This window comes from Pelobates fuscus, chromosome 4 (genome assembly GCF_036172605.1).
Source record: "Pelobates fuscus isolate aPelFus1 chromosome 4, aPelFus1.pri, whole genome shotgun sequence".
Taxonomy (NCBI): Eukaryota; Metazoa; Chordata; class Amphibia; order Anura; family Pelobatidae; genus Pelobates; species Pelobates fuscus.
The window spans coordinates 55,295,375-55,439,553 of NC_086320.1; the positions used below are offsets into that span (position 1 = coordinate 55,295,375).

The 144,179-nt window shown below is 40.9% G+C and overlaps 1 protein-coding gene across 2 annotated transcripts; it reads right to left on the reverse strand.

Annotated features, from left to right (window-relative positions):
• Window positions 1-5,299: 5,299 nt before the first annotated feature.
• On the reverse strand, window positions 5,300-107,379 carry GRHL2 (grainyhead like transcription factor 2). 2 transcript variants are annotated; one of them, XM_063450292.1, is made up of 16 exons: window positions 107,225-107,379; window positions 71,462-71,648; window positions 61,949-62,016; window positions 59,052-59,439; window positions 58,285-58,340; window positions 56,384-56,537; window positions 55,366-55,477; window positions 47,769-47,863; window positions 38,644-38,802; window positions 30,100-30,187; window positions 29,313-29,449; window positions 26,590-26,621; window positions 26,274-26,365; window positions 16,586-16,671; window positions 14,347-14,411; window positions 5,300-6,442 (listed from the first exon to the last, which is right to left on the reverse strand). In XM_063450292.1, exons 1-16 carry the CDS (start codon window positions 107,242-107,244, stop codon window positions 6,325-6,327), a joined length of 1,857 nt encoding a protein of 618 aa, XP_063306362.1. In that variant the 5' UTR covers window positions 107,245-107,379; the 3' UTR covers window positions 5,300-6,324. The 2 variants fall into 2 exon arrangements, with proteins under 2 accessions (XP_063306362.1, XP_063306361.1); XM_063450291.1 differs by having other exon boundaries at window positions 29,313-29,452.
• Between the last annotated feature and the right edge of the window lie 36,800 nt (window positions 107,380-144,179).

Genomic DNA, 144,179 nt, shown 5'->3' on the forward strand with positions numbered 1-144,179 from the left:
ACTCGTTTTCCTGGCACTATAGTGCCCTGAGGGTGCCCCCACCCTCAGGGTCCCCCTCCCGCCAGACTCTGGAGAGAGGAAGGGGTTAAAATCTTACCTTTCTCCAGCGCCGGGCGGGGAGCTTTCCTCCTTCCTAGCGACGTCATCAGCTGAATGCGCATGCGCGGCAGGAGCCGCGCGCGCATTCAGCCAGTTCATAGGAAAGCATTTACATTGCTTTCCTATGGACGCTGGTGTCTTCTCACTGTGATTTTCACAGTAAGAAGCACGCAAGCGCCTCTAGCGGCTGTCAATGAGACAGCCAATAGAGGCTCTAGAGGCTGGATTAACCCTCAGTGTAAACATAGCAGTTTCTCTGAAACTGCTATGTTTATAAAAAAAAAAAAAAAAAAAGGGTTAATCCTAGAGGGACCTGGCACCCAGACCATTTCATTAAGCTGAAGTGGTCTGGGTGCCTATAGTGGTCCTTTAAGTATTGATAAATGTATAATGTTGAAAAAAATCATCGTTTTGCACTTAAATATATTTTGACTAATCACATAATTATTTTACAAGTTGAATGACATAAAGGAAATGTACTAATCACAGAAAATTAGATTTTATAAGCACATAGCTGGGAGCATTTGGACTTTAGACTTTATGCCCGGTACATAATGAGCCTACGGCACACACCTATACAAACACCACAATATCCATATCTAGAACAGCTTTCAGACGTCTTATGTTGAAGACAGAAGGCTCTAAATGTATACATAACACACATGTTCATATGTACATTGCAATTTTATAACCCCGACGTGCAACTGTAGCAACCCCCAAAATGTACTCCACTACATCTCCTCCTGAGTACACAGACACACCTATATATTTTTGCTAGGGTTAAATGAAACTAAGGCCTGATTCAATTCCTGACAATTTCAGTTTTCAATTATGGGATTTTGACAAAGTGGTCGTATTTCAGGGCATTTGGAAATATTTATTTCAGTAATTACTCTATAAATGAATACAATATGCAGAAGTAAACACCCATGGGTATTTGATGTGGTATATTTTGAACAATACTGTGGGACAATTTTTTCACCGAATTCTTTCAAAGTCTGTTATTTTTTTCACATTTTTACATGCACATTGTAATTCAGTATTTTGTAAAGCTCATGTGACCTGTATATGTTTTAACAATGTTTCAATTGTGGTTTCAAGAGTAGTTGATATTAGTTATATGACATATATAGACAATAGACTTGTTTTCACAGCCTTCTTTGCACATGTTTTTTTTTTTGTATTTTTAAACCAGCTTCGACACACCTGGGTAATTCCTAAATCCTGGACTGTTAGGTTTGCCTTGAGGAGAGGTTTGAGGGGCACTGTGTATTATCCAATAATCAAACTTATAGGAGAATAAGCTTGATTAAATATAGTAATAGTTTTAAAATAAATATGACATAATGTGAATATTGTGTATGTAAGGAGGAGTGTATTAACAAATAATCTGAAATGTAAAAGACACTGACAAACACACATATTTACACCCAGATGACACAGACATTTACATACAGAGGACACTGAGGCACACACTCACTGACAGACGCACAATCACTGCATTGACACATGCTTACAGACATCCACAATTTAAAAAACAAAATATTACTTTTATTTAAGTCTTCCTAACCTACATTTTCAAGAGCTGGAGTAGATCCTCTCCCTGGTGTCCAGTGGGGATCCTTTCCCGGGAGTCCAATGTGTGGCTGTAATCTACATGCTCTTCCAGCACTGCTCCCTAAAACACTGTTTAGTGATGCTGGGGCTTGAGTGACATCATAACCTGGCTCCTGGCATCCTCACATGGCACGTGAGGGAGCAATTCTAAAAGATCATGAAGAGTACAGCTCCCTTGCTGCTGCCTCCATTCTCCCCCAGCTGACTGTTTCCTCGGGGGGGAGGGTGCTTATGTTGCCAACCAGCCACCTCTTTTGTACCAGCTGGAGAACGCATACCACAGATTTAGATACTAGGATTTAGTGGACCTGAAGTATATTATGCCTGTTTGGCTTGTGATGCTGAGAATGTTTCTACAGTAGATGGTCAAGTGAATGCAATAAGGAAAAATACATGATGCATTTCCTTATGTCCCACAAAAATGCATTGATGTCCTCTTTGGAGGTTGGCATTTGGTTTTCCTCTTTAGAACTACCACTACGAAGGCAGCTATTTTGCAGTACATCTGTCAGTCTAAGATGGCCCTGCCAATGAAGAATATCTCTGTTAACTTGAAGCACCATATTGGATAGCTGAGTGGAAGAGAGCTTCATAAAAAGATATCTTCTATACAATTTGAAGATAAGGCCAGGATCGAGCCATGATACCAGCATCTGGAATCTAGTGTGCTCAGCAGTTAGCCCTGTCCCTGAAGTATTATAAAATGAAACAATTAGAAGATTTGAAAACATATGTGATAGCACTAAAGAAGTTTACAAGTTTCTACTTATTTGGTGAGTATCTTGCAATAGCCTTGAGCAATATTAGTTGTATGAATTGAACGAAATCATACTGAACGGTCTGGTGATTTAAAAAAAAAAAAAAAAGGATTTATAGGAACACACCACGTGACAAACACTACAAAGCGCTGTAAGGGTTATGAAGCAAGGAGTGCTTCAGCGACCCTTCCTTTTTAAGTAGTCAAACCATTTGGCTTCCTATCCGGGGCCTGCCAGCGATGCAGAGCTTAGTTCATTGTCTGAGAGAAATTAACTTGTCAATTTACTACACCTTGTTAAAAGCATCATAACCAAGTTATGCCAGGAATCCCCCAGCACCATTAGATTGTAAAATGTCAAACCATGTAAGAACAGTTTGACACTTACTTGTGTCTGTCAGGCATCCATGCTGCTTCTGGCTTTGGAGGTGATATGGTAAAGCAATTCATACTTACACACTTGTTTTACCAACTTATAACAAGTTACGGCATCAGTCAGTGACGAAGAGTGGCAGTTGATGGAGCTCAGCCATGGGATAACTTTGCATAAGTTGGTTCGATACTGTGAAAGTATGAACTCTTGCATTACTAGACCAGCTCGAACTGGAAGCAACATGGGATGAATTTGATTTGAACCAATTTTTGTACTGAAAAACCAGGCTGCGACCATTACGCGGTGGCGCCTATTGTGCTGCGAAATACAGGATTTAAAACTCTTCTTCTCCAGAACTGCTAATATTATAGATGTACAACTTGTATGTTGTGACTCCGATTCAGATTTGTATAAGAGAAGATGATTGGTCAACATATTAGATTTTATATATCAACACTTGAACCTTTTATCAAAACAGTGTGAACTTGGTACGCATGTCCATGGCTAGGTCCTCTACCACAGTTGTTAATATGAAGCCACATTAAAAAGTCACTACAGTCACCATCCACCAATGACCTCACAGTGTCCTAGGAAGGCATACAATTGTATTTATTTTACGATTATACTTGCAACAACTTATTCAAACTATTTGTACATGTGATGATGCTCTTGTGGTTGCCAACCTATGTCACATGGTCTGGCAGCCATTCTGTGTTTTTTTTTTTTTTTTTTTTTTTTAAACACTAATATATATATATATATATATATATATATATATATATATATATATATACACACATACACATACATATATATATACATACATACATACATACACACATGCTAGAGATTTGCAGTTTGCAGCATCAAGTTATGTTAAATTCCTCTATATCAATTTTGGGAATCAACCACTGATTTTTTTTTATTCATGAAATCTTGTGGAGTATTAGATGTCTACGGTAAGCTGTTATAAATTAAATATGGAGACTGTGTGTCATGGTGAGGTGACCTTTTTGATTTTAGGCAGCATTTTGAAATATTAAGATATTAGATTTTCAACTAACTGTTCTGAGAAATTTTATGTGACAAAATAATAACAATTTATGCAATTAAGAAGTAATTTAGAACAATTACAAGGTATCTTATTTACAAAGACTGATTTCTAAACATGTTTATAGTAGATTAAAAACACATTAGAGTGAGTATTATTGCTATGGAGCTCTGTGATACACTGACAAACCAACAATATTGAGTTCCTCGAAAAGAGGGAAATTAGGATACAAAAAGGGGGAAATACTGAACACCCAGACAGGGTCCGAGACCCACAGCCACCACACCGATCTTGTGCTTGTAGTCTCAACTCCTTTGGTTCATTTTATTGTTCTTAGTAATGTTTACATAATTTTCTAACTACCTGAATGTAACTCGGACGAACATCACCTGTACCGCACTATGTATGTAAATACCTATTACTGTACTGTAACGAATGCATATAAGCTACGTTTTTCATTAATTGTTAATGCATCGAATTCTGAAAAAACAACAACCAAAACCCTACAAATAAAGAATGTTAAATAATAATAAAACAAAAAAAGCAGGACAGAGGGATTTGGGTCGAAAATATGGACGCTCTGTCCTAAATAGGGACACGTGGGACGTTTGTGGACATGTAAATTATTCTCAAATTATGAAAAATGCATTAATTATATTTTGATATTTGAAATGAAAAATCTAAACTTCAACATGCTTTTCTACCTCATAATTATTTTCAAACACATTTGGTCTGTTTTTCCTTTGTCACACTCCAGTTGTTGCAGACTACATGTCCCTTGATGCTTTTTACAGCATTATAGCTTTAGGAATATTATGGGAGCTGTAGTCTACAACATCTGGCTACCTACCCCTGTCTGCACTATTTAAGAAATATTCGTAGAAAATTTACATCTGACTTAACTATAGGACAAAACTTTGCATGAGCATACGTGGAATGACGATTACAAAATGTTATAATTATCTAATTTATCTTTATAATTTTCTCACTTTTTTAACTGTCTATTTTATTAAAATGTTTGGATTTTTAATTTAGTCCTGTGCAGGTTATTTACTTTATCAAATTATTTCACACAAAAGGCTTTTTTTGTTTTCCCAAGCAGTGAGCGCTGCCAGCATCTGTTATATTTTATAAATATTATATAAATTGTTATACACTCACGTTTACAGTATTTATATAAACCAGCAATAATATGCCTTGTATTGCCATGATCTTGATTCAATTTTGTGCTACAAACAAAAACAGCAATTTTCACAACTAAAATGGTCCAAATACATCTTATTGCAAGCATGTCCAAAAAAATAAAAGAATTAAAATAAAAAATACACAGATTTTGATAAAAAATATGAATACATAGAGTACATTTGGCTACTTATTTCACATTGGCTGAAACAAGGAAAAAAAATGTGGACATACAACAAATATGTTAAAGAAATCCAGTTGATTATTAAAAATATCCAATTACATAGATACCCCATGAAATCATGCAATGGAATATTCAAGATGAAGTGTGGAAGAATTTTACAAAATATATTACAAAAAATACACTATGTGTAAAAGCAGACATTCTTCGCTGTAAATATTTAAGATTGGTCATCATTTCATACGTCACAATTGGTCCATTTCAAAGATTCTTAAATCTTACTATAATAACAGACAAAATTGTATAGTAATAATAATAGAAAAACAGGAAAATGTTGAAGGCAAAACATATAAATGCCAAAATGGCAGTAAAAAAAATGTAAAACATGACAAATACAATATTGCACATTTTTACAAAACATTTCTATTTTTTTAGGTTTTTCCTTGGATTAACTTACAAAATATTTTCTTAAACCTACTGTTATATCTTATGTACATTCACTTTACACCCATTTGTCAAATATTACAAATAGGATAATTTTGGGCAAATATAGTATTTACATTGTTGCAGTGATTTGAAGAGTTTTATTAAAAAAATAAATACAAATAAATCTGCATTCTGGATGTGGTTACACCTATGTCGATTGTATTCAGAAATTAGACCGACTAAATTCTCCCTGCGCGTTTAGTATACAATTTGGTTTCTTCTTCCGGAATAGCCATTTTCTCGATCTTCATGGCTATTTTATATAATCTGTGGACAATAATCTAAGGAAGTTCTGGGTATTCAGTTTACCCACTTTTACTCCATCACAAATGGAGATTCCAGTTAATCCATCTAAATAGGTCACTTACGTACCACTTAATTACAAAGTGATCTGCAATAAATAATACCAGTAGTCCAGCTTTCCATTAAATTATGAAATTGATGCGTTGCCCTGCTAAACAAGAACAAGGTTTTCACGATTGTCTATATTAATGTCTCTGATAAGTGCAGAATGTTCTCAAGATGTTCCATCACGTGTTTCTCTGTAACAACTCATCAGGCATATGTCCATCACTGTGTTAAATTTCGGTCAACGTGATTTTGAAACCTTGCTCAGTTATACTTTCCACATTCAGTATGAAGGTGTCCTCATTGGAGTAATGCTCTATTATGTTGTCATCCATGTTTACCAAGATTCTAATAAGTAAAAGAAAAAAAGAAAGCTAAAATAAAGATTTAAAAAAATTGTTTCATCCTAATTTTATTTCTGTATTCGTATTTTGTCTTTTTCCTAACTATATACAGGTCAGCTTACACTTTAACAGCCATTGAAGTAATACTTAAAAAAACAAAATCTCCAGTTATTTAAATGTGAATAGGGATTTGGTATAGTGTGCAGGTAACCTCCAGTTATTTAAATGTTAATAGGGATTTGGTATAGTGTGCAGGTAACCTCTAGTTATTTAAATGTGAATAGGGTTTGGTATAGTGTGCAGGTAACCTCTAGTTATTTAAATGTGAATAGGGATCTGGTATAGTGTGCAGGTAACCTTTAGTTATTTAAATGTGAATAGGGATCTGGTATAGTGTGCAGGTAGCCTCTAGTTATTTAAATGTGAATAGGGATTTGGTATAGTGTGCAGGTAGCCTCTAGTTATTTAAATGTGAATAGGGATCTGGTATACTGTGCAGGTAACCTCTAGTTATTTAAATGTGAATAGGGATCTGGTATAGTGTGCAGGTAGCCTCTAGTTATTTAAATGTGAATAGGGATTTGGTATAGTGTGCAGGTAGCCTCTAGTTATTTAAATGTGAATAGGGTTTGGTATAGTGTGCAGGTAACCTCTAGTTATTTAAATGTGAATAGGGATCTGGTATAGTGTGCAGGTAGCCTCTAGTTATTTAAATGTGAATAGGGATTTGGTATAGTGTGCAGGTAACCTCTAGTTATTCAAATGTGAATAGGGATTTGGTATAGTGTGCAGGTAACCTCTAGTTATTTAAATGTGAATAGGGTTTGGTATAGTGTGCAGGTAACCTCTAGTTATTTAAATATGAATAGGGATCTGGTATAGTGTGCAGGTAACCTCTAGTTATTTAAATGTGAATAGGGTTTGGTATAGTGTGCAGGTAACCTCTAGTTATTTAAATGTGAATAGGGTTTGGTATAGTGTGCAGGTAACCTCTAGTTATTTAAATGTGAATAGGGATCTGGTATAGTGTGCAGGTAACCTCTAGTTATTTAAATGTGAATAGGGATTTGGTATAGTGTGCAGGTAACCTCTAGTTATTTAAATGTGAATAGGGATCTGGTATAGTGTGCAGGTAACCTCTAGTTATTTAAATGTGAATAGGGTTTGGTATAGTGTGCAGGTAACCTCTAGTTATTTAAATGTGAATAGGGATCTGGTATAGTGTGCAGGTAACCTCTAGTTATTTAAATGTGAATAGGGATCTGGTATACTGTGCAGGTAACCTCTAGTTATTTAAATGTGAATAGGGATCTGGTATAGTGTGCAGGTAGCCTCTAGTTATTTAAATGTGAATAGGGATTTGGTATAGTGTGCAGGTAGCCTCTAGTTATTTAAATGTGAATAGGGTTTGGTATAGTGTGCAGGTAACCTCTAGTTATTTAAATGTGAATAGGGATCTGGTATAGTGTGCAGGTAGCCTCTAGTTATTTAAATGTGAATAGGGATTTGGTATAGTGTGCAGGTAGCCTCTAGTTATTTAAATGTGAATAGGGATTTGGTATAGTGTGCAGGTAACCTCTAGTTATTCAAATGTGAATAGGGATTTGGTATAGTGTGCAGGTAACCTCTAGTTATTTAAATGTGAATAGGGATCTGGTATAGTGTGCAGGTAACCTCTAGTTATTTAAATGTGAATAGGGTTTGGGATAGTGTGCAGGTAACCTCTAGTTATTTAAATGTGAATAGGGATCTGGTATAGTGTGCAGGTAACCTCTAGTTATTTAAATGTGAATAGGGATCTGGTATAGTGTGCAGGTAACCTCTAGTTATTTAAATGTGAATAGGGTTTGGTATAGTGTGCAGGTAACCTCTAGTTATTTAAATGTGAATAGGGATCTGGTATAGTGTGCAGGTAACCTCTAGTTATTTAAATGTGAATAGGGTTTGGTATAGTGTGCAGGTAGCCTCTAGTTATTTAAATGTGAATAGGGATCTGGTATAGTGTGCAGGTAGCCTCTAGTTATTTAAATGTGAATAGGGATTTGGTATAGTGTGCAGGTAGCCTCTAGTTATTTAAATGTGAATAGGGATCTGGTATAGTGTGCAGGTAACCTCTAGTTATTTAAATGTGAATAGGGTTTGGTATAGTGTGCAGGTAACCTCTAGTTATTTAAATGTGAATAGGGATCTGGTATAGTGTGCAGGTAGCCTCTAGTTATTTAAATGTGAATAGGGATTTGGTATAGTGTGCAGGTAGCCTCTAGTTATTTAAATGTGAATAGGGATCTGGTATAGTGTGCAGGTAGCCTCTAGTTATTTAAATGTGAATAGGGATCTGGTATAGTGTGCAGGTAACCTCTAGTTATTCAAATGTGAATAGGGATTTGGTATAGTGTGCAGGTAACCTCTAGTTATTTAAATGTGAATAGGGATCTGGTATAGTGTGCAGGTAGCCTCTAGTTATTTAAATGTGAATAGGGATCTGGTATAGTGTGCAGGTAACCTCTAGTTATTTAAATGTGAATAGGGATTTGGTATAGTGTGCAGGTAACCTCTAGTTATTTAAATGTGAATAGGGATCTGGTATAGTGTGCAGGTAACCTCTAGTTATTTAAATGTGAATAGGGATCTGGTATAGTGTGCAGGTAACCTCTAGTTATTTAAATGTGAATAGGGTTTGGTGTAGTGTGCAGGTAACCTCTAGTTATTTAAATGTGAATAGGGATCTGGTATAGTGTGCAGGTAACCTCTAGTTATGTAAATGTGAATAGGGTTTGGTATAGTGTGCAGGTAACCTCTAGTTATTTAAATGTGAATAGGGATCTGGTATACTGTGCAGGTAACCTCTAGTTATTTAAATGTGAATAGGGATCTGGTATAGTGTGCAGGTAACCTCTAGTTATTTAAATGTGAATAGGGATTTGGTATAGTGTGCAGGTAACCTCTAGTTATTTAAATGTGAATAGGGATCTGGTATAGTGTGCAGGTAACCTCTAGTTATTTAAATGTGAATAGGGTTTGGTATAGTGTGCAGGTAACCTCTAGTTATTTAAATGTGAATAGGGATCTGGTATAGTGTGCAGGTAACCTCTAGTTATGTAAATGTGAATAGGGTTTGGTATAGTGTGCAGGTAACCTCTAGTTATTTAAATGTGAATAGGGATCTGGTATACTGTGCAGGTAACCTCTAGTTATTTAAATGTGAATAGGGATTTGGTATAGTGTGCAGGTAACCTCTAGTTATTTAAATGTGAATAGGGATTTGGTATAGTGTGCAGGTAACCTCTAGTTATTTAAATGTGAATAGGGATTTGGTATAGTGTGCAGGTAACCTCTAGTTATTTAAATGTGAATAGGGATCTGGTATAGTGTGCAGGTAACCTCTAGTTATTTAAATGTGAATAGGGATCTGGTATAGTGTGCAGGTAACTTTGTGTGTTCTATGTATCGGGGTTGATATATACTGTAGCGATTGCCGCCACCCAATTTGCCGTGTTTGCTTTTGTATTACACCACAGTCATGTTACAGTGCTGCCTCCCAGCACATGTTTGCCCTATTAGGGGTTAATAAGTGTGTAAGGGGTCAGCAAAATAAAAAAAAAAACTTGACTTGGCATGTGAGCTTACACAATTTAATGCCCATTGGAGTGGTGCTATGTAACCTCCCGTTACGTATATGCCAGAAGATAACCCAAGAAACTTGCCTGAAGACCAAATCTTTGGCATGATAGCTTGTAATAAGTCCCTCTTTTTCTAGCTACTAAAAGGATCACTTATACAGTTGTTTTTTTTTGTTATTTTATATTCCATTAGTTAACTGTCTAATACAGTACGAATAAGACAAATCGAACACTGCAATCTAAATTAGCTAAATTGTAATCAATCTCCAGCAAAGTGATTTTTGTAGTTCTGCTATTTTGGACAGAATTTTACAGTTCTCTAGTCAACTGCCACTTACATGGAAACGGTAACTTCTTTGGAATATACACTGGATAAATGATTGAAAATCACCTTAAACGTGTTAACTATTTTTTGCATCAGATAATCCATTTTTTTTTAAACCTAAATTAAATATTTAGAAAATGGCACCAGAATCCAGTTCAAACAAGTCAAAGACAGGGCCTACATTGCAAATGAAGAGGAGAAACTGAAAAACTGTTTAATGTCTCCTCGTCTTTCTGTGCCAATTGCCAGGTGCAACTGACAGAGCATACAGCAATGAGTGACAGGGAGCTAAAATGGAGGTGCACAGAAGCATGATAAATAGGTGTGGATTCCCACATTTAAATTTACCTTTTCACACTCCACAAATACTTATTTGTTAAATATAGGGATAATTAAACATAGTAAATAAAAGTCCTGGGAAATGGCAGTTACCCTTAAAATGAATAACCAAGAGATAATATATAAAATGTAAAAAAAAAAATAAGATATACCAATTCATGTGTACTTTTCACATTACTGCTGTAAACATAAGTGGAATTCTGAAACATTTTCTTCTCAAACATTATTTTATCAGAATAGTTACATTAATCGCTAATGTAGTTTTCAAGTAAATGAAATATATAAGCACACATACGAAAAGAATGCCGGTGAGTTATATAGCTGCAACTCAACGTGCTAGAGACCGAATAGTCCTGAGAAAACCAAGCAGTCTCCCCCACCCCCTTCGTCTTTGAAGACGTAAGAGTAAGTTATGGGTTGAAAATAGTCAACGTAGCCAAATCGCCACATTCTTCCAATCAAATGTCGCTATCAGTATCACTCAGTTCTGGAGGAGGAAGACAGCAACTTTAAGTATATTTAACCCTGCAATGTAAATAGTTTCTACAACATTGTAATGTTTTGCAATGCAGGGTTAAAACGACAGGATGACTGCACAGAGATGAAGAGGTCTGGTTGACTTTAGTGGCATGGTAGATGTGAATTTGTCTTTGTTCATGGCACAATTGTCAAGATAAAAATAACTTATTCAACAGTCTGAAGTTCACAGAAAAAAAGCCCAAAAGTCAGATAAGAATGGCCAAATGTGTGCAAGTGGATAACGAGATGACACATGTTCTACACAGAAATTGCATCTCTTAATAAATAGCGTATTGCAAATTGTTTTGGATACAACAGCAGAAGACCGTGCCACGTTCAATTGCGGTCATCTACAGTGTTGGTGGTGTGCACATGTGGGAATATTTTTCTCTTTGCCCTCATTAGGTCCAAGAGATTTGAATGTCAAAGCAGTTCTGAGTGCTTCTGCTGATTGTGTGCATTCCTTCATGGTTTGCAAAAGAATACAGAAAGCATAAATTATAAAAAATAAAATAAATGAGAGAGACAATTGAAAATCCTGTATTTGCTGCAAATCCCCAAGCTTTGTAGCTTCTGCACCAAGCTCCCACTAAATAAAAAATGACTCAGCAAGCCAAAATGCTCACTTGACTTCCTACAACATGACTGAGCTTATCAGATAAGAAGTCCTTTATTGGCACAGTGAGGGCTTCTGCAAGTTTTACTTTAATTGACTGTCTACTTTAGTCTTAGTTTTGGAGCAATAAGCGAAACCCTGCAAGATAGTAGTGATGAAGAATACAATCTATGGGTTTATGAAGCACACCTTGGTAGAGACAGAACTGCAGACTCACACCATGATTGTGTGTAAAAAAAAAACAAAAAAAAAAAAACCCCACCAGAACGGTGTTGTGATTTTTAAGATAACAAATACCAAAAGTACTTTCCTAGTACCTTATCTAGCCCAAGCAGTGGGAAATTCAAGTTGTTCTGTGGTGAAGAGGCACACAGAGGGGCTGGAGGTAAAGATGCACACAGAGGGGCTATGGGCGAAGAGGCACACAGAGGGATTGGGAAGGGGGAAAACACAAAGGAGTTGGGGAGAAAGAGAGACAAAGTTGGCGATTTTTGTTTTGGGTCGAGTGGGGGTTCAAGTAGCTCATCTGACATAGGGTGCAAAATAGTCTGCCACTGTCCCTGCCTGAAGGTTACCTTATATTACTCGCCATCCATGTCTATGCAAATCTAAAGCTCATTATAGCTTATTTCATAAGTGTGCAAATATCTGTAATTATCCTAATATATATATATATGTTTCTATACATATAGTGATCTGTCTTTGAGGATAAAGACAATACATACAATATGACAATTTTTAAATTGACTGTAAGGAGGTCCCTCAGTAGTATGTGGTTACACTTGTCATACCATATTGAGAATACTTTTTAATAAAAGCTAATGCTATTTCAATATTACGGCACAAGCAGTCTCATTCAGCAACGTAATGAAAAAGCACAACAAGATTTCTACTGGCAGAATGCATGAGAATTCTTGGGCTCATATTCCCTCACTATTTACACGGTTTCTGAGCAGTGCTTGAGAAAAGGTCGGTGGAGGTGGCCAAAACATTGTATTTCAGGAAAAAACTAAGAATTGCTCATTTCAAAAGCCGTTGTGTTCATTATCCACTTAATCTGTGTGATTCACTGCACACTGCAACAACAGATGCTACAAAGCTTTGAAAATTGGTTTATTTTATTTAAAAAGATCTTATGACATGGCTCACAAACACAATCATCAGTTCCTAAAATTGTGCAAAGGGGTGCTTTTTTAATTTTTTTTTTATTGCCTGGTTCTCTATGTATATGTACTCTCATTTAGAGAATAGCAGGTCTATCTTGTAACCTTAATCTGTATAAGGGTAGGTGCACTAGGACCTTAAAACATCATCCACTTCTGAAACGGAAGATGCAATAATGAACGCAATGGTCTTTTTAAATTATTTTTACAATATGTGCTGCAGATTATGGTTATATAACCGCATTTAAAAAAACTACTAAAAACTAAATCATTCTCGTGCTGGTTTCATATATGTAATTTACATTTTTGGTAGGATAGTGGCCCTGATAAATATGTAGTGAAATACAGAAATAATCAGTCCCCTATTTAATATAGGTTTTGTGATATTATATTAGAATAATTAATGGCAGTGGTGTGAGGTTCTCCATTCAGCCTGGAGATCGAAAACTCTTAGAGCAAGTGATATACATGCAAAGAGACACTTAGAGTGCTTAGTCTAGTGATGGCCAAAAATGTTACTCTGAATGCTCCAAAATTTGTACTGTTCTGGAATTTCGATAATGGATAGAATTAAAGCGGATGTAGTATCTATAATATAAGAAGATGGTAAAATCTCAGATGGTTAATTACATACTAGGTGAGCCGGACATCTGTGGTAGGAAAATAATCTGAACTGTTAAAATTGAGAAATATTAAATAGATCTAGAACAACATCTTCATTAGTAGTAAGAATATAAAACACATTATGCCACAGCAGCATGACTGTACTTTATGATAAAACTAGTAAATATACACACCATGGTGTGCTGGTGTGTGTGATCCTGTACTGTTTAAGAATATGACAAGGTTACCACACACATTGAAAAATATATACCTGGGAAAACAGTTTATATCTGGTTTGAAAGCTGGTGTAAAGATAGAGAACAGGGGACTTTTGTTAACAAAAAATTCTCAAATAACATTTTGATAAGTTTTCATATGGATCATTTAAACTGATTTTTTTTTTGAGTACAAGAAGGGTTGTTACTAATTGTAGCCTTTATCTACTATAATACCTTAAAAGTCTAAGTGTTGAGTAGTTTCGTTTATCCCTCACACTGCATTACTTGGAGGTAAAATTAATGGTGGGACAGGAACACCCAACCATGATACTAGCAACCCCCTCTAGTGTACAGTGAACTGACTTGTCAATCAATAGCTGTAGCACGACAGACACCATGGGATCACTACTGTTGTAGTTCAGCACCATTTATAAAGAGAATTTGAGTTTTCTCCACTTTGGCTACGTCTGATTTTGGTAGATCTACTTTTTATACGTTTACTTACCCTTTCTTGCTTTTCTTATATATTTTTATGATCTTTTCCACTTGAATGCCATATTTCTCAGATATCTGGGAAGCAAAGGAAAAAACAAACAAAACAAGGTTGAAAATCCCACTTCAATAGAAATGTTGAATTATCATCAACATTTATTGATAAAATGCCGACAAATTCCAAGAGTACTATGGACACATTATATATAAATAAAGGAGAGGAATGTAGTTTGATAGCCAGAATGAAACCTGATGACTAAGTATGGTGATCTTTCCTTCAAGCTTACAGTCTACCAATCTTTTATCATCCCATTTAGAATAGAAAGTGGAATATTTGACTTAAAACAAGGTTCCTCATCGTTAAATAAACCATTCGATTTCCAGTCTCTACAAATGAGTCAATCTGAAAATCTAGGAGCGAACAAGTGCTAAAAACATTTATACACCTTACCGCAGAGCTCTACATAATAAACTGTGCAGCGGTAACATTTACACAATTCTCCCAGTCAAAAGTCTGACTATTGTAGAATGATGTGTCCTACGATAGTGTTCCATTACATGATGCATGTGTCTTTTTCCACTACTTACACTGTTCTGATTTGTTTTAATTTGCAGCATAACTGGCACTATTTGTGTGTCTGTAGATCGGAGAGTATCTGGGAGTCTGTGTGTGTAAATGTAGCTCTTGGTATCTAGAACTGCACTACCACAGCAGAAAACGCCATAAGGGTTTGAGACCCCTTCCCTTAAACTTGACAAAACACTTACTCAGTCCTTATCAGAACTAACAAATCTCCATGTTGATTAGTAGCCTAGAACAGTTGGGATAAATGCCATATAGCATTCCCTTCACCAATTACATTGTGTTGGAGAAATGTACGTGTTAAAACTATTGGATTCAATTATTAAAGAAAGACATATGGGGAATTTGCGAGAGAATTACAAATTTTAGGTCTTAAAAACCAAAATGACAAATTTGCCATTTTTCCATCTTGTCTCTTTTAGTCTAGAACCTTGCAATTCCCTCATACATACTCCATAATTCCAGTTTAGTAAATAATCTCCAATAACTTACAACATTATTCTTGCACAGCTAAAGTAGGGTCCAAACCTGACCCTCAACAATGCTATCCATCAATTAAACTGCTATCTGTAGATGTTTCTTGCTGGTGAAATAGTTCATCTTGTGGTCAGTCAAGAAACTGGTACAGGTGTACAATAATGGAAGTTTCCGACAACCACTAACATACAAATATCCGCTGGAAACCATTTGTATTCTTGAAAGCTATTACACAAGCGTCATTCAGTAATTTCCATGCAATCGAAAAACCACAGAGTGCATTTCCTATGCTACAATTAGTCTAAGGGCTAATGAACTATATGGCCAAACTATTGACATGCACATTTGCATCGAAGATATACAGCCTTAACCCACGTAATTTACAACGCAGGAAGTCATTAAAATGAAGCAGGGTTTCTACCTCAACAGCAATGAGCATACGCATATCGTAGCATAGAATTTCACAGCACAAAGTAGACTTCTAAAGGAAATAGATTCTGATTTACTGTCAAAATGTAGAGTACAAACCATCTGTGAGCACTGTAATAGCACAGCACTCAGAGTTGTTATATCATCATTTACTAAAGTACATCATCGCATATATTTTGGTACTTTCAAAGCTATAAACTATTGCTGAACAGAGCCATCAGGGAATTTTATTTTGCTAAACTTTTAGTTAAAAAAAACAAACAGAAAAATCTTGAATATTGGACTTACTTAATAGAAAGCGAGTGGGGAACCTCAAATGTCTTGTTGAGGGGTTAAGTCACAAGTACGCAGTTAATTGTTAAGTTTTGGTCACTTTACACCAAGATATGGATCACTAAGAAAGTTTACTAGAATATGTAGAATTTAAAATGAACGTTCTGAAACAAGCCGTACCAAATTCATAGACAAAAAAAAAAAAGCTTTGATGATGTTGACAATGGGAACAAGCAGATAAACACTCATGATTTCTAAATATATAAACAAACTGGTTTGGAAAAGCACATAGCAATGATGCATTGTAATATTTTCTATTTATGATGCAACAGCTGCATAACTAATCCTATTGAGTGCTTGTAAAGAAAGCGAAAAACATGTATTTTTTTTTTTTATTCTACGTGGCGAAAGTCAGAAATATCAATCTTTATTATAAGAAAGCTGGATACCAAGTTTGCGTGAGAAAATCTAAGTTTATGCATCTACTTACAGCTTCCAGCAGACCTTTCACAGTTGGATACTTTAACATCAGGGCATCAAATACTTCATCCGACTCCTTCCTCACATAGAGAAGCACTGAAAAACACGAAGAGAGATTTCAGCACTTTATACGATAAATAGAACCAACCTTTTCTTCTATTGGAGAAGATAGTGTTAGATTTATATTATCTTCTAGATTTGCAGATCAAAAAAAAGAAAGTGTTCACTGGTCTGTTTTCCGTGACGGCAGAATTTATTATTTCGATTATTTGGTAAATGATATAAAACGGATGTTTCCTTAAGTCGCTGTTGATAGTTAAGTTTCATCATTTAGAATTAGACAATAAAATGCCATACATTTTTACTAATGGAGAAAATTATGCGAATTTTAGAAAATGTCAGGGAAACTACATTATCTTCAATATTTTTAAACTATTTTGAGCGATTTGCTCATTATTCCTAGAACAAAACTTCTAACACGCAAGAGGTCCGTTATATTCGTACTGGTCAGTTTCCCAGATTTTTCAGAGACTTTTTTTTTTAATGAAAATAATTATTCATTGGGAGTGCTTAAAAATTTATTCTCTATGGCAATAAAAACTGAACAAATATGTAATTTGCTAGAGTGACACTAGAGCAACATTTGTAGACATCAGGATGATTCGCATCATTTTAAAATTTCTCTGTTATTTTACCACAGTTTCCAGTCCACAATTTCTAAGACTGGGTAGTTTGTCAGGGGATCCAAAAACTACTCTGCAAGTCCTTTTTTTAAATGTTAAATATGTTTCAAGTATATTTTACTCTGCCCCTTCCAAAAAAATGTAATCAATCAAACAAACCTGATTTAATGTAATGTAATATAATTTTATACCATGGGTATCTACCATAAACAGATGAGACAGCATACTGTGTTTAATTTGAATATTCTGATTAATGCCACTTTATTTTGATAACTTTTCCAATATTACAAACATATTGATATCCTAGGATAATTTTGATGTTTTGCAGATTTTGCATGGTTTTAATTTGAGTAAATAACTAGTGTTTTTTTTTTTTTTATCTACTTATGAGAGAGAGAGGTCGGATTAGTTAATATTCCCAATCTTCATTCAGACTATATTTAAGTTTTTGCATTTTATATAGCATTATGCATAAAGTATGTTATAGATTTCTGTAATCTTCATTATTATTGTACTTTTGCTTTCTTTACCTTCTAGATTTTGTGTGTTTACAATTAAACAATGACACAACACATGAGTGACCACAGTATATTGCAAAATATTAATATGTAAAGGGTTGTTAACAGGGCTCGAGTCCTGCAGGGACACGTGGGAACTGCGTTCCTGCACTTTTCTCACAGCAGGAACGCCATTCCCGTTGCTCCTGCAGGGACTAACCAGGGATCTTGGGTGAGTTTCCACACTTTTTCCCCCAGGTCCTGACCCCTGATTGTTAAAACGGAAAGTCCATCTCAGCAGTGCACACAGTCCAGAGTTTAGATGTGCATATTTACACTCGTCACAATACAGTTGCAGAACCATTCATTATAATGTGCCTGGTCTGATACTGTAAATTCAGACAAAACTGTGGATTCTAAAAATACACAAGTCTAGCACTACATGAAAAATCCACTTCACATGGGTCCTGACTTTGAATTTAGTTGATAGTGACAGTTATTTGAGTGTAGTTAAATGCACAGATCTATCGTTAAAGGTACAATGTACAATCACATGACTGCTCTTCTTGATTTGTCCTGGTGTATTGTTTAGTTCTCCCTACATCAGCAGGGATAATTCTGGAGAGTAGTTTAATCTGATAACCACTCTATAGGTCACTAGGTCAAGGATGTACATGTGTCACCATTGATATGAAGAAGAATCTGTAATCTCTGGGATGAGGATAGTATTTATCACATTCCGGTATATAAATTACACAATAAAGCATTTGTTTCCTATCATTAGTGATGTACAGCAAGGCATATATATTAAATGGGCCATCCAAGCACCATACTCATTACATGCTTGGTGTGGTTATGGTAAAAGGTATTGAAACCTTGCCCCATTTTTATTTTTATTTTTTGTAATTCTTTATTTTTGTTGTGCATTGTTATATAACAGATATTTCACTTGTACAAAATGTTGATTAAGATTGACAATGTTATCCTTGAAATTATACATTGTGTTGCACATATTTTATCATAAGAGAGAACCGGGGTAATGCAATACAATACGATTTTGACATAGTAAGAGTACCCTGGCTGAGGATTATCTAGCCTTGTTTACATTAGAGGATAGTGTGAGGCTAGGAGGTGAGGTGGAACTGCACTCTTGTGCGTTAATGTGTGGGATCGGGCTTGACTTGTTTGCCTGAGGACACTTGTGAGCCAGTTTACCTATGTGTAGCTAGGGTAATAGCCTTGGTAGGTACTGCAGGATTTTGGGCTCTGATTTGTTACGTTCTTGTTAGCGATATTGGTGTTTAGGTTCGGTTATCTCGAAATCCTACTGCGGTATCTTGGGCTAGCGTGTTTGCATCTGGTGTTAATGCAGTGCGGTTGCTAAGCCTAGTGGAGTGTGGTGTCCTCGTGCCGGAGGTGTCTTAGCATCTTGGTGTGGTGTTGGTGGCTGGGGTGTTCCTAGTTTATGTTAGAGATGCCTGCTCTGGTGTTATGCGGCTAGTCTCTCGGTCTCGGAGTGCCCGTGGTGAGTTCCATTTGGGAGTGAGTCCTCTGTGTTTATGTTTGTCCTCAACCTAAGGGGGCTGGGGGGGTTGGGGTGGGAGAGGAGAGCGCAACGCTGCTGGTGTTTTTAGCTAGGGGTGCAATTTTGAGGGTCTCCTCCGCCTATTCGTCTGTGTATGCAGGCTATTGTCGGGTGCCAGAATGCGGCCCGGACGCCTTAGGGCCAGGGGTATGAAAAGATTTATGAACCAATAGTAAACATATAAGTAAACCTTTGTGAGATACTTGTAACAGAGACAACAGGTCTTAACAGGTGTGACTTCAGCAAGTTGTTTGTGCGGTTGGTCTTAGTGTGTTCAAGTCACTGATTCCCTCGCCCCAGACGGGACAAAAGGTCGGATGTTCGGTACGTCCCAGCGGTGCATTTGTGCTGTCTCTTGGGATTATTGCATAGTATCTGCAATTCCAATTGCTGTCAGGAGCTTTGAGGCATCACCGAGGGATGTAATCTTGTGGGTTGTCTCCGCCGTCTGTACTATTAAGGCTCTTGGGTTCGACCATCGGTACGGGATGTTTGCTCGTTGGAGTCTCCCAGTAATTGGCCGCATAGTTTGGCGCCATTGCAGGGTGGACCAGGTCCCCCAGGGCGCCCAATAATAAGTGGTATCGAATCAATCACAGCCAATCTGTCTGCCTTCCTTGATTCCTATTTGCAAAAATACGCCCAAATGGCATGGTCATACACAAAGGATACAAAATCCTTTTTACAGGAAATTGAAAGTATAGAATGGCAAGAAAATTTCAGTTGGGCCACACTAGATGTGACCTCACTGTACACAGTCATCAGCCATAATCTTGGTTTAGAAGCAGTGGCCTTTTTCCTAGACCAGGATGACACTATCTCCCGAGGCCTTAGAACTTTCATTTTGTGGGGCGTCCAATTTATTTTGGAACATAATTATTTTCTTTTTGATCAGTCCTTTTATTTGCAACTAGTGGGAACCGCCATGGGTACCAGGTTCGCCCCCAGTTATGCCAACATATACATGCGCAGATGGGAGGACCTCTGCGTACGTTGGGGGCATGGCTGGGTAGCGAACCTGGTCCTATGGCGGCGATATATTGATGACGTCATTATCATTTGGAGGGGAACGGATTCTGAATTCATGACTTTTGTTAACCACCTCAACCAGAATGAATATAATTTGAAACTTTCCCCAGTGTGGAATTGTAAAGAAATCAATTTCCTGGACTTGACGTTGTTCTGTGAGGGAAATGAGATAAAATCTAAATGCTTCTTCAAACCCACCGATGGTAACAGTTACGTCCATAGACGCAGCTGTCACCATCAGCCTTGGTTGAAGGGCATCACAAAGGGACAACTTACCCGAGTAAGAAGGAATTGCTCACATACTGGAGACTTCCAGATACAGGCTCAACATATTGCTGACAAGTTGGTTAAGAAGGGTTATAACCAAAAACAGATAAATAGAGAAATTCATATGATGTCGAAAAGAAACAGAAATGAACTCTTAGTGGACGGCCCCAGTAGAAAGAAAAAAGAGGAAGATTTCAAACAGGCTTTTTTTACTCAATATAATGTAGACCATCCAAAAATCAAAAGGAGTCTACATAAATATTGGCCAATTTTGTTGGAGGATCCCATCCTGGGGGAGCATCTATCTAAAAGGCCAAAAATCATTTATAGAAAGAAACAGAACCTTAAAAACCTATTGGCCCCTAGCTATGCTCTGAAAAATGGTTTCAAAAATAACATAAAAGGGCTAAAAGGCTTTAGGGGTTGCAAAAGCTGTAAAGCCTGTTCACAAGTGAATACGGAGAAGGTAACAAAATTTAGTAGCTTTGTGACAGGGGAACAGTTTTCTATTAAATCAGAGATTGGCTGCCGCTCGACCTGTGTGGTGTATCTCCTTCAGTGCCCATGCGGTAGCCAATACATTGGCCGCACAAAAAGATGTTTGAAAATAAGATTTCTGGAACATATAAACAATATAAAGAGGAAACTGGACACACATTCAGTTCCCCTCCATTGCAATGGTTGTCCTTTATTTAGTTTAAAGGGATTACGTTGTATAGGGATCGAACAGATACAACCACATTGGAGAGGGGGCAATAAAGAAAAGAGGTTGGCCCAGAGAGAATCTTATTGGATCCATAGATTACGTTCCCTTACACCAAGGGGTTTAAACGTGGATATGGATATTGTCTGTTTTTTGAATTAATGAATTGTGAAGTTGTTATGCCTGGGAAAAACACACCATATATCACATATTAAAATTAAATACTCATTAATAGAAACACCTATTTAGAGGTTAAGGAGGGTTATAACTAAAATTTTGTCACCGTTTAGGATTGAACAAATATTAAGTGTTCAATCAGTCATGTTACTAAATATGGTATTAGCTATGTCACTTTAATACAATATGGATTTGTAATTGAATATATAAATAAATATTCATGTCACTTTACACAAGATGATTTTGCAATTGATATGTTTTTTATGTCACTTTAATGGTTTGTTAAAATATGGTTATGAGTATGAGTATCTCTTAATCATCATTTATTATTATCATTATTATCATATTTTATTATGTTTTATTATTTCAGCAAAGTCACAAACACTCACTATGAATGACCAACTTAGATAGGAAGTTGTGTCTTTCATTCATTTATCATCATGTCTTAAAACTGATTATTCGTTTTTTATTTATATAGAGGACACATCATTACCCTTTTTTATATACTTTAGATGAAAAGATGGTTTCTAACAGTCTTCTATCTTGCAGCTACGTATATATAAATATCTGGTACAAGAAAAACTCTCCCTTAGGCTGCTTTCTATGCTGTGGAACGCACAGCCATTTTTTCGGTCCGAGCATGGAACGCATGAGGATCACGTGATGACACACGTGACGCACGCGTCACAGATGACGAATGCGGAAGTAGCCGACAAGGGAAACGGACCCGGCTTTCTTCATCTCGGCAAAGTGAATACACCTGAAGGAGAACACCCTGACGAATTAGAACTGCAGGATTTGAAGACACCCACTATTCCACCAATGACTCTAAGTGACTAGCCCTATATAAGATGTTTCATTGTTAGTATGTTTAGGATGCTGCTGTGATTTTATGTACCTGTCTGATTACTGATCATTGAAAGAGGTCCCTGAGGAAGTCCTTTTGCACAAGGACGAAACGCGTAGGACCAGCATCGTTATCTTAATTTGCTTTTATGATTTTTATCATATACCTTTCTACAAGTGAATAAATTGCCATTTAAGTACTCCGTTTGGTCTGCTGTCTGTGAATCTCCTAGCTGACCCAGATACTCCATTGGCTATCACTCGAGGAGGGAGCTTTTAAAGGAACATACCCCCCTTTTTCTTCCACCAAGGGGAGGCACCTATAACACGCTTTATTTGTCCTGGAATATGTGAGTGCATTCTAATCATTGGAAGCTTCATTTTAATTTTAAAGCAATATTTGCACTATGTTTTGTCCTCTATTATAGGTACACTTACAGAATCCCAAAATATCCTATCTATCATACATACCTTGTTATATGGTTATCAGCTGGGAGATAACCTTGGGAAGTCGTGTGCCTATAAGTTAAGTTTTCTGTGTTTTTACATATTTTCACATTTGTTCACGGGTGTCCGTGTGTTTGTTATTTATGGACCAGGTAATGTCCTGGTAGAAGGTCAGTTGGTTAGATTCGAAGGCTAGGGGTGTTTTGTCCCGTAGCGCGTTCATGACTCTGTGTTTGATGTCTCGAGGGGAGGCCTCAGGTGCCTTTGCGATCAGGTAGATGCCGTCTAAGGCTATCGATCTTGCCTGTTTAGCTGGTAGTATTGTGGCTAGTAGCCTTCAGAGCAGGTGAGGCAGCTCGTCGGAGGACACCGTGCCCGGTAACCCCCTAGTCTTCAGGTTCTTTCATCTGGCTCTGTCATCTATGGTATCCACCCTGTGTTCAGTGGTGGTTTGTGAGGATTGCAGTGAGCTTACTGTCTCTCCCAGTGCTAGGAGTCCTTGTTCAACCCCTTAAGGACCAAACTTCTGGAATAAAATGGAATCAGTGTCCTTAAGGGGTTAAGGTCTGCCACATCTTCTTCAGTGGTTCGAACCCGCTCCATAACCGCCAGCACCTCCTCCTTCACTTGCGCCATGTCGGCATCGAACAGTTTGCGTATGCGGTCATAGAGATCAATAATGTCTTGTTTGGTGGATGGAGTGCAGGCTGGTGGGGCCTCTAGTGTTCTGGAGCTGGGTTGTGCGGGGTTGGTAGGCCTTAATTGTGGCTGGCTGTCTTCGTCGTCTGACAGGTCTGTGGAGGCTCCCTTGTCTGCCCGTTCCCGGGTTTTCGGGACCGGGGTGCCAGTGAGCAGTTGGCTTATGTTTCTCTTCCCGTGCTGTGCTGTGGATGCTGTCTTTGGTCTCGTGCGGCCCATCTCTGCCCAGGGGGGGGAGTCGTTTTTGGGTAGGGTGAGTAGTAGGCCCAAGTCTGCGCACGCCCCAGCAGGGCTCCACAGGTCACTAGGCCTGGGCGACCGCCGTGTCTTGCGGGCAGATTTGGCTTGCGAGCCGTAGAAAAATGCCATGTGTCTGCTCCTTAAGTCAGTGCCCAGTTGAGGCTAGCACTTTTGGGCTTGGATGGAGCTTGAATTTGGTGGATTTCCTGAGATTTAGATTTTTAGGCCCGGAGCTTTGAATTATGGCGTCCGCTCCGCTTGGCTGCTTGGCCCCGCCCTCCCGCCTTGCCCCATTTTCATACCATAATTGCACTTCTGAATTTTGGGCCTTGTAATTCCCGTGCCCCTGAAGGCTATTATATCACAGTTTTTTAATTTCTGTTGGGCTAGACCTGGAATTAAGTATTTGGGAGTTTATAAGGCAAGAACAGCTAAAGAAATCTACAATGCAAATGTATCAACCCTTCACAGTCAGCTAATGGCAGACCTTAAGAGATGCAAGTTACCTCTGTTTTGATGGGACGGGTAAACATCATTAAGATGATGGCCCTCCCAAAATATTGTATCCATTTCAGACTCTACACATTTTGGGGACTTTTTATTTTAAATGGAAAGTAGTTCTACCCAAATTTAATCTGGGCACACAGACACCTTAATGATGCCTTTCACACCTTGACTAGAAAGAGTCTGGACCTGCCCTATCTATATGATTATTACCTAGTGGCTGAGTCTCTTAGCATCTCCAGCATTTATTTAAGATGTCATTACTGCCCCAGTGGGAACCAAGGAATCTGAACCTTATTAAGAAAATATGTCATACAGCAGAGAAGGTTTATGGGCTCCCATCTAACAGGAATCTTCCATTAAAAAGATTCACTGGATGGTATAGAACACGCAGCTTTTGACACTACCTCTTCCCCTCTGTTAGTGATAAATGTTGGAGGTCTATGGTGGATGTGGGCAACGTTAAGCATTCATTGTGGAGCTGCCCCTCCACACGCGCATTCTGGAATCAGGCTATTCAGATTCTGCAGTCGGTCCTAAAGGTTTCCCACAGCCGATCTCAGTCCCAGATCCAGTTAGGATGGCCAAACTTCTTTATAGATAATGAAGATAATAGTACTCCCTAGCTAGAAAACTAGCAGGAGGTACAGAGAGAAATGGGTTATAGGGGTGGCAACAGGGGCATAACCCTGCATAAAGCACAAAATATACAAAGAATAAGGGATGAAGGAGAGACTTCAATTTTAGGCTAGTAATTTTGCAATCCTTGGCCTTCTGCGAGGTCTAGTCTACATTGCAACCATCACTCTTAGCATTTAACTTAATTTAAGTTTAGATTGCCACATTCAATAGTGGTCTATACTACTTTTACCAGTTCTGGCATCAACTTCGCCTAAGTCTATATTGCAACATTTATTAGTGACTGATACACTTTGCAGTTAATAGGCCAGACTTTCCTGATGAGTCCTAAGGCTATTTGGTTTTTTTATACCGTTACTCTTAATAAAATTTATTTATTTTCTATAGACGTTTATTTTGGGGTGGTTTGAAGGAGCACGACCCGTCTTGTTACGAGGTGGTCTCTCCTTCATCCCTTATTCTTTGTATTCTTTATAGATAAACACAAACAAAATGTATGTGGATATTGCTAGGCGATGCTAATGCCTTAACTCTCTCATTCTGGAAGCGCCCCCCAAATTTCTAAACTAGAACAAGAGCCTCCAGAGCAAACTAGATCCATGGAGGAACTCGATTGGACATCTTTGTGGGAAAAACAAACACTTACAAACATGGACTGATTTATCTACATCTTTCTGCTGAGTTGTGCCCCTAGAGACATTTAGAACTGGAGATGGACTCTTTCTCTTTATTTACTTCCTACTGATACTTACCTGAGGGCAAGAGACAAATGCCTACAACACCATAATATCGCCATAATGTAAGAACCCAAGTCTCTAATCAACCAAATGCTATCCCTGACCAAGCAGATGATCCCAATAAGTTATATTCCTAACTTTCAGTTTGTTAAATATTTGTTGTCCTTTTTGTTTGTTTCTTTATAATGCAAACATTGCCACTCAGACTCCTGTGCTTCTACTATGCTGAACTTGTTCTTGCATCTCCGATATATGCTACATATGATATGGTGCAGTGATGACATTCTCTTTTGAGAATAAAATAAAGAATGATTTTACCAGGTCAACAGAAAAGTATGAGGTCTTATGATCACATTACCAATATCAATTTTGTCCATATTTAAACAGCGGTGATGGGCTGGCATACCATCTGATGTTCTCAGACAATCAATTACATCCAATTATCAAAGGAATTGCTATTGAAAATGTGGATATTCCACTTGGCGAGTGAGGGACTACGTTAGCAAGGAAAGGTCAACACAGAATCAATGGATGACACCCATAGCCAAACAGAATAATAACCACTATATCTGCATGTAGTAGGTGTCGTGCTTAGAGTGCCCTTTAATGGGGACCTGTGTGGCATCAGTTGATTAATCAGTTTACCTTTTTTGTGTGCTTCTTTACTTTGCTTTGGTGCAGGCGGACCATAATCTTCCTCCATGGGACGTAGCATTCTTTTTACCAACACACTGCTCCTGTTAATAAAGGACCCAACCTATTAACTACAATCAATTTAGGCTTAAAGAATTATGCCTAAGTTTCCGATAAACTAGTTAAAAAAATATATATATATATATATATATATATATATATATATATTATAATATATTAAAATCAAGACATCCAACTATTAAAAAATGACATGGTAATCAGAAATTAGATTAGTGATAATAATAAAGGGAATTTATAGAAAACGTACCCTTCTATGTCATCGTCAGTGTTATAGTAGACCTGTGGGATCAAATAAATGTGAAAGTAGGTTACTATAGAGCGTAAACATGCTAAAATAGTATACACATTTGCTATACTTTAATTGCATCATCAATCCAAATCTGTAAATGTGGTTAGATAGAAATTGAATAAACGTTGATAAAAGAACCAGATGTATGTCTACTGCAAACTTTAATTCCATTAGCATCTGATGCAAAGTGTTTTTCTTCAATTAAGAATAAACAGGATTTAAAAACAATGATTAACAGTGTAAATAAAAAGAGAAAGACGATGAGTATTGGAAAATCAAATTGGTATCCCGTGTTCATCTCGTGTGTTCGAAGACATGTTCTTAAAGCCGCTCCCTTGGTCTCAGGCTTTCAAAGCAAATTATAACATATTAGTCTTGTTTTATTTATTTAAAGGGTTGCTATATAAACCTCAATGCATTTCAAAGAATGGACTAGAATGTGGATTAATGGGACTTTCCTTTGTGGGTCTCCTAGAGACAATGACCCATTGAGGGTGTCAAGTAAAATGTGAGATTAATAATTTTTATTTTTTTTATAAAATGAGGAATGTTTGCAACTGAAATTAATTAAAGGAACACTATAGTCACCTAAATTACTTTAGCTAAATAAAGCAGGTTTAGTGTATAGATCATTCCCCTGCAATTTCACTGCTCAATTCACTGCCATTTAGGAGATAAATCACTTTGTTTCTGTTTATGCAGCCCTAGCCACACCTCCCCTGGCTATGATTGACAGAGCCTGCATGAAAAACAAAACTGGTTTCACTTTCAAACAGATGTAATTTACCTTAAATAATTGTATCTCAATCTCTAAATTGAACTTGAATCAAATACAGGAGGCTCTTGCAGGGTCTAGCAAGCTATTAACATAGCAGGGGATAAGAAAATCTTAATTAAACAGAACTTGAAATAAAGAAAGCCTAAATAGGGCTCTCTTTACAGGAAGTGTTTATGGAAGGCTGTGCAAGTCACATGCAGTGAGGTGTGACTAGGGTCCATAAACAAAGGGATTTAACTCCTAAATGGCAGAGGATTGAGCAGTGAGGCTGCAGGGGCATGTTCTATACACCAGAACGGCTTCATTAAGCTAACATTGTTCAGGTGACTATAGTGTCCCTTTAACCTCATATGTTACAATCAGGAAAGATACAGATAGGACTGCTACTGTGAGTAACATGAATGCCTAGTGCAAAAGGAACATCTATCTGTACAAAACGGAGTGAGCTAAGCAGTACACGCTTAAATATAAGCTTTTGGGAACGGCTAGCAAAAAGTCCAGCAATTTCTTTATGTTGTGTGGCTTTTGCAGCACTGGATTGTGATGAGTTTATTTTTATAGTTATGAAAATTATAGTAGACCAAATATATCTAGAATTATCATCCAGTGTAAAGTCCCCATTCCCTGAAAATATATACACCCTATTGTGTATGTAAACTCAAAATGCAACTCTATGTAATAGGGATTTATAATTTTTCCTATATATGACAACAGCTTGCTCCTCTTGTGAAAGGACCCCTGGGATGTTTAATCATTTATGGCACAACCTTGCAGCTAAAAATACGCAGCTGCTCGATGTTACAATGCTGTTCAAATGTTCACATCAGTATTTTAAAAAGGTATATATTTATATATATATGTGGGAAGGTTATACATCTAGACCCATCACATGGTTTCCAACCAAAAAGTCCTTTAATCTGGGTTTAATAATTCTAATAGATCATTTGACAGCCTACAAGGTACTCCTATTGATTGACCTTTGAGATTAACCTTTTAGAACATTAGATCGTTCTATCAAAGCATACATCTGGAGCTATGAAAGACCCATGGGCTAACCGTTTCTTTCCAACACAGATTTTGTGGTGTAAAATATAGATACAGAAAGGTGCATAATTAGGCGTCTGATAACTATCAGCAAATCTTCTTGTATGAAGAACATTTCCAGGGCAAAACGTTAAAAGTAAAGCAAACAGGAGGGACAGCAGGGATATTCTATTGGTTTCCATGATGTCTGCAACACTTTTAGAACTTTGACCCCCACTATATTTGCCCAATATATCAAATAAAATATGCATCTCGAACTGTACAGTAAAACTGGATGGATTGAACGATGGTACAATTTAAAAGAGAAGTTAATAGCCACTATAGCCATGTTTTTAAAATAGTGATAATAGAGGTTAAGAAAAAAAAAAACTAAAAACTTTCAGACAAAAGGAAAAACAAAAAAAAACAAAAAAATAAAAAAAACTTTGATCCCGAGGAAGTTGGAAAAACATGGACATACCACTGCCATTAGTAATATTGCTCAAGAAAAGAAAAATTCTTCCTTAAATGCTTAATTCCAAAAGTATGTCAGTTGCTTTTGTATACTATTGGATTGATGATGCAATGATGATGCCAAAATATTAAATAAACCTCGTCATAAAAATACATTTGTGGAGCTCTGTGAATTATAATCCATGCAGTATTTTTACTGCACAGCTTCATTGTCCACCTAACCAAACAACAGAGGGTGATATGGCCTACGAACATGGCATTAAGGACTTTTTTAGACTCAATATTTAGATATCGAGTTCAGTTTTTATTTGCTTGTTTTTTACCAATGAATAATCGGTAGATATCTCCAGTAATCTGGAAATGACTGAAGGTCCCAGTTTATTGAAAATGTTTAAAATGTTAGTACCTGTCCAGTCCTCTGCAGATTTCCAAAATGAACATCTGGAATAAAAAGAACAGGCTGGGAGTCCAAGTCAACCATGGTCTTGAAGAACGTGGCGTCACTTTTCTTCTGAAGAGATAAAGCTAATAGCTTCCCGTCAGCTGCTAAAAATACCAAAAGTACAATCGATTAAAATGTTTCCTCTAACAAGGCAAAAACTCCAGTTCAACCAAAATGGATTATAAGGTGAAAACAGCCTTACGTTACGATCCTTCTTTCACAAGACAATATGACTAAGGAAGTATCTAGTGAGACGTCAAATGTGTACCCTTTGTCTTATTTTTTTTACTTTTTCTGTTCCCCCCGTTTGTTGCAGTGTGAATGTAAGAGATAATATAGCTTTATTCTAACTTTTTCATCTGCGTTGTGGTTGTATTACAATTTTGAAGAAATAAATCAGCACATGGATTTAAAGTTACTTGCTATCTACTTTATTTTTTTAGGCGTCTTCATGAGTGTGAGGAAGGGATTTTGTCTATTATATTTACATTTTTTTTTCTTGTATTTTTTTATTTTATTTTACGTGAAAGAGTCCTGAAAACCCATTTATGGATGTCAGGTCCACTTAAAAAGTTATCTGTATCTGTATTATAATTTTTTATATAGTCTGTGTTCTTAGAATGCTCCAGTGAAGTCTGAGATAATGTACAAAAAAAAAAAAATGATACATAAAATATAACCGGTGCATAGAAACATACCAGTGGTCTGATTTGAGATATTACTTTTAATTCACCATCATTGTTTTACTCACAATTATTGCCTTGAGATTGCGCGTTTTGGCCTTTGACTTTTTTCCGATTTTGTTTCCTTTCTTCATCACGGATTTTCCTTTCAGCTCCCTAAAAATGTTTTAAATAAATAGACAAAAAAAAAAAAAGAAATTACATTCTTTGCTTTTAATCTTTCCCTACCTCCTCTCCTGACATTACATTTTTACACCCTGTGTTTTATGTTTTCATCCTTTTATCAGTTTTTACTGAAAGGTCTTATGGTTGGAGACCTTGATTGCCTGTCATGCAGAAATGTTTCCGGGGATCTATTTTGCTGTAGATTCAATGAATGTACTTAAATTTTTTAGAAGTTAATTGATAGTTTTTATACTTCTACTATAGTAAATATTGGGGAAAAAAGTGTAGCATTGTGTTATGCTGTATAAAGTATGCAAAATCATGATCTGCTTGCACAAAATATGTGAAATCATGCAAAGTCTTTACTACACATGCTAAACCATGATATATTCCACAAAATGCGTTATAACGATACAGTTACTGAGCAAAACACGTGATCATGCTGTGCATGTATAAAATGCATTATAACAGGATGCATTTAACCACACTGTCTATTTTAATGTGTTACATCATGTTGGCCCTTCTGGAATTTGTTACATCAAACATCACTTTATCATTTTATCACTTTTCTCATTATGGCTTTTAAAAACAATGGTATGCCACATTATTATTATTATTATTTTTAATATAAATTCATTTTCCCTCTATTAATAAAAAAAAAACCTATTATAACATGCCAACTCTTAGACTGGTTCGAGTGTGAATACATCCATTTTTATTTATTATCCTATGGGTCAAGCTTTCAATTATTATTATTATTATCCAATTCTGCTCAATAATTACAGCGATTAGAGAGATATCCAAGACTGTATTAGACAGATAACAAATAACCATTCAATCAACTGGAGGGTTCTGTCTCATTAATTTCAACTGAACTGTGTTGTAAGTGGAACAAATAATGAAATTTGTTTACAGTTGCGATTACCAAGTCTGCTCTACGGTTTTAAATAGCTAAACCTTGGGTTTATTGAATAGAACCCCAAATATCACACAGACACCAGACGTATGTACACGGGTTTCAGCTTTCATTTCATAAGGTCTATTGGAAACCTAGGTATCAGAATTAGATAAGAACAGCAAAACAAGCAATCACCACCTGCTTCTTTTAAGTTTTTAAAATAATGCCTTGTCTGTTTTCAATGAAAGGCTTTAATGAGCTAATTTCACCCATTCAGTAATCATGATGTGTCGCTAATGAGTACTTATGCTTTTTATGGTGCCGAATCTTCTGTTTTTATATATATTTTTAATACCCTGTCTTTAGCACTAGGTGGCTCTCTTGTACTGCTGTATTAAAAGTGAACCTTGAAAATGGTAGGGAAAGAGATGATATATTATAATCTTCTTCTGTTTGCTAAGAGACACATGTAAAATTGGCAATTAAATTTTTCCTAGTTTGAAAGACTACTTTTCTAAGTAAGTTCACCTCCACATGCATAGATCAATATGTTAATTTTACTAATAAGTGGTATTTATACGAGTTGTCAATGAAAGGTCATATACTATAAATATAGATATATACACACACCACAGCTGTCTCACTAGCTCAGAGATAAAGTTTGAATAACTTATCTGAGAGAATGTATTCCTCTTTTTTAGAAATGCGTTAGACCAATTGTGATATCTTTCACAATGTCTGTCCTACAAACTGAAGCTTCCATTTACTTACGTTTTGGAAACATCAGATTTAGTCATGAAACATTCCCTCATATTGTGCTCCCTAAGCCAATTCCTTTTGATCCATGCAGAGCGCGGAGATGCTGAATGTAGGTCCTGCACACAAGGCAGCACTGAAATAGGAAGTACCTCTAGTGGCGGTCTAAGTGACGGCACTTAGAGTTGTTACTAGGCATCAATGTAAACACGGTCTAGACACCAGTGGTTATGTTGACTCTAATGCCCCTTTTAATTTGAAATTCTCTTGAATTCACAATAAATTTTCACTTTTGAAAGTACTCTGTGAGAAGAACAAACTAAGGTAATGTTGAAAGAATACCAATGCACATGAAGACAGAACAGAGAGCAAGAAAAGTGGAAAAAAGGAAAGCGCAAATTATAATTTTAGAGGTAGTTTGGGTGAGAATTCGACTTGTAGTTTTGACTTTGCAGTTCCAAATGGAAGTATCACCAAACTAAAAAAAAAACACAACATGGATAATGGCCTAATAGATTTCTTTGTTTTGTAATTCGATGTCCTGTCCGCACCACCACCAAAAAAAAAAAAAAAAAAACCCATAAAAAAAAAAATTATAATGATTGATGGTTAGGGGACAGTCACCGAAACACATAAATAAGTAATACAGAATTAAACCTGGGATCATCTGGCCTAAATATTTAAATTTTAGCAACTGAATGCTCAAAAGTAACTGAACCAAAATCTCTAATATTGAGAACAGTTACGTATCTCCATTCAAACAATAATATCTCTTCTCCTTTCCAAATTTTTCCACCTTGCACAACTCTAGTGACAATAGTCTAGAGGCTGCTGTGCAATTTGCTTGTAAGTGGGGCAAGGGAGCATGGTAGTGGTGTTCACTGGGAGAATGTCAACGAGATCCAAAATACATTTTTTCAGAGATACTACAATTTTATTAAAGACACGGAGGCTCCTATTATGCATATCTCTTTCTTTATTACTCTCAGCAGCAAAGATAGAGAAATATAAATATATCAAAATGAAAGAAAAAACTGCATAGGCACACAGGCAACCAATCACAAAACAGAGGAAGTGACTATAAAAGGCCTGTGTCACCCACAATCCTCCTCTTTCTTTGCTGCTCTCAGACCAGATAAGTACTCTCTGTTCACTCTCTGTCTAATGTGTTATTTATGGAATTTCTTTGGTTGTTTATTATGTGTTTATATTTTTTCTGGGGCTTCTGCTTACCTTTGCCCCTTCCTGTGCCTGCGTGGTGTGCCCTGCTTAATTTTTCTCCCCTGCCGGCCGGTCGGTTTTCCCCACCGTCCTCACCCTCTCCTACCCTCTCCTCTTCTCGTTGGGTGGCCTCCTGGTGGGTGGCCATGGGTGCTGCGGTTGGAGAGGTGTTTGCGTGCCTCCGCTCCTCGCGACGGTGGCTCCCTGGGTGCAGTCGGGTCGGACCGGACCGCTTGTGTACCATACACGCGTCCCTCCCCTGCACTTTCTGCTTCTCCCGAGGTGCCTGTACCTCGTGCGGCGGCCATCTTGGATCGCGGTTTTACCGCGATCTTCCTGCAGGCTTCCTGGGTTCCCTCTCCTCCTGCCCGGCCGTCCTCCCCTTGCTCTGTCGGCCTCTGAGGTTTCTTCTTTTCCTGGGCGCTCCACCATTCAGGTACTCTGTTTAATGTTATTATTATGCCTAATTAACCGTTTCTTTTCTCCTATGGGTTACTCAACCCTGTCCTGCAAGGTTTATGCTTTTGTTTTTTCTTAATGTGTATTTACAGTTTTCTCATTCTACCTCCCTGTTATGCCTTTGTATTTTGCCATATTTAATGATGGGAATTGCATGAATGTGTCCAGATCACATGGGCCTTTACTCTACTAGTTGTTTTACATCCCAGAGGGACCTGATCTTTCTGACAATTTATTTTATTTATTTTAAATATTATGTATTCCCTTTATATATTATTGCAGTTTCTCAAATCTGTTTTTATCTAATGGACAATACATTTTCGTTTTACATAACAACCCTCTCCCTATGATGGCTGAGGGTGATGAGCCTGAGAGCCGTTTTCATGATTTTTCATCAGGGGCAGCAGAGCTGACTGTCAGACATTAATAGTCTCCTATATGTCGTATCCCATGCCATGAATTTTTATCTTTATCCTGGGTGCGGAGTCGTCTTCGCCTTCCCAGTATTTCTGACGCAACTCCCTTAATGCCCCTGCGGCTACCTCTGCTCTACTGGGTATGGGACCCTCCCCCCTCCCCCGCTGCCCTGCCTCGCCGGGGCCCATAAGGCTAGGGCGGAGGATTATTACCTCATAACTCCCACTCATTGACGCAGATCCTGCCTGCTATGACGGACTCGCTGAGGCGGTCAAAGATGGCGTGCTCCCACCGCGCATAAGAGCCCCTGGTCGGGCTAAAAAGACCAATGTGGATACGGGCTAGACACCGTACTGAGAGGTCGGTTACCGACCGGAGTGAGGAGAAGGATTATGTGGTTATGGTAGGTGCCTTCCTATGGCGACCCCTACTGGGGCTACTATGTCCTTCTTGATTCCGCTACGGCGGTGAATATGAACGCCCGGGTGCATCACCTGTTGGCACTATTGGCAAATTTTCTATGGTCGTAACGACCGGACGCCAGAAGGCGATTCTTTGAAGGTTCACCCTGATTGGCGAATATGGCCATCTCCGCACCGGCCCTAAGCTGAAGGGAGGCTGCTCAGGTGCAGACTTTTTGTCATGGAACCGGGGTTTTATAAGTGAAGATGTTCACGTTGATTGCTAAGCCCCAAGTAATTAGAAATGGTTTTGGTGGGACCGGGCGTGACGGGAGCCGCCCGTCTGGCCGTGATTTACGGGACTCGTTCCGAGAATGCCAAGCTCCTTACTCCCTATGCGGGTTTTCCACGAACTCTAGACTCCACTCCTCCCCATCCAGGGGGAGAATATATTAAGCCCCTGCCACCCCGTGGTTACTCCCTTCTGGTGGATACCCTATGTTCCCCTCCTCCTTATGGACGGGTGGCGGACAGGTTTGGCCCAGTTTCTGCTAAAGATGCTGCCTTAGTAGTTTCTCTGAGCGGTACGGAGCTACCGTCCAGTGTTTTTTCTGTCTTGACCTGTTGGCATTTTGGTCCCATTGCACTTGCCTGTCAGGGGGACAGGTATCGTGATTCTCCACGGAGATCCACGACGTGCTCGCCTTAGGGAAGATTCGAGGGTTACCCTGGGGTTACCAATCTTCAGATCAGTATAGCCTTGGTACATAAATGGTGGGGAGGGGTTCGCCCCGTTCTACTTCCCCGACCTCTCTTTGTTTTCCCTTTTGGTACCACCACTTCAACTGATGGGCATCCATTGCCTCCGGGATCATTTCTAGGAGTAGGTTTGGTTGGTCCATCTGGAATTGACAGAATATCTTGTTATTGTTACTATGAACATGGAATACGGGTTTTTTTTCCCCGTTTTGCTTGGCGAAGGAAACGTTCAAGATTGTTTTTGCTAGGGCTACTGTTAAGTCTCTCATCGGCTTCTGAATGTCCCACCAGGAGGTGCTAGAGGTACCCATCTGAATGTCTACCTGGACGACATCCTGGTCATATCCCTGTCCAGGTACCAGTTACGGTTGCGTGTCAACTGTCCGATCACGATGCTTCGGGGTTTCCATTTATTAATGAGCGGTTAGGAGCCAGTTTTATGTAGTCCTCACGGTCGATGGAGTTTTTTTCTTAGGTTTCATGGTGGAACTCTATCAGATTGTTCCTGTTCCTTCCTGGCTCCGAGATCTAAACCATTATGAAGTTTGTCATGTAGACTTTTAGTACAGTGGTCCTGGTGGTCGGGCATTTAGTGAGGGTGCCAGACCTGCCAATGGTTTCCATCCAGGCTACGTCTCCAGGACCACCTCACTTTCTACCCCTTCAAGTCAGTAGGATTCCTATCTCTGTCCAGGTCACTGTTATGAGGCAAGGCGGGAGTTGGACGACGGTTCCAGGATCTATCTGATTCAAGACTTGGCTCATAGGTAGACCTGGATCAGCGGGACCCTCTGTGAGACGTGAATCTTTTCTCCCAGGGACAAGTGGTCCAAAATCGAGAAGATGTTGCACTCTGACTATTGTAAATCTTGGCGGGAACATTTTGTTTTCGCGGTTTTGCCCCGGTCGCGCATACGACTACGTTATGTTTTGAGTGGGCTATATGTCGGCGATGGGTTCCATTGACCAGCTAAGGGGCACATGGCGCACACGTGGCTAATCGTAGCGTACTGATTCTGGTGCTTTTTTGCCTTCAGGGTATCGGTGACAGCTGAACACGTTCCACCTGGAAACTTCTAGGTTCGCTTGGACTTCACGTTTATTCAAGAGTTTATGGCGTTTTTTCTCGGTTTGTAACGGTTGTGGAAGCGGTTCGAGGTTGATCTATTGGCATCTTGCCTTTACACCTCGTTACCGAGGTTTTTACGTATGGAAGGCGATACCCAGCAACTGTCACGATTGGCGTGTTCGTTCTGGACTGACCGGATATTTGGATGTATGCATTCCCTCCGTTCGATTTGGCTGCTTGCGGGCTCTTGCACTTGGCCCAGCACTAGGTGGCGTTGGTATTGATTGCTGCTCTGTGAAGGTCGCATCCATGGTTCCCTCGATTACTGAGAATGGCGATGATTTGCCATGTTTGATTCCAAGCATTCGGAACCCTTCTAGATGGAATGGGACTACACTTCGTGGATCAAGACCTTCTACATTGGATGATGTGACTCCTTTCGGGACGTTTGGATTATCTTGGCCATTCTGCGATCAACTCCCCGTCTCCTCTGTGAAACATGGATTCCGGGTGATCGACCGGCCTTAGGTCATCATGACAAGTGTGGTCCGGTTGATGCGTGGGACTACCACTGGTTTTTCCGTATCTATCCCTGGATTTGGGATTTTTCCTGGTCGGTCAACAACCTTCGTAGATCATCTATGTAGAGGATTCACCTTACTAAGTCACCTGGAGCTTAAATTTTTACCATACGTTCAGGACGTTTTTTGACACTATGGCCGGTGGGGTGTCTGGGAACTTACCTGGAGGTTACACAGCCACTACGTTTTCCGGATCGTGCACTTTGTTCTTTCCTTTCACCGCTCCCCACCTACTGGTGTCCACTCTTACATTGTTAAGATGGGTTTCCTGACTACTATGTTGGCTGGTATCGACATGTCGTCTGATGCATCCCACTTGGTACACGAGAGTATGACATACGGGGCCTTGGAGGGCGGTTGTCGTTTGGAGGATACACTACGGGCTGTTCTCCAGTGGCGAGTGTTGAGTTTCGTGACTCTATATTCCAGACCGATTGATCACATTGCATCTCATATGGTGGCTCAGCTTTGAACTTGCATAATAGGAGCCTCCGTGTCTTTAATAAAATTCTCAGATTTTACTATTAACATGACGTAAATCATGATTTTATTAAAGACACGGAGGCGAGTATTATTCCCGCCCACCCTCCCGGTGTTGGGTTTGGGATGAGATGCTGTTGGACTTACAGGTATGTGGCAATCCAGTCTGTTTGTTGTATGTATTTATTGTGTATATTTACTGAAGAAGTTTCAATTTTCCATGGTTTGGTTCTAATGGTAATTTTTTCTACTATAGGTTTGGTTTCCTAGACTGCTCCTGACGAATTTATTTGGTGAGTTTCAGTTTGGAGTTTAGATTTTACCATATTTCTCTCTCTTTTGTAGCTTGGAGTTCGGTTTGTTGCCGTTCCTGTTCTTACCGGTGTGTGATGTCGGTTCATGTTTCCTGGTCTTCGGTTCGCAAGAAAGGGGGATTGTGGGTGACACAGGCCTTTTATAGTCACTTCCTCTGTTTTGTGATTGGTTGCCTGTGTGCCTATGCAGTTTTTTCTTTCATTTTGATATATTTATATTTCTCTATCTTTGCTGCTGAGAGTAATAAAGAAAGAGATATGCATAATACTCGCCTCCGTGTCTTTAATAAAATCATGACTTTACGTCATGTTAATAGTAAAATCTGAGAATTAAACTGGTTAATCCAGACTCCTGTAGGAACAGCAACTGGCAGAACGGTCCTGGGCCACTTGTTGTCCGGGACAGACCTAGTGGTCTATGCATGTATACTTTCAACAACTGATAATGAACACATTTAGGCTAGCATTTTATGCCTTTATAGAGGCGTCATGTGGTAACTGCAGCATTAGTGTCTAGAGGTGACTGTCATGGAGCAAATGTGGTGACATTCAAGTATCCTTTTCTGATTTTGACCCTGGACAAAAATGTGTTTTCTTTTCTGAGAAAATATCAGTGGAAAATTACTTCAGTAAGTAGTGTTTATAGTGTTGAATTCCTGTGGCTCTCAGGGCAGCTGTAAAACTAATCTGTAAAAGTTAACTTTTATCATGAAGGAACAGTAGTAAGTTATTCATTGTATCACAACCCATTTCAGAATTTTATTGTGTATACGCACAAACGTATTGCTGTCACCACTGACACTTGTTTTCTTAATATGCGCATCTGTGTGTCACCTTGTTTGTTATTGGTTTGTACAATAAGACACAAGTTTGACAAATAATTCCAAAGATTGCACCGGCTGAAACCGAGTAAAAGATATTAAATTCATTGAAAGCTTTAGAATCATTCTCTGCAACATTTAAATATCAATTTTATATCAGAAGTAAGTTTTTGCACCTTTGTAGATATTTTATGCTCAAAACTATTATTAATCCAACCACAATCCCAGCAATATACGCTGACTATTTTTTCAAAAGGACAGATTAACTTACTTTATCACAGAACACTTTGATCTGGCAATATGCCCGATGGATTGGTTTGTTGCTGCGATTATTGTAGCTGTAGGTGTCAATCTGAATCATTAGGGGAAGTCCTTTGACCCCTTTCTGTGAGGAAAAGTCTGTACTCAAGCAATTCACGGTGATGAAAATCTGTGGAAAGAAAATGAAAATCATGCTTACATCCATGGTATTACAAATTACACACTTGTCATGCTAAGAAACACATATTTCACTTTCATACACGCCTATGGTAACAAAATGACTATGATTGGAATGTATAATATTTATTACTGCACAAAGCTTAGGACACCAATATTTACCTTGTTGTGTCCACTTAAAGTCAAATTTTTTTTCCTCTTGGTTAAGTCAAAATATAACCAATAAGTAATAGAACGAAAAGTAGTTTGACACCTTGTCAAAGAGGGAGGCTCAGAAGCCAGCCAATCACAGTGCATTACTTCACAGTACAGGAAAATTGTTTGGAGCAGCAAAAAATGCCTGGTGATGCTGTTTGGCTTCCAAAACAACCAATCACTCTGACTGAGCATTCAAAGCAAGGGAAGGGGTTTATAAAAAAAAAAAAAAAAAAACACAAGAGAAAATGCTTTCATATTGCCTACTCTTGCCCTAAAATTCAAAATTCACTTAGAATTCTCACTTTAGTAAATAAGCCTGCAAAATAAAACAAATAAATAGATAAATAAATAAAAAATATAAGATCAATATGGTTGTTGATTTGCCCACATGAACAAATAGCAGTTCGTTTTTGTTTTTCTGAAATTCTGAACAATATCACAAGTTCACGGATATTTTTCTGCCTACATATATACTTAGCAGAAATTATACTTATTTCATCTCTAATTCGATGATTACTTGGTCGAAAACTATGTATATGTTATTGGTTTCTCTTCTCTTTTTCACTTTTCCTTTATATTAAATTGATTATATTAGGTTCATTCTTATTTGGGTTTACTTTTCACACTTTTTTACTTTGTGACAATTTTTTTTTTAAATAATATATTAAATGACGTTTTAGAGATTATTATATCATAGGGTAAGTTCCTCTCCATAATATACAGTTTACCTAGGCTTACCCCCTTTTGTGCCCTATTGATTTAAGACCTTCAACGCTCCAGTTTTCTCCCTTATAACACATGAACAAATAGTATGTTCCATACAAGATTTTGCAGCGTAACAGGTAAATCTAATTAGTGTGCCTTTTTTTTTTTTTTTAAATACCTTGCAGCTAATTCTCCGTTCTTGCGGCACACTCACAGCTGCTTAGAAAACACCCTAATATAAATGCATAGCATTGTTTAATTAGCAAGTTAATGGCCTATGACATTATGACACTATTTTTTTATTTTTTTTTTACATTAAATGCAACCAGGAAACTTTATTAAACATTAACCACACAAATACCAATGAACACCTATTGTAAATATAACAACATATAATTGGAGCTCATAATAAGGTGCATGGCAGTGTCGTTTTAATTAAATATTTCAGATGGGCCGAATGGTTCTTATCTGCCGTCACATTCTATGTTTCTATGTTTCATATAAGCATACCTCCCAAGTGTCCCTATTTATGGGTGAGAGTCCCTATTTTGGTCTCCCTGTCTTTTGTTGGTGTGCCTTACTGTATAACAGAGCTCCACAGCAATATTCATAGTAATGTGACTGCAATAAATGTGTTTAGAAATCAGTCTGTAAATAAGATACATTGTTCTTGTTTTAAATTATTTAGTTGCATAAATTGTTATTAGTAAATCACCTCAACTTTCTCAGAACAGACCCTGTCCCCACCACCAGTCATACCCCTAAAATAAAAGTGTCCCTTTTTGTCCATTTAATGTTGGGAGATATGCATAAGCAGACATATTAAGGATGCAAAGCATTTCAAGAGACATGCAGACTTGCTTGCATACAGAAGTTGTACTTTAGTCTCAGGGAAAGCTAAATGGGATTATCAGACTCAAACCCAGTTAGCATGATACAAATGTATCTTATATGGAATATTTATTCAAGAATAAAAATTACTCGCAATCTATTCAATTGTAAATGCTGCCTCTTCAGAGAAAAGGCAATTTTTACAGCATTCCCTAATAACAAATCTAGGTGCCATCACTCAGACGGCCACTAGAGGCCCTTCCATATTTTAGTCTTGCAATCTATGCAAGCATCTCTACGAGTGGATTCTGATTGGTGCAGTGTGTCATTTTTGCTGCACATGTGCACAATTCTACCAAAGGGGAAGCATTGAATTGGCTGAGATCTTAAATCTTGATGAGCTCACCAAGGGCGGCAAGAGAGAAAAGGTAATGAAATCTTTCTACGGCACTATAGCGTTAGGAATATATGTTATGTTTGTATTCTTAATGCAATAGTGTTCCTTTCAGAATAAAATAATCAATAAGGCAAAAAAGAAAAAGTTTAGATAGTAACGCAATTGGTTTAATATTAAACGATATTTTAGCTTGAGGGCGGGGATCCTTTGCTTGGCAAACACTTTATAAATAACCATTTATTAGATAGTGGGTAATATAATGCAAAGCTATATGATTGGCCAAAATGTATAATTTCTCAGTTATACGTAAAACTACATACACACAATTATAAGACCATTAGGGACTTACCATTTTGAAACAAACAGAACCAAAAATATATTAATGTTTGAATTGCATAAGATACTAATTTTCAACCTTGTGCTGATCCATAAATTTAGGACTATGAAAAATATCAGTAGGACAACTCACAGATCATACTTTGATTACTATTTGAGCCAGGCCGGTTACAGAGAGCAATTTGATTAGGAAAAACGACTGGGATACTGCAAACATGACAATCTATTTAAAGATTTGTAAATAAACTTGCGTCTTTGAACTGTTAGTTAATATAAACCATTTTGCTCCTCGCCTAAGCTGGCCTCGTGTTTAGCCTCAACAGAGCAGCTCTAGGCTGTCCTTTATTTACGAGTTAACAGCCCAGTTTTATAAGCACTCTTGGGGTCTATAAAACTCACCCAAGAAGCAGGTTATTTGGTTTTATAACAATGCCAATGCCTCTAACAGAAGTTTACATTCCTTTATTGAATCGTTTAATCTACGCCACTCCCTGATAACTACACATAAAGAAGCCAGTCATTATGGATAGAGTGCAATCGAGAGCAGGTTTACACGGATTCCATTACAGCCCTGTATTGGTTAGGACTGCACCTTGTACAGGAAGTTTTACCTGTAACGTGGGAGAATAGTAATCACACACGTGTGCATCTATACTTATCAGACATTGTAACAAATAATACATTAAAAAAAAACAGTTTAACCCCCTTATGTCAGATGACTTTCCAGGTTTGTCATGATACAAATGTCTTCCTACCACCTTGGTGGTGAATGAGTTAAAACAGATCTTGGATGACACAGGGGAGGTGCTAAATTCACATGAACAAGTGAAATCCCTACTACAACATGATATAATCAGGTCCTTATCTTAGAATTACACAGACTATGTTAGAACAGTCACATTTTTCATGTCTCCTTGAATACTTATTTTTTTTTTTTTTAATATACAGAATAAGAACAGCGCGCGCACACACACAAATACATTAAAAAAAAAAATAAGTACTGTTTTACATAGGCTACCTAAAATCACCTATCTTGGGGATTCAGTTATATTGTGTTAAGCCAACCCCTTCTGGATTGAGCCCCCCCCCCCCCCTTCCACTATGCCCCTTTGCAGGTGACCACAGGAAAACATACATTTGAGGAGAATGTCTAGAAGCAGTTTAAGCAGCAAGTATTGCAGTTAGCATTTTAATCTCTCATGTTGAAATTAGTGTAGAACCACTGATGTAACCAGAGCTTCAGTCACAAGGGGCAGAACACAATTTTTTATTTTTTTTTAATTCTTAATTTTTTCTGTGCACATGATAACACAAAGGTTTGCAATGCCACAACAGCATAAATAAGCAATGATGTTCATGGCATGAAAAAGCGGCACAGTTTTTTAAAAAGTATAATAGCAAGTAACGGTAAGAACATCGCTTAATATGCGTTAGCGTAGATACATGGTTAATAAGCAAGATTACTGAGGCATGTACAAAGATTTATGGGAGACTATAGCATTTTTGTCCACTACACAGCGAGTAACCCATATAGGTGTGGGCCAGCAAGGGGTTTAGCGGCATAGAGGCTGCAGCCTCAGTAGGCAGATTGTGCTTAGACACATAGTGTATAGACAAATTGTGTATGGGCGAACAGCGTAAGGGCAAATAGTGCATAGGCAAATAGTGCACATATTAATTCCACGACAGCATAAATAAGCAATGATGTCAACGTAGATGATGCATTAGCGTAGATACACGGTTAATAGGCAAGATTATTGAGGCATGTACAAAGCTAGGGTACAAGATTTATGGGAGACCACGGCATTTTTGACTACTACACAGCAAGTAACCCATATAGGTGTGGGCCAGAAGGTGGCTCTGCAGCATAGAGGCTGCAGCCCTAGCAGGCAGATTGTGCTTAGGCACATAGCATATAGACAAACGTATGGGCAAACAGCATATGGGCAAAAAGCGCATGGGCAAAAAGCGCATGGGCAAAAAGCGCATGGGCAAACAGCGCATGGGCAAACAGCGCATGGGCAAACAGCGCATGGGCAAACAGCGCATGGGCAAACAGCGCATGGGCAAACAGCGCATGGGCAAACAGTGCACACATTAAATAAACAAATCAAATTAGAAGAGAAGGTACGGTTGTTGTTCTTGCCAGGTAAGTCCCACACTGTGAGCAAGCTGTTAGCTGGAACGCGGGCAGTTGCATCCCCTCATCCAATGCCGTTAATGTGCTTCAATAGATAGTCTGTTTGATAGCCAGGTCTGGTGACTCCTTTCATCCTCCAGCTGGTCTGCGCCAAGTGTCGGTCCTCCTTGTGGGCTCCCCAGCTTGGTTGATTGTCACTGCTGTGCCGTAGGTGAGCTGTTACCTCCCGGTCCCACACCAGGGGAACTGCATGTCTCTTGTTGCAGCTTGCTGGCAGAGCTCTAGGCTTGGGTGTCTGGTGATGTTTGCGTCTCCGATACCACGCTGTTCGCCGGTGCCCCGGTTTTTGCAGCAGAGTAAGTCTCCGGGTGGGCCTCATTGTGGATGCTTTAATCGGGCACCTCGGCCCCATGTGATAGGGAGTGCGGTGCCGTGCTGCTGTTGTAGCTGGCCTCGAAGCGGGAGGCCAGCTCCTCTTCTCCAACTGCTCCCAGAATTTCATGCACACGGCGTTGAACCTAGCCTGGAAGGCCGCTGCCCATTCGTCGGCTGTCTGAGGCAGGTTGGCGGCACTGCCGTCGGCCATCTTGGCTTGGCCTCGTGGGGCTGTTTGGTCAGAGGTGCTTTTACGGATATCCCAGAGGTGAGTGTTCTCCGTGGGCTGCTGGACCGGGATGACCCCCGCCGGTCCAGAGGGGGGGGGGACATGGACCCTTCTTCACAGGGGTAGTTGGTTGTGGTGGGGGGAGAGGGACTGTCTCTCCCGCGCCCTCCTGTCGAGTAGGCCTCAGACACTTGTCCGAGAGGTGCCTCTCGTTTTGTCGCTTGAGAGGCACCTTGCTGCTCTGCTTCGTGTCCCCCTTCATTTGCCGGCCTTTGTGGCCTGATTAGTCGCCGTTTAAGAGATGAAAGGTGGTTTCTAAAGCGGTTAGTTGCAGGAGCTCTGGAGGTTATGGCAGAACACAATTTTGCACCCCACCATTAACTACAACCCCAGTTCCCAACCATTCTATCCCTCTTGTTGTAAGGCTAATTCAACACATGTAAAAACTCACTATGGTATTTGTTGATAAAGTGCATTATAATTTTTATGAATAAACATTTCTTAATGCAAAGAAAAACAAAATAGCTGGTGATGAATTTAAGCATGTTTTGTGTGTTTGAATGTATGTATGTATTTGTGTGTAGAGTTGGCATTTGAACGCTGTTGTATGTTTGTAAGTACTGTTGCTATTTACAAGCATTGGTGTACTTGTGTTTAGTATTTGTGTTTGAATGTGTTTGTATGTACATTGGCATTTGATTGCAGGGTGCACATACACTGCCCCTCACATACATACACACTGACTTATACACAAACACATATACACACCGAAAGACACACTCACTGACAGACACACTCAATTACAGACCCACACATACACACCAACAGAAACACTCTCAGTGACAGGTGATTTCACTGTTTTGAAACAAACTCACTGACTGACACAATGACACTGAGTGACAGACACATACTCTTAAAGATTTGAAACACACACACACATTCACTGACAGACTCATACATACACACTGACTGACACACTGACACACTATCAATGACAGATATAGAATCTCATTGATTTGAAACATACTCACTGACAGACACTCACCAACAGACACACACACATTGATGGACATTCTCGCTGACAGACACAAACAAATAAACGGACAGGCACACTCACACATTTCCATATTCTTGCACACAGTCAGAAATTCATTTTATTTCTTGTGGTTTTATTTTGTTAGGCCCATCCACCCTCCCTAGCTTTTGGAGAGCTGGTGTGGGTCCTCTCCCTGGAATACAAAGGCTTGTGCAATCTTCTAGTTCGTCACAGCTCCCTCGCGCACTGTTTAGTGGCCCCCGGCATCACATCAGGGATGGAGGGATCAGTGAGGAACTGGAAGAACACCAGTGCTCCCTCAATGCTGCCGCCTGTCTCCGCTCTTCTCCCCAGCATATTTCGGCAGAGAAAGCATGTCCCATCCAGATGATAATATATATATATATATAATTTCTCTAATCAGGTTTCATTTGATAGTGGTTACGAATGGAAATTATTACCCCTCACCCCTTTTTGTTTTTTTTACTATGGTTAGAAGTATGAAGCCTGTTTTGTCTACAAATTCCATCATTCTTATGGAATCTATATGTACAAGTCACACTTATGGAGTCATTTTACAGTACTTGGCTCAACTTTGTGTTAGAGATATAACTAAAATAAACATGTCAGATTGGTGCGTGCCTTAAATTCTGCTTTATATTTCCATCTATAAAAACATTGCAGGTCAATTAAAGGTCATAGTTCAAGGAGTCTTTAAACGTCGTAATAGTTAATCTGTAAATACAAAGTATTTTATATGCTGGTTTAGTTTAAACAGAAGTATAATGTTTCTGTGCTACACACACACACACACACACACGAAACACAACGTCAATGAAATAAAAAACACACACAAAAAACTAAACAACTTGTGCGTGTATGATGAGTAAACATTGGCCTTGTTTACACAATAAAAAAAAAGCTGTGTCGCATCATCACAGGGTGGAGTTCAATACAACCTCCTCAAAACACACACACCGAACACATTCTTATAAAAAAATGTTTTTCAAGAGTCTGAAGTACAGAATTTAATGAGTGTTTGCAAGGGCCTATTATAAAGCATGCCGGTGGGACCCGTTAGCAATGACTGTGTGTTTGCAGAGAGGATGTATATACTTTACATTATGGATAATATAAAAAAATATTCTTGGAAACTCAAGCTACGCATGCAACAGACAGAAATTTTTATCTTTTTTATTTACTTATTATTTAAAACCGCTAAACACTTTCTCAGTAACCAAAGGGCATGTGGTCTGCATCATGGATGAGTGCAGTACGCAGTCAGGGCAACGATACTTCTGCAGCCATATTACCCAACTAGTACTTTGAGCCATTCAGGAGCACCAGATCAGAAGGAGAGCTCACCGTGACCTTCACTCACAAGAGATGTAATCCACGTGCTACTTTACCCCTTCCAGTTTACCAGGAAGCTTAACTTTCCTGGACTACAAAATGTTTCAGGAGGTTGGGGGGGAGGGGGGGGAGGGGGGGGAGAGGGGGGGGGAGGGGAGAGGGAGTGGGGGGAAACAAACTCCTCTAAAAACACTCCTAATATCCAGAGCCGCTCGAAAACACACCCACACACACCAAAACAGTCTTACCCCACACCACTACTAGCAGTAACAACCTCCACATCAGAGCCTTAAAGGACCACTATAGTCACCTAAATAAAGCAGTTTTCGTGTATAGATCATTCCCCTGCAATTTCACTGCTCAATTCACTGTCATTTAGGAGTTAAATCACTTTGTTTCTGTTTATGCAGCCCTAGCCACACCTCCCCTGGCTATGATTGACAGAGCCTGCGTGAAAAAAAAAAAAACTGGTTTCACTTTCAAACAGATTTAATTTATCTGAAATAATTGTATCTCAATCTCTAAATTGAACTTTAATCACATACCGGAGGCTCTTGCAGGGTCTAGCAAGCTATTAACATAGCAGGGGATACGGAAATCTTAATTAAACAGAACTTGCAATAAAGAAAGCCTAAATAGGGCTCTCTTTCCAGGAAGTGTTTATGGAAGGCTGTGCAAGTCACATGCAGGGAGGTGTGACTAGGGTTCATAAACAAAGGGATTTAACTCCTAAATGGCAGAGGATTGAACAGTGAGGCTGCAGGGGCATGTTCTATACACCAAAACTGCTTCATTAAGCTAAAGTTGTTCAGGTGACTATAGTGTCCCTTTAATCACACAAATGCAGAACTTCAAAACACAACTTGTAACTCGGGCATACTGGAGGAGATACATTAGGAAAATAATAGGTACTATGAAAACAACAAAGAGGAAACAGGAAAATAATAGTAAACAGTCAAAAAGTTGGAGAGCAAAGAGAGACATGCAGCAAGAGCCATAGAAAGACACCAGGGGTAAAACAAAAAAAAGTGACTTGGAGAATATGGAAATTAGATTGGCAGAAGGAGAAACTAGAAAGCCAAAATGTAAATTGAAAAATGGGAAAGTGTATTTTTGCCTGGGGCGGTAACAATCCTTGTCCCAGATTCCCCTTTGATTGTTTTCTAACTGAGGTAATGTTAATTCTTTGTGATTGACTTTTTCCAGACATTCTTAATCAAGAAAAAAAAAATACTTCTTTGAGACTTGTTTGTTTTCCAGTTATGAAAAAAGGTTGAGAAATCGTGCTCTACACACCTTTTCCAAATACTTGTTCGTGTAATAGGTCATGTTTTTAATTGCAATAAAATAGCAGTTACCTTGGCTTCTTCATTGACATCCCAAGTAAACGACACTGCATTGTAAGCGATTTCTTCGATATTGCCAATTGTGTTGAAACTTTCTTTGTAGTCAGCTGTGAAAAGATTACAAAAAGGTTTATTAATCTCATTTACTCTATTTTTGTTTTATTGTGGATAGTGATGGTTTACTGTTTTTCTATGTGATTTTTTTTTGTCCACCTTTAGAGTAAGTCATTATAATTTGCTTAATGCTTGTTGTCGTGATGCTTGCTATTACCATGTTATCTGCTGGTTATTTTTACTCTTTTTTGAATGCTACATTTTGGAACTACTAAAAAAAAAAAGTCTTCCTTTAAAGGGGCACACTCAGTATTTACTCAGAGGGTCGATGCCCAAGACCTTTACAGCAGGTGGTACTATCTGCTGTGGACTTTCTCTCCACAGTGTTGTTTTCTGATCAGCATCAATTTACTAAATATCAATTATGCATTTAAAACTCAATTTCATTTTGGTCAATTCTCATGCATTCAGTTGTTAAAATTCTTGTGTGGTTCCCTGTAAATCACCAGCCACCAAATAATGACCAAATTGAGCCAAATTGATCCTTGTGATTTATAAAAATAAACAAACAAACAAATAAAAAAAAACAAAAAACCAGACAACCCATTCTAGGCGCAAATCCCCTGGTATTGATCATGGGGAATGTAACAGAAAAATCAAGGCAGTCTGTGGGAAGCTTATTTACTCATAGTATATGGAGATTCCACTGATTTCAACAGACAACTGAAACTGCAAATTCAGATGAAAAATAACATTCGTAATAGTTTTTGCATAGGTGAATGGGTTAAAGGGATACTATAGTGGTAGGTATACAAATCCCTCCCTTGTGCTCCCCCATCTCCCAGTAGATAAAGGATTAAAAAACAAAAAGATAAACAATGTTCTCACCTAATTCCAGCACCAATGCCCCTACTACTCATCAGACATCATACAATGGATTAGGCCCTCCCCTATGGGACTTAACTGACACTGGATGTCCTCATGCAGAGGGTGATGACGTCCAGCGTCGGTGAGGTGACTAAACGTCCGGTAAAATCCCAGAAGTGCCTCTAGCAGCTGTCTGGTAGACCTGCACTAAAGGCTGTCTTCGTGCTGCAATTTAAACATTTTTCTCTAAAACGCATGGTTTACATTGCAGGACAGAGTGTGACAGGGACACTGCACCCAGACCACTTCAGTGTGTTAAAGTGGTCTGGGTGCCTGAAGTAGCCAAATTGTGAGGATCACCAAAACATGCAGTCGGCTACTATTTGTCAGCCGTTCGGTGTTAAGTGTATAGACCTATCCTTGTTTAACATTAATTTCGCAACAAACACAAGCCAAAGACAAAGAGGTAGATTCCAGATTCTTTAAGTGGACGTTCTTTAATTTGCTAGTTATCATTATAATTACATTACACAGGTTCTGTTAGTGATTGTACCCCTAGTGGTGAATATTAGAACTTCTATCAAATGCACAAACAAATACAGCTCTTCGTGTATTGCAACTCTATATATTGATCTGGAAAATTTATTCTAACATTTCCGAAATCCTTTATTCACATCCAGTAATACATCTGAAAGTAATGTGGCTGAACTAGAATCACAGAGTTTCAGGTTCACAGAAAGAAATACTACACTACATGTGATGCAATGCAGTCCCCTACCTTTACTTTGGCAGATAACTGCTTGCCATTCGGATTGCTGTATATACGTTTCTTTTTACAGTATTACGGTTTACATTGTGCTTTTTTCACAGCAACACATACTGTCTGCTTCCTGGTTGATCAGACTGACCTTTCCATTTAGACGCATTGCTCACTTTTGTCGATGAGCTTGTTTACATCATTAATACTATGCTCAGTGAATTATCACTGGCTCATGCCCATCAAACAGTGAGTAAAATAACAGATATTGGTGTATTAGTGCCAGGGGATTTATGGAGGGGGGAGGTTGGCTCAGTTGGTGAGGACGTTAAACAGCCCTGGCACTGCCCAGTGTTCCTGCAGGTGAGCCCAGACATTTGAAGCACAAGTATTACGAGGAAGTATTTGTTTAATGCATATTTTCTGTAAATATTAGGAAATATCAAGATGAACAAATGCACCTGTTGTAAATAAATGGGACGGAATCCAGAGTAGTCTGTGTGGCATCAAAATACAATGTATATTCTAAGGCTTCTATTAAACATCGAAAGAAGCCCTTCTTGTACAAGACAAGACCCCCTATTTATTACCAAGTATGCATCGATCCAGTGAATCATTTCATTTATAAAACAGGAAAGGCTTACTAGTTTCTTTAAACAGATTTCCAAAACCTATGTTGGGAGAGCATGTACCTTCATGTCAAATTCCAGATTGATTTTTGTTTGATTACAAGGTTTGAAATTTCCACTCCGAAACTAGCCATTTGCAAGTGACTACCCACAGATATGTAGAATCATCCTTGAATTAGCCTGAGAATCTGCTCCGGATGCACTAACCAACAGAGTTATGTGAATGGCTGTAAATGCATTACATTACATTGGCCCATGTATGAATTACTGATAATTTGGCTACAAAAGAAGAAGAAGAAGGGAAAAAAATATATACTTACATACACTTAATTTTAAATTTAAGAACAAAATAGCTAGAAAAATGCAGCCAGCTATGCTTTTAGTTCATATTCTTTGGACTTGCTTTTAAAATTCACTTTGAATAGATTTTGAATTCCCACATTTGTAAATAACCCTATTTTTCTCCTAAAATGTTCTGAATTATCCCAGTCCTTTGCCTACACCTCCAGCCACCCCACCCCCCTAAAATGAAAGCGTCCCTCTTTGGCCATATGAAAGGTATTTAAATTTGTGTGTGCTGCTCAAGAATACATACCGAGAACAACACTCACAACCATACTCTAAGTCAGCGTTTACCAAGTGGTGTTCCTAAGGGTTCAAACAAAACTGGTGTTCTGCTGCAATTTGCCCATCGGGTAAGGCAATTAGTGCCAACCAGTGGGTAATTTTGAACCTGTATGGATGCTGGGAGGATATAACAAATGGTCACTTCCGCCCAGACATAGAGAGGGCCGGCTGGATGGAGAGAGGCAGCAGCGGGGAGTGAGCTACAAAGACTTCACACACCAAACAAGACACCCTCCTGCAGAAAAAAAAGTAAGCTAAGTGGAGAGTGGCCACAACTATAAATATTATGATCTGTGTGAGGTGTGTGTGTGTGTGTATATATATATATCTGTCTGTCAGGGTGTGTATGTATCACCAGGGCCGGACTGGCCCACCGGGATACCGGGAAATTTCCCGGTGGGCCGCGGCACCTGGGGCTGGGCTGACAGCCCCATTCATCACTGGCCAGGCTCCTGTAATCCTGGCCGGCCCGAGCAGTGCGGCCGCACTGGGCCCCATGGGAGCAGCTCGCACATGGCCGGCCGGGATTGGAAAAAAAGAGACAAAATATATATATTGCAGCGGGGGCGGAGCTTACCGGCAGGCAGGGGCGGAGCTTACCGGCAGGCAGGGGCGGAGCTAAGCGGCAGGCTGGGGGCCCTGGTAATTGCAGCATGGGAAGCAGGAAGGAGTCCCTGCTTCCCCAACAAGCAGTCTCCAGGAGCTCCAAGCAGGAGGTAAGAAGCAGGGCAGTGTGTATGTGACTGTCTGTGTCTGTGTGACTGTCTGTGTGTGTGTTTGACTGCCTGTGACTGTCTGTGTGTGTGTTTGACTGCCTGTGACTGTCTGTGTGACTGTCTGTGTGTGTGTTTGACTGCCTGTGACTGTCTGTGTGACTGCCTGTGTATGTGTGACTGCCTGTGTATGTGTGACTGCCTGTGACTGTGTGTGTGTGTGTGTGACTGTCTGCCTGTGTGTGTGTGTGTGTGACTGTCTGCCTGTGTGTGTGTGTGTGTGACTGTCTGCCTGTGTGTGTGTGTGTGTGACTGTCTGCCTGTGTGTGTGTGTGTGACTGTCTGCCTGTGTGTGTGTGTGTGACTGTCTGCCTGTGTGTGTGTGTGTGACTGTCTGCCTGTGTGTGTGACTGTCTGCCTGTGTGTGTGACTGTCTGCCTGTGTGTGTGACTGTCTGCCTGTGTGTGTGACTGTCTGCCTGTGTGTGTGACTGTCTGCCTGTGTGTGTGACTGTCTGCCTGTGTGTGTGACTGTCTGCCTGTGTGTGTGACTGTCTGCCTGTGTGTGTGACTGTCTGCCTGTGTGTGTGACTGTCTGCCTGTGTGTGTGACTGTCTGCCTGTGTGTGTGACTGTCTGCCTGTGTGTGACTGTCTGCCTGTGTGTGTGACTGTCTGCCTGTGTGTGTGACTGTCTGCCTGTGTGTGTGACTGTCTGCCTGTGTGTGTGACTGTCTGCCTGTGTGTGTGACTGTCTGCCTGTGTGTGTGACTGTCTGCCTGTGTGTGTGACTGTCTGCCTGTGTGTGTGACTGTCTGCCTGTGTGTGTGACTGTCTGCCTGTGTGTGTGACTGTCTGCCTGTGTGTGTGACTGTCTGCCTGTGTGTGTGACTGTCTGCCTGTGTGTGTGACTGTCTGCCTGTGTGTGTGACTGTCTGCCTGTGTGTGTGACTGTCTGCCTGTGTGTGTGACTGTCTGCCTGTGTGTGTGACTGTCTGCCTGTGTGTGTGACTGTCTGCCTGTGTGTGTGACTGTCTGCCTGTGTGTGTGACTGTCTGCCTGTGTGTGTGACTGTCTGCCTGTGTGTGTGACTGTCTGCCTGTGTGTGTGACTGTCTGCCTGTGTGTGTGACTGTCTGCCTGTGTGTGTGACTGTCTGCCTGTGTGTGTGACTGTCTGCCTGTGTGTGTGACTGTCTGCCTGTGAGTGTGACTGTCTGCCTGTGAGTGTGACTGTCTGCCTGTGAGTGTGACTGTCTGCCTGTGAGTGTGACTGTCTGCCTGTGTGTGTGACTGTCTGCCTGTGTGTGTGACTGTCTGCCTGTGTGTGTGACTGTCTGCCTGTGTGTGTGACTGTCTGCCTGTGTGTGTGACTGTCTGCCTGTGAGTGTGACTGTCTGCCTGTGAGTGTGACTGTCTGCCTGTGAGTGTGACTGTCTGCCTGTGAGTGTGACTGTCTGCCTGTGAGTGTGACTGTCTGCCTGTGAGTGTGACTGTCTGCCTGTGAGTGTGACTGTCTGCCTGTGAGTGTATGACTGTCTGCCTGTGAGTGTATGACTGTCTGCCTGTGAGTGTATGACTGTTTGCCTGTGAGTGTATGACTGTTTGCCTGTGAGTGTATGACTGTCTGCCTATGTGTGTGTGTGTGTGTGTGTGTCTGTCTGTCTGTCTGTGTGCGCGGCTTTCTGTGTGTGTGTGGCTGTTTGTGTGTGGCTGTCTGCCTGCCTCTGTGTGTGTGGATGTCTGTCTCTGTGTGTGTGGATGTCTTGGTGTGTGTGCATTTGCGAGTGAGCGAATGACTTATGGGGCTTTTTTCCAGGGCTGCTTCGTATCCCCAGTCCGGCCCTGTGTATCACTGTGTGTCAGTGTGTGTATCTGTGTGAAGGTGTATCTGTGGGTACCTGTATTTGTATGTGGTAATTAAAAGGTTTGTGCTACAGCGCAAACCTTTATCAGGGGTTCCACAATTTTGGTACACTATGTCAAAGGGTTCCACTGGAAAAGTTTATTGGAAACCTCTGCTCGAAGTCATTGGCAAAAAAAAATAAAAATTTGAAAACCTTGTAAAATAGCACATAAAAGGTGTGGCTTTATATTTTTGCTTTTCCTGCTATTGTCCTGGCCTTTGACACACATTACACGCTTGTGAGAACTCATTAAAGTAGGCTGCTTTTATAAGCAAATGTGCTTTGTTTGCCAAGCACGTCATTTAGCAACAGAGGTTTGTAAATACATCCAGGAGACAGAAATTCTGAGTTCTCTCGTGTAAGTTTCACCCATTGAAAGTTATTTAAAGGTCGTTCAATCGAATTTAACTATTCAGGTTCCAGGCATTGCACAAGACTGGCATTCATGCGTTCACTAAACTATTCCCCAACAAGATTTTTTTTACCTTTTCTTTCTTTTACTTCCTTTTTATGACACACAGACTAGGGAAATCACAGAACTGATAATGTTTTGTTCAGCAAAACACAGTATCAGGAATTACTCAATATTCATCTCCCTCAACTCAGAGTTCAGCCAACTTCCTTATTGACAATGGACATTTCTTTCCTCTTAATAATGTGTCCCTGTTAGAGTGACAGGCAAAGCAGAGACTATCTTATGTACTGGGCACAATAATAAAATGACGTTAGTTCGATTATGTTATTGGAGCAATACTTTTTTTTCCCCCCTTTCTTTTTTGATCATTATATGTTATATAATTTTTAATTTCTGAAGTTGTCATTGGATACACCCCCTTTAGCTACAATATATCTTTGTCCTACATTTGTGTTGGAGTTTTTAAGATTACCCTGACCTTATAAAATGAATCTTTCCTCCTATCCATTGTTTTATCATTTTTAGTATATGCCTTTTTTTTTGTTTATAATTCAGATCACATTTTACCCACTCAATAGCCACACACACAATATGTCCCTCAAACTCGCATCACAGCTGCAACTACAGAAAGCCAAGAAAGCAAGGTTGGAGGTAATTATGGAGCCAATTACTATTCTTTAATAAGAACATTGACATAATATTTTTTCCAGTAGAGCTCATCATGACACAGACAGGAGGAGAATACAAGAAGCAGAAGTTCAGTTTAATTGCTTTACCCACCTTGCTGCAGGGAGGAAAACTGGATATAACACAGTTATGTTATGATCAGTACACAGATGGTAGCAAATCTTATAGACATTCCTCCACATGTACCTAATGTTCCATTGTTTTATTGAAGATGATCAGGGATTTTATACTTTGCCCAGGTTTCACTGGCGATACTATACAACAAATTAATCCGTTTTTTCCCAATAGGGCTTTTTTAGTTTTTATTTTTTTGCTTTTTTGGGAGGGGGATGGGGTCCTTTATTGTGTTTCGTTTTTCTATTCCTTGGTTTTTATTTATTTTTTGTCAACATTCTCATGATTTACGTTACTCTCTCCGTCTAGTGATCCTAAATAACATTATTAACAGATAACACCCACCCACACTGAGGAGTTTGATTGTTCTTCCTTTATTTTTTAATTATCATTTTATAATTCTTTTTTAGTTTTCCATAAAATTAAATGATGCAGTGATGGTATAATCATGACTGGGATACAATAATAATTTACCTTAGTCATGTGAATAGAGATAGAAGCGGAGATGCAGGAGTCTGGGCTAGAGGAGTCTAAGAAACTGGTTCTCTGGTAGCATCTAGAGTTTATTTAGAATAGATTAGATTAGCATGTTATCCCTGACTGGGTTCTCTATGTTACATGTTTTAGATTGTGCTTGTATCTGAAAAGGATTACATTCTCACAGGGCCCTACAAAGTTACCAGGTATGAGACCATCTTTTCAGTCTTCATATCTGGATGGTTAATAGGACCAATCAAATCATGTTTCCAGAAACTCTGACCAACTCCCGGGTCGTAGGCAGCTGCCCAAGGTCAGCTTATAGTAAATCCTACTCTGTTACCAACAACTAATACAATACACTTACCAATGTCCAGAACCCGTTGTTTTGCCGTGTGCTGTCGAGAATGCCAGTACTTCCAATATTTTAACTGTTCATCACGGTTTTTATCTTCACTAAACACAACCATTATCACACTCTGTACAGAGACAGTAGAGAAAGAAAAAGTTGGAAAATTATATGAAAATAAATATTAAACAAACATTTGCATATTTATGGAATATATACTGTAAAAATAACTATCCAGTTTCATGTATATCACAAAGGTAGAACTGAAAACCCTTTGCTGCACATTTATCTTCCCACCAAGTTACCGCCACAATAAAGAGATTACTAAACGGAATGCTGGTAAATAGAACGGAATCAACGTGTGTCACTGTCCAGGCACATTCAAACATTTCAGTAATATGTTAACAAAACTAAATTAGACACTGGAAAAAGTTTAAAAAAAAAAAAAGAGAAATTAACTTTCCAAGACAGAAATATGTATGTATGCTGGAATATTGCATATGCAATAGTGTGGTTTTATTGAACAAAAACACAACAAACTGCAATGCTATGCTCTATCGGATGTGCTTATTCGTTACGTGTATAGTTGACAAATGGTAAGTATTCTAGTTTTTTTTTTTTTTTTTTTTTTTAAATAAAACAAAAAGATTTGTGACCCACAAAAATATATTGTCTTTTTTCTTTCTGTCATTACACCACCCATCCTATCCCATCATTACACCGATTCGAGTACCAACTTGCCAATAACTTGGCATCAAATGGTTTCACAATTAATTTATTTTCCAGTTGACAACCACTCCCTAGCAGGAGGAATGCATGAAAGTCTATCAAACAGAACCTTAGGCTTAATGTTTCTCTTTTGGCTCTAAATACATTCGACCTGTGCTCATATATCTACCGATGCTTATGAAATCACCTGAGTTCATGTGCTTATTTACTGAAGACCTACTCTGAGATTACCCGGGATCATAACTGGGATGCTGTGATCCAAGCAGCGCCAAGTCTGTTGGCACAAGAGAAGCAGCCGATTACGTACCCTAACTTTGCTGATTGGATGCCTGAAACACTTGTTGGCCCCGGTCTCACTCAGAGTGACGGCGTAAAACTGGCCTTTGTTTAAATAAGTCATTGGCCCCTCTCCTTGTTTTTGGCGCAAGGATTTTGTTGCTTCTAGAGTATACTGAAATGTACTATAGTAGAAAGAAAAGGATACAGAATTAGTTTTCAACCTGAGAACTCTACAAGCATTCTAGTACATTATTTAACCTTTTACAATTGGCCTACAAAGAAATAGCACATTAATATTTAGTCTTGTGTCAATAAAAGGCAGTGATGTACAATGCAGTAAGATTCTTCCGTTATCAAGGCCGTGTTTAAAAGGTACACGGTAGAGATAGAAGAGATAGACAGGGTCTTAGTAAGATGAACAAGACATATAATATAATTTTTGTTTAGCCCAAGCAAAACAGATCTGCAACATATAAAAAAAAAAAAAAATGAGAGAGAGGGAGAGCATCCATAAGCAATTTGGAATATGCTCAAGCGCGTGTGCACACACACACACCAAGCATATATATTTTATAAATTACATAAAACTCACAAAAAAAATAATCTGCATTTTCAACTTAATAAATCAATTATAAGAAAATAAACATTTGCCTCTGCCTTTTTTTGTGTGCATATTTTGTCAGGAATCACATTATACTCTTGTGCCGCATGTGTCAGAGGAACAAACAGCTATCTAAACCAATGCCATGTCTCCCCATTAATTAACTGGAAGAATTAGGGAGCGTGCACATATTTCTGAAATCACTTGCACTCATATTCACTAAGCAATCGTGGTAAGGGCAGTGGGGGGGTAGCATCATACTGCTATCACAGGGAACGCATCCGGTAAACAAAAAATGAATGGAATATACACTTGCTCAAGCAAATGGTCTGGAAATGTGAAAATTTAAAATTTATAGAAAATATAATTACTGTGTGACGTGATAGGACATCAGTATGATTTTTTTGAAAGATTGTTTTCAAATTAATTGTTTTATTTTAGATATCCATGTTCGTTTAAAGTCACACTATAGGGTCACTAACACAAACATGTGTAGCATTAAAAATACCATCTAGCCCCCTGGCATCCCCTTGCTCAACTAAATATAGCAAAATCTTACTTTTATTTCAGTCTGCTGGTGCTGGCTCTGCCCCTGATCTGCCTCCTTGGCTGATATCATTAGAAGTGGCGACCGGAGTCAATCACAATACTTTCCCGTAGGAAAGCATTGGATTGGCTAAGATTGTTATGGAGGCAGATCAGGGGCAGAGCCAGCACAAGCCAAACACAGCCCTAGCCAATCAGCATCTTCTCATAGAGATGCATTGAATCAGTAAAGAAAGTTCAGTATCTGCATGCAGAGGGCGGAGACACTGAATGGCAGTGCTGCACAATGTGCAGCACTGCCCCAGGACGCATCTCTAGTAGCCATCTAAAAAGTGGCCAGTGGAAGTATCCCTAGGCTGTAATATAAACACAGCCTTTTCTCTGAAAACACAGTGTTTACTGAAAAAAAGTCTGCAGGCACAGACTATACTCACAAGAACAAATACAATAAGCTGTAGTTGTTCTGGTGACTATAGTGTCCCTTTAAGTTGTATAGACCATATTTAGTGCTTTAACTTGCCTGGTTAGTGAATTACATTTATTTTTTATTCATATTCCAAGAAAGTTTACATATTCTTAAAAATGCTCCATGTCTGCATATCTTAATTATACATTGTGCAGAAATCTGCTACCTAACCATAGTAATTGTTTTTCTATGATATATTGTGGGTCACGTTACAAATCTTGCTTTAACTTTAAATGAACCTTTTTAATAGAAATATAGATGCCTAGTCTGTGGAAATTCCCCGCACAAAAAAACAACAGCGCATTTCACAATTTACCTTGATGTTTGATCATAGATAAATTCTTCAGCTCCTACTGATGAGCTACGGTATTTCTAAAAAAAAAAAAAGAAAAAAAAAAAAAGAAAATAAATGTCACAGAGAGAACAGGCAAGCCATTTTTATTTCAATATATAAATACAGTACTTAGTTATTCTATATTTTAAAGTCACTTCCTAAATTGACTTTTACTTAATTCATTTAATTGTACCCCATAAACAGCAATAGTAAGTAGGGGCAAAATATGGAAGATAAGATTTACATGCTAAGTTTTCTTTTACATTTATTTTAAAGATACAGCAAATGAAGAGGATAAATAGAAACATTGTTTATTTTTCCTGTTTCCTTTAAGCTTTCTCTATGCCGATGAGAATTCATAACAATGATTGACTAAGTTAAGAAGGGGGCACCCAGTTGTAGAATAAAGAGGTGTAAATCAAATTTGCAAAAAATATAAAATGTTTAAAATAAATTAAGATAAGATGGAGGCACCCATTTGCAGGATATAGAGGTGTAAATCCAATTTTTATAGAAAGCAGTTCTCTTTTAAAGAAAGGAAAAAAATATATATATATATATAAATTTTTTTTGTTTTATTTATTTATATATATATATATATATATATATATATAAATAAATAAAACTAAAAAATTTTTGTGATATGTGTACATATAATAAATTTAGTTGGATGGAGTGAAATCGGATTTTGATGTGAAAGTTAACCTAGATTAAGATGTTTAAACACATGTACTAGAAGTAGATCTTACATCAGTGACTCCTTCTTTGAAACTCTCATTGTATGTACTGTCGGGAGTGCTGCGCTGGTCGTCCTTGAGGTAGTCTGTATGGCTATTAATATTATGTACTCCGTAGTGAGTTTGCTCGAATATCACAACCCTTGGTTCCTCACTGTCAGGTCTGTATGGCACAGCCGGGGGAATAAACACTGGTGTAAATTCTTCTGCTTTGACCACTGTGATCCCTGGTGCGGTAGTCGCTGGCGGACTTGCAGTTATGTTCCCACTGTATTCTCTCTTGGAAGACTCTAGTGGCTCGGTATTTAGGGAGCGATTGATAAGTGCGGTTTTTAAAACTTGTACCCGATTTTCTCCATTACTCTGGTTATTCGACGTCTCACTGGTTGGAAGACAATTTCTGCAAAATAAGTCATGGACAAGGACAGTCATGTTAAAAAAACGTATAGGAAAAAGACTACTTGAAAAAAAAATAATTGGCGATTTCTATTTAAAATGCCAATAACACTCAATGTCACTGTGCCTAGTACACATATCCTTTGCTGTTTCGCTTGGATTAGGAGCAGAAACTGGAAGAAGAGAGAGGTAGAACGTTATGTATTTAGTAACTTAGTAATTTAAAAGGGCTACTCTGGTACCCACTGCTGTACTTTTGCATGCTCAAATCTTTCTAGCTTGCACAATAAATACATTTGTTGCTGAAATCTGTATGAAAAAACCTGCCTCATTTGCCATGATTCCTAAAATGTCCTCATGAGTGTGTGTAAATAATTCAGCCACTGCCAAAACTGAGCTGTTGGAAGTCAATCAGCCAACATTAGAAGATGCTCAGGCAGACAGTCACTGTCTGTTTGTTACCACATTGTGTTTGCTGCTCTATGGTGGATCAAATGATGAAACTGTGTTATGTTACAAAGCAGAGGAAAGTAGTCACAAGGTCTAAACATTATAGTGAGCGTGTATTCTGCTCACTTCGATAGTGTTCTTATTACAACTAAATATTGGGAATGGTCAGCCTATTTGAAGAAATGCAGTTTAAAGAAAAGGAATTAAAAAACAAAACAAAACACAGCAACAATAACAAAAAAAAAAATATTCCATGTATTAATTAGATTTGATATAAACCTTAGTCAATGCACAATTTTTATGATAATATGCATGTCATATGTTTTAAAAAGGAAAAGCATATTTCAACTTGGAGCACTCCTTCAATGTAAAAAAAGCCCCCAAAAATCATGTAGAAGACAGCCTACCTAATAATATCTGATGCTTTTTATCTCTCAAAAATTGTTTGTATTGTATGAATTGTGTGTGTGTGTACTCCGCAGTCTGTGTGTGTGTGTGTGTGTGTGTGTGTATTTAGCAGTCTGTGTGTATGTATATTCAGCAGTATGTGTGTGTATTGTATGAATGTATTGCATTTGTTGGAGGTACCAATTAATATAAGCTTAATTTTATCAATAATTTAAATTTGTATTCCTGTGAGTGGTAGTGTAGGCCAGTGCATTGTGTTACCAGGGGGCCCATAATGTTGATAAGATGGCACTGATCAGGGGCATATCAGCACAAGCCAAACACAACCCTGGCAAATCAGCATCTCCTCATAGAGATGCATTGAATCAATACATCTCTATGAGGAAAGTACAGTGTCTCCATGCAGAGGGTGGAGACACTGAATGTCAGTCACACTGTGCAGCACTGCCCCAGGAAGCACCTCTAGTAGCCATCTAAGGGGGGGGGGGGGTGGGGGGGGGGGGTGCAGTGGAGGTATCCCGAGGCTGTAATGCAAACATTGCCTTTTCTAAAAAAAAAAAGTGTTTATAGCAAAAAGCCTGAAGGTAATGATTCTACTCACAAAAACAAATACAATAAGCTGTAGCTGTTCTGGTGACTATAGCGTCCCTTTAAACAATAATCAATAATCAATTTAGTTTATGCATGTATAGTTACCAGATATACCATGTTTTCAGGGACACAAATCACGTATACATATTGATAGACAGCACATGAAAAGGGTTGCTCTGCAGTATGTAGATTTCACAAAAAGGTGATTAGGCAAATTAAGAATTATACTTACTGCAGGGCAATGCTTTTCATGTCTTTTCATAAATTTGATAAAATTATGTGTCGCTGAAAACATGGTGGATCTGATAGACAGACAGACAGAGAGAAAAAGAGCATGAGAGGAAAGAGGCAAGACACACTTCATGTCTAGTTATTTAGTTTAATCTATGTATGAACTAGCTCCTAATTATTTTACTAGTCTGCTTATCATCAGATATCATTCTTAATATTATTATTTTTCAATAAATAGGACTAAGCATTATTAATTTAAACTCCAAAGCTCCAGGTTTTGTCAGTATCACCAAATGGAATAGAATTTGGAGACATCTAAAAATTTGGGACTGCTAGTGCACCTTATGGGCTGATCTAGTCTTCCCATTGCACCTACCGAGTCCCCCTACAAACATGTGTTAAAGGGTTACTGTAACTCTATTGAGATGGGAAACCTTTCCGGCGTAACATGACGGTCCCCCCTATCAAAGCACAGGAAAGCACAAAAAAATAAAAAATAAATACTCACACGAATCCAGCGCAGGGCAAAGCTCTATGCCCTCCTCAAACGTCACTTCTTCTAATAAAATATGTCTTGTCAACTTGCAGTGCGACAATAAAACTTAATTTATGCACAGAACTGACATTAGGCAGGAGTGCTGGGTGTGCAACTTGACCCTGGCAATAACTGCCAATAATTCAGTATTCAGTATGTGTAGAGCTTAAAGCTGAAACTCTGCCCATACGGACTCCTACCATCAGGACCATTTCAAAGCACTAAAGTGGTTATGGTGGTTGGAGTAACCCTTCACATAACCTAGATATACATTATTTAGAATGCCTGGATGCGTTACCTTTTATCTTGTTCTTCATGTGCATCATTTACTTTATTTAAAGACAATAACCTTTTCTCCCTGGGAACCTAAAAAACAACCAAAAGAAAGAACAATTTCATTTTTTTCCCATTTTGTTTTGTTTATTTTTTTTTTAAGCATTAATAAAAGACAATAGAAAAAATAAAATAATCAATTTAAAAAAAATAAAAAAATCTATAATTGAAAGTTAAGTTCTCTTGATATAGTCTTTCCCTTAATATATTTTTTTTATGGATTCTTTAAATGTAGTCACAATAATTAGAATGTGTGAGGCAGAAAAACAAATGAGAATGAAGGTATTTTTAAGTTCTTTAAAAGAAAACACATCATGTTTCAGTACATCCTAGTTTTATGCATATTACAGATAATTAATTTAAAATCACCAGAAATGCCAATACTATCCGACATATATACACTTTACAAGAACCACATTTTTTTTCTGAACCATGGTGTAATATGGAATCTGAAGCTCTCCATGCTTCTAGACTTTATTCTTATGTATGGCCAGATCCTGGCAAGCTCTCTAGGGACTTGCCTAATTGTTTAATATCGTTGGCTCAGTCCCTGGAAACATGGTCTGAAATTAAGAAAATTTGGGGTTTTACTTATCTAATCCCCAGAACATGTAAACTAAATATATTAGAAAATAATTTAGAGGATTTATCATTGAGACACTGGGCTAACAAAGACACATTAACTCTATCGGACATTATGCAGGGTGATAATATTCTGCCCTTCCAACAGATTGTGGATAATTTACATATACCATCTAAAGAATTATTTACTTACCTTTGTATTAAACATTATATTCAGAAACATGTTATTCAATCTTCCTTTCCTTGGGCTAAAGAGTTGCAAACCTTATTTTGTTTTCAAACTGTACCCAAGGTTATTTCTGTTGCTAATTCGCTTTTCAAAGGTTTAGACACCTTCCCTTATAAACTGGTTAAAACATGGGAGAATGAATTAAATCTAGTGATTTCTCCAAATGACTGGTTTTCCTCTATAATTCTTGTAAACAAATTTGTTCATGGCCTAAACCTGACCGAGTGTCATTTCAAGCTACTCCACAGATGGTATTACACCCCGACAAGATTGGCCAAAATGTACACTTCCCAAGATTCTACTTGTTGGCGATGTGGTACCTATTCTGGTACATACATTCATATATGGTGGGCTTGCCCAGCACTTAAGTCACTTTGGGCCTGGGCTTTTAATATTTTTTTCTGAAATATCTCTAAATGAGGTATCATTTAACGATATAAATAAAAATCCAGCTTTGGCCCTTCTTCATTTGAATTGGCCCTTTAAATCACGTAAATACATCTGTTTAGCTATTCATTGCTTTATCGCAGTTAAAATTACCATCGCGAGACAGTGGAAATCCTCTAATTCTTTTCAGAAAATCTCTTTGATTAATCAAATTAAATTCCAACTGACAATGGAAAATGACATTAACAAAAATTGTTCAGCGGTCTCAAAAAAAAGAGACTGGTATTCAACTTGGCTTCAAAATTGCTCTTTACTTTATGGTAACTTGTAAATTCTATTCGGTAGATTAACTGGAAGTATGGTATATATAAATCTATCTGGTCATTTGAAAATAACTCATGGACAATATGTATTTAAATCCGTGTTTGCTTCCACTGATACATTCCTTTCTATTTTTTATTATTTGGCTATAGACATTTGTTTATGTCATATTAATGACTTCCTGGCTCTTTAAGCATTTTTTATTTATTTATTTTTTTTGTGTATGTTTTTCACATTCGTCGGATTGTGATATTTATATGAATCCACTTTATTTATAAGTCGACTTATTTATATCAATCGGACGTTCTATGTATGACTGTATGTATGCATTTTGTACTGTCTTGTATTATAAAAACAAAAATTTTCAATAAAAAATCATTATATAAAAAAAAAATCACCAGAAATATATAATGATCAATATTCTGGATAAATTAGACTTTTGTATTATTATTATTATTATACTCCACAACTGTAAACTATTTTTTTTAATTAAGGACCTTGTCATATTTTTTCTGCAAACATATATATATTTTATTTATAAGCTTTGCTTACTTACTGGTCAGCGCTGCAGTATAGGTTGCCACATTTAGAAAGAAAATACTAACAAATTAAAGGATGGCGGGAGAGAAAAAACAAATTCAACTTTCTGAACATCATGATATGCACCAAAGGCTGCTCATACTGAGCCAGTTATAATAGAACTAAAATTAAAATTGTGGTCAGTAAAAACTACAGCAATGTATGGAATAAAATATCTAGACTGTGTGAAGCAAAAATTGTCATATTGCATTATTTATGTGTGTGTGTGTGTGTGTGTGTGTGTGTACACATACATACATACATACATACATACATACACAATGTCAGCAAAAAGGCCGCACTCCAGGGACTTCAACAAGTAGACTAAAAATAAAACATACGGTAGCTTTTATTTAGTTGATATTTTTAAGGATTTAATAAAATAAAAGCAGAATAATATTTTTAACCTACCTGTTGAAGTCCCTGGAGTTCGGCCTTTTTGCTGACATGTATTTTATGCCAGACCAGCACTAGACAGAACATATTATTCCCTGGAGTGCAGGTTCTGTGACTGTATGTATATATAAATAAGTGATTTTAATTCTTTTTTTTTGCTAATGTCTGTTAAGTGTTATATATATATATATATATATATATATATATATATATATATAAAACAGAATTAACATTAGAGAGGAGAACATTCAAACAAACTGAAACACACATCAAAATATATTAAAGGGACTTAAGCTTAATGAAGCAGTTCTGCGTATAGATCATGCCTCTGAAGTCTCACTGCTCAATTCTCTGCCATTAAGGAGTTAAATCATTTTTATTTCAGTTTATGCAGCCTTAGCCACAACTCCCCAGGCTGTGACTCACACAGTCTGCATTAAAAAAAAATGGTTTCCTTTTCAGTCACATGTTAACTTGCTTTAGACGTTTTTATCTACTGCTCTGTAAATTGAACTTTAATCACACTCAGGAAGATCCAGCAAGGTCTAGCAAGTTATTAACAGAGCAGAAGATAAAACATTCTAAATTAAACATACTGTGCAATAAAGGAAGTGTAAACATTAGATCTCACTTGACAGGTAGTGTTTAGGAAGGCTGTGCATGATACATGCAGAGAGGTGTGACTAGGTCTGCAAAAATAAAGTGGTTTAATTCCTAAATTGAGCAGTGAGACTGCAGGGGTATGATCTATACACCGAAACTGCTTCATTAAAGGGACACTATAGTCACCAGAACAACTACAGCTTATTGAATTTGTTCTGGTGAGTAGAATCATTACCTTCAGGCTTTTTGGGGTACTTTCAGAGAAAATGCAGTGTTTACATTACAGCTTAGTGATAACTTCACTGGCCACTCCTTAGATGGGTCATGGCTGCCTAAAATGCATCCAAACATTCAGTATCTCCTCCCTCTGCATGCAGACACTGAACTTTCCTTATAGAGATGCATTGATTCAAGTCATCTCTATGAGGAGATGCTGATTGACAGGGCTGTGTTTGAATCATGCTGGCTCTACCCCTGATCTGCCTCTTTGTCAGTCTCAGCCAATCCTATTGGGAAGCACTGTGATTGGATCAGGCCACCACTTCTGATGATGTCAGCAGACTGCTTGGTTTTTTTTTTAGGCAAACAGCATGCAGAGTTATATATATATATATATATATATTTCCTGGCCATATCCATGGCAGCACAACATTGGGTAGCTCCTCCCTATCCCCATTGGACAGGAATAATAATTAAGCCGTATAAGTACCACCTCCTGCCCCTCCTTCCCCAGTCTTTTTTTTCCTGTCCTATCCCTAGGACATGTCGGTCTTTTCAGACTGCTAAATTTTTTTTTCTTTTATGGCTTACCTGAGGATTAGTTCCTCTGGCCCTTGGGGAGTTCACCCTCTCTCCCCTGGGAAGTCTCCAGTATACGGCCCTGCGCAAAGGTGTCCCCCTGGAGAAAACCCCTTTAGTGACCGGGGGTTTTTTCTTTCCATTTTTCCAGTGATGACATGGAAAGGTACATGGATTGCGACTGGTTTCCGGATTGGTATCCTCCCACCAGGCTTAAGGTAATATTATTTTAGTTTACCTGTTGGTTTTCCTTTCTTTTGGAAAGTTTTTTTTCGTTGAGCGTTCTGGGGTCTCCCTGCATGGCTCTCAGGAACCTCCTGTGCGCCCGCGCGGTGTGTAGGCGTCTCCTGTGCGCCCGCGCGGCGTGTAGCGCCCGCGCGGCGTGTAGGCGTCGCTTGCGCGGCGTGTATGGGTCTCCTGGGCGCCTGCGCGGTTCTGGGGACTCTGGGACGCATGCGCGGAATTCGCGCGCGAATGGCCGTTTTTTCGCGCGTCTTTTCGGTCATCTGCGCATGCGCGATGACGTCAGACGCCTTCTTAAAGCGCCAGGCCTCCTTTTTTGTCAAATTTGTATTTTCTGCTTCCTGGAGAGTTTCTGGCACCATTAAGTTCTGTGGATTGTTGATTCTTCGTCTTTTTCTTCCGAAGTAAGTTCTTTTCCTTTCTCTTTGTTGGTTTCCTGTAGTTTTTCTTCTGGGTTATTGTTTCGCTGTTTCATCTATTATTTATAGATGGATTCGCGCTCAGGATCTAGAGAATCAGAATCTTCTCATCATAGTAGGTCACAATCTAAGCGATATAGGTAAGCCATCCAATTTTGGAATTTATTGATACTCTGATATCTAAAAGAGTGGTAAGGTACTAATATTCACGTTTGGTGTATTTCAGTGATAAAAGTACAAAGACTTCAGGATCGTCCAAAGGGAAGTCGCCCAAAAGGACGCTGTGTGTATCCTGTGATAACAGAGCCATAGAAGGGAAACGTCTCTGTTCGAATTGTCTCTCAGCAGCCGCAGGACCTTCTCAGTTAACACCTGACTTTAAGCAGCTTATCAAGCATGCAGTTGCCCGGGGCATTAAAGAGGTTGGTAAGACCCACAAGCGACCTAGATATTCTGAGCCGTCAGATTGGTCTCCTGATAACTCGGAGGATGAGTTCATGGACACGGCTTCGCTGAGAGACTTGGCTTTTTCCTCGGAGGAGGATGCTTTGCCTGATCCTGACTTCCTGATACCTGCGGAGGTGGATCATTTGATTGCTCGGGTCAGAGAAACCCTTACTTTGAAAGAGCCCTCGGAGGAGGAACCCTCTACATCTAACCGCTATTTCTCAGATCTTAGAAAGAAAAGAGCGGCTTTCCCTGTGCATACCACTATTAGTGACCTTATTAAAGAAGAATGGTCCAGGTCCGATAGGAGATCCTCTGCTAAAGGGAAATTCTCCAGATTATATCCGTTTGATCCCAAAGATGCTGAAACATGGGATTTTCCACCCAAGGTGGATGCTGCGGTGGTTAGGCTAGCCAAGCGCACTACCCTGCCAGTGGATGATGCAGGCTCCTTCAGGGATCCAATGGATCGTAAGATGGAATACTGCCTGTCTAAGTCCTATGTAGCCTCAGGCACGAGTCTCCACCCTGCCGTTGCTCTCACGTCTGTTTCAAGAGCTATGAAGGTTTGGCTGCAGGAGCTGGAAGGGGACATCAAGAGGGGCAGGAGCCGTTCCTCTATTGTTGATGCCCTGAAGGATATGCGTCTAGCGATTGATTTCTCTTCGGAGGCCGCAGTGGATCTGGTGAGAAACCTTGCTAGAAATATGTCCTTCTCGGTTTCCTCCAGGCGGGCGCTCTGGCTCAGGTCTTGGGCGGCCGACGCTTCCTCCAAGAATAGTTTGTGTTCTCTCCCATTTCACGGAAACATGTTATTCGGCAAGAATTTGGATGAGTGCATCAAGAGGGCGGCTGAAGGGAATAAAGCCTTTTTACCCCAAGAGAGGAAGTATAAAGGATCCTTTCGCGCCCGGAAAGAGTACCATTCCTTTCGTGACAGTAGGTCCTACAAGCCGGGTAGGGAATACTCCCGATTCCAACCGAGGAGAGGTGCCCCTTCTGGGTACAGAGGAGGCAGGTCTCGTGGGTCGTCTTCCTCTAAGGACCAGAAGAATCTATGACTACGTACGGCCCAAAACCGAAGGTGTCGGGGCTTGTCTTCTCCAATATCTTTCGAGATGGACCATCTCTACAAGCGACGTTTGGGTGCTGGATATTATTCGGAGAGGTTACCTGCTAGAATTCTTCAAGCATCCTCCCAACCGATCCTTTCACCTCACGAAATGGCCAGGGGACAGGGAGAAATGCATGGCTCTACGAAATTTCGTCCATTCCTTGCAGAAGGAGAAGGTCATCGTCCAAGTACCGGCAGGCGAAAGAACTCAGGGATTCTACTCTCACATCTTCTTGACAAGGAAATCCTCAGGGGGTTGGAGACCCATTCTGGATCTGCACAGGCTGAACAAGCATCTGCACGTTCGCAGATTCAAGATGGAATCTCTGCAGTCTATAATAAAGGTTGTGTCACCCAACCAATGGATGCTGTCTATAGATCTACTAGACGCATACTTTCACATACCCATTGCCCGAATCCATCAGAAGTTCCTGAGGTTTGCTGTAGAGGAAGGTCATTTCCAGTTCAGGGCCCTCCCCTTTGGACTGAGCACTGCCCCGAGGACGTTTACAAAGGTCCTAGTTGTTCTCATCGCGGAGCTCAGAAAGCAAAACATTGCCATTTACCATTATCTGGACGACGTTTTAATCTTGGGAAACGACGTGGATTCTGTGACATCCCAAGCTATCACCAGCATTCAGTTTCTGCAAGCCCACGGCTGGAAGATCAACGTCAAGAAAAGCCACCTCCACCCGACTCAATCTATGGTTTACTTAGGTGCCCATTTCGACACCCTAAAGGGTACTGTCCAGCTCTCATCAGTGAGAATCCTGAAACTCAGAAAGTTATTGAGAAGAATGCTGAATTCCCCGGTTGCCCCTGCAAAGGCGGTGATGAGCCTCCTTGGTTCTATGTCCTCCACAATAGGTCTGACGAGATGGGCTCAGTGGAGGATGAGACCATTCCAGGCCAACTTCCTGAATCGTTTCCTATCCGGGAACCTGTTCCAGCCCATCAAGCTTCCCCTGAAGGTACGCCATTCTCTGATCTGGTGGCTGAACAGAAAGCACCTAGCCAACGGCTTTCCATTAGGGGATATCGCATGGAGGACCGTGACAACGGACGCCAGCCAGTGGGGTTGGGGCGCTCATTATCTCCACCACTTTGCGCAGGAAGAATGGAATTTCGAGACAAGCAAGGTTCATTCCAATCTGCTGGAACTTCTGGCTGTCCTCAAAGCTTTGAAGCACTTCTCGTCCCAGCTCAAGGGTCAATGGGTGAAGATAAGGACGGACAACTCCACCGTAGTGTCCTATGTCAATCACCAAGGGGGTACCAGGAGCTGCAAGATGATGGTACTGATGAATCACCTGATGTGGTGGGTTCAGAGAAACCTGGCGGGCATTGTAGCCATTCATCTCCCAGGGAAACGGAACCAACTAGCAGATTTCCTCAGCAGATCCAGAATAGATCCGGGGGAATGGTGCCTGGCTCACAGGGTGTTCCGCATGATTGTGGACAAGTGGGGTCTGCCTCAAGTGGACCTTCTAGCCTCTCGGGCCAACAGCAAGGTAGCCCTTTTCTTCACAAAGGAAGAGGACCACCTGGCATTGGGAAGAGATGCCTTATCAAGCCCCTGGAGGTTCTCAATGGGCTATGCGTTCCCCCCGTTTCCACTAATCCTACCACTCCTGAGGAAGCTGAGATCAGAGCGAGTGTCTCTCATCCTGATTGCGCCTTATTGGCCTCGGAGACCTTGGTTTCCTCTGCTTCTGAGTCTTTCGGTGGAACCTCCTCTCCCACTCCCCAAAGTTGCGGATCTTCTGTTCCAGGGTCCTGTCATTCATCCAGACCCTGTCTCTCTCAACCTTATGGCTTGGAAACTGAAAGGAACCGGCTGTTGAATAGAGGGTTCTCCCAGACCGTGATTGATACTATGCTGAGGGCTCGTAAGCATTCCACTTCGGCCACTTATTATAGAGTATGGGAAGTTTTCTCCAACTGGGCTCTTCACAGGAATGTGGATGTCCAGAATCCCTCCTCCTCCCATATTTTGGATTTCTTGCAATCAGGCCTTGAGAAGGGACTGAGCTATAACACTCTCAAGGTACACATTTCAGCCTTGTCCGCCCTGACCAGTCATAGATGGGCTCTGGACTCGGATATCATCAGATTCATCAAGGGTGTCCTTCACATGAAACCTCCTATTAAACCGTTTGTCCCTTCCTGGAGTCTCCCTCTGGTTCTGGATGCCATGAAGTTGAAACCTTTTGAACCGTTTGATTCAGTTTCCCTACAGGTTCTTTCTATTAAGACTGCCTTGCTGGTGGCCTTAGCCTCTGGCAGGAGAGTTTCTGAGCTCAGTGCTCTGTCCATCAAAGAGCCTTTTACTATCTTCCACAAGGACAGAGTGGTCCTCCGTACTGTTCCAGTGTTTCGTCCCAAAGTCACTTCCTCCTTCCACATCAACGAGGATATTGTTCTTCCGTCTCTGAGGTCGGACGCCCATGGAATGGGGAATTCTGCTGACCTGTCCTCTCTGGATCTAGTGAGATGCCTCCGGATGTATATCGATAGGACTTCTGATTGGCGTTCTTCTGACAGTCTCTTCGTTCTTCATAGCGGCTGTAGAAAGGGCTCTCAAGCTCCCAAATCTGCCATTAGCCGATGGATAGTAGCGGCTATCATTCTGGCTTATCAGTCCGCCGGATATCCGGTCCCTGTGGGTCTTAAAGCCCATTCCACTAGGGCTCTCTCATCTTCCTGGGCAGCCGCTGCTAATGTCTCCCCTGAACTCATCTGTAAGGCGGCTACATGGTCTTCCTCTAACACTTTCATTAGGAGCTACCAGATTGATGTTAGAGCAGGGTTGTCTGATCAATTTGCTAAATCAGTCCTGTCTGTATCTAATTCCTGATCTCTGTGTCTGTCACTTGTTGTGGTGTTAATACACTTTGCATTTATGAAATTTTTTGAGTCTGTGTCTCTTTCCCTCCCTGGTTTTATTGCTTGGGTATTACCCAATGTTGTGCTGCCATGGATATGGCCAGGAAAATGGAAAATTTATTCATACTTACCGTAATTTTCTTTTCCTGGTTATATGCCATGGCAGCACAAGGGTCCCGCCCGGGGATATTGCTGGAACACGTGACTGGGGAAGGAGGGGCAGGAGGTGGTACTTATACGGCTTAATTATTATTCCTGTCCAATGGGGATAGGGAGGAGCTACCCAATGTTGTGCTGCCATGGCATATAACCAGGAAAAGAAAATTACGGTAAGTATGAATAAATTTTCCATTATATATATATATATATATATATATATATATATATATATACACACACACACACACACACACACACACACACATATATTTTATGAATAATAGCAACAATATTAACAATCATAAAACAGGTTACCTTATAATAATCATATAAGAGCCCGAGGGCAGCAGCGCTATCTTCATCTCCATTTATGCTCATCATCGCCTTTGTCGCTGCTGTCAATGGATTCTCCAGATAGGACTTCCATGCTTCATCCTCACTAGTATAGGCCCTTCGCGTATTAAAGGCTGCTTCATTGGGAACCACGACCACAAGCCTTTTACTAGAAGCAAAAAGACATTCACCCATTTATTTACATATTCAGTGCAGGATTCCACCTAACAATATTTAGGCATCCCTGTGATATGGTTATTACTTTTACTTAACCCCTTAAGGACCAAACTTCTGAAATAAAAGGGAATCATGACGTGTCACACATGTCATGTGTCCTTAAGGGGTTAATTAAACATCAAAATTCTAGAAGGATGTTCTGCTGAAGGAACGTGTGAAATATAGCTGTAAAGTTCGAGGAGTTTTAAAACGAGCATGTTCTTGTTGGAATGTCTCAAATCATTCTTAAATACTAGACTGCTGGAATCTTCTACATGTTATTAAACAAGAGAATGTCCAATAATGTAACAATACATAATTTCTTTCTAACTTTTATATGCCAATTCCCCCTTTCCAGTTAGAGACAGATACATTATATCCATGGCCTTTCTTGATTGGTGGTGACTTAGTTCTCTCCCTAGCCTGGAGGCCAATTTAAAGCCTCTCAGCCATTCTTTCTTTCTTTGAATTGCAAGTTTACCTGAAAAATGTCTCCTACCACAATATAAAGGTAATCTAATAAGTCAATCCATTAGCGACCTAAGGTCAATAACCTGACCAGGTCATTAGAGAGAGTCGGAATGGAACAGATTCACAACAGTGAGCTTTACTACCTTTTTTTTTTTAGTAGATTAGAGAATGATTGCCTATTCAGGTCACCCAATACCCTATGCCTGGCTGTGTATATGACCTGGCTGGGACCAATAAGTCAAGGTATCTAAAACACAAAAGTACACAAAGTACCTTTTTTTTGTTGAGGCAACAAAAAAAAGGAAAAAAAAAGGAAAAAAAAAAAAACCACCTACAATTTTTTTGAAAAACAAGCTGTATAGCTAGACTCACATAGAGTGAAGTGGAGTCTTAATATAAGCTGTGACAGCCAAAATACACAAAATAAAACAGACACATACTAAGACAGACTTCATTTAGACAGAGAGGCAGTTACTAAAACCGGTGACCCAAGATGGTCTCAGCAGACAGATGCCGAGACCGTTTTGGGCAGAAAGGTACCAAGACGGTCTCACACGGACTAGGACAGACAGACGTTAAGAGTCTCACATTAACTGCAATAGCCAGACACTAAGACATGCACTGATAGAAAACACCCCTTGTAGAAATAATGCAGATACCTTTAATTGAATTTCAGTAATTGTTCAGGAAGAGCTGTTACTGCCAAAGACAACCTAACCCTTGAACAATGTCAACACAGGTAAAATCTAAACATTCTAGACAAGCTGCTCTCAATGAACCTTTTGTTTATCTAACATTTTCTGTTGCCCTTTAACAGATCATCAAAAAACTGGATGGAGTTCCCCATATTGATTGGTGATAACCAGTTTCTACTTCATGATGGGTACTCCACCTTCCCAAGTTCCCGCCAAAGACTGCAATTAAGTTGCAAACTGTATTCAAACCAACACAGCATTCAGAGTACATTTACACATAAAATTTATGAATAAACGGAAAACTAATAGCAATAGTTTTGCTAAAGTTGACACCATTAGCACGGTGAATTATTTTGTATATGGCCGTAACTGTCCCGAAATGTGTTGTAACATAATATATTAACTTTTTTCAGGTAGGAAGGGCCTATATTGTCTACATTCCCACTACAAATAGTCCCTCTGTTTCCCATAACCAATAGGATGGATTCCATATGCCCACTGAACCAAAGGCAGGGACTCCTTGCACCCATTCAGCTTGCACGTGAATATTAATATACTTGACATTTCCCATTTATAAGCAAACACTGGGATGGTTTTATAGATGGATGACCAACTGCTGCTCAAACTAACTTACTTGCTGTTGCACATAAAGCAAACATAGCAGCAAGTTAGAAAAAAAATCAATATAAATCATTTAAAAAAACAAAAAACAAAAAAAAAATATATTTATATAAATATATATAAATATATAAAATTAAGTTTCATTAAATGTAATGAACTTAAGAAAAAACAAAACAAGACGTGAAAATGTGATGACAGCTGTCCTTTTATTAGACCCCAAACTGTTAAATAAGAGACCTTCATTCACTTGCTGATGCAATGCTGATGAGAATACAAGTTTGGTAGGTGGTCTGTTAGACGGTTTTGGTTTCGATGGTCTGTAATCATGACAGACCAATGGTCCATTAAGAGTACTTCCTCATGCAGTGTATGTTCTTTAGAGTGTTGTATTGGGTATATAAAATAATTTATATTGCATTTGCACATCAATAAGCATTGCAATTCGTCTGTCAGAGTCAAAGACCAATAGATGAAAACACTAACTAAGGTATGTAATCCCCTAAGACTAACAGAAAGGGATGTTCAACATGTTTTCATTTGTTTAAATCTTGCAGGTAATATGTTAAAGTCAAATGTATTGCTAATGACGAATGTTAACATAATTTTGTATGGGATTTTTATAGTTAATAGATTCTTATTTCAATTATAAAGCTCATCGCTGTTTGAAGAGGTATATCAAAACGGTCTTCACAGTGGATAAAAAAAAAAAAAACACAATGCAACTTTATAATGCACAAGATAGCATATGGGACAATTAAGATAATGTGACAATAAGGTGATATGATAGCTTGTGAAAAGAAAAATGCAGAGATTATCTGCTTTGGGTTTTATCAGCTGTAATAAAAAATGTAAAAAAAAAAACAGTTAGAAAAAATAGATCTGGCTACATGCCCACTTCTGTTTGGGTACACGTACAGAGAAGAACAAGATTCTGACAAATCACAAAGTTTAGGTTTAAATGTTATTTCTTTTTTTTTTTTTTTAATATCTTTACAGACTCTGAAGCCAAGACCAGCTTTAAAATCCAGGCACACACTACACACTCTCTACTGGAAAATAAGTGACCAAAGACTGCTCAATAAAATGGAGCTCTACAGGGAGGGTGGAGCTTGTTTAATTGTATATAGTAGCTGCCTGCAGCTCAGTATAGGCTGCCGCAGAGAAGAAAGCGCTATTATGTACAATGCAAAAATATATTTTAAGAAGCTGAACATGAGGGTAGTAACTGGAGGTGGAGCACACACAGAGGGCAGGTAAGAGGTTAGCAGGTGGAGCTTGTCAACTGGGGGCATGGTCTTGGAAAGAGGGCAGAGAGAGGAAGGACGGAGGGAGGAAGCATTACAATGTTTTGAGGCTGGAAGGAAGTAGAGTTACACTGCTTTAGAGCTGGAAGGAGGCAGAATTCAGACACTGCGGTTAGAACTTCTTGGGCAGGGGTGGAGTTACAATTGTGACTATAGGCAGTGTTCCAGATACCTGACTGGAAGAAGAGCTGCAGTGGCATAGAGGTGATGGTCCCTGCCTGGATGAATGGCTGCAGCAGAATAGGCACGGGGATGATATCTGCCTAAAAAGGAGAGCCCCTGAGAGACCCCAGTCAAGCTTTGCCAACTGGGGTGGAAGCATTCCAGGGACCCTGCAAGCGGCTAGGAAGCGGATTGGGCTGAGGTACTTGGTCGGAGTACAGGAGCTCCGTCACATTTGGTGGCAGAAGTGGGATGGCTTCCTAGCAAATGAGAAGACATCCCTGGGATTCTTGCATGCCTTCTGGAAGCAAGGGCCCGCAGAGTTGGACGAAATGGACGATCTCCCTCCCCAGCAGCAGTGTGAGTTATAGGGGGAGGAAATGGTCGGTCTCTCTTCCCAGCGGCAGTGCTTGTTACAGGAAGAGGGGACAGCCAGTCTCTTTGCCCAGCGGCTGGCAGAGTTAACAGGAGTGGAGACCGCCTCCCCAGCGGCAGTCGGAATTACCAGGAGCAGAGCTTACAGATACTCCTCCACAGTGGCAGGGTGAGTTACCGAGAGTGAGGACAGCAGGTCTCTTTCTCCAGCTGCAGCTTGGGTTGCCAGGAGTGAAGGTTGTCAGATTCCCTCTCCAATTAGACAATAAACTTATAGGATGAAACTGTGTTCAGGAGAGCTGTAGCCTGGTTAGGCAGAAGAGCTCCCGAGAGACCACAGTCAAGCATTCCGGGGTCCTTGCAAGTGGCTAGGACGCGGATTGGGCAGAGGTACTCGATCAGAGTACAGGAGTTTCGTCACAACAATGTTGCAAGGCTGGGAGGAGGCTTAATTCAGTTACGACTTCATGGGCAGGTGTGGAGTTACAATATTGTGGTACTGGAGCAAGGTGTAATTCAGACACTGCCCGGGGACCCCACCGCACTGCCCAGTATGCCTTGGCCAACAGGGGAGATCCTTTGATCCCTGTTCTCTGGCCGTGGGCCCTCTCGCGCCAGTGAGGGAGATTACTGGCTCAAGGGCCTTTCGATCAGGAAGAGAGGGCCGGGGGACCTGCAAGGCAGATGGCTCCTCCCACGAGCAAGAAGTGTGGTGCATTGCCGCGCGTTACCATGGCAATGCTTCACACAACATTCTGCGCGTGGGAGGACAGGAGACATCCTGCAGCCAGACGAGTTGCATGCTATAAAGAACTCACCACCACCGGACTGTGTCCCCACCCTCTTCACCAAAGGTGAGAAAAAGGGAGGGGGACATGAAGATTTTATTAATGTATAGCATTCTTAAAAAAATAAAAATAATAATAATAATACACATTTGCTACCTGAACCCCTCAAACTCTGCAACACACAAACATGCACAGCACTTCTCACACACACCCCCACACACACACCCCCACCCCCACAAACACTGCACCCTCAATGCAGTATGTGTGTATGTAATTAGCAGTCTGTATGTATTCAGTGGACTATGTGTGCGTATTAAGCAGTGTGTGAATGTGTTCAGCAGTCTGTGTGTATTAAGCTTAATTTGATCTATAATTTAAATTATTATTCCTGAGTTGTTTGTAGGCGGGGCTCCAGTATGTTGTTAAGATGGCACTGTGCCGATGTCTCTGTTCCTCACACAATAATACACAATACAAAAAGTTGGAGATAATATCAATCACCAATGCTGTGGAGATTCCATGAAAAGTGACAAATTAAGAGGGGAAAAAAGAACATTTCAAAAGGAAGACTGGACACAGCAGTCAAGAAGCATTGTTAGAGACTGGTGTTCCTTTTAATTCTTTGTCTCCCGTCCCCTTACATTTTTCATGTTTGTGTGTATTGGTTTTGTGCTTTATCTTTATCTTGTCTTTATCTTGTCTTTCCACATCTATGCAATTTGAAATACTGCTCTGTGTGTTTAAATGTTTATTCAGATGAACAATCAAGTTTCTTGGAATCTTCACTGCATTGGTAATGGATACTAGTCGAGTGTAGCTCCAACTTTTTCTATTGAGCTTTTTAACCATATCTCATACAAAACGTGCATGACAAACACCTTCCTTAGTTTCAGTTTCCAAAATTCAGTTTCCACAAATCAAAACACAATTGGGCACACGGAATTCACATTACAACTAGGGAACAATTGTTGCATCCGCTGGGTCTGTGCTTCTTACATTGGTACTCTAATAAGGTACTCTATTGTCTAAATGTTTTGAAGTAAAAAATTAAATAAAAACTCGCCTGAAGATGGTATATGCCTTCCCCAAGAAATGAATGCAAGTTGCATTCAACAATGCAATGAGCATTAATTAACTCTATATTCCCAAAGGAATTGTGGGTTAAGGTTACAGAGAAACTATAGGCAGAGAATAGCAGATCTACTGCACCATAGATCAATTAGACTCCTGTTAGGAGAATGTCTAGAATTTAAGAATCCAAAACATTTCACAGAGAGAAAGTGATTTATCTCTGTCGCTCTTCATTGAAGATGGAAATTCACTTTCTGAAACTTAGAACTGATGAGCCCTGTCTTCTTCTAAAGTATTACAATATCATAGGAGACAATGTGTACAGTAAATGGTCTACTTTTATGCTAGGTATTCACTCTCAGGCAAGGGTTTGAAATAAGTGGATGTCATAGTGATCTACCTCATTGTCTAGACGCGGAATATATTTCTAAGAACAAAACCACCCAATTATCTCTTCACATTACATTTATTATTGTTGGATAGGGCAAAGTGTATTCCTCAACTATGCCTAATGTTTCACAGTACCAGGTCAGAGAAATGACTTCTTGCATTCTTAAGAATTTTGCTATTTTACAATAGATTATCCTATTGGAAAGTGAATGCTGTGGTTAAGAAAATAAATCCAACTTTCTTCCATCTCTGACTGGGTGTCCTCCCGCATTATGAAACTCAATCTCTCTAAAACTGAGCTCCTTGTCTTTCCACCTCCTAAGACAGATCCTCCTATGTCGCTCTCCCTTCAAGTTAGTGGTATCCACATCAGCCCATCCTTGGAAGCGCACTGTCTTGGCGTCATACTTGATTCTGGCCTCACATCCAATAGGTTGCCAAATCCTGTAGATTCCATCTTAAAAACATAGCCCGCATCCGCCCCTTTCTTACACAAGATGCTACCAAGGAGCTTGTCCATGCTCTAGTAATTTCCCGCATGGATTATTCTAACCCTCTCCTGATTGGTCTTCCCAAAAGCCGTATTGCCCGGCTACAGTCTGTGATGAATGCTGCCGCCAGACTGATTTTCCTCTCCAGTCGGTCCTCTCACACCTCACCCCTCTATCAGTCCTCACATTGGCTTCCTGTATCCTATAGGAGTCAATTCAAAGTGCTAACACATACCTATAAAGCACTGAACAATTCTAGCCCCTCTTATATCTCTTCACAGATCCATAGGTATGCCCCTTCTCGGTCTCTCCGCTCTGCCTGTGACCTTCTCCATACAGCCAACTCACGCTTGCAGGACTTCTCGTGGGCAGCTCACTTCCTCTGGAATAGCCTGCCTGCTGCCATCAGACTCTCCCCTAGTCTTCAATCATTTAAGAAGTGCATTAAAACCCATCTCTTTAGGAAAGGTTATGGACTCCCAGAGTAACCTCTACCGCACCTATCTGTCTCTTGCTCTCTCCTAAAGAGCAGCACTTTACTCTCTCCTCCAGCTCTGCTTCACACCCACCTTATTTGATTGCTATTTCCTGTCCTAATGTGCTTTATACCCCACCTCCTATAGACTGTAAGCTGGTTTGAACAGGATCCTCTTCAACCTATCGTTCCTGTAAGTTTTCTTGTAATTGTCCTATTTATATTTAAATCCCCCCTCTCGTAATATTGTAAAGCGCTTTGGAATCTGTTGGCACTATATAAAGGGCAATAATAATAATAATAATAATAATAACTACTGAATTCAACTTTTGAGTGTGATTAGAATGCCTTATTGTTTAGACTTGAGACAAATTGTTTGAGCCAGCTTACCTGAATCAAATGTCTGTTAATCCACACCCAAATTAAATGATTCGTCCGGGATTTACCTGTCTAGTCCTATTCATTGAATAAGACTCCACTGGTAAATGCTAGATGGATCGATTTGTTTGGGAGTGAATTAAAGGTAATTTGATTTAGACTAACAAATATTTTAGTCTAATATTTACATTTAATAAGTTAGGGTATAACGCTCACCTAAAATATGGTATTTTATGTAGAGTTAACAATTAACAGTTTTTTAGTGCATTAATTACAATTCAGTTCCACTTTAAAATAGACTCAGTTAATGGTGTACTCTCATAATTAATCACACTGTTTAAGCCTTGATATTTTTCACCTATTAGAATTTTCATCCATTTTGAGAAAGCCAGATTTTCACCAGGATCAGATACAAGATTTCTGGAGAGCTCACGAGGTATGACACCACAAAGCTGTAAAAGTATACTGTCATGCCCATTTTTTCAACAGAACCTCAGACTACACTATTACTTATAGTGAGGAAATATATTAAAAGCAATCTTGATCTAATACTTAAAGGGACACTATAGTCACCACAACTACTGCAGTTCAATGTAGTTTTGTGAGTATAGAATGTACCTGCAGGTTTTTTTGCTGTAAACACGGAATTTTCAGAGAAAATACAGTGTTTACATTACATCCTAGGAACACCTCCAGTGGCCACTCCTCATGGAAACGCTATGAGGCGATGCTAATTGGCCAGGCCGGCGTTTTGCCATGCCCCCACCCCATCTCCTTGACAATCTCAGCCAATCCAGTGCTTTTCCTAAGGAAAAGCATTAAATTGGTGAAATCATGAATTCTGATTATGGCAGCCAAGAAGGTGGCTCAGGGGCAGGACCAGCACCGGAAAACCCGCGCAAGACTGGAAATAAGGTGAGTTTTATTACCCAAGTGAACTGCAGGATCGGCATCCAGTTTCTGTTTATGTACCCATGCATGCACACAGTCACATTCACTCTCATTTTACCCATGCATGCACACAGTCACGTTCACTCTCATTTTACCCATGCATGCACACAGTCACGTTCACTCTCATTTTACACATGCATGCACACAGTCACATTCACTCTCATTTTACCCATGCACGCACACAGTCACGTTCACTCTCTTTTTACCCATGCACGCACACAGTCATGTTCACTCTCATTTTACCCATGCATGCACAGTTATTCAACCTTATACGCACACAGTCCTATGCACTGTAGCTTCCTTTGTTTGGTATCCTAAATCTCACAATAGAGTATCAATTTAGTGAGCTATCCACTAAACAGCTGAAAGATCAAAATTGTGAAAAGCTAAAAGAGTGAAAATAAGAAAATATATTTAGACATAAAATTGGTTATATTTCACTCTGTACTATATTTTGACAGGAACAAATCTGCTTTTTTATTATTATAGATTTGGATAGTACCCGTCCCCCTCCCCTTTAATTTTTATTTATTTTTGCTCATTAGCTTTTTCACCTTACCTTCTTATTTCTACTCGTTTCTATTGTTAAATGTTGATTTCTTTATATACCAATTTAATCTGAAATATGTTTATTTTTTTTAAATACTGTTCAATAAAAATAGTTTGAAAAGAAAATACTTTTTTCTTAATTTTCATGTTTCAGTTAATAGACAAGTCCCTAATTTGCGGTCCTTATACAAAAGAACGAATCCAAACATTTTAGGATCAATTTGCTTCTAAATCTTTCATTTCTGGTCATTTTGGATGCTGCAGAATTCAGAAGCTTTCAAATATAGGCAGAAATTCAGACGAAATTCGATTTGTCCGAATCTGAATGCACGTGTCTAATTGTTATTGTCACAATGCACCTGCATTAGTAGCCCAACGTGGAAGTAACACCCACTTGCTAGTATCCTCATCCGCAATCGGATATTACATTACATAAAACAATTTTTGGAAATTAATTAAACTTTAAAGTGCAGAATGTAATATTTAGGTTCAAAAACATTTCCTTCTTTACAAAATAAGTAAATAAAATGTCAGGGTCCCATTATTTGGAAAATTGGAATTCACTTCTTGTTTCTAGGACAGAGCAATCTTTCACATATTAAAGGGAAACTCCAGTGCTAGGAAAACAATCCGTTTTCCTGGCACTGCAGGTCCCCTCTCCCTCCCACCCCCCAATCCCCGGTTGCTGAAGGGGTGAAAACTCATTCAGTAACTTACCTGAGGCAGCGACGATGTCCCACGTCGCTGCTTCTTCCTCCGCCGCCGCTCCTCCCAGTGATTGCGTCGGCCAGTGGGTGAGACTGATCCCGCCCACCGGCCGGGGAGACCCAATGCGCATGCGCATTAGCGCTACCCATAGGAAAGCATTGAAAATGCTTTTCAATGCTTTCCTATGGGGAAATTACAGTTGCAGGGTTAAGAGTAGTGGGAGTTGGCACCCAGACCACTCCAATCCAGACCACTCCAATGGGTAGAAGTGGTCTGGGTGCCTGGAGTGTTCCTTTAACAATAGAATTTATGCTTTGCATGAGTACGTCCAACATCTTCGAAATCCCCATAGGAAAGCACAGATTCATTGGGGAAGCTCTAATCCGTTCGGCACTCGCATTAGGTTCCCCCATCAGCATGATGTTGCTGGAGGAGATTGGAAAGTGGCAAGAGTAAAATGGGTTTTTAACCCTTTACTCACAGAGGGTGTAGCTCTATAGTAATAGACAGAGGGAAACTATGGCATTAGGAATAACACTCATTATAGGCCTTTAAAAGACCTATAACGAAATCCTTTTTAAATGCTTTAGCCCACCTTATACTTTGCCATTTAAGAATAAGCATGTGTGTGAATCCAGCCAGAACCCTTTTTGTCAGAGTATTACTATAACTTCTTCTAAATATTGTTTTGCAGCAGAGCATGTTAGGAAGTCTAGATACACTGAGTTCTGTGTACAGTCGGGCCAGTCCAAGAAATGTAATCTTTGAAAGGACAGCATTACATAATCAGTGTAAATAAAGGCTAGAATTATTATAAAAGCCAGTGGCTTAAAATGAACTCAGGTTCAGATCTTACCTCCTATGAGAAGTATCAAATGACCAACAGGTTTTCTTTATTTTTATTTTAATGGGATGTGTTAAGATGTTTGGTTAATATATTGCTGAAAAGATTTCGGTGACATTTTATCAGTTAGTTCTTGTTCTGAACAATTTAACCGTAGTATTTATGTCCCCAAATTAATTTCAAACAACATTTAGTATAGTTGAAGCACACATTATTTTGAATGGTGTTCAAAGCTCTAGAATACATTCAGAACACACGATGTATCAATACGTGTTATAGTTGTGATAATTTAACACATTTGAGCATGCAAAAATAGGCAGGTGATATAATAGTATACGTCCTTTAAAAAAAAAACAATATATGGGGATATAGAGAAGTCTAACTTTGGTTCCACAGATGGGAAAACATTATTCTTATCAAACAAAAGATGTTTCTTTAGTCACACAAACAACAATTTGTACCTTCCTCCTATCAGATAATATCACATGACAGAAAATGAAACAGCAGTAAAACAGATTAAAAAGTAGCAGATGGGATCAATGTTGGACACCACCTATTGTATGTGTAAATAGATTATCATAATATAATTATTATGTTGAAACATAGAAACCTAGAATGTGACGGCAGATAAGAACCATTCTGCCCATCTAGTCTGCCCAATTTTTAAAAATACTTTCATTAGTCCCTGGCCTTATCTTATAGTTAGGATAGCCTTATGCATATCCAACGCATGCTTAAACTCCCTCACTGTGTTAATCTCATCCACTTCAGCCGGAAGGCTATTCCATGCATCCACTACCCTCTCAGTAAAGTAATACTTCCAGATATTTTTAAGCACAAATAATCCTTGCATAATCAGACGCTTAACGCAAGGCAAAAGTGATGCTCAAAATCAAGTGTTGATACATGATATATACATATAGGTTATGAATTTTGGATGGAATTGCGTGAATTATCAACTGAAAGCCAGCTTAATGTAGTTGGTCTGGTGAGTATAGCCAGTTCCTGCTGGCTATTTAATGTAAACACTGTCTTTTCAAAGAAAAGGCAGTGTTTACATTACTCCTTAGGAACACCTCCAGTGGCCACTCCTCATATGGCTACTATATGTGCTTCCTGGGTCAGTGCTACACAGTTTGACTGACAGTCAGTTTCTCCACCCTCTGCATGGAGACACGGGACTTTCCTCATAGAGATGCATTGATTCAATGTTTACATTGCATGGTTAAGTCTACCTCTAGTAGCAATCTCCCTCTACAGCTACTAAACACACCTCCTCCTTCAGAAATACACGTTTGTGTACCTGACACTATAGTGCCCTTTTAATTCTCAAAATTACTTTTCAGATCACACCACCACCACCAGTGCAGGTCTCCTTGTCAGTCAATGTCCCACATCTAAGTGCCCTATATACAGAGGTTATGATACACTATCTCCTTCTAACCAAATACAACCTACCCATCACCTTTTTTTAATGACAAAGAATCCAACACTTTGCAAAGAGCTCTAGGGTGACGTAATAACTGCTTGTCTATAATGTTTACGGATTGCTGGAGCCCAACACTTACTGTGTTCTGCTTCATGGAATGAGACAATGACTAGAAGACGTATTTGCTAAGCAATAAAAATCCTTTGGCAATTAACAAGCCACGATTGGCCTCACAGACATCAGAGAATAGAAATTTTATTTTCTGCCATTTAAAGTCAGTTAGACAACCTATCTAGTGCAAATATTCAATCCTAGACCTTCAACTTACTTGACTCCACATGCATTCTATAAACTGCAGACATAGGTTGGATATTTACATCAATGATTTAGCTCTACAATTCCCTTAGAAATCTGTGTCCAGTGTAGTTACTATAGATTGATTCAATGCATTTAGTGGAATGGTGTACATGTCTTTACCCATTCATTCTTCATGTTACATATATAGTGTTCAAGTAGAGAATTTTATCTGTTTTTTACATCTATATACATGTACACACACTTCAAAATTTCCACTAGCCACTGGCGAGTGATAATTTAGCCCTTTATCTCCTGGAAATTTAGATTTGTATAACATTTTGAGGGCATTAAAACACAAGATCTTAAAGTGATCCCATTGTTTTATACAGTCTGTAGATAATGCATTAAAAAAAATATGCAAATAAATAAATATTAGGGAGCGTGTTCACTCATCTCAGTAGACATACAGGGCTATCAGCATGCATGACTGCTATTAGATCACTTGCATCTCATTTCGACACCCCTGTATTACAGGCCACATGTACACATTTTGGCCGTGAGTGAGCGATTTCTAGATTTTAAATGGACACTTCTAGCACCTTAATCATTATTATTATAGTGGTTATGGTATAAGAAGCTTGTGAGTCCATACAGGTTTTGTCAAACCGTTTATGTGGATTAAAAGTGTCTACCCATAACACGCAGCAGCCCGCTCAATTTCTGTTTGGAATGTATAAAAACTGTAGTGATCGTGGGGTTTGTAGATTCCTTTTAAAATCAGTCCTGCAGAGAATATTGGAAATGCAACTACATCAAAAGGGTAGAAGGAGGTTAATATTATGCATCTCTGATACAGATCTAGTTTGGGATCACGGACTGATGGCATTCTGAGCTTGTTCTATTAACAATGTTCTGGAATTTAAATGAAACAGGCCTCCAATAGAAATGGGTCTCTATGCTATGAAGCAAAACTATTTGAATCATAAATCCGATCATTTGCATAATACAAAAAAAAAACCTCATTATGGTGGAGAGCTTAAGGTTTGGAAAGTTGTCTCTGCCATTATTTCAGATGTACCAACATTTCAAATAGACAAAAAGGGGCACTTTAATTATTGTGGTGTGAGTGGGTGTGTGGCTAGGGGTGTGAGTGAAGGTGTGGCCAGGGGTGAGATTGTTCTGAGAAGTTTAGATGCTTACTTATAATTTATACAACTAAAATGTTTTTTTAACTCCTTAAGGACACATGACATGTGTCATGATTCCCTTTTATTCCAGAAGTTTGGTCCTTAAGGGGTTAAAAGAAGAAAAAAGTATTTTATTTTTATTTTTTATTAATTATTTTTATTTTTTTTACACAGACTGATTTCTAAACAAATTTATTGTAATTTAAAGATTCAGACACAAACAATATGGAACTCCTAGAAAAGAGGAACAGAGGGATTTGAACCAAAAATAGGGACTGTTTCTCCTAAATAGAGACACTTGGGAGGTATGCTATTTTACCATTACATCTGCTTAACACATTATGTCTAGTCATTCCAATACTTTTTGTTTTTCCCTCTTTTTACTATGGGTGCTCATGCTTTTCTCTTGGGACATGTGGGTGATATTCGCTCATTTTACCTTACATAGCAAAAAGTATTGTTCAGTTATAATATACCACCATATACTGTGGAACTCTACAAGATAGCATAAAAACAACCAATGCTGGAAAATCTCTAAGTGGATTTGCTATTTACTTAGTATGGTGTGATTAACAGGGTTATTCATTAAAGTGAGAATTGTCCGGCATTCAAAACGTAATCAAAGCGAATTTCAAACTTAAGGCCATAGTAAATGATTTAGAAAAAATTGTATTTCAACTCAGCAATGCATGGATATTGGCCTAAAATGTATACCTCACTTTGAGTTGCAACAAGTCTCACTTTAGCGAATAAACCTTTAAACTGGATTAGAAGTCAACATTCAAATTCAACCCAAAAGGTACTCAGCGGGTTTAGGGCAGTATTTATTAGAGATGTTTAAAATACAACATTGTAATGGTGAGAAAACACACACACACACACACACACTTCAATAACTGCCAACGTCTCTGTTTTAGAAGATATTCATCCATAATCAGGCTGCATTAGGCAGCAAGGTCTGTACACAATTGTCACAAATGAGGCTAAATAAATAAACCGCAGTCAAACCAGATCTAGACAAAGATGAAAGCGGTGTAATCTGCATTAATTCTATCTAATCCTGCCCTCCAGAAAAAACATTTCCAAGTATTTCAAATACGTTAATGAGGAGCTGTCACGTGATTCAAGGCGTATGCCAACAGCAAACTAAAAATATAGAAATTGGGTTTTCCATTTGATGGTATTTATATAAACTACAATGGAACTAAGGGGCATTTAAAGTAATCAGAGGGGGCCCGTATATGGGAACAAGATAGACATGCAATAAAGAAAGAGACTAGGGGCGTGGCCTGACCGCCGAGGAAGATGGCAGCATAATCCTGTAGCTCCCTCTTCCCCGCTATTCGAATCCGCAAACATCCGCAGTTACGAGCACCCAAAACGCCACAGACAGCCCGGACAACGTTATACTGGGCCCCCCTCACACGGATCAGAGAAATGGGCGGCGGAAAGCAAAAAAAAGACCCCAAAGAACAGACTCCGTCCGTCGCCACGATGTTCCGCTCCCAACCGGAGCCTGACGGGCCGTCCTGCCGCCAAAACATGTCAGACAAACATACAGCGGACAGAGAAGGAAACACGGCCGACCCCAGCAGCCCTATACGGGACGCCCCTCTCACCCTGCAAGTAATGCGACAAATGCTCCACGAAGCCACGGCAGACATTAAATCCCACATGGCAACGAAGCTTGATAAGAGGCTTGTAGGCCTCCGTGAAGATATCACATCCCTGACACAGAGAGCAGACGATACCGAAGAACACATCACGGAACTCACCTCCAAATCCCATGAACATTCACAAGAGCTTGCATACCTGTACGCAAAGATTGAAACCATGGAGGAAAGCATTGAAGACCTAAATAATAGGTCGCGACGCAACAACATTCGGATCAGAGGCCTACCCGAAAAGGTTACACCAGACGCTCTTCATGTCACCCTAACGGACCTGTTCCGCACCATACTGCCAGAGGCTTCCACACAAGACCTCCTAATGGACCGAGCCCATCGAGCACTCCGACCACCGACCCTCAACTCCGAATCCCCCAGAGACGTTATAGTCCGCATGCACTTCTTTGCGAACAGAACTAAACACAGCCCTACCACCTCTTGCATGTGCCTCCGACCGAAACACACCCGTAAACAACTGCTCCCCTGGATGACCCAACTTGGTATACCCCCCGACCTCAAGCCAACGCCAGAGACCTGGAAAACACCCTGAGACACCCCATGGACATAAACCCCCCCCAGGGCTCCCCGGAACATCACCTATACCGCTCAAGGAGCCCAATGGACATACCCACCCAGACAGCCCCGCTATGCTCCCGCTCAGGCGCTCCTCACGCACCTATCTGGACAATGAGATCGCAACCGACGCCATCCCCGGACCCGACCACGAACACGGATCAGACCCAACCTCGTTCAACTAGCTCCAAGAACTAGAGACTCTAACACACGGTGCAAGTCACCTACTCACAGATGTTGACCTAGGAGGGGTATCGTATTATGTTATATCGTTTTGTATTATATTAGGTTGCTCTACATGATATTGCAAAATAATGTATTGTACTACAGCGCACGGAAGCATATGACCCGACATGAGATAAGGTGACAGTGTTGATGCCTCCCCCCCCCGCCCCTGATACTCATGATCAACGCTAGACACCCTGAGGGACCCCAACTACTGCTAATACACCCGGTTCCCAGGTGCCAACCACCCCATAAAGCACCCCAACCACACGGGGGACCAACACTGGGCTCCGTCTACCCGCCCAAAAACTCCCAGGCACCCGGCACAGAGCTCTGGGGAAAACAATAAGTAAGGAGGGAAACCCGATAACGCAGGGGTGGGGGGATCCGGAGTCATCGGCACTGTCACGAATGCGCTATATCCTTATATGTCTTATCCTCATATGTCTGATCCTCATGTATCATGCTGCACCACCATGCCAATGACCCTAAGGGATCTTAACCCTCACCCCCCCCCCCCGAGGATACCCTACAACTTAACCCCTCCACCAACCAGCAACCTTCTCATGTTACATGTATTGTTTATTTGTCATATCTACTGCATTTATCTGCCTTATCTTTCGCAGCACTTCACGTGACATGGTAATAGAGTCATGGGAAAGGAGGAAACTTGACCCCTAGGTGCCACGACTCCCCCCCCCATGACAAATCGACCACCATTCACGGGACTCTGAGAAGTGACACGCCCAGACGAGAGAGACGCCCACCCCCGGGCCACAGACCGCACCTCAACGACCCATGGGGACGCTGACTTACAAAGTGCACAACTCCCCCTGAACCACCGCTGGCCGCAGAGACAGGTAGGAGGACCGCCAACCACACAACCCAGCCCATGGGACCCCACAGCCCCAACGACGCGACAGTTGGACTACTACCCTGACTACCACACTCAACCTCAGGTCGGATCACATCTTCAACCTAAACAGGCACCCCTGACGCACCCTACACCTCTGACCCCTGACAAACCCCCACCTCCACCACTGGAGGACAAGACGCGACAAGACACTATCCGACACCACCCACACGGGACGACCGCAAAACTCCTAGGAACCCACACCGCCAACCATCTAACATGTAATGAACAACTCGTAACCCATAACACATAAATCTAAGTAGGGAAGAGGGAGGCTCCACTCCTCGCCCACCTCACCCCCTACACAGGACCAAAGGTCCACACCGACCGGACAGAGGCCCCCACGCCCACGGCCACCCCAACATACGACCTGGCAACCCTGTCATAAGACCAGGTCTACCGTGTAGACGACTCCTCATTTCATACACCTACACACCCACCACATACACGACCTAATACCCACCTCCTCTCCTCTACTCCTCTCTCCCTCCTCCCGTCTTTCTCAGTCTTCAATTTTCCACCCGCTACCACCTCGCGCCTCCTCCCCCCCCTCGCTCCCCCCTTCAGATGCCGCAGAGCCCAACAACCGGACCTCCAGAGGGACCAGCCCACATTCCAGGACCAAAACCCAAGCCCAAACCTAAACACCTCACCTGCATATCCATAAACTGTAAAGGCCTAAACAACCCGGCCAAAAGACACCGCCTACTTAGATGGGCGAACCGAACCAAAGCCAACGTCATCCTGCTCCAAGAGACGCACTATGAAAACTCCAGAGCATTCCCCCTTCGCAATAGATATTATAGGGATTGTCACCTAGCGAATTCCCCAGCCGAAAAGAAAAACGGGGTAGCCATACTGGTTCGCACCTCCTGCCCACTCACGATTACACGCACAGTGGCCGACCCACAAGGCCGATACGTCACAGTAACAGGACACATAGGCCCCCATAGGTACGCAATAACCTCCATCTATGCCCCTACCCTCCCGGACCCGAACTTCTGGGACACCTTCCAGACCCACCTCCGACTCTTCCCATCACACCATATGATCGTAGGTGGGGACTACAATGCGACCCTGGCCCCGGACATAGACAGGAAAAGGACACATACCCTAGGCACAAGGCCCCCACCAACTGCCCGTACGGACAAACTGCTGCAAGCATTCGCCACGCGAACGCAACTAGTAGATATTTGGAGAACGATGCACCCCACCACAGCAGACTTCACTTTCTTCTCACACCCCCACACCTCGTACTCGCGCATAGACATGTTCCTCACCTCCCCCACCCTGCTCCCATATATAACACAAACATCGATAGGGTCAATCACGTGGTCAGACCACGCGGAGATCCTCCTTCAACTCACCATCCCAAACACTACCAAAGTGTGGTCCTGGAGACTCAACCCAACCCACCTCCACAACCCATCCATTAAAGAAGCCATCAGACAGGACATTCAAACCTACTTTGAACTTAACAAACACTCAGTATCTTCGGCGGGCACTCTATGGGCGGCGCATAAGGCCGTTATTAGAGGCAAGCTGATAGCAGCAGCCACAGCACATAAAAAGAAACAACTAGCAGAACTTGAACTACACCTCACGGCCGTCAGGAAGACGGAACTTCTACACAAAACAAACCCTACACCCGCCCTGGCAGCCCAACTGCAAACGCATAGGAACAACATACAAAAATTTATGGCGCAAGACTCCCGAAAAGCACTCCAATGGACGAGGCAGATGTTTTATGAAAAGTCAAACAAGGCGGACACGTTACTGGCCCACAGACTGCGCCGGCGGCAGAGAGCTAAACATATAACCCAGATAAAAACGCCCGACGGACAAATACACACGCTACCACACCAGATCGCGTACGCCTTTCAAAAATACTATGCCTCACTCTACGACCATACCCCCGATATAAGACAGAACCCCACCCTAGCGCACACGAAAATAGAAGCGTTCCTGGAACGCATCCCTCTGCCCTCACTAACAGAAGAGGGCCGCCAAACACTCACCACACCAATCACCACCGAGGAAATTGCACAAGCTATAAAATCCCTAAAGCCGAATAAGTGCCCAGGACCCGACGGTTACTCCGGCCTCTATTATAAAACTTACGCAACGGAACTCCTCCCGCACCTACTAACATTATTCACCTCCATCATGGACGGAGAACCCCCCCCCCAGACATGTTAAGGGCAAACATATGCCTGATACCGAAACCCGATAAAGACCACCAAGACCCGGGCCACTACAGACCCATATCACTACTCAACACCGACATCAAAATCCTCACGAAATTACTCGCCAACCGTCTTCTCCCATTCCTACCTAAACTGATACACCCGGACCAGGTAGGTTTCATCCCATACCGCCAGGCCAGTGACAACACCAGGAGAACATTTGACCTCATCTGGCTAGCAAACAAACGCAACCACCCCACACTCCTCCTCTCCCTAGATGCCGAGAAGGCGTTTGACCGCATCTTTTGGCCCTACCTATTCGCAACCCTTAACAAAATGGGCTTCCCCGAGACCTTTATCGGAATGATCAAAGGACTATACTCCCAACCCACAGCAAACCTTCTTATCCCGAATGCCCAACCTCCCACCTTCACGATCCACAACGGTACACGACAGGGCTGCCCCCTCTCCCCTCTCCTCTTCGCCCTCTCCCTGGAACCCCTCCTACAGGCAATCCGACAAGACGCAACCATTACCGGCATTAAAAATCGGGACACAGACTATAAAGCGGCGGCCTACGCGGACGACCTCCTGCTGACGCTGACAAATCCCACGACATCCCTCCCCCCACTACTGACTCTCCTGGAAGACTACGCAACGGTGTCAGGATACAAACTGAACCTCAGCAAGACAGAAGCTCTCCCAATCCACGTCCCCCACAAAGCTCTAGAGGCACTTAAACTGAAACACCCGTTCCGATACGAACCACAGTCCATACAATACCTAGGAACGCGACTACCGGCAGAACTAAACATGACGTACCAAATTAACTACCGCCCGCTATTAACCAAAGCGACGCAAGACTTGGAGCCCTGGCAACACCTCTCCATCTCCTGGCTGGGCCGCCTGGCATCAATAAAAATGAACCTCCTCCCACGATTCCTATTCCTATTCCAAGCCTTGCCCATACCCATATCCAAAGCAGACTTCAGATCTCTACAGACACGTATAGACAAATTCATCTGGGCGGGGAAAAAGGCACGGGTCAAAAGAGCAACATTATACGTACCACATAAAATGGGGGGGATTGGGCCTCCCCAACTTGTGGAACTACCACCAGGCGGCCCAACTCGCACAAATCCAGAACTTACATGCCCCAGTGGGGCAAAAAATCTGGGTAGACTTGGAACACGAACTGCTCGGCCGGGACTTCCCCTCCCTACTTTTTTGGCTACCAAAAAAAGACAGACCACAGACCCCCCCAACAACACCCGCACTAACGCACTCCATACAACTCTGGGACCAAGTCACCCGCAAACATAAAATTATCAACTCCCCATCCCCTTTGACACCCATATTACGCAACACCCAATTCGAACCAGGAATGACCCCACAGGATTTTGCACGGTTCGAAGATAATGAATTGATCAGATTCTGCCACTTTTTCAGAGGACCACAACTACTCCCCTTCCCGGAGCTACCGAACACCACTCCACTCACCGCGTTCGACCACTTCCGCTACCTGCAAATTAGAAGCTTCTTGTCCCAACCACTTAACCACCAAGCGGCCATCACGCCGGCCACGACCTTTGAAAAAATGTGCATGCGCTCCCCAATACAAAAAGGGCAGATATCCATTATCTACGGTATACTCCACAATTCCACCTCCCATGAAGCCCTCTCATACACAGCAGCATGGGAGAGAGACATAGGACAACCAGAGGACCCATCAGATTGGAAAGAAGTATGGGACGCTACGGCCTCGCTCACAATCTGTGTCACACACAAAGAACAAGTGTACAAGACGATGTTCCGATGGTACATCACCCCCCTGAGGTTGAAGCAAATGCGCTTCTCCACCTCAGACCGCTGCTGGAAGGGATGTGGGGAGCAAGGCACCTACCTCCACCTCTGGTGGGAATGCCCCACAATCACCCCACTTTGGAGAGAAATTGCCCAGTTGATAAACAGAATACTCCATAGCAATCTACCGCTAGACCCCTGGATATGGCTTCTCTCTAAACCACACGACACCCTAACACGTGCCCAAAATAAGCTCACAGCCCGGGTGGCACTAGCCACACGACGCACCATAGCCAGACACTGGGGCAACAACACCACCCCCTCCATGCCCGAAGTCCAAAGGCGCATAGAAGAAGCCGTAGAAATGGATAAACTATCAGCCCTGATCCATGACACGACTAAATCTTTCAACAAGGTATGGGACCCTTGGATAATGAGAACGGCAACACTGCCATAACCCCCCCACATATACCCCCTGCCACCCAAACCTCCCGCCCCTCCCCTGGGGGGGGGGGGCGGGGGGGCGGAGGATGCGCGATTTTACCCCTTCTCTGGTCCTACTCTTCCCCCCCTATCCCTCTCTCCCCCCCTACTCCCTCCTCCCCCCCCCCTAGCACACACCTCATCCATGCCTACCCCAACATCGCAACTCTACCACATCGACACCACACGCCAACGACCCACCAGCCAGCCCACCACAAACGCCACCCTAACCTGCAACGGACTAAAACTGACAGACACACACACATCCCCCCCAACCCAGGCATGGCCACACTGAGTACCCCAACTAGGAGGGATCCTACCCAGCCAGACACCGACGAGACGGATGTCTCCAACACGCTCTCACAAACGATACACACCATTCAACACTTACCCCCCCGACCCACATCAGAATCCACACGAACCACCCACTGAGACAGACCCCACACCTCCACCCCCCCCAAAAAAATTGAAGACAACAAACAATACAATACCTACGAACACATACATACACGACAACCCCACCTCACGCCCGACCCCCCACACCCAACGACAGCGACTTAAACACAACACCAAATTACTACAATAGACACACCACACAACCGTGGGAGATTAGACCCAAACCTCCCCGGCTACGTCGCCAGACGGAGAACTACCCTGCCCTCGACCAAGTTCAGTACCCCACTCCCCAACCCCCAGAACCATACCAGAAACCGTCGTATCAGAGACTAATAACCACACAGCAGACGAATCTCTACAGCACCTGAAGCAGACAATAGTTGGTGACGTATAACCAAAAGTAGAACATACGACTACGATTTACAAACCCTATAACCTTACCCCCACCTCCAAGTTATTTTACCTATTCCCCTCCCCCCCGACGAAACCTAGACACCACATCCAAACGCCTCCACAGGTACACCCGAGAAGGGAAATCGACCTGGATGAAATAATTACCCAAGACGGGCAAGGTTGTATAAGCCCGCAGAAATGGCTTCTGCGCAAGCCAACTGTATGATACCAAGAATCAATGATCATGCTACTAACCAAACCCTTCCTTTCTGTTAAACCACTTTAACAACCATAAGAGCATGGGCTTCTGCGCAAGCCACCCTAAGTTCTCTTCTGCACACCTGTTGATTAATAACCTTAGGTTTTGAAAAGAATGCATACTAACTGGAATTGTTTGTCAAAAAGTATCCAGTTTTCGATAGATACGAGCTTACAACTACAACGACACTGTTCTGGCGAAAGAAACGCTATAAGCTCTCCTAAATACAATCCCTTCACCCTATACATTGTCTTCAACCACCAACTCAAACGCCTGACAAACCCGGTTATGCTCATTCACAGTTTTAGATTTAATGTTTGTTGTCTTAAAAATGTGTGCAATGTTACTGACATAACATGTTATGTATTATCACTCACGGATTCTCTGTAACTATTGTGGTCCAGAGAACCTAAATGTTATTCCATGCACTAATGAAAAATAAAGAATTTATAAAAAAAGAAAGAGACTATGGTAGTACCTACTACAGTATCCATTTAATCGATGCCCGTTTTTACTTTGCTCCTTTACCAAGAAACACTAGATGGTACCCAAACCGTTTCATCTCAATTAGTCTGGGTGCAGTGTAAGTGATCAAGGTGCAATGTCAAACATTGCAGTGTTTTTTTAGAAACTGCAATGTTTACATTCCAGGGTTAAATCCACCTCTAGTGACTGATGCACAGAGTAATACCTGTACTTGGACCCATTCTATTTAATGTTTTTATTAGTGATATTGCAGAAGGCCTTGATGGTAAGTTATGTATTTTTGCTGATGATACGAAGATATGTAACAGGGTTGATGTTCCGGGAGGGATAAGCCAAATGGCTAATGATTTAGGTAAACTAGAAAAATGGTCAGAGCTGTGGCAACTGACATTTAATGTGGATAAGCCCACAGCCCTGAATCTATACTGCTGTATTTGTAAATGCTTGCTCTCTATATTTTGGAGATCTATATTGAGCAAGTTGACATCCTCTTCGGCTTTCTAACTACCCTAAAAACTTTCCAGTGAAGCTCTAGCCTCTATACTAATAAACTGAAACGGTTTTACCTTGGTATATATATATCTGCCGCGTAAAAACAAGCTACCTACTATGTGTCAAAATCTATATACACACACACACACACTTCAAAAAACATTCAAACTCCTACATTTTAATTCTGAAGTTTGAAACCTTTGCAAATGTATTAATAAATGGACAATGACACTAAGCACACAGCTAAGACAAGACAAGACAAGAGTGTTGTAAGGACAAATCTTTGACAATCCTTGAGTGATCCAGTCAGAACCCAATCAAACATTTCTGAAAAGAATCTCTGAATTGTCTGTCCCATCCAACCTCACAGAGGATCATCTGCAGAGGTGAATGGTAGAAACAACACAACGGAGTATGTACGTCAATGTGCTATTTCAGTTTAATACATATGCAATGGTGTCAATATATATATATATATATATATATATATATATATATATATATATATATATATATTTTTTTTTTTTTTATTTGTTTTGGCTTTATCATTAAGGGTTATGGAGTGTAGATTGATGAAAAGAAACATATTTAAATAACAAGCATAAGGCTAAAACATTAAATATGTGAAAGAATTCTGAATGTGCTATGTAAACACTCTCTCTCATCTCCAAATTAAAAATAAAAACATCTAAATTAAGTTGCTATTGTGTGATCAGGCACCATCAGTTAATTTGTTAATAAACAAAGTAAGTTACAAAGACAGAGCCCGTCAGTTCTCCCCCTGGTTTCTGGTGATGTTGGAGGATTCAATGACAAAGTCTCGAATGGAGCACCAATTTGTCTGGCGCTGGACTAAGGTAAATATTAGAGCATTTTTACTGGGTTTACATGGGGGACCCATAAGTAATGCGCCACATGACATTTTTATTACCAGGGTTGGAGTAAGGATCACAAAAGCTCATCAGTGGCCTGTTTAGGACAGGTAGCATCATAGTATTTCAGTAAACAGGGTACAAAGAGATAAAGGGCTGGGACAAGTAAATGGAATTTGGTTACAAGTATTTTTTTTTACCAGATTAGGTATGCAAAAAGACGACTGCAACTTCCCCCCCCCCCCCCCCCATATTTTAATCCCCTCTCATTTTTACTTTTAATCCATTCAAAGACAAGCATCTTTAATAGAATATGGCTTAATCTATCTAATAATTAGAGCCATGTACAGTCCTGTCCCGCTTTCGAATACCACCATAGTAAATAGCTTCTTTAATTCTGACATAAATTATGTATCATTATAAAGTAAAGTAATCCCAGTAATACTGGTGCCAATCATTTTCCTTTATTAGAACAATGCTTGGGAGTTGAATGGTTAAATTAAGTTTAGTACTTATTACAACACCTTAATGTATAAAATATTGTGCCGATACAAGTCTGATTATGTAACAGCTATTAATATTTCCCTGCTGCACTCAACATTTTTTTTTAATTCCTTATTTATTGTGACAGTCAGCATACAGAGGTTCCATATAAAAAGCGTATTGTACTTCACATCGTTATACATACTTTTTCTGTTTTATGCGTTGTTGGTTATACATAAATAGGTAAGTGCTAAAGGGGATCCAATCCCCTGCTCCGACCGCCAGTGGTTTTCAGATTAAAATGTAGGATAACAAGTAACTCAGTATAGAAAAGAGTAGAAGAAAAAGTTAGCGAGTTTACTACGGTAACCGGGGTTCGCCCCTCTTTATTGCTATTGATGGCTGTTTACTTTGGTTGTCTAGAAGGGTGTTTGGTCCCAATGCGTTTCTCAAACCATCATGTCTGCTGTTGGGGTTGAGGTGGTGAACTTAATGGAATGGATAAAAGAGGGAGAGGGAGGAGGGAAGGGACAAGAGAATGGAGGTCATCCACCTTGGTAGTTGGTTACGTTGTCTTTGGCCGGTGCGACTCTGGGGTTGCTATGGTCGTATCATGGATTGTTTATGGCATGGTGTCGTGTACGTTGTGTGCCAAGGGCATAATAAAATAAAGCTTTTTTCTAACCATTTTTCAGTGCTGATGCACCCTCGGTGCTGCTTAATGTTCTGGCTTCTGCACAATGGTCCAATCCAAAGCTCTTCAAAGCTAAAGTACCACAGCACCCAGGCCACTTCAGAGAGATGAAGTGGCCTGGGTGACTTTAATGGTCCTTTACAAGGCAAGAAAGAGAAGAAAAAAAAAGGGTCGGTCTTTACAACTACACTGCCACGTACATAATGATGCTAATTGGTGACAGTTATGTCATTAATCTGTTAAGTTCCATATGGATACTGGAGTGTGTTTTTGTTTCTTTAAGTATCCTCAGACCTTTTAGGTACGGCACCTGTATTTATTACGTTATCAATGTTTTTACTTATATTTTAGTGACTGTGGTCTTGTTCTTTGGATTTTGTTTTGTCCTTAATTGGCACACATGGAGTTGATATGGAATTAGCTAAACATTGCTAGTTATCTTTGTCTCTATGTCTATGGTCTCTGTGTTTGTGGTGTTCATTATGCTCATGTGCAAACACTAATCCAATAATAGTCATGGTCATGTTAGAAAGTATTGGAATGTTCGTATTGTTTTATGATGAGAATGTTAATACTTCATTGTAAGCTATTAACATGTTGATAAATATCAAATACACAGTTTCCCTGTATGATAGAAAGCAGACTTTTGTCCTTCTCCCATAAACATTTTTGCCCCCACATTTGTAATATTGATAAATAAATGTCACGTCAAAGCAGTGACTGGTCTATTCTTTGTGGGCGGTTTTCTTGTATAGAATTTTGAAATGACAAAAATCAAGGGTCTAGACATAACAACAACAACAACAACAACAAAAAATAATAAATATATATAACAAAACAAAATAATAATAATGATGAGATGATATAGTATTTACCTTGGACTCTGACTGTACCATTTACATTACTATGCTAAAAACCACAATAGCTCCTTTGTATTAGTGAAAGCTGATTTGTGTCACCATTGAGGAATTTTGGGGATTTTAGGATGGGGCATGCAGCACAGCATAGTCAAACACCATCAGTTGAATGTTTATTCAAGGTGATCTATACTTCAGGAGAATGGAAGAAAATAGGTTTATAACCAAGCAATACAAATTCAAATTGAACCCTAAATGTAATGTGTGAAGATAATATAAGTATTGATAAACAGAAGTGTTTGAAGAAGGTAAGCTATTCCATAGTAACAGTATCCTTTATACACTACAAAAGGGTGTTATTTGAGACACTGATATAAAGTAGGTTTCAATATAGTGCAATAATGAATGCATGAATAAGAGGATTGGTCACATCTTTTGTTTGAAAAAGCTAGAGCATGCCCAAGTGACCTATTCATACGCCTAGATACTTTCTTTACATTCTGTAAACCACCTTTATTTCATACATGAAGAGTCTCTGGGATTGCTCCTAATTTTCTCTTCATCTTAATCAGTTCTCAGCCTGAATCTATTCCATAGAATAATATAGAAAGATACGGTTCTTTATTTTGCCATCTCTAGAAGAGGGAATGAGTTCTCCAGGAATATTCAGAATCCAATTCAATGGCTTGTCAAAACAAGATATTTTAAAATGCAGTTCCAAATTCTAAATGCAGTAGTATGAATCATAACACATAACGAGATGCCAACTAAATGCTACGAGGCGAGCTACTGATATAATACCAGAATAATTATAAGCAGTACTGTGGACTTAAATGCAGAAAGAAAAGTCCTGCGCTCACTCCCATCACTACTGGGCGGCTGCAATGACTACAGTACACATCAGCCCCAATATATAGTAAAAACCAAAGAAAAACAAGTTACCTGCGCTCTCTCCTTTATCCCTATGTATTTTTAAACAAATGGAGGTCTTTTAGTTACCTCCAATGGCCATGAGAGGATGAGCCCACCTGCCAACATCAAGGCAGACCCCCCTAGGTGGGTCCTAACTCTAACCATTCACCTTGCTTCCTTGAGCCTCTGGCAAAAATCTCTAATGAGACAGAAAGGTGTATTTTTTTATATACACCCCTATACATTATTAACCCTTAATAGGGAACACATGGGATGGGCGGCTGCATTGTAACAAGGCTGAGTAGCACAAAAAATGGATACAAATGCAGAAAGAAAAGTCCTGCGCTCACTCCCATCACTACTGGGCGGCTGCAATGACTACAGTACACATCAGCCCCAATATATAGTAAAAACCAAAGAAAAACAAGTTACCTGCGCTCTCTCCTTTATCCCTATGTATTTTTAAACAAATGGAGGTCTTTTAGTTACCTCCAATGGCCATGAGAGGATGAGCCCACCTGCCAACATCAAGGCAGACCCCCCTAGGTGGGTACTGTGGACTTATCTGCATAAAAATCAAGTCACATTATAGAAGCGACTAAGCAAATCTATTGAGTGTAGCACCATCCTAGACAATCTCAAAGTATTTTTTGGTCAATTATTAAACCCCAGGCTGCTGTTAATTTATTTATACTATAACCATTTAAATTGAATTGGGCTTAGTGCCTGGTGCCCCCTGACACTGTCCCTCTATTCACTGTTAAACCATTTTCAAGCAGTTTAACATTGAATGAGCTTCCCTGACAGTCCACAGCACAGCCGACACTGATAGTAAGTTTAAGGGAGAGATTACATTTTTCTTTAGCCATACCAAGTCATATCTGCAACTAGCTGCTATGATAGGTTGAAAACAGTAATTTGTTCATTGGTATAGTCAAGTACATCTTTTCAAATGAACCCCACTATTCAATGACAGGAAGAGCAAAACTTAAACAGCAATATTTTTGTTACCTACATAAAGAGAAATTGCCAAAGGAAGATTCATTTTCAACGAAAGAGAAACTTGAAGTTTTGAAAAAAATTATTTAAAAAGGAATCCACAGTAAGAGATTAAAATGCAATTAGTGACACAAGACAAGGAAACAGGAGAGAAATTAGGCAAGAAGTAAAAAGATTTCTGTTATTCACAAATGTGAGAATTCCTAGTGAATGAAAAGTGAATTTCCAATTAAAGGTCTGAATAGTCAAAGTGGAAAAAAACTCGTAAAGTCCGTTATCCCTTTTGGCTACTCTGGCCTTAAATTTAAAATTCACTTTGAACTCTCGTTTCAATAAATAACTCTTTGATTGCTGTCAGGATATAGGTGTGACTGTAACACAAATCAATATGTAAGGTAGATAAGTTACTCAGAGCTATAACAGAGAGTAACAGTTACATTAACCATAGATTACCCCAGATGAAATAAATTATTGGTAACAAGACACACTTGCACTTCAAATCCTTTGGATTTGGACATTGTACGAACTTATCCATATGTGATGGCAAGTAATATTTACACCTGATTAGGGACATAGGACAAGAAATGTTGAGTTTTTTCTATGTTTAAGGACTTTACATGTATTGTGACGCTTACAAACACTAGGAAAACATTAGCCAAAGCTCTAACTAAATATGAAGTATTTTAATACTTGCACGAGTAATTATATTTTTGAACCACGGACTCTTAGATATACAAAAGTCCTTTAGACCAATCAAATACTTTGTCTAAAACTTCCTCCTGCCCTGTGCTTCCATCACATCCCCTGGCATTCCTTTCATGCATAGGTCTGATCTCGATTAATGCTGGCAATTATGCATAATGGCCAAAACGAACCAGATTTGACATGTTTGAAGACTCTGTAGCTAAAAGAATCAAGATAAAACATGTTTAATGACTCACGGGAGATTAGATTGGCAGATTCCATTACATGGCATACAGATTAAAGCATGTTACTCTGCTTTAACGAGCATACATAACTCGGGTTTATTTTATATACAAAGTGTTTTATCACCACCATACCTTGAGATTTCTATTGTTTTCAACTATTTCCTAGTTTTATAATAAACATACAGCACAAATACCTCAGCAAAATCACGCATATATATACACCCAGTCAGCAACTTGTGAAAAAAAAAAACAAGATGCAATATAACTTTTATACACAGATTTTATTTTTAATAAAGTGACACTACAGTCACCAGAACCACTAAAGTTCAATGTAGTGGCTGTTATATCTATAGCCTTTCCCTGTAGGCTCAGCAATTTAAACACTGCCTTGTCAGACACAGAAATGTGTCTCTAAAGCTTGAAATCAGTCTGTGTCAATAAGATACATTGTTCTTGTTCTAAATTACATTTTAGTTGTTTAAATTATCAGTACGATATCTCAGAACAGCATCTCCTCTGACCACAACCTCACTTACTCCCCTAAAATTAAAACGTATTTCTGTGTCCATTTGAGATGTTGGGAGATATGCTCTCACCCTCCATTCCTGCCCCTCTTTCATGATGCAGACATTCTGGCTTTACTGCTAACATATTGACATCAGAACTCTTTTCCTATATTCCCCACCAAGAAACACCCTTCCTGGGGGAATATCTCTGGTGGGCAGGGGAACAGCCTGCAAGGGGTTCTCCCACTCTTCCCTGGAATTAAATTGTCTATGCCAACAAATGAATCTTGGGTCTATGATAACTTGATAAAGACCCTGAAGGGTCGAAACGTTGATGTATAGCTGATGAATATCTTTTGAAATATATTTAAAAAACCAAGAGAGTGCTCCTGTTTGACTTTGTTTATAATATATATATATATATATATATATATATATATATATAAAATAAAAATCTAAAAAGTGTATTTATAAATATAAATCATCTTATTATATTAATTGCAATTTGAGGGACCTGCCTGTTAACCTAGTCAGAAACGTCTGCGAATTTGCATGCACTATATTTGACAGTGTAACTTTTTCAAAACCCCATAAAATCTGTACATGGGGTACTGTTGTGAGACATTGTTAAACACAAATATGAGTGTTTTAGACTAGTAACCGCCATAATGATGATGATGATGATATCATCAGTGGAAGTGCAGTTTTTGTGTAAAAAATGAAAAAACAAAACAAAATACAAACATTAACTTGGCCGGGTTTTTTAAATGCAAAAAAGACTGGAACCACACCATTTTTGAATACCCTGGGCTGTCTACTTTTGCAAATAGTATGCCATGATGGGGGTAATTCTCATTCCAACCTGGCAAATTTCAATGTGTAAAAACTGAAATGGACAAGCTCTACATGATGTAATATGAAAGCCTTGTTTCTCTTTAACAACACGATATATTAACCCCTTAAGGACCAAACTTCTGGAATAAAAGAGAATCATGACATGTCACACATGTCATGTGTCCTTAAGGGGTTATGTTTGGGTGTACTTAATATGAAAGAGGTAAATTATGGGTGATCATACGTAGAGCTAAAATTTTACGTTTTGTTTTGGTTCAGAACTTGGAGTGCCTCAAATGGGTCTAGATTATGGTTTGTGTAGTGTCATTTTAAAAAAAATTGTCTGTACTATTAATGGAACACTTTAATTTTAGAGACAACATAACAAATTCAGAAAATCCTGTGTTAAAATTGACTTGCTCTTTGTAAAATGTGATTTGCAGCTGCCATAAAGCCCAGCTATGTTTATGATAAACATACCCATGTGTCACATGGCTCATTATTCATGACAAGTGTAAAAATTATTTTACTTTTAAAGGATCACTATAGGCACCCAGACCACTTCAGCTTAATGAAGTGTCTGGGTGCCAGGTCCATCTAGGATTAACCCTTTCTGTTGTAAACCTAGCAGTTTCAGAGAAACTGCTAGGTTTACAAATGGATTAAACCAGCCTCTAGTGGCTGTCTCATTGACAGCCGCTAGAGGCGCTTCTGCGCTTCTCACTGTGATTGTCACAGTGAGAAGACACCAGCGTCCATAGGAAAGCATTGAGAATGCTTTCCTATGAGACTGACTGAATGCGCGCGCGGCTCATGCCGCGCATGCGCATTCAGCCAATGTCAGGAAAGGAGGAGGAGAGTCCCCAGCGCCGAGGAAGCCCAGCGCTGGAAAAAAGGTAAGGGATTAATCCCTTCCTCACCCTAGAGCCCGGCGGGAGGGGGACCCAAGGACCCTATAGAGTCAGGAAAACAAATATGTTTTTCCTGGCACTATAGTGGTCCTTTAACTGTTGCAACAAATGGTCTACAGATCATGGCTGCTTCAACCTGTTGGAACTTTTCCTACAAACTATCTGGTAAAATAGGACACTATGACAAATTATTGTATGTAGAATTTATAACACTGACTATTCTAATACAAATACTAGGGTCAGAAAATAAATATATAGATTTTTTTTTTTTTTAAAGGAGAATCATTCACCCTTGTATTATATCTTATATGTATGAGAATTCATGTGTTTTTATTACTTGTCTTCTGTGGAGTCAACCATAACCTTTCGCCAACATATAATATGAATCTTCGTGAACACTAACACTGCACCACAATCACAGCTATTGACTAAAGTGAGAAATGTTGGGAATTAAAAAGTGAATTTCAAATTGAAGACCATAGTAATCAAACTCCTATGAAAGATGACTTGGAGAATGTTTCTACATCGGCTATTTTGACCTTAAATTTGAAATTTGATTTGAATTCCTGACAGTTCTCACTTAAGCGAATGGCTCTGCATATATTTGGAGAGAATTCACTTAATCCAGAAAATGTCCTCCTCCTGCACTTTGTTACATTTGTTAAAATATTTCAGTTATGGGAAGCCTCTTTTTTCTCTTAAAAAGTCCGTCAAATTTTACCCATACTAGAGCTGTCCTGACTATGTGAGAAACTGAACTCTTAATTCCGAGAAAAAAAAATCCTCTTTTTTCAGTTAAACACTCACTACGAAGTTCTAAAATGCCTCACAAAAGTAGCCTCAGTCCAATAACTGTTCCACTGGAAGTTTAAAAAAAGGGTTTCCCAGCCAAACAGCTATGCATAGACTTCAAATCATAAATAAGAATTGTACAGTATCTAGAGCCTTTAAAGCAAAAAGCACATGGGTGTGTTTAAGAAAAAAGGGATACAAAACAAATGATAAAAATCACTATCTGTGGCTTCAATGCTATGTCTGTCATTTACAAAGTACAATCAAGTCGGCCAGTGAGCTTACAATCAATATGAGATTGTAACGAGTAGGGTGCTGTAACGCTCATCACCATGATGCTGAAACAGTGTAACATGTTCACTGGAGTGGGTGTGGTGTGTGTGTGTGCGCGCGTCTTTCAGTATCTCTGAAACCATTCCAATAACAATTCCTTGAATCTTCTCCAGTATATTTATGCCTGAGGATAAATGTCTCCAGAAATGTATTCCAAGTAAGCCTGACCTGGGAGATATTTTTAACAGATCAGAATGGCAACCACTCTTCAGTTTATGCAATTGTTGACTTAAAAAAGGATTACCTTCAGTAAAATCAAGGTTTAAAAATAATAGCTTCTAAGACAACTTTCCCATATTGAGAAGGTCAGCTTGTTTTGAAAGATCACAACAAGAAGTTCAGATAGGCTCGTAAAAGTTATTGGACCTTCTTACGAGATACTGTTCTGCTGTATAGAATGCTGCAATAGACTACAAGCAGTTAGTACTGTGGAGAGATACAAGAGAAATGTTAAAGACCCCAACGAGAAATATCAGCATACAGTCAGAATAGACGTGATGGTCACTATCAAGAAAATGCACACTTTACAACAACAAGTAGCAGTACAAATCTCCTTTATAATGACGTCTACCTGCATAATTTGAAAGGTATTAAGAAGTTCTATACATAGTTACATCAAAATGAAGTTGAAGAATGATTGTCTAGATACATCTGTTCCACACACACACACACACACACACACACACACACCTGCCTTTTAAACCAAAAAGATGCTGTTTCTAAAGGCAGAGCTCAAACATTTGTAAATAGTAGGATTTTATTACCAGATATAATAATATTTCTACAAAGATTAATACATTCCTGTTTCCTTCATTATAAATCTGATGACAAGAGAGTCGCCATGGTAAACAAAGCTGTATCTGCTTGGGGTGTCCATGAAAAGAAAGCACAATAATCTGGGAACATGCTACCATTGCACTGAACTATCTGTATGTCACGTCTTACAACATTCTGAAGTCGTGGCAGACTCCAGTGTTAGAGAACCACTTAATCTCTCGGTTATTGTGTTTCTCAGAAAGAGGGCTACACAAAAACAAACAAAAATGTCATTATTGGGCCCCCTGCAGAATAGGTTATAACAGAGCCACAGGTGTTATGGAGCAAAATGATTGGATGCCCTAACAATAAGTTTGGATTAAATTCATCCCATTGTACAGTGCTACAGAATCTGATGGCGCTATATAAATAATAAAATAATAATGAAGCATACGGTGGGAATATAAACCTCTGTAGCAAGAACAGTCTCTCCCCTGCCAAACATTCGTAATCTTTAAATGGATTGCCGAGGTTTTCACCTATGAATATTTATAAAGCATGCTACTGGAGACCTGATTTCAGAGCCAAAATCCATTCACCCCACAGTCAAAAACCTGGCAGATTTTCCTAGTACCACTGTAATTCAGATTTCTGTGTTAACCTGTCCCAGCTTGTTGCATTAAATATCAGTCATATCAGAAACGTGTCTGTTGATGCTGGAAGCATTTTATAGCACAAATGGGTGGACTCCAGAAAGACTAAAACTGCAATAACATTTCCAGGGAGGTATTGTATACACGAAAATAATAGATATGTTGATTTAAGATTAGGTAGGGTTACCATATCCACCACGTTTTCCGGGACACATATCACGTATACATATTGATGGTCAGCACATGAAAAGGGTTGCCCTGCAGTATGTAGAATTCAGAAGGTGTATAAGATTAAGTAATTGGGCAATGACAAATTCTGCAGAATATGCATTATATATACTGCAAGGCAACCCTTTTCACGCATTTTTATAGATATGACAAAATCATGTGTGTCACTAAAACCCTTGCTGGATTTGGTAACCCTAAGACTAGATCAACAAACATGTGGGGATGTTGTGGCTCATTGGACATTCCAAGGCAGGTGTCCACCAAGAGCTGGTGGGGTCATCTTGCATTCCCTTGGCGGAGGACAATAGCTGGGAAAATAAAGCAAGGAACAGTTTTAAAGCAGATGAAAGACAGAAAGCCTCTGGAGACTCAATGTCTTGACTTGTCTTCAAGTCCTAAGACTTCAGCCTGGGGCATTGAATCAGATTACAGAAATCTTCACAGTGCTAGTCCAACTAAGTGATAGATGACTTGCTGCAACTGGCAAAGGAAGCACATTCCCAAAAGATTTGGAATATTGATGATTTGTGGGGGTTTCAAAGAAATCGATAGCAATGGGTCCAAAGTGGGCTCATCTTGACTCATGCTTTTATCTAGTAATAACTCTAATGCTAAACTGTGTCTGGCCATAAATTGTCCAACAAATTTAAAGCATTACGATCAAGTATTAAAAATATACATACATTGTATCAAATAAAACTGATAGAACATAGTCAGCTCAGAAAAGGCTTCCACAAAAGTTTAAATTCCAAAATAGAGGATCATATAAACATGATTTATTATTTGGTATGAAGTTACATAGTCAATATAATTACTCTGCTATCCAATAAATCAAAATTTAGTTAAAAAACACAGAACAACGTTATAGAGTTTAAATTTTAATATGCACAAACCTTAGCGCCAACCATAAAAGATATATTTGGCAAACTTTCAGATGTTGGCATTTTTTTATTGCCTTTGAGAATTCTAGCCCATCAAACCCTAACAAAAAGCACTAAAATATGAAATCACTAATACGTTTGTTTACTCATCTGCCTTATTGAATACCATCATATGCTCATCCTCCTAACACAAAGCAAGTTAAAATGAAAAAATATATAAAAAACGAAAAGGGGAAAAAAAAAAAAAAAGTATAAAATATTCACATTGTGGGAATAAAAAAAAAAATTATATATATATATATTTATTTATTTTTTTATTTAATTTTTATAAGTAGTAGTAGTAATAGATGATGCTATATGTCCCTGTGGCCACAACCTCATGTCAGGTAATGCTTCATAAAATACAAAAAGTGACCTATTTCTGGCAATTCCGTTTAATAAGTAAATACACGGTCCTCTTTATCTCATCCTCCAGCCCACCTGCTCAGGAGACTGACACGGATCTTAGAATATGGCCGTTTCTACAGCTAAATAAAAAGCCCTTTGTTGCAATGCACACAAAAGCCAAACTCTCCTTTCCCCAGCAGATCATAGCAGGCCAGCCTCTGTAAAAACACCTCAGGCAGAACAGTCCCATGCGAAAACATATAGCTGCATTTTCACTTCAGTGAGATGGGGGGGCAACAAACTTTGTGATTTTTTTTTTTAAAAACAAAGCAGGATCCCTGAGTTTGGCTCTCATCAGATTAAGTCCAACAGCAGGAGAGAATGATTCGACTGCTTCCCAGCTTCAGCCATCAGATCCCAAAACCAGTATGATCACTTACTTGTCCGTTTCTTGTGACATGTTTGATCCAATGAACTTTCCCTTTATCTTCTCCTAACTCGCTGGAGAAACTGGACTTTCAGGTCTGTGCAGGTAAAGGTGTGTGAAGTGTGGAAGGCAAAAGAGATGGTAGAACTAGAGCTACTGGAAATTCTTCTTTTTTTTTTGCTTTTTTTTTTTTTGCTTCCACCCCTCCCCCCTTAAGACTTTTTTTTTTTCCTAGCCCAGCCAGAAAGGTAAGAGGCAGGTGAGGCAGCCACACCTTCTCCCCTCCTCCTGTCCCTCCTTCCTGTCCCCTCCTCAGGTTATAGAGAGCTGTAAAGGTGAGCACTCTCCCCTGCTCTGCGATCACTGTGGGTTCTAGAATATTGGGGTGATTTGGGGCTAATTCAGGTAATAGAACGCTTCACCTGTACTGATACATTCTTTCACTGAATGATAACGATGGTGCAATGCCGCAAGCTGATTGGCCGAGAGGAGCTCAGCATTGAGCTGCTCCTATTGGCTGACTTAGCTCAGGTAAGTTCCTCCTCAGACCGGATTTTCAGTTTAGCAGCAAAGTTAGCAGTTCCTGCAACACATGGGATGCCTGGCTGACATCATTTCTCATTTTAACACTATACTTATTATTACTACACACTATATAAATGTGTTTTTACTTTTTATTAGAATAGTTGACATTTGTGTCTCTTTAAGCCAGCAATGTGTTTTTGTTTTTGCCAAAAGCCATATTTATTTCAGATAAAGGTACATTTGTAGGTGCTCTGGATTGCCCATTCAGCCATTCTCTGGACTAATAAAACTGTCCCATATTAATAGCAATGTTACTGCATGTCAGAGAATTAGTGCAGAATTTATTGGGCTACAAAGTGAGTTTCATTCACTAGACTCTGAACTGTAACCAACTGAAATCCAGATTGCACCATTTTGAGGCTAGAAAGCTGGATATATTTTGAAAGTCAGATATAGTCACAGCTTGGATATTTTAGTCTGTTTTTTTATTTGTTGCTTGTTAATAAATGGTGTGTGCAATAGCTGTTATACACTGGAATAAGTGCAAGTTGACAAGTACATTTAGGTGGGAAATACATAGCGTATTTCAATAAATACAACTGCTAAAAAATTATTCAAAACCAGTTTAAGAGCTTATGATATAAAGATCAACATGTCATTTGATTGAATGGCTGTAGCGATTGGAGATGTACTTTTTTCTACTAATTAATAAAACAGACATACAGATTCCAGTTTACCAGTATTGATTGTTTGCTGTTATAGTTCCATGGATGTAAATTGCCTGGTTATATCGGTATTTAAAGAAACAATATAGTGTTAGGAGAAAAACGTGCATTCCAAACACCATATTGTCCTAGTCACCATTTAGGAGACTAGGCCCACCCCAGCGAGAGTTAAACGTTAACTTCCCTTTTACCCTGCGCTGCTCTGTCTGTGGCTGGTCCCACCTCCATGGTTTGGCAAATCCAATGCTTTCCTGTAGAAAAATCATTGAGAGCTTAGTGCTCATGAGTGACAAAACGCCACGCTGTGCCAATCACAGGTCTCTCTGAGACCATATGATGCAAATAGTGGAGATTTACGCCACTGTTTCCTGGAAGTGTGTCCGGTGGCTGTCTGAGTGACCGCCACAAGAGTCAAGGTAACTCTTCATAGAAAACATTTCCATTCTGCAGGAATTTTCTGCTGCAGTGTTAATACGGGGTGACATGGCGCTCAGACTACTTAATTGAGATGAAGTGGTCATGGTGCTGATAGTGTTCATTAAAATCAAGTTTATGTTTTTTAAACATTTTATTTATGCTTTTTGTTTGTTTGTTTCCATTTAGGGTCTTACTTATTAAATGATGCGTTGATAACCAACTAGCAAAATCAAAATGAAGACCAATATACAAAGTTGAAAAGAAATCCATTTCAATATCGCTAAGTGGCCTGCCTGTTTTTTCCAATGTTTAGTAAATAGACCCTTATCTATTTTATCGTTTCTAGCAGTTTTTTTTTGTCATGGGCAGTAGTACTTGTTATCTCTGTTTACTATCCAGATTAGTGGAAGAAAGAACTGAAGTATAACAAAGTGTCACAATACAGAAATAATTGTGTAATACGATTCCAATCCGTTCAATTGTACAGAGTGCATTATGTTCCGGGAATATCTACTATGTGAGCTGAAATACAATCTTTCATTACCTGTAATGAGACACTATACCTTTAAAAACATAACACCGCATTATGTCAGCCTAGCATGCTTGCCCTCCCCCAACATGTAATCCTAGTACACACCCATCATTCCTTGGGGCTGTCCTGTTTGCTAGTGATTTCTACAGACAGTTTACCTGACAGTAAAAGGTAGATGGAACTTTGTCAGTATGCACTCTGTAACGCAATCAGTCTTGGCCCAACTTGTGTGAGAACAGCAAACAGGATTAATAACTAGCTCCGGCTACCTCCTGCTGGCACTATTAAACTTCTTATTCACTTTTGTGTTTTGTTCCCAATAGCTATAAGTGAATACTCTGTGAATCTCTATTAGAAATTCCTGATTTCTACGCCAAAGGCCACAGGCACAGAAGGCACCTTCGTTTTGAGGGCCTACATCTTGGATCACAGTTTAATAACATGATCTTTTTGGCACGTTTAGTAAATGAGATTGGGCCGCCAGGTTAGAAAGCTGTAATGTATGAATTCCAAAAAGTGAGTTTTCCAAGTATTACATTAACCATAAAATGTGCGTCCTATATAAAACAAAATTAGCATCAGATGAGCAGATATAGTAGTGGTTTCAAGGTTGGTAAAACTGTATAACCTATTTAATATTGGTTTTAAAATGTAAATAGAAATTACTTATCCCCATCAGCTAGTGAGTTTGAAATATTGAGCCATTGTTATAGCAACACTAATACACCTATGCTTATAAGGAAAACGGTGCAATTACAGCCATGTTTAAAATGCTCGTTGTTCTTAAAGGGACACTGTAGGCACCCAGACCACTTCTGCCCATTGGAGTGGTCTGGGTGCCAACTCCCACTACTCTTAACCCCAGTGGTGTATCCTGGTTTTGTGCTGCCCCCCCCCCCCCAGCCTCCTTACCTTTGGGAATGCTGGGGGGGTCTCTTTCTCCCTGGTGGTCCAGTGGCTGCTGGGTGGGCGGCACTGGCGGGCTATCTGCTGGGCGGCTGGGTGGCTGGCGAGTGAGCTCTTCCTCTGAGCTGTCTGCTCAGCTTCCTTGCGTGCCGCCCGCAGAGTGAGGCTGAGAGCCGGAATATGACGTCATATTCCGGCTCCCAGCCTCACTCTGCGGCGCGCGAGGGAGCTGAGCAGACAGCTCAGAGGAAGAGCTCCCTCGCCAGCCGCCCACCCGCCAGCGCACAGCAGCCTGCACGCCCGGCCGGCCAGCATGTCAGTTAGCCGCAAGCCCTGGGCGTTTGGGGGCGGCGTTTTTTTTACCGCCCCCTTGAAAATGCCACCCAAGGCAAATGCCTTGTTTGCCTCGCAGCTAAAACGTCCCTGCTTAACCCTGCAAGTGTAATTATTGTAGTTTTTTTTTTTTATTAAACTGCAATAATTACCTTGCAGGGTTAACTCCACCTCTAGTGGCTTTCTACTAGACAGCCACTAGAGGGCCCTTCCGTGTCCCTAGCACAGGAAACCTGTGCTAGAGCGTCGCTGGACGTCCTCACGCTGTGTGAGGACCTCCAGCGTCGCTCAATTCCCCATAGGAAAGCATTTTCAATGCTTTCCTATGGGGAGCTCTAATGCGCATGCGCGGCATTGCCGCGCATGCGCATTAGGTTTCTTCAGCCGGCGGGCGGGATAAGTCTCGCCCACCGGCTGACGGAATCACTGGGAGGAGCGGCGGCGACCCGAAACCAGGTCTCGGGTAAGTGACCTGAAGGGGTTTTCACCCCTTCAGCTACCGGGGGATGGGAGGTGGGAGGGAGAGGGGACCTGCAGTGCCAGGAAAACAAATTGTTTCCCTGGGGTTTCCCTTTAAAGTATACAATGCAGTTTTTCTCAATGGATTCCTTTGACCAGGAATTTTTTTTTTTTTTTTTTTATTGGTTTTGTTAAAGGGAAACTCCAAGTACTTTAGTCAATACAACCTGAGTAGTGGTTAAAGTGCTAGAAGTGCTAAAGTGGTTAAAGTGCTAGAGGTTATGTCTGAAGTCCTTGAAATTATTTTCAAGTGGTTTAACCAAATTTGAGTATTCCCCAGCACCATAAGCCAACACTCAGCAAGAGACATCATAAAGAGAAAGTTCTTATTATCGGTTAATAAGTATAGTGTGGACACTGTGGAACTGAAGAATTAGGCCTTCAACGTTAATCATTTTAATGGAGATTCATCCATGTAGCAGCCTTCCATTGCATGGTGTGAACATACATTGCAAGCTTGTACTGTACAAATCCTAGGACCAATAATGGGAAGTGAAAAGTCTCCTGATGACATCTCAAGGTGAGAGGGCTGGGTCTTTGTGATATAAAGTAACAAAACTTAAACACACTACTACACCTCGTTCTGGTAAAGTAAGGCTTAGCTACAAATAAAGCTCTATGTATAGTGATAAATCCCAATCATATCATTGGATTACTTATCTGATGACGTTTCCATATTTCATAAAACTTATCTTCTATATTTGTCTTCGAAAACAATTACATTTCCACAAGAAGAGGCAAAAATATCCATTACAGACGGAAATATACAACCAGGAGAGCCCGAACCGGAAGATTTAAACCAGGTCTAAACATTTGGAGTCAGATACGGATTGTGACTTTTGATTTTGACTGTTGCCCCTGATACTTTTATTTATTAATTATATATTCTTCATGTGTGTATTTGCTGCTTACCACCTGAGACTTTGATTAGTGTGAAGACCCAGTAGTTATGGTGATGTGCCTGAATACATTTTTAATCCTGTAAGTGCAATAAATGTTTGGGGTCATTTTATTTTGAAAATATCTACTCTGTGTCTTTTTCATTTCTCTTCATATATGGTTTACGAATTATGGAATTTTGAAAAAAGAAGAGTACCCACATTCATGATTTAAAGGAACACTATAGGGTCAGGAACACAAACATGTCCCCCTGGTCCCTGAATAAAGTAAGACCTTAACTTTATTCTAGTCTGCTGGTGCTGTTTTGGCCCCTGATCTGTCTCATTGGCTGACATCATCAGAATTGATAATCTCAGCCAATCGCATCAATGCATCTCTATAAGTTAAGTTCGGTGTCTCAATGCAGAGGGTGGAGACACTGAATGTCCCAGGAAGCACCTCAAGTAGCCATCTGAGAAGTGACCACTGGAGGTATCCCTAGGCTGTAATGTAAAATACTGCCTTTTCTCTGAAAAGACAAGTGTTTACTGCAAAAATCCTGCAGGACTGATTGTACTCTCCAGAACAAATGCATTAAGCATTTGTTAGTGAATATTAAACCATTCCCTTTCTTTTATGATTGTATACAGTATTGTAATTTTTATTGTTTGTAGATTTTGGTGTATTTGTTATTTTCAGAAGACTGGGAGGTGTCTCATTAGCTACAATTTTAAGCAAAAGGGTAATTATATTATAATATTTACCCCTTTATCTTTTTACTGGTGTTTTTAAGCGTTGGGTGTATATAGTGTGTTTATTCTGTACAGTGACAGTGTATTATTTTGACTATAGAAAACTGCATTGTAATTTCGGATACCCTACACGATCCTCAATGCGCTCCAAACTTTGTATTCTGCCCCGGAAGCAAACCTTCTCATCCCCAACGCACAGCCCCCGTCCTTTCGCATTTTCAACGGAACAAGACAGAGATGCCCTTACTCCCCACTACTGTTCGCCCTCTCACTGGAACCCTTCCTCCAAGCTCTAAGACTCGACCCCACAATCACAGGCTTATGTATAAGAGAGAAGGAATACAAAGTGGCAGGGTACGCTGACGACTTCCTCCTAACCCTTACCGACCCAACACAATCTCTCCCACCACTACTCCACGCCCTGGACGAATACTCTAAGGTCTCAGGCTACTGCCTTGACCTAGACAAGATAGAGGCCCTACCAGTCCAGATCCACGCTGACGAGTTGTCCCACTTACAGCCCAGCTACCCTTTCCACTTCAACCCATCACATATACACTACCTAGGCGTTAACCTCCCAGCAGATGTTGCCCAAACCTACTAACTAAATTACGCCCCCCTACTACAAAAGGCAACTGCAGACCTTAAGACATGGGAGACCTACTCCATGTCCTGGCAAGGGAGAGTGGCCTGCATAAAAATGAATCTCCTACAGAGATTCCTGTACCTATACCAAACGCTACCAGTCCAGGTATCGGTCAAAGACTTCAAAGGTCTACAAACGCAGATAGACCGCTTTATATGGGTGAACAAACGCGCCAGAGTTAGGTGAGACATCCTTTACCTCCCAACCAGGGTGGGGGGGACTGTGTCTGCCTCATTTCCTACACAACTTCCACGCTGTCAGGGTACCTGTGGTCTCTACCTCCGAAAGAGGTAGAGACTTAGCTGTTCCTCCATCCAGACGGTCTGATGGCTCCCTTCCCCGCGGTCTATCCGGTCATGCTAGGCCGGCCGCGAAGGAGTGACTGCCTTTTACAGCATCTAGGCAGGAAGTAGTCATCAGGACACTCCCCCGGAACGACCTGGCAGTCAATTGCTGCAGGACCAATCAAGACGCCTCGGAGGCGTGGTTACTGCTCTGAACAGGGTATTTAACAGAGCTTCTGTCATTAGCTCATTGCCCTGTCGTGGTTCTAGCTTGTTCTAGTCACTCAGTGCTTGTGTATTCTATTATTCCCTTTTGGTTTTGACCCGGCTTGTTTACCTTACTCTGCTTATCTCTGTTACCCTTGACTCGGCTTGTCTCTCGCTTACCTGTCTTCTGTTACCCTCGACCTCGGCTTGTCTTTGACCATTCTATACTGTACTACTTACGTTAGTCCGGCCATTCTAAGGTCCGGTATACGTATCTGGCTACTGTTTGTACTCTGCGTGTTGGATCCCTGTCCCGATCCTGACATTACGACAGGGCCAATGGATCCTGCGAGTACAAACAGTCAGCTTGCCTCTCCTGATCCTAGGTTTGAAGCCATGGATCACAGAATGGATCAGATGGCGCTTGCGCTACAGGCTCTATTATCTCGTGCCAATAACCCACCAGAGGAGATACGTAATACCCCTGTTTCTCCTATCGGTTCAGGTCTAGAGGTAGCCACAGTGGGTGCTTCTTCTCACATTACCCCCCCAGTACGCTATGCTGGGGCTCCTGAGAAGTGTCGTGGTTTCTTAAACCAAATTAGTATCCATTTTGAATTGCAACCTCGCTCTTATCCTACAGATAGGGCAAAGGTAGGATTTATTATCACCCTACTTATTGAGAAAGCTCTGAGATGGGCCAACCCATTATGGGAGAACGATAACCCATTAGTTTATAACTATAACGCCTTTGTAGTTGCTTTTAGAAGAACATTTGACCCTCCAGGTAGAAAGGTTAATGCAGCCAGATTACTGTTGAGTCTGAGACAGGAGAACCGAACACTGGTGGATTATGCACTAGAGTTCAGGTCTCTGGCGTCAGAGGTCAAGTGGAATGAGCAGGCGTATATGGATGTATTTTTGAATGGCTTATCTGAAGTAATCCTTGATGAGGTTGCTACCAGAGAACTCCCTGAGAATTTAGAGGATTTAATTTCGTTCATCTCTCGTATAGATGAACGTTTAAGAGAGAGACAGAACACTCGAGAGAGGAACCGGAGACCTTCTTTTAGGTTAGCCCCCGCTTTTCCAAGTCCTGACTCCACGGTATCTTTGCTTCCTAAACCTATGCAGATAGGGTATACCCGCCTCTCTGAGGAGGAAAGACAGTACAGGAGAAGAGAGGGTTTGTGTATGTATTGTGGAGTTAAGGGTCATTTACTCTCGAACTGTTCTAACCGCCCGGGAAACGCTTGCACCTAAGTCTCTCTAGAGGACAGGCCTTGGGTGTTTCTATTTTGTCCTCTACTCCTAATTATAAAGATCACAGGCTTCTGCTACCAGTTTCCTTAACTTGCGGGAGGGAAGTAGTAAGGGCTATGGCTTTGATAGATTCCGGTGCTGCTGAGAATTTTATCGACCAAGCCTTTGCTAGTAAAAACAATTTCCCATCCCAGCTAAGGGAGACACCCTTGGCCGTTGAGGCCATAGATGGTAGACCACTACTAGACCCTGTTATCTTTCGTGAGACCATACCCATTGAGTTAAATGTTGGTATCCTACACGTGGAGAATTTATCTCTTCTGCTCATTTCGTCTCCTTCCGTTCCCATAGTTCTGGGGTACCCATGGTTGAAAGAACATAACCCTATTATTGATTGGGAGTTAGGGGAGATACTCTCGTGGGGCCAGGGCTGCCAGGATCGGTGTTTGTGCAATGTTTCTCCATTAGCTAATATTAACATACAGGAGAATCCTACTCAGTCCACAGAAAGACAAATACCAGATCTTTACCTAGACTTAAGGGCAGTGTTTGACAAGAAGAATGCCGATTCTTTGCCGCCACACAGGTCATTTGACTGTAAAATTAAGCTTCTACCCGGGACTATGCCTCCGAGGGGCCATGTATATCCTTTGTCTGTTCAGGAAAACTCGGTTCTAGAGGAGTATATTCAGGAGAATTTAGAAAAGGGATTCATCAGGAGGTCTTCTTCTCCGGCCGGGGCGGGGTTCTTTTTCATTAAGAAGAAGGATGGCACGCTGAGACCTTGTATCGATTACCGAGGCTTGAATAAAATAACTGTCAGAAATGCCTATCCTATCCCACTGATTACCGAGTTATTTGATCGTCTTAAGGGCTCCAAAGTCTTCACCAAGTTAGATCTCAGAGGGGCTTACAATTTGGTGAGAATCCAGCAAGGTCACGAGTGGATGACGGCATTCAATACTCGGTATGGCCATTACGAATACACTGTTATGCCATTTGGACTATGCAATGCTCCTGCAGTATTTCAAGAGTTGATTAATGAGGTACTTAGGGAGTTTCAGCATGATTGTGTTTATTGTTTACCTGGATGACATACTAATACACTCTAAGGAGATTGAGACTCACCATAGACAGGTCAGAAAGGTGTTACACAAACTTCTGCAACATGGTTTATACTGCAAATTGGAAAAGTGCAGTTTTGATCAGTCTCAGGTAGACTTTTTTGGGTACGTGATTTCTGGGGAAGGTTTTAAAATGGATCCTGGTAAACTCCAATCTATTTTAGACTGGCCTTTGCCCAAAGGACTCAAGGCTATCCAAAGGTTTATTGGTTTTTCCAACTACTATAGGCGCTTCATTAAGGGTTACTCCTCTATCATTGCGCCTATTACCAATATGACCAAACAAGGGGCTGATACTAAGTTCTGGTCTGAGGAAGCTCTTGGTGCTTTTAAGACTCTCAAGGAACTTTTTGCCTCAGCTCCCATTCTAGTTCATCCTGATACGACTCTGCCTTTCTTGCTCGAGGTCGATGCTTCTGAGACAGGAGTTGGGGCTGTTCTGTCTCAAAGGTTAGGGGTGGATAAACCGTTACACCCTTGTGGTTTCTTCTCTAAAAAATTTTCTGGGCCTGAGAGCAGATATGACATCGGGGAGAGGGAATTGTTAGCGGTCATTAAGGCTTTAAAGGAGTGGAGACACTTACTGGAAGGGACACTACACCCTGTTACTATCCTAACGGATCATAAGAACTTGTCTTATATTGGGGAGGCTAAGCGCTTGTCCGCCAGGCAGGCTCGCTGGGCTTTGTTCCTCACTCACTTTAATTATGTACTTACGTATAGACCTGGTTCTAAGAACTCTAAAGCCGATGCTTTGTCTCGTCAATATGAACCATCCACTATAACTGAACCACTTCTGTCCTCCATAGTTCCTAAGGGGAATATCATCGCGAACACGAATCTCAGGATTCACTCTCCATTGCTTTCTGAGATCATGAAGTTTCAGCATTTGGCACCCAAACAGACTCCTGGGGATCGACACTTCGTTCCTGCCGCTCTCCAACTGGAGGTGCTACGCTGTCTCCATAACAGCAAGGTGGCTGGGCATCCTGGCATCCGCAAGACTTATGCGCTGGTCTCTAAAGATTTTTGGTGGCCTGACTTACGCAAGGATATTAAAGAATTCATCGGGGCATGTGAAGTTTGTACCAAGACCAAGCTACCCCATTCGCTTCCATGCGGATTTCTGCACCCTTTAGAGGTTCCTGAAAAGCCTTGGTCCTGCCTGGCAATGGACTTCATTGTTGATTTGCCTATCTCTAAAAAGCAGACTGTCATCCTCACTGTGGTAGACAGATTTACTAAAATGGCTCACTTCATTCCCTTACCTAAACTCCCATTTTCGCCCGAATTAGCGGAGATATTCGCTAGGGAGATTTTCCGTTTGCATGGGATACCTTCCCAAATTGTCTCTGACAGAGGCTCCCAATTTGTTTCCCGTTTTTGGAGATCATTCTGCTCCCAACTAGGCATCAAATTGAATTTCTCCTCTGCCTATCATCCTCAGTCCAATGGAGCTGCTGAACGCACTAACCAAAAAGTTGAACAATATCTACGTTGTTTCGTTTCAGAACACCAGGACGATTGGGTCGGTTTGATTCCTTGGGCGGAGTTTGCACACAACAATCTCGTTTGCGATTCTACTCATTCAAGCCCCTTCTTCATGAATTATGGTTTTCATCCGTCTATTCTTCCTTCGGATTCTCCTTCCCAGGGGGTGCCGTCGGTTGATGTTCATGTTGCCAATTTGAGGAAGTTGTGGGATCAAACTCGACAAATCCTTGTGCACAACTCTATGTTGGTTAAGAAACACGCTGATAAACGTAGAAGGGCGGCTCCGGTCTTTGTTCCAGGTGATAGGGTATGGCTGAGCACGAGGAACATCCGTTTAAAAGTGCCATCCATGAAGTTCGCTCCTCGTTATATTGGACCCTACAGGGTGCTGACCCGTATCAATCCAGTTGCGTATCGTTTAGCTCTTCCTAATACCTTACGCATCCCGAACTCGTTTCACGTTTCATTGCTGAAACCACTCATATGTAACAGATTTTCCTCCACAATAGCCCCTCCTCGCTCCGTTCAGGTGGAGGGTCAGGAGGAGTATGAGGTTAACTATTATTGATTATTGATTCTCGAATCTCCCGGGGGAGAGTACAATATCTGGTTGATTGGAAGGGATATGGTCCTGAGGAGAGGAGTTGGGTACCTCAGGAGGATGTTCATGCTCCCCGTCTCCGCAGGGCGTATCACTCTCGCTTCCCATCTCGTCCCGGTTCATTCCGCCCGGTGGGCGTATCTGAGAGGGGGGGTACTGTCAGGGTACCTGTGGTCTCTACCTCCGAAAGAGGTAGAGACTTAGCTGTTCCTCCATCCAGACGGTCTGATGGCTCCCTTCCCCGCGGTCTATCCGGTCATGCTAGGCCGGCCGCGAAGGAGTGACTGCCTTTTACAGCATCTAGGCAGGAAGTAGTCATCAGGACACTCCCCCGGAACGACCTGGCAGTCAATTGCTGCAGGACCAATCAAGACGCCTCGGAGGCGTGGTTACTGCTCTGAACAGGGTATTTAACAGAGCTTCTGTCATTAGCTCATTGCCCTGTCGTGGTTCTAGCTTGTTCTAGTCACTCAGTGCTTGTGTATTCTATTATTCCCTTTTGGTTTTGACCCGGCTTGTTTACCTTACTCTGCTTATCTCTGTTACCCTTGACTCGGCTTGTCTCTCGCTTACCTGTCTTCTGTTACCCTCGACCTCGGCTTGTCTTTGACCATTCTATACTGTACTACTTACGTTAGTCCGGCCATTCTAAGGTCCGGTATACGTATCTGGCTACTGTTTGTACTCTGCGTGTTGGATCCCTGTCCCGATCCTGACACACGCGGCCCAACTAGCCCAGATTCAGGCATTACACGCCCCCATAGGACTAAAACAGTGGGTAGATCTGAAACATGACCTATTCAGTTGGGATTTCCCCTCACTATACATATGGCTGCCACGACAATCACGTCCACAGGTCCCGCAGACCACCCCAGCACTGACCACCTCCATAGCCATATGGAACAAACTCTCCCTACAATATGCAGTCAAATCGGACCAATCACCCCTGGCACCAATACTGGGGAATGAACAATTTGTACCAGGCATGACCCCGCGAGACTTCGCTCATTATGAGGACAACAACCTACACAGAATCTACCGGTTCCTTCGGAACCAACAATAAATCCCTTTTGCGGAACTGCCCCAAACTGTGCCACTTACCACACGCGACTACTTCCAATACATCCAGATAAGAAACTTCCTAGAGACAACCACATACAAACAAGCAGGACAAACCCCCCTCACCCCCTTTGAGAAATCCTGCATTCACACCCCTATACAGAAAATCCAAATTTCCACAACATATTCATGGCTACTCACGGCAACACAAAATGAGCCACTCAGCTACGTCACGGCATGGGAGTGGGACATGGGCCTCCACACCGATCCCTCAGACTGGGCGGCCATCTGGGAGGCCACTGCAACAATAACAATATGCGTCACGCATAAAGAACAGGCCTATAAGACCCTCGTGAGATGGTACATCACACCACTGAGACTCAAACAGATGGGACTATACACCTCAGACAGATGCTGGAAGGGCTGCGGCCAAAAGGGGACATACTACCACCTCTGGTGGGAATGCCCACTCATAACACAAATTTGGATAGCTATAGCAACACTCGCATAAAAAGTTCTACACAACTCCATCCCCACAGACCCCTGGCTGTGGCTGTTATCCAAACCTCTGCCTGACGCACCCTGTGCCCACAAACTCCTGGCCAAACTAGCCCTAGCAACCAGAAGAGCCATAGCTACCCACTGGGGAGCAGCCACGACCCCAACACTAACAAACGTCAAACGCAAAATGACAGAAGCTAGGATGATGGATTACGTCGGCCCTCATCCACGACACCACGGCACATTGCAACAAAATATGGAACCTGTGGCTCGCAGAACCCTCAACTCATATCTAACACACACGGACTGCAGGGACAAAGGCTGTGCGCCATCCCCTCTTCCATAACCAACCAACGCCCCACCCGTACCTCCCTTTTCCCATATTCTCAACCACCACCAAAATATCCCCGACACTGCAGACCGTGAACATAAAAGCGCTACTAGTCCGACCACGTATCCAACACTGCCACGTCTTAGGAGTAAAGATAGACCCACATACCTACCACACCCAGACTAACCCAACCCTTATCCCCCATATCACTGGGAACAGGGCAACCATGCAGGAACGGTCCCCTAGTGCACCAGACGAACAGATCACCACACAAATTAATCAGAAGGAGGCACCCGGGCGGCGCCCAAGAGCACGGGTCAAAATAACCCCCACTGACAAACTCAGTAGCTTCCCACTATATAACACTACCAACAAGGGAGAGGGGTAAATGCAAAATAAGACACGCAATACCCTACCACACATTTCAAATGGATAGAAGAACTGATACGTTCCTGTATGGGACCAAAACCAAACCTAAACTGTGGTGGAAGCTCGGTAGAAATTAAATTTAGTAGGCCGAGATTTCCACGTGGCATATGTGTATGTTGGTGTATCAGTTAGTCAGTTACACGTAGCTAAGATACAATCAACAGTGTACTGAGCAAGTGCAGGAATGCAAGAACTGAAAACAGTTCCCCATCTCCATTGTTCTGGGTGAGCCATGTGGTCTAACAGGTAAGGGAAGTTAGGCTTTGTTCAGCTGATTGGGTAAAGAGTATATGTGGGTAGAGTTAACTATAGGAGGAGCTATATGTCTATATCATGCATTTACACAGTCAGTTCTGGGCTCAGACTTTGCTGTTTTTTGGTGACATTAGTCCCTCTGAGCCCCGGTCGGTGAATCGAATAAAGAATCTCTTCCTTCCTGAAGAAACCTGTGTCCACTTCTCTGTGCTTGGCTTCCATCAGTTTCTCCGGTATCATTTGGTGCAATTGGCCGGGAAGCTCATCGTTAATGGTGGCTAAGAAGCAGAGGCGTGAGACGGTCTATCTTTGCCCACGCTCCCTACGGCTGCACCCCTGAACTTCTGCGTGGACCTCCTTTCGTCTCGGCGCCACTGGTCTGTTGTCCAGGAGATCATCGGCCTCTACGTAGTAAGTGCTGGGGTGCCCCCGTCGATGAGTGTGAACTCAGGTTCAGGAACGAGGAGGGTTCACACTGTTTTAGACGGTGGACCCACTAGGGGTATTGGATACCGATTGTGCGGTAGGCCCATAAGGGGTTATTTGTGTATGGAATCTACCCCCTCCAGTGGAGGGAAGGAGCGAAGGCGCACCGCTCAATTAAACGCCCTGTAGTCAGCCCGTTTAATTTTGGTTTGGAGTCAGGCTGGGTTCTGACACCGGTGTCTTGTCTAGACTAGCGTTCTAGGGTGTATATTACGTTCGCTAGGTCGGAGGGACCGGGAGACTAAGCGGCGTCTGTGTAAATTCGGTCCGCTAGATCTCAACCTATCTTGGCTAAGTGGGAAGGCGTGTAAATTTGGAACCCACTAGATTTTTGATAGAGTATATACACTAAGAGGGTGCTGTTGTAAATTCCGCCCTCTAGTTCGCTATATGTGGTGCTTGGGCAGCGTGGCTAACCAAAACGGATGTAAATAGTTTTAGGTAGTCTATCGAGGTACTGGCCAATAGATTAGTTGGGAATTGTAAATGTGTTAAAGATTGTTGTAGTAGCGTGTATATCTTGCTAGATAGCATGAGCTCTGCCGTCTAGCGAGAGTGTGAATAGTGTGTAACTGTATTAAAGCGCACGGTACCATAACATGTATAATTACTGATACTGTAAATAACTACTAATAACTGTCGTCTATGTTGTATGTTTAACACCATAACCACTACTAATTGAACTGTGACTTTAAATTGTACTCTAACCAATGCTAACCGTACTATAACTACTGTTTGTAAAGACGATGTTACTGGGGTATGTTATAGACGGGTAATTCAGATGTAGGGAATTATAGCGTGGGTGACTGTATAGTTTCGCCAAGAGGCGCAGTAATAGTTATTTAGTGGCTGGTGTAACAGCTGTATGTGTACGGGAATTCCCTGAGTGTTTTGTTGTGTGCGTTTCGCTTAGTAACTGTACCACGTGGTGCTGTTACCAAGGAAACGAGTGTGACTGTTGGAGGTGTGTTTGTTGTGTTTCCTTGAATTAGACGCTCCGTTGCTAAGTATGGGTGCGTCGGATTCAAAGAATTATAATCCCTTAGAATGTATGCTAAATAACTTTGAAAAGGGATATAATGTGTGTGATTTTGGGGTTAAATTGGCTCCAAATCACCTGACTACCTTATGTAGTAGAGAATGGCCTCTGTGGTAATCTGTCTTGATTTAAATCTAGTGCAGCGTGTACATGTGGCTGTATCTATTATGCTTGAATTCTATGACCAGTTTCCATATTTTTACTGTTAAAACAGTTTGTGCTACTAGATGGTTACCAAAACTGGTTTGTCCATCCCCAATGGAATCTGACCCATCTTACCATCCCTCAACTAAATTCTTTAGCAAGAACTGGTGCAGCTGGTATGTCCACCTGTGCTCTATTGTCCCTGCTTTAAGCCCTCCTATTTCTGTGCCTACCTACCCCCCCCCCCCAAACAGGTTCTTTGTACCCTGAGGCCCTTTTTGGTGGAAGGGTATTTTAGTGTTTTTTTTTTATTATTGTTCAGTTTTATTATTAGCAGTCAAAATTGTGAGGAGAATTCTTAATAACAGTAACTGAGTCCACTGAATCAGATAATTCTCAGCAATTACATAATACCATAACCCCTGACAATACCATAATCACTAAAAACACCATAACCACTGACAATACCATAATCACGGAAAACACCATAACCACTGATAATACCATAACCACTGAAAACACCATAACCACTGACATAACACTATAATTACTGAGCCTTGTGTGCCTTTAGTAACAGTAAATTAGTTTTGAAATACAACTGGATGAAATGGTCAATGGTATAGGACGCTGGAATACACTTTTACCATTTTTGGTTCCTGGTCAGGCTCCTCCTAGCCCTGTCCGAAACATTTTGTTAACCGAGTTACTGACCAGTAAAATTAATTTATCCATTTCCACCTACCTCACCACTCCCCGACCAGAACCTATGACTAAACAACCCTATCTAAGTCCCACCCTAACCTGACAAATGACCGGTGCCCTCCAACTTTGACATTTACAAATGCCACTGCAGCTTACCCCTGGTCCACCACACATTGATATTAATGGTCAATTACAGTTGGCAGACCCTGTATTTGTTTATGTCCCTTTCACCATGACTGATCTGTTTAATTGGAAGACCCATAATTCCTTTACGAAAGCCGACGAGTCACCTAGTGCTTTCTATGAGAGATTGCTGGAGTCATATAGATTATATACTCCTTTTAATCCAGAGGCTCCTGAGAACTCTCGAATGAACAACTCAGCATTTGTCAGCCAGACCCAAGGTGATATCAAAAGAAAATTGCTAAAGTTAAAGGGATTTGTAGGAATGTCCATATCACAGTTAATGGAAATTGCAAGTCAGGTGTATATGAACAGGGAGATTGAAACAAAGCAGGAGGAAGAACGTAAAATGAGGATGAAGGCAGATATGCTAGCTGTAGCTATCATAAGTGTAGAGAGACAGGGAAGGGAGGTGAATAGAGGAGTTTAGAATAGGCTGAGTAAGGGAGGAAGTAGGAATCACTGTGCGTATTGTAGAGAGGAAGGATATTGGAAAAGTGACTGCCCACAGAGGGAATATAAAGCAAGTTATAGATAAGACAAGAGAGAAGGTTACGAGATGGTTACAGAGGTGGCTATAGAGAAAGTCTTGGAGGGAATGACAGTAGTAACAGAGGAGGTGTTCAGGGAAGTAGATACTATTCCCCTACCCAGAGATTAAGGGATAGAGAAGATAGAGATTTTGTCGGTCTGGCTGACACTGTCATGGAAGACTATTGATACCGACTGGGTTCCATCCCCCTTTAGCCGAGGGCAGCCTATGGTCGATGTATCAATAGAGGAAAAGAGGAGCTCTTTCATGATTGACACTGGTGCTGAGTACTCTGTGGTAACTAACCTAGTTGCTCCTCCTTCAGGAAGACTATGACTATGATAGGAGCTACTGGGAAAAGCGCTGCTAGACCAATTCTCAGGAGTCATACTTGTATTCTAGGAGGCCATTTTGTTAAGCACCAGTTCCTATATATGCTGGAGTGTCCAGTTCAGCTTCTAGGACGAGATCTATTATCAAAGCTTCAAGCCCAGATAACTTTTAAACCCAACGGATCAACGTCTCTGAAGTTTAATAGATCACCAGGCATAATATCAGTATCGGTGCAAAGGGAAGAAGAATGGCACTTCTACTCTATAATAACAAATACAGACCCTAAGAGTGATGAATCCTTATTTGACATTTCAAGAATATGGACAGAGAATAATCCTCCAGGACTTGCTCGCAATATTCCACCAATACACATTGAATTAAAGCTTGGAGCGTATCCTGTTAGCCTTAGTTAGTACCATATATTATAGAGGGCTAAGAAAAATATATAAACCTATGTGGATAAGTGTGTAAAGTATGACATCCTAAAATTCTGTACCTCCCCTTGGAACACTCCATTATTACCTGTTCAGAAGCCGGGATCAGATGAGTATCATCCTGTACAAGATCTAAAAGCAGTTAATAATGCAGTAGTCAATATACACCCAGTGGTACCCATCCCCTATAATCTGCTTGCTTTAATACCAGGTGGGGCATCCTACTATACCTTCCTAGACCTCAAAGATGCTTTCTTTTGTTTCTGGGGTACTGCTGAAAAATTATGTATGGGCATCTACTTTCCATACTTGGTAACTTAAGGGGGGATTTGAGTCAGTTGGGAGAAGGAATTACCCGGCAGCAGGTTGTAGAGTTGGGTAAAACTATGGAGGAGGCACAGAAATGGGTACAAGATAGATTACCTGTGAATATTTATCCACCTGTTCATTCTTACCATCCAGGGGATCAAGTGTGGATAAAAGAATGGAACACTGTTGTAAAGGTTGTAGAAGTGACTCCGTGGATTCATCACTCTAGGGTAAAAAAAAAACAGCGGCAGATTCCTGACAAGCTACCATAGATCCAGAGAATCCTTGCAAGATCCGGTTGAAGCGTGTGACCCAGTTGGATTAAAAGTGTTTTTTGCGAAGAGAATATTGTTAAAAGGGAACATCAACAAAGATCTACAAGTAGGTGTTTTGACGGTCACAATAAAGCCTGACCACCTACCAACGTTAAGCCAGAGGATAAACCTCTGTGAAGAAAAGTGAGGATCAGGAAGGACTCCATTCCCTGCAGCCCTCACATCCTGGAAGCTGAGGTGCCATCGCATCGCAAGAGTCAGGACAAAGATGTCAGGAGTGATGTGTTTGATAATGTGTATATTTGTGTTTTTAATTATTCAGGAAGGTAGAGGTACCGACACACCAGGCTGTGAGGTTTACATTAAGACTACGAAAATAGGCAATCATATTTCCCAGACCCTTATTTGGCATTCACAATATGAGTGTAAAGGACATGTATCTAAGTGTAGATACTTGAGTATAGATTATAGTGTATGCCATCTAAGAGCAGGAGAACCTAGGTGTTTTAGTCCAGAGTATCTACCCCGTACAATTTGGTTGACTATTCGGAATGGAGACTCACAGGGGACCCTGATAAATAAGACCATACTAGAAACCGTACATTCTTCAGGTGTTCTGCTATTTGATGCATGTAAGGCGATATCAGGTGGTAGGAAACCGTGGAATGTATGTGGTGATCTTAAAAGGGAAAGAACGTATGGGTCTAATGATAAATATATTTGCCCCAGTAGTAAGTACAAATATATGGATCCAAAGTGCCCAAATAAAGATATAATTATTGTCCGTATTGGTCCTGTGTAGGGTGGGCAACCTGGGGACAGACAGTAGATAAGGATATGATCGTCACTAAGTTGCCTACCAAGCCATATTGTAAGTCTAGGGAGTGTAACCCAGTCCATATACTTATCAATGACCCAGAACTATTCATAGATAGGTTTGGGAACTTATTTGGGTTCCAGATATATGGAACAGGTTTGGATCCTGGGACAATATTATTTATATGAATAGAGACCGATACTGTAGCAACCCAGACTCATCAGGTCTTTCATTCCTTCTATGAGGAGATGAGTGTGGAAAATAAGATCCCCCATAATGCAAAAAACTTGTTTGTTGATCTAGCCGAAAGCATTGCTGGTAGTCTTAATGTAACCAACTGCTATGTGTGTGGAGGTACTAACATGGGAGACCAATGGCCATGGGAAGCAAAGGAGGTAATGTATTCCGGTTCTGAGACAGTTGAACAGTTAATATCTTCTCAGACTGATTATCAAGTGAGTGTTAGAGGTAAATCTGAGTGGCGATTAAAGACCTCCATTATAGGTTATGTTTGCATAGCAAGGAAAGGAATAATGTTTAATACATCTGTAGGAGAATTGACTTGTCTAGGGCAAAAAGCTTATAATGATAGTACAAAAGATACAACTTGGTGGTCAGCTTCAAATGTCTCAGAACCACCTAATCCGTTTGCAATTTATACCAATTTAAAGGACGTGTGGTTTGACCTATCTGCTACATCTAGTTGGAAAGCCCCAGCAAATTTGTACTGGATCTGTGGTAAGAAAGCCTATTCGGAGTTACCACAGGACTGGGAAGGGGCATGTGTATTAGGTATGCTCAAACCATCCTTCTTCTTGTTGCCAATTGAAACAGGAGAGACCTTGGGAGTTAAGGTTTATGATGTGAATCATAAAAAGAAGCTAGCATCCTTGAATGTAGGTAGCTGGGAAGATAATGACTCGCACTGGCTACCTTAGCGCGCTTCATTGCCAATAGGAGGGATGTAATATGTGAGGGAACTGGTTAATAGCCAAACTGTATGCCCATGAAGTGTTATTGTATTCTAATACAGGGATTCAAGCCTCATTCTACCATTAGGCAATTATGGATTCCTCTGTAAAGCACATAGCCTTCTTACCAGGTAAACCAGTTGGGCTGTTGATAAAGTCCTCCATTCACTTCCAGTGCAAATAGAAGGAGGTGTATGTGGAAAGTTCAATCTCAGCAACTGTTGTCTGCACATAGATGATGAAGGGCAGGCAGTGGCTGATCTCACAAGCCACATGGCTAAACTGACGCATGTACCGACTTAAGCCTGGAACGGGTACAATTTTAGTAGTTGATTTGGAAGTAGGTACGAGCAGCTTGGAGGGATCAAGACATTGGTAGGAGGAGTCATGTTGATTATAATGTTGTGTCTCTTTCTACCATGTTTGGTTCCATTGGTAATTAGGTCCATACAGAGTGTCATAGAGAGCACGACAGAAAGGAAAACAGCTGCGCATGTAATGGCTGTTTGCAAGTATGAACCCTTAGCCCAGAGAGAATATATTCAGAATGAGGAGTGCTGAAGGAATTTGTAATGATGCTAAGATGCTTACGAGGTCTGTTCTGATTCATGGCAACTTGAGGTGTAAGTAAGCGATGATTAGGTGATGCATCTGGAATTATTATATATATCAGAAGCATCAAAGGGGGGAATGTGGTGGAAGCTCGGTAGAAATTAAATTTAGTAGGCCGAGATTTCCACGTGGCATATGCGTATGTTGTTGTATCAGTTAGTCAGTTACACGTAGCTAAGATACAATCAACAGTGTACTGAGCAAGTGCAGGAATGCAAGAACTGAAAACACTTCCCCTCCTCCATTGTTCTGGGTGAGCCATGTGGTCTAACAGGTAAGGGAAGGTAGGCTTTGTTCAGCTGATTGGGTAAAGAGTATATGTGGGTAGAGTTAACTATAGGAGGAGCTATATGTCTATATCATGCATTTACACAGTCAGTTCTGGGCTCAGACTTTGCTGTTTTTTGGTGACATTAGTCCCTCTGAGCCCCGGTCGGTGAATCGAATAAAGAATCTCTTCCTTCCTGAAGAAACCTGTGTCCACTTCTCTGTGCTTGGCTTCTGTCAGTTTCTCCGGTATCAAAACCACAGAGGCACACCCCACACCACAACCGCACAGTTATATCGCCCCCTCTCATCAGCCTCAGCAGACAACCCCCAAAACTAACACTACTACCACAAACAAACAAGTGGTATCTTCCACACGCAACAACAACTTGGGTAGGACACCAAACAGCACCTACAAAGGTGAAACCTTATACCCCCCTACCCTCAAAAGACTTCCCTAACGGAAATAACAAAAACCCTACCAAGCCCCTGCAGGGGTCACAGGTAGCCCGAAATTCGCTGGTCTGTGAGATGATACTTGAGCAAGACGAAACGCTCCCCCCCCCTTTCCTTTCTGTAACCCCACCCTAATAAAATGAAGGCATAACTAGCAACAATCTGCAAAGATACCTCCACAACACAAGGGCACAAATGCGACGATAAAATATACCCATAACACAACAGGGATAGGCCAGCGACCACGAAATGGGCATGGTAACAAAACCCCCGCCACCTAGCCTGTCACACTCACATGTCACCACCTACCGAAGCCTAAAATACACCAAGTTAAGACTAAGGGAACAAGGTGACTTCCACTAAAATGAATAGAACCCAGGTCATGTATCTAAGTTCCAGCGTTACCCTTTACTTTTTCAGGAACACACCCAATACGGTGTCTTCTGATTTAGAATTTCATGTTTATATAAAAATGAAAACATTTTTTACAGACTGCAACCCTAAGAAAAATAACACAGAAAGAAAAGATAGGCCTTTCGAATATCAACTGTACCTCTAATCAAATCATTGTCTTTCTGTACCATTGCAGTTCTATTGTACCTCATGAAACTCGGCTTTTGCACAAGCCCAAGTTCTATTTACAAGCTGTATTGTCTGTCAACACAAAAAAAAAGAATTATAAAAAAAAGAAAACTGCATTGTAACGGAACGCCTGCTCCTAGTGCTTTCCGAGGGCTCCAAGCACTCAACTAGACACCATAACCACCGCAGACCCTACGAACTGCCGCAGCTTGGTTGGGATCTCGCCGTCTCCTACCCACCCTGGACCTACGACAAGGTTTCAGTGGGTGAACCTCTTTTTTTCCCAGAGAGTGAAGCAGGAATAAGCTCTTACAAGAGCTTAGTGATCATTCAAGGGAGTATGAAGAGCATAGCAATCCCTTGTAGCAGATCCCCCCAATAAGATACAGGACTCTAAATTGAGGGTATCTGCCTGTGATACAATTACCAAACACAATGGACTAACTCAATTACCACAGGCAGAAAATATACATTTTTACCAAAAGTCCAGAAACACCCCAAAACAACAACATATCCCCAAAAATCCTACATCCCTGGATAGCAATGATCTGGGTGAACAACATATCCAAAAATCCCCCAGATCAGAGCAGGAGTTAAAAAGTTTTATGGAAGTAACATTTGACCGACCGCAAGCTTGGCTTTCATGTCCAAAATAGTTCCACAGATTTAGGCTGTGCGGCCGGTCTATCTTCTCCTCTATCCTGGCGATAATTGGCTTAAGTGGCTGCGGTAACCTAATTATCTCCAGGTACAGGACATTTCTCTAAGTCAGAAACTGTTACAAAAACCACATAAAAATACATAACTCTTATAATACAATGTTTAACCTGTTTGGGGCTTACTAGTGTTGCCTACAGATGGGAGTGGTAGAGTTAATAATTGCAGTCTACTAGACTGTTTTTTGCAAGATGGTTTTGCCAGTTGCCACCAGATAACACATAATCTGTCTACGTTATAAAGTGTCAAAACCATATCATAACCGTGAACGTGTACAATAAATAACATAGAAGCAGAGATAGTTATGGTTCTTCGCGAACTCTGCAACTTATTGTCATTTCCATTACCCTGAAAGTGCAGGTACAATTGTTCATTTATTAAGCACAGTTTCTGCCTCAGTCTATTTGTGGGTCTAATCGAATCTAGTAGTTTGCTTTTTAATCACAGAATATTTGGCCCTAGTTCAGGATAGTTTCAGTCTGTTTGGGGCTTCAGGGTAAATATGGAGAGGCTTCAGTTTAGTGCTAATTCGGATGTATTTAAGAGATGGGTATGATAAATTTTGAACGTACATTTAGTGTATGTTTGAGTTCCACTAATGCAGAACAGCTCAGAATTAGTCATGTAGAACATAGTAAATTATTATTAAACTGACAACAATATTTTTGGAGCCGCTATTTCTAAAACTCCTGTTATTCACCAAAAGTAGGTAAGGATAACACAGTGGAAGCAAACAAATGTTGTGTCTGAACAAGCAGTAACTGACAATTAAAGCCTCAAGAGCTGACCCTTGTGCCTTCACCAGTAAATTTATGACACTCTATGTAAGAGCCGCCTGTATCAAGATGCTTCCTTGAATTACTTTTTAACAAAGTGCCAAAGCTTGTAGGCACTTAACATGATGGTTTCAATACAGCAGGCATGCTAATAGACTTCTGATTACACTCACTGCGTCTAATTGCTTTGTGGGTGATTTGTTCAGGTTAAATGGTTAAATAAAGTTTGCTATTGGTTCCATATGTATGCATGCGTCTGCTGTTTGTACCTGTTCTCACATTTCAATTGAATTTTTTTTACATATAAGATCGTAGATTTACATACTTTTCATTTTTTATGTATTTCTCTTTTATATCTTAATCATTCTAAATTGAGAAATGGCTCTATCTTTCTATCTACACTGAACAAAATTGTAAACGCAACACTTTTGTTTTCCCCCCATTTTTCATGAGCTGAACTCAAAGATCTAAGACTTTTTTTCAATGTACACAAAAGGCCTATTTCTCTTAAATCTGTCTAAATCTGTGTTAATGAGCACTTCTCCTTTGCTGAGATAATCCATCCACCTCACAGGTGTGGCATATCAAGATGCTGATTAGACAGCATGATTATTGCACAGGTGTGCCTTAGGCTGGGCACAATAAAAGGCCACTCTACAATGTGCAGTTTTATCACACAGAACAATGCCACAGATGTTGCAAGTTTTGAGGGAGTGTGCAATTGGCATGCTGACTGCAGGAATGTCCACCTGAGCTGTTGCCCGTGAATTGAATATTCATTTCTCTACCATAAGCCGTCTCCAAATGCTTTTCAGAGAATTTGGCAGTACATCGAACTGGCCTCACAACCGCAGACCACGTGTAACCACAGCAGCCGAGGACCTCCACATCCAGCATCTTCACCTCCAAGATCATCTGAGACCAGCCACCCGGACACCTGCTGCAACAATCAGTTTGCATAACCAAATAATTTCTGCACAAACTGTCAGAAACCGGAGGGAAGCTCATCTGCATGCTCGTCGTCCTCATCGGGGTCTCGACCTGACTGCAGTTCGTCATCATAACCGACCTGAGTGGGCAAATCCTCACATTCAATAGCGTCTGGCACTTTGGAGAGGTGTTCTCTTCATGGATGTATCCCAGTTTTCACTGTACAGGGCAGGTTGTAGACAGCGTGTATGGCCTTGTGTGGGTGAGCGGTTTGCTGATGTCAACGTTGTGAGACGAGTGGCCCATGGTGTCGGTGGGGTTATGGTATGGGCAGGTGTATGTTATGGACAACGAACACAGCTGCATTTTATTGATGGCATTTTGAATGCACAGAGACACTGTGACGAGATCCTGATGCCCATTGTTGTTCCATTCATCCACGACCATCACCTCATGTTGCAGCATGATAATGCACGGCCCCATGTTGAATGTACACAATTCCTGGAAGCTGAAAACATCCCAGTTCTTGCATGGCCAGCATACTCACTGGACATGTTAACCATTGAGCATGTTTGGGATGCTCTGGATCGGCGTATACGACAGCGTGAGCCAGGTTCTGCCAATATCTAGCAATTTCGCACAGCCATTGAAGTGGAGTGGATCAACATTCCACAGGCCATAATCAACAACCTGTGAAGGAGATGTGTTGCACTGTGTGAGGCAAATGGTGGTCACACCAGATACTGACAGGCTTTTGGACCCCCCCCCCCCCCCCCCCCCGCATTTCCCCAATACAGAAAAACTGCACATTTTATAGTGACCTTTTATTGTGGCCAGCCTAAGCCATCTTGATATGCCACACCTGTGAGGTGGATGAATTATCTCGACAAAGGAGAAGTGCTCACTAACAGATTTAGACAGATTTGTGAACAATATTTGAGAAATAGGCCTTTTGTGTACATAGAAAAAGTCTTAGATCTTTGAGTTCAGCTCATGAAAAATGGGGGCAAAAACAAAAGTGTTGCGTTTATAATTGTGTTCAGTGTATGTATCTATCAGTATGAAGTCATATGATGAAAAAAAATCTGTACCAAGTAATCTATTTCTATCTAAAACACCCTAATAATTTGCAAAGTGTTTTTTTTTGTTTTTTTTACTTTGCATAAATGTAGATTAATGAAACTGTTTTGTGGTATATATCATGTCCCTGCAGTTTCACTGCTCAATTCTCTGCCATTTAGGAGTTAAATAATTTTCTCTATACAGCCATAGCCACACCTCTCTGCGTGTAAGTGCACATCCTTCCTAAACACTTCCTGTAAAGTGAGATCTAATGTTCACACTTCCTTTATTGCAAATTCTGTTTAAATTAGAATTTCTTATATCCTGCACTGTTAGTAGCTTGCTATACCATACAGGAGCCTCCTGTATGTGACTAAAGTTAAATTTACAGAACATGAGATAATGTGTGATTTGAAAATGAAACCATTTTTCCATGCAGGCTGTGTCAGTCACAGCCAGAGGAGGTGTACCTAGGAGTGCATAAACAGAAACAAAGGTGATTTAACTCCTAAATGGCAGAGAATTGAGCTATATACTAAAACAGCTTCATTAAGGTACATTTGTTTTGTTGACTATAGTGTCCCTTTAAGGTACAACCTCTTAAAGAATTTATAATTCAGACTAGGTAGTCAAATTTAAGATGTGTTATTTATATTTTATTTATTTTATATTTTATTTATTTTATATTTTATTTATTTTATATTTTATTTATTTATTATTATATAAATATATATATATATATATATTCCAGAACTCTGGTTTTAATAGATACTCTGCCGCTGGTGCCCAATGCTGAAACATCTTTGCTGTAAGATAAGTAATAAGTTAAAGATGACTGCGAGGGTCATCATAGCCTTCTCATGGATTACGTGCATGTTTCTTTAATGGCCCTTTGCAGTGGTGCCACAGGCTGTGGACAGGGAATCCTAATAACAAGCAGATCCATTACTTCAGGAGATAGGATAGGAGATAGGAAGGGCAAAGTTTTTTTTATTTATTTATTTTTCTTACCTCCACCCTCCTTTAAAGGCTTCACTGCCTATTATTATTATTATTATTATTATTATTATTATTTTAATGATATTGTAGTTGGCTTTCTCACTATATTCTTCCTCATTCCCATTTGCAGTTCTGCAGATGACCGGGTATATTACAGCAAGCACTTTGTCAGAGGTTACCTCTCCTTACCGGACTAAATCTGGATTCAGCCACCTTTATCTGATTGTTTCTCCTATAAACTCCATTTTGTTTTTTCGGGCTCAGTCTGTCACCTTTGTTCAATCTTGTTTTTCACACATTTAAGTCACTGAGTCCTCTCTAATACATTTATTGTTGAAATAAAAATTAATTCAAAGTGAATTTTAAATTTAAGGTCAAAACATCTGAACTAGAACAATTCTGTAACACATCTATGCTTTCTCTCTGCCTGCTTTGGCGTTTAAAGGAACACTATAGTGTCAGGAATAGAAATCTGTGTAGCTGTAATAACATATTTTAGGTGATCAGCACTCCTGTTTATTGATTCCACCCTTCTGTGACGTAATTTACATCATGACGTCACTGTGCATACATCAGGTCATAAAAGGGAAGATTGGTACCTCCCGCCAATGTTACATGGGTGCCCAGAGGAGACCGCACAAGAGATACCCTATCACACACCCCAATCTCATAAAACGATTACCATTATTGCAAATTAAATTTTTTTAAACAAATCCAAGAAAATTAGGTCTACGCAACCAGATTAGGTGTGCACACCATGGGGCTACCAATCTTGTATTGAAGGACAGCGTTATGTAGTAAACGTTTCGGGTACAAGTCCTTTGTCAATGCATGTGTTCCTTTAAGGGCCTTATGGGAGTAACCGTGCTGCTGGTTACATTTGTCTAATACTGAATACATTTCCAGCTGTCCCGTTGTAGATGGCTCTGGATTGCTTCTTTACATAATTTGATGCTTATTTTTTTTTTTTATTCTTTATTTTTGACATGCAGGTAGTTACAACACTGCCTGTATCGCCACAATAGCGTCAGCAGGCTCGGCTTTCATTGTCATATTAGAACAGAAGTGTGGCATGTTTTTTATGCATATATTTTTAAATTAAAAAGGTAACGATAACGTAAACAAGCTATGAACAGTGTGGTTTAAGCTAAAGTAGTTTGGCTAGCTTGAGGTGTCTTGTCTGTCGCTTCTGATGTTAGGTACATATAGATCTATGTGTGTTTACGGTAAAACATGCTTAATTATCGGTCGCTCTGGTAATACATGCTAAATTATCAGTCGCTCCGGTAATACATGCTAAATCATCAGTCGCTCCGGTAATACATGCTGAATTATCAGTCGCTTCGGTAATACATGCTAAATTATCAGTTGCTTCAATACTATTACAAGAGATACAAAATGAGATGGCTTTGTTAGGCTAGCTGACCGCACTGGATAGGACAAATATAGTGCAACCACCAGTACTGAGTATTATCAAGGGAGCAAAACATGCTTTATATAGTAAAGCAAAAAAAGGGTGTAAAACAGCCTAGCACATGTAAAAAGCATTTAGGTGGAGTATCTGGCGTTGTGCACAAAGGATATGTCCCCCTGGGTGGCTGGCAAGAGTCCACAATAGTCATCCTCATCCGATGCCCCGCAAAGGGAGGCTGCTGGGACTAGCTGGTGAGTATCTTGAGGCAGGTGTAGGGTAAAAGTGAGGCTCGCTGGTATATCTGGAGGACAGTTCCTGGAGGGGCTTAAGTGTGGGAAGGGCCTGCATCAGTGTCCCACGGACCTGGGTACTCACAATTGAGGCCAGGTCCGTCTCTGGCGGGATACAGCAGTGTCGCCTGGTTGGTCGCTGCTTGCGGTGAATCTTCCGCCTCCGTGGGTGATGCGTAGGGGGATTAACCACGCCGGCTATCGGCCCAGGTAGGCTCAATACTGGGTGTGTTGCCGCTTGTTGGATGTTTGTGCCCGAGGGTGGCGCACGGACCTCCTCTCCGCTCTTCCTTCCTCCCTTCACTCTGCTTTGGGTTGCTGCTTTGCTTCGGGCCTCCAGTTGTGCCCAGAAACGGGCGAAGATTGCATCTAGTCGCAGCCTCGTGTGATCGAGTGCTGTGCTTCCAGCAGGCGCTTCATGTTGCCTCTGGTGCTCAAAGTTGGGAGACCCGTCCGCCATCTTGAGAGGAACCTCGTGGTTTGCGTCCCAGTTGTGGTCGTCGCTTTAGGTAGGTGGGTTGCGTGGAGCAGAGGCGTAGCGTGGGGGGTGCAGGGAGGGGGGCGGCCGCACCGGGCGCAACATCTGGGGGGGCGCGCTCGCACTCGCAGCTCTCTGCCCCTGCCTGGCTCACTCACTCTCTCTGCAGTGCTGGCTGTGCGAATCCGATCCGAGCCGCCGGGTCGCCGCCCACTGTGGAGGGGGTGGGGGGGTGCCAGGCGTGCGGTACGGTGGGTGCGAAGAGAGAGCGAGGGACTATCTGGGGGAGGGACAGTGCAGCGGCCGCCCAGCGCAGCGCTGAGCACGGGAGAGAACCACACCACACCAGACCGGCCCAGGCAGCAGCAAGAAGAAGCTGGCAGCGGCGGCAGGTGACACAGGCCAGAGAGGAGAGAGGGAGCCAGTGGTGACAGACGCTGCAGGAGGAAAACCTAGAAGGACCTGGAGGAGAAAACCTAGCCTGCTGACTGCTGTGATCGGGTCCGGGACAGCCGGTGGAAAAAAAAGGTAGGAGTCAGGACTGACTGGAGTAGTACTGGGCTCAGTGGGCTGGCTGTGTAGTGCTAGCAGAGCATCTCCCAAACTGAAGTTTCTTTGGGATGTTCCCGGTCTGCAGGTCAAGACTGGCATGTTGAGCTGACCAGATGGATTGAAGTTTGGTTGGTTCAACAGTGACGAGACAGATTTCGATCCATATGTAGCTGCTCCAGCTCAACATAATTTGATGTAAGCCAGTGGGTCTACCGTCTAGCAACCTTTAATTTATTTTATTTTTTTTGCTGAAAGAGTAAGGCAATAGGCATGAAGGTGAATAAACATTATGTTAAGAGTAAAGAAATGGTTATACAATGAAGGGGTGCTAAAAGTGCAGCAAGGCAAGAAAGTGATTTTCTTTTTTATTTTTTTTTATTTTAGCAGAATACTACACCTATATCATGCCATACAAAAAAGAATCTGGCGCACAAGGCAGGAAAAGGAGAAAGATAGAGACAGAGCCACAAGCTAAGTTAGCTGGAAGCCTTCACCGGTTTTTGGTGACTACTGCTGAAATTACAGCAGGACCATCAGCAGCACCACAGGATACTCATAATCCTGATCCTGTGTCGGTAGACATTCCTGTTCCTGCATTAGAAGCAGAGACTGTTTCATCTAAGGATGTTTATACTCAGCCAAATCTGCCAGAAAATATTGACCAAAAAGTTTATACTGATATTGGCTATTGGCCTGAAACCATGGATGAAACCTTGAAAACTGAACTTGTCAGGCGAGGGACAGAGGAACTGCAGAATAAGGATGCATGGTTTCCATGAAACATTAATGACAGGTCATTTTCCAAGGATTGGTTCTACATACATTTGGACAATAGTGAGACTATGTTAAGGACATAGTTGGTGTTTTCTCCTGTAAACAATGCTGCATATTGCTTTCATTGCATGCTTTTTCAGAAGGCTAAAGGGAAAAGTTCATTTGGAAAGTCAAGTGGATTTAATGCATGGAGAAAGTTAAGCCCTAGATTACTAGAACATGAGCGCAGTTCATATCACTTGAGTGCATTTACAATATGGAAAGAATTAGAAATGCGGCTGCATAAACAGGAGACTATTGATGCTGCTGCCCAGCTTGCACAACAGAGGTCATTTGAAAAATGGAAGGCAATCTTAGTCGGAATACTTGATTGTATTCTGTATCTAGCCAGGCAAACCTTACCCTTACGTGGTCACTCTGAAGATTTAAATACAGATGGTAACTGTGGAAATTTCTTAGAAACTTTCAAGTTACTCACCAAATATGACCCAGTTGCCAAACAACATCTTCACAGAGTACAACGCACAGATGGTTACATTGTGTCCTATAGGGGGGCGGAGCCAAGCAACTGACATGAATGGCCGCACGCCGAGCGAGCTCCGCTGCAAAACAACACTTTGGACCAGATTACGAGAACCCAGCCCAACGAAACTGGCACCAAACCGACCTGCAAGCATCCACCAACGATATGGGCCGGAAAACTAAAAAATCTAAGCCCGACAACCCGCGGCAGCACCACAGCATCGGCGACATGTGGAAGCAGGCACTCAGTGCCCAAGGCCCCAACATGGCCGCTTACCACGACTACGGCTCAGATATCTCTGATGATTTCACCACGGAGACTGAGATGGAGCACCCACACGAGGAAATACCACCTCACAAGTCACCACCGAAAACAGACTCCTCACCAGTGACTGTTGCGGTCATGAAAGACCTCCTAGCAGACCTCCGCTTAACATTACAGGCAGACATGGCTAAACTGCGCAAAGACCTACAAGGCCTTACGGGCCACCTGGGCACGCTGGAGGCTGACTCCCAGCATGCCAAGCAACACACCCAAGACCTCCAACAAACGGTTCGGGACATCACATGCGAGCAACGTATAGCAACCTTAGAAGACCGGAGTCGCTGCCGGAACGTAAAAATCCGTGGCATAAGAGAGGACATACCGGAGTCTGAACTCCCACACATGGTGCGGAGGCTAATGCAGGCACTAATACCTCCCAAGCAAGCCAGACAGGTACCCATTGAAAGGGTATTCCGCCTACCACGAGCGGCTAAGGCCCCACCAAAGGCCCCACGAGACCTACTGGCATGCTTCCAAAATCAAGGAGATAAGGTGGCGGTGATGCAAGCCACGCGGAACCAATCTCCGTACCTGTTTGAAAATATGCAGCTATCTTTCTACGCGGACCTGTCGGGGTCCACCCTGGCGTGGGCACGCTTCAGCCCTTTACAGCCCTCCTACGCCAACATAATATCACCTACCATTGGAGAGGTTCGCGCACAATGTTGATCCACCACGGGAACGCGACCTCTACCATACGGGACTTACAAGAGGCAACTGAGCTACTACCGACCCTGGGACTTCCCCCGATCGCTCATCCTCCACCGGAGAACAGAACCACGCTGGCACACGGCACCGCATGGAACCCCGCAACAGCGGTCACATTTGTCCCTAGAGGAGCCGAAACGGCGATCACTACGGCAAACCAACACCTGACGCAGCCCTGAAGCTATCCGGTATCCAGACAAGACTACCTTCAGCAGCCATACTCGCTGCAACCCCTGGACTCATGAACCGGTCACGATGTATATATGTTGAAAAGTTATAGCCACAATATTAAGGTAGAACTCACACGAGTTTTAGCAACCAAGGGCACTTTTAAGCCACTTAAGTAAAGCCATCTGACATCTCCCCCCCCCTCCCCTCCCCCGGGTAACAGGGGATCTTAACACAAAGCCATAAGGGGCACCGACCTTCTTCCTCATAATGTTTTGATGTTATGCTCTATGTTTAACGTTTCTGACTCAGCGGCATAAAAGCATATATGTTTTATTATATACTAAGTATGGTAGCTTACACCATAAGCAATTGATAGCCTTTTAAAATACTAATCTATGTCCTGGCCACAATTACATTACCCACCTTATAGCACCATAACTGCATAAGTAACCAAGACTGCTCACGTTACAAGCTCAACGTTGGTACTACTAAGTTTAACGCATCAGCTTATAGTCGGCTTGCATGCGACTTACTGTAACTCCTGGTTTAACATTGTAAATCTTATGTCGACTTACTGCTCAGCCTCTCCACGTTGAATGTATGCTTGGCCAGGTGCGAATGTGCAGTGACCGAAGGCAATGCATCCAGAAACCGTTAAAGTGCATTATGTTCATTAGACTTTTAGTAACGTTGTTTATGTATGTCGAGCGATCATAACTGTGAAACTGTACACAGTTTTACTTAGCTGCAAGTACCCCGTACCAGCACACCTAGGACCACATCACGGGCCTCCAGAAGGGGTACGGACCAACCAACATGGACTGCTGGGGGGCTTCCTCCTACTTTTCTGCAATTCAATGCAGGTACAGACCACATGATAGATAGATTGCATAACCTTACTTTAGCCCTGTGTTGATTTTAGTGTTACCAATCTTTATACTCGTCTTCTTAAGCTACTAAGACGACCTGCACAGAGCCCCTGCCTCATGTCTCACATACTCCACTACTGGGGTACCCTAAGCAATCGATAGACCTGCAGGGATAGTACCTCTTATGGACAGATGCCTAGCACATTGGAGTCAGCAAATGGTCAACCTTCCTAGCTAAGACCACGCGCTAAGCAGCAGCACACTCAGCCTGTAATACCCAAAGTGTTACCCTACCATAGGCTAGCCTCTTGGGTCCATGACCCAGGTCTCTCCATAAATAAGCTGTCAGTTCAATTCTTAGTTCAAAAACTCCTAATTACCCACTGACATCTCCAACATCATACCACTGCACACTAACACGGCAACACATTTAATCTCATCCTAACGTTGGTTTTCTAGCTTGTTGTTTCTCAAGTATTTATACTACAATCTATGTTGAAGCCTGTTTCTTTAGCTCACAAAAACAAAAAGTGCAATTGTTTCACATGCCATGACAATGTATACAACTGTTCGACCATATTAAGCTAGTAGATGCTGTTGTGGCTCTACCAGCCTGTATGTAATTCTTTTATTGCACGCCAAAATAAAGAATTAAAAAAAAAAAAAATACATTGTGTCCTATCTCTCTCCACAGAGCCAAAATGAGTTTATTAGCCTGCTCGGCGATCACATTCGAACAGTCATGTGCTTGGGGGGTAAGGGTTTCTTTAACTAATCTAGTGGAAGAGACTCGAATGCTAAAATCCACGGGTTAGGGGGCGCAAATTACTTGCCTTGCCCCAGGTGCTGACAACCCACGCTACGCCACTGGCGTGGAGCCGATCAACGGGGAGCGGGATAACCCCCGCCGGTCCAGAGGGGGGGGGGGAGGCTCGGGTTGCGTGTTGCTGCTGCAGGGACAGAACCGGGTGAGCGGCCGTCTCACTTCGATTCGTTCCGGCGCAGGCCGCAAGCCTCGGACTGGGTTGTACAGGGTCCAGGGAGCTTATGTGGGGTATCAGCAGTGTCCCCCGATTGCAATTATCGCTGTTAGCTGCCTGGGTATTGTGAGTAATAGGGGTTTTTGCCCCAAAATCTGCTGCCAGTCGTGGGAGCTCCAGCCAGGCACGTCTGCTCTGCTCGGCAGTTAAGCTCCGCCCCCCCAGTATTTTTCCATCACTTTATATTTAGCAGTCTTCTGAAATGGAAATTTCTTGGGTCAGGGAGGGGTGGGACAGGATCTGGAGCCTGCAGCCAGTAAAGTCGGCTGGCCTCTCCTGATCAGCTTATTTTATTTTGTGAGCGTGTAACAAATCAATTTTGTTATTCCTAGATCTGGTTACTTCCTTTTTACAATATGCTCCGTCACTTCCCCATGATATGTTTTTTTTTTTTTTAAAAGGACTACGAGGAATCAAAAACACCGAACTCTATTAAAATTCTCTAACGGAGAGACATAACATTTCTGCAAACAACAATGTAGCACACCTTGTTAATCAATATCAGTAATACAAAATGTGTTCGCTGTCATTCGAGTTACTATATGAATAGTTGGCAATCAATCTTGTGGATAAAAATAATACATTTGTAAAATATTAACACAAGAATCCAGTCACCGAAAACATGGTAACATATATTGTGATAGATTTAAAGGGACACTCTCTAAAGACTACAATCATTACAGCTTTGTGTCTGCTTAACATTAACATTTTATTGTGATTCGTGGACTGTGGTTGTTATGGTGCTTAGAATATGCTTTTCATTGTTTTTTTTGGTTTTTTTCATTTAATGTTTGAGTGGAAAAAAAGTGCATTCATGTTAAATGGCTGTGAGAGATGGATTATTATTTTTTTTTATTGGAGAGTAGAGTTACTGGTGGTGGGCTTAGCAGTTGCTCAGCTACAGGCAAAATCTATCTATAAGTGATTTACTTAAGTTGTGCCATGGCCTTACTATTTTTTTTTTGCTTTCTTTTTTTACTACTATTTGCCACCCATGTTTGCCCATAACAATGTGTTTTTTTGTGTGTTTTTTTCATCCTTTGATCATTTGGGGATGAGATGTGGAAGAGCCTGCACATTTTCAATTTTTATTTATTTATTTTTTGGCTAAATCAACCTCTGATTCTAATAGATTCTATCTATTAGTGCTAAGTATATCAATATACTGTGGTAGAGGCATTAAGAGCAATGTCCCATCAGATAAGTCCTGCTAGGCTCTTTATTGTATTGGCAAACACAGTTTGTAGTCTCTGAGACTGAGACTGATGTTTGATGAGACTGAAGTTATTCCTTTTCTTGGTTTTTGTGTATTTTAAATTTGTTTTCCCCCTCTGTTACAATGTGTGTTTTATTTTATTCCTATGCTTCTGCAATGTAACTGTTTTATTGGTTTTGTACTTTGTTATACTTGTAAAAAATATTGTAAATAAAGAGCTTTAAAAAAAAAAAAAAAATTGTTTGTCAATATGTCTTTAAGTGAAAACTTGTGTTCATAAGAGAGGCAGACCGAAAATAGACACTTATGTGTGAGCTACTGAGCATTTCAGAGTTTATGGTAATTTTGGTAAAACACCCAGTCTGAGAATTTCATGTTTTTAAGAGTTGGCTAATTTTTAAAGTTGCCGTTTACACATGCTCAGTGTGATCCTTGAGCTGATGTGTGATGTCAGCCATTCACGTATACTTGTTACCGGTATGTTGAATCTTGGAGACCAGAGTATGGAGCAAGTTCAGTAGCTCTCTACATCAACATCCTCCTCCCGTCTACATCAGACTGAGTGGCTTTGAAACCTCATCCTTTTCATACACACTCACGGTATTCACCTCCCCATATGCCTGCCTGGCTGCACATGGTAAGTTATAATATAACCTTCTTGTGAAAAGGAGGGAACGTGACAAATGATGATAAGGTGTTTAAATAAGTGACGAGGAAAGAGTAAGGGTTGAGAGATAATGTGTGGTATAAAAAACTTTGTGAGTCTGGGTCATAGTAACTGTCTTAGTGCCCCCCCCCCTCCCCCCCCCCCCCCCGTAGATATGCTTTCTATTATGACGTCAACTACATTTTCTCGGACACATACCACTTCTTTATTTCATACAGAATTCATACACTGCATAATTCCTTAATTATATTAATGACACGATTTCCCTTTGCAGCACTAGAATTCTACAAATTGCCTCGTAACAAGCTTCTTGTAGGTCTCAATGACTTATAGCTAGAAAAACACGGTGGATCTGGCAATCCTAAACTGTTAATTAAATGCCTAATTCATGACAATGTAGTCTTCTTAATTTCATGGTCTTGGTGTGCGTGGGCAGATTTTCAAAAAATGTAGACGCATCATATTTTAACAACAAATTTATTTGGAAAGTTTATATTTCAAAACAGCCCGGTACACTGACCGCATTGCGATTTGAATTTGGATAGAAGCACAGAAGAGAGTAATTGATGGAAAACAAAGTAGTTTTGCACTATTTATTTATAATTTAACAAAAGCCTTATCTCACATCAATTTGTCTTTAAATTTCTGGTGTTGAACAGGGTTACATGGGCAGAATTCAACCAGGCAGAGGTGAGATTTATAGTAATCTAAATTCACTTAAGCAGCACTCAAAAACCCTCTATTCCTATGTACCCAACTCATTTTGTTACAAATACATGTCTGTTAGTCCCGTTGTACAACGTTGGAGAATTTGTTGGAGCTTTATAAATAATAGCAACAGGTCGGGGCCTAGGAGGTGACTCTTGAAAATTTCACAGGTCACTACTGATGTTAAATACAAAATCAACTGAAATTAGTGATGTCGCGAACATAAAATTTTCCGTTCGCAAATGGCGAACGCGAACTTCCGCAAATGTTCGCGAACCGGGCGAACCGCCATAGACTTCAATAGGCAGGCGAATTTTAAAACCCACAGGGACTCTTTCTGGCCACAATAGTGATGGAAAAGTTGTTTCAAGGGGACTAACACCTGGACTGTGGCATGCCGGAGGGGGATCCATGGCAAAACTCCCATGGAAAATTACATAGTTGATGCAGAGTCTGGTTTTAATCCATAAAGGGCATAAATCACCTAACATTCCTAAATTGTTTGGAATAACGTGCTTTAAAACATCAGGTATGATGTTGTATCGATCAGGTAGTGTAAGGGTTATGCCCGCTTCACAGTGACAGACCAAACTCCCCGTTTAACGCACCGCAAACAACCGCAAACTCCCCATTTGCACAAGGTTGGATACCAAGCTAGCCATGTCCCGTTCCTTGTCCTCACTGATGTCATTGAAGGTCTCTTCCTCCACCCAGCCACGTACAACACCAAGGGTCCCCGAAAGGTGACAACAAGCCCCTTGGGACACCTGCTGTGTTTGGTCTTCCACCTCCTCAAAGCCACCTTCCTCCTCTGACTCCTCTTCTT

Bases quoted from the DNA above. Each gene is read 5' to 3' on its own strand.
- GRHL2 (XM_063450291.1), bottom strand. From the start codon at position 107,244: ATGTCACAAGAAACGGACAA. The intron at 30,188-38,643 runs GTAAGTTAATCT...AAACATTTTTAG, and splicing joins TCAAAGTGTTCTGTGATAAA to GGAGCTGAAAGGAAAATCCG. The intron at 16,672-26,273 runs GTAAACTGATTA...CGTGTTTTTCAG, and splicing joins TAAAGAAGCACACAAAAAAG to TGCTTCTCTATGTGAGGAAG.